Genomic DNA, 144,179 nt, shown 5'->3' on the forward strand with positions numbered 1-144,179 from the left:
TTTTTAGTTGTGTACCCAGCGTTAGGCTGGGTTCACAATTGAAAAAATAACAGTAACATTAACTGTAGGTCGTGTGCATAGGATATGAACGCCATGTTTCCTAACCTAACGATTCACAATAGTAGAAAGTTGGTCGTGTGCATGGGAGCGTGGTCGTGCGCATAGGTGTGAAATGAATATATTTTATTTCGGTCGCGTACGCATGGTACAACAGCCAATGAGAGAAGAGCAGGGTGCTTATTTGGCGGGACTATAAATATGTTTATATTTATTAACCATATTGTGGTAAGAAAATGTCGAGATAATAATAGTATTACCGTTATTTTGAAAGTTAATATGTTTATTTACTAACACTGCTAATAGATGTCGCATAGTTCGCGAAATTTCATTGGCTGAAATTAACGGTAAGAATTCAATTATGAACCGATTTTGTAGTTCGCACAGGTCGTGTGCACAGGTCGTGTGCATGGCTTGCTATGCACTCGCTTAATTTTTTTAATTGTAAACCCAGCCTTACTTCGTTACTGTTTTACTACACATCCACTAGGAGCGCTGTAACTCGCTTTCAAGTTAATAATTGGTTTTGCTGTTGGATATCCCTTTTCTATGACTTTGCGTCGTGCGTGTTTGGTTGCTTTGAAGTTATTGTTTATAAAACATATTTGTTTAATTTAAACAATTGATCGATTTTCGTCTTCTTTTCGTTTTATCAGAAGTCTTTTCACATCAATGGGTAAAAGCTCCCGTGCTAAAAATAACGATAAAATGAATTTTGCTCAGAAGAGGCGTGCTAGAGAGGTTAGTAATTTGTGTATTGCTTTGTTCACTACTACCGTAAATTATGCAGCTTCTACACTCCTGCTGCTACCTAAAAGTGATTATGTTTTGGAAAGTAGTATCAAGTTACTGCAACCAAATCGTTCTTATTGTATTAACAACCCCTGCACCCTCAACACATGCTCGGGAGGTTTAAGTTGTTGAAGTGCGGGAATTATCAATTTAAATACTGGGTTTTTAATTAAAATTTTGGTAAATATGTATTGTACGGATTAGCGCCAAAAAAAATCGTACAAATATGAAATAACTTTCATTAAATGCTCTTTTACGTCCTCTTTTCAAAACCACCTGCGGAGATTAAAAATTCCAATTACTTTTGGAGATATCGCCGTTCTTATTTTGCAATACAAGCCCTATGTAATCATTCAACAGAGGCCATTTTATATTTTGCCGTGTGTGCGTGAATGCATAAATAACAGAAATTTTCCATTAGGTAAGGTTAGTTACATGATAAATACTTCAAAATAAACGGAAATTAAAAATAATATCAATTAATTTTACTTGTATAGTTTTAAGTATTTATAATGCAACTGACCTGACCTAACAAAACGGGACAAAGGTAGATTAGGTCAGGTCAGCTACAGTATAAATACTTTGAAACTGAACGGACATTAAAAATAATAAAAATTAATTTTTTTGGTTGTTTAGTTTTAAAGTATTTATAATGTAGCTGACCTGACCTAACAAACCGGGAAAAAGGATGAACAGTAGGAACTCACGTAATTTTCTTTCTACGTGATGTAGTCGTTCAACTACGTCGCGGAAAAAAAAAAAATCATACTTGTAAACAAGCAACAATGGGAACGCGGGAAGCCTACGATTCACTCATCCTTCTGGACATACCCGAATACTCACGTTGGCAAGCCTTCTTTCAACAGACGAGAGGCAAACGCCCGATCGTGCATCTCCGGTTTTTTTTTTGTTTATTGTAAATAAATATGCAACTCATGAAAACTAATGGTCAATTAGGTTATGTTAGCTACATTATAAATACTTGAAAACATTGTGGATGGTTGATTTGGTTAGGATAGCTACATTAAAAATACTGTGAAATCATGTAAACGGTTTCCTAGCGCTGGATAGCTACATATTAAAAAGTTATTGGCCAAGCAACCATAAAATGATTTTACAGTTTTTTTAATGTAGCTATACTTACCTAATATAACCAACCATCCACAATGTTTTAAAGTATTTTTAATTACTTCTTGCTAATTTTAAGAAAAGAAGGCTTGCCAACGTGAGTATTCGGGTATGTCCAGAAGGACGTGTGAATCGTAGGCTTCCCGCTGAGGGACGCATCAGTGCACAGCATGAAAATTAAAAAATTCCATATCTCCTAAAGTATTTGGAATTTCTGATCTCCGCCGGGTTTACTGAAAAGAGGAAGTTAAAGAGCACAGAATAAAGGTATTTTCGGATTTTTAATTTTTTTTTTAAAAATCGCCAAAAAATGAATATTAAAAAATTCCATATCTCCAAAAGTAATTGGAATTTTTTATCTCCGCAGGCGGTTCTGAAAAGAGGACGTAAGATAGCATATAATTAAAGTTATTTCATATTTGTACTATTTTTTTTGGCGCTAATCCGTACAATACATATTTACCAAAATTTTTCAACGTACTATGTGTTTTTTAAGTTAAATTTGGGAATCAGTACTAGTTTTTAAAACTAATATTTTTTACAACTCACATATTACAGAGTTTAATATTATGACTCGTTTGGTGCAGTTGCCTTTTTTAATCATTAGCGTACTTTTATCACCATTCACATTTTTTCCTTCAGATTATAATGAAATGTTGCACATAAATTTGTTAAGCTTTGTGGGCCTCTTAGACAGATGCGGGGTTCCGGATGTGGGTAGAGGATCTGTATGTGATTTTGAAAATACTTTTCAATTTTTGGTAACTATTATATATTACAATTTTCTGCAAAAACATTTAAAAAATTCCTAAATGAATTTAATTAATCAATTTTTTAAATTTTGTCGGAATATTCTGTGGTACATTGTAAAGGATCTGGTACAATTAGACGGTCCTCTAATGTGACGATGCTATGTGCTGGTTCCAATTCTGAAAGCTGATTGGATGTGACGTCACACTGGCCTGTGATGGTGCTACATGCTTGCTACTTGCTTGTCACAATGGGGCCAGAAGGGAATGTGTGATTGGTCACTTTTCTATTTTATTTATTTTTATTTATTTAATTTTGTAACATGCACATAGTAAGACTTTGGTAGTGGGCAGGACTCATAAGGACAAATACAAGGATATCACTGAAAATGTATGGACTTCTTCCCTCGTCTGCCTAAAGCAGGCAAGACTACTGCGTATGAGGAGTGATAGCAACAGATAAGGACAAATACATAAAGCTAGATACAAACATATACAATATTGAAAATACTAACTAAACCACACAGTTACAAATACAAAAAAAAAACTAAATTACAATTACACAATTAAGGTGATAAATAATATTAATAATAATAATAGGGAACAAAACATTCAAAAATATCCACAATTGAAAAATTATAAATTAGTTATGTACCTAGTTATACAAAATAAAACACTAATTAAATTGAAAAAAAAAATTATAAATATAGGTTCAAATAATTGTTTGTTTGAAAAATTAGTCATCTTTAATGTAACATTGTGTTGTTAAGAAGCTATGCAAGATCAAACAATGCTTAAAATTGATTTTTTTTTTTTTTTGAATTTAGGTCAAATTTCTTGTTAAATAAATTACATTCATTGAATTTACTGTAATAAGGGATTTAAAATTTTGTGTTTTGAGTTACATTTTGGTGCTAAATTGTGTATTAACTTGCCTTTTGGAGTGATATGTTGCATTGGCATGCTTTTCGGTATTATTTTGGTTTTATTGCAATTTACCATACAATATTGTCTGTAATATGACAGTTAAAAAATGCTTATTCTTTTACTTCCATACACATATATAATTGCAATGTCTTAAACCTATATCTTATTAATAGATGATATTTATTATTTTAATAATAATACTATTTCTGTGTGTTGACATAAAAATAATACCTAGCATTTAAAGTTCTGATTGAGTACATATTTGGTAACTTGAGAACCTCTTTTTCTCTCTCTGGTCTAGTAGGTGTTTAAATATATAGGTTACCATTAAATTATAAAAATATTCAAGACCTGAATTCAAGAACTTTAATGTGGTGTCAATTAGAAAAATTAGGTAGGCAGCAACTATGTCTGGCTTATAAAACCGCATGTTATTATTTTTTTTTGTGCAGAATAAATGGAATGAAGATGCTCCGAGGCGACAGCCGTACAGTGATATTGTAAGAGAAAATCCTGACTTCAGCAAATACTACAAGGTAAGGAGTTGTTTGTACAGCTTTGAAGTGATATGTACACTCACACGTACATGTATTGTCATGAATACTTGTATGGACTATCATACGTGAGTGCAAGGTGGAGGGATACACATCCCCTCCCCATGAAGTAGTTGAGGAAAAAATTGACTAAATATCGGTGAAGGCAGAATGTTGTTTTGGGTGTTGCAATTTCAACTGTGAGAATCCACGTGTTAGTGTCTGTGGTAATGTACTTATTTTAAATACCTATTTCCCATCCCTCAAAAGAAAAAATTCTTGTTTCCACCACTTGGAGCATAATGCAAAAGGATAGTTTTTTAATTTACTTAATAATTTTTTTCTTGTAATAATTCATACAATTTAGGGTAGTACACGTTCTGTACGTTAGAGATGTTTCTTGAAATTCTGTAAGTTGTGGAAGTGACAGTTGTAGTGATTTGAGACAGGAATGTCTTGCACCAGTCTGAAAAGTATTTATTTTTGACAAGATAAAAAAGATACAAGTAACATTGGTTGCACGGTAACCTCAGTCTTCTTTATAAACCTTGTAATATGTACCAGCATCATTAACACTATTCACAACATTCTGCAAAGTCCTGTGTTTGACTTTACAGGAACGTAAGTACACTAGTTTCCACCCGGGGCACGAAATCATCTTGGCACCACCAATTTTTTTTTTGTTCAAACAAACCAAACCAAAACCTTTCCAGACAACACCTCATATTGCCACCACATATATTAATTCCACTATTCAAAATAATTTTGATCTAACTTAGATGGTAAATAAATTAATTTATTCTGAGTCATTTAATTTCTAATACATCGCAAGTTGGATAGTGCACGAAAAATACCAGTTTTTAAATATTTTATGTTGTAATTATGTATATCTAAATACAAATGATTCAGTTATTCTGCCCTCCCAAACATTTTTTAAATGTAAGTTCTTAGACTGTCTGTCCTCTTAGCTCATGTGGCAGTTATCTGCCAAAAGATTTTAGCATTCTTAGTAAATATCTAATAATCAGCGTATTTTAGATAAACTAGATCAATTTCAATAAATTTTTTTAGTTTTTTTTTTTTATGGTAAATGTTTGGTACTTACGTGAACTCTTGTATATTGAACTGTGTTATGAATTGACTTTGTGGCACTTGTATCGGGCCAAGATATGGACGCAGTTTAAAAATCACCCGTGCCCCAGCTTTTTTACAGTTGGCACCATGATGGAACACTGCAAGGGTTAGCGTCCTTAAACCGTGAGAGTGGCATCCCTGCAGCGAGAAACAAATAAACAGCCTTCGTTTCCGTCGGCACGATGGCGGTAGGTCGCAACGGTGCGGGCTGATGCCATCGTGTAGTTTATGTGGCAATCCTCGGTTAAAACCATCTCGATGCAGTCCGCATATCACCGCCTGAGTATTGGAGTGTTCCATGTCCACTTTTTAGGTTTTTTATGCTATGGACACGAAATTAATATTAGTATTCATTTCTACTATATCCACACACGTCTACGCACATAAAAATGTTTGTTCTTAATTCAAGACCGATATTATTTTGTTCTATGTCATGCTATTCATAGTTATTTGAACTTTCAAATGCTTATATCTCAGTTCCGACTTGAACGGACATAGAACGCTCCTATTCTCAGGCGACAATATGTTTGTCAACATGAACAGTGAACACGAAGAAGGTTTGTCCCTGAAGTCCTGGGACAGGCTCAGCGGGTGGTGTGCTCCCCAGATGCAGAACATCGTCCCGGAGGGCGAGTGGGACGCGTTCCTCGCGGCGCTGCAGGAGAACTTGCCGACGGCGTTCCGCATCACGGGCTCCAAGGCCGAGGCGAGCATGCTGCTGGCCATCGTGAGGGGCCAGCTGTTCTCGGAGCTGCTGAACCCGGCCGCCGGCGGGCCGCTAGCCGCGGTGCAGCTGCCCGTCTGCATTCCCTGGTGGGCTCTGACACTCGCTGCCTTCGTCCCGTTCCTTCACCTGCTGTGCTTTGGCAGTTCGGTTAATTCACCGTGTAATCTCGTCCCTACTCATCAAGTTATAGTTTGTGTTTTATATTTTCTGCTGATATCCTGTTTCTCTGGTCTGATATTTTGGTAAAGTAATGACATTTTAATAAAGTACATATTATTTTTAAAATTATTAAAAAATTTTTAAAATAAATAAGCACCTGATTCATATAGGTATGTTTTAAATTAAAGTAACCACACAAATATGTACTTAGTTTCAATCATTACATAATTTTCACGGACTTATTTTCAAGTCCAAAAGATGTCTTTCCAAAAAAAAATAATTTCCATCATATCGACACTGGGGTTCATGGTGGTGACTGCAACTGCGTTTGGTAGAAAAAAAAACTTAGAAGTGACTGCCAAAGTTTTTAAAGAGTAGTAATGCAGCTTGTTTTGGTTGTCATCTAATTCAGTATCTGTTATTACCATCCGCCACCTAAAGTACCGTAAAGGTAATGTCTTTTCAGTACTGTTTTCTTTTTCAGCCTTGTTCTTCTCTTTGTGTTGCACTGTGCGGTGATGTGGAAAATGCTGGTTGGCCCCAACACGGGGCTGTGTCTCCGGGCAGGCAGCCTGCAAGTGTGCGTGTGCGTGCGTGCAGGTACCCGGACAACCTGGCGTGGCAGCTGACGCTCAGCCGCAAGGACATCCGGCGCTCCGAGTCCTACTCCCGCCTCCACAACTTCCTGATCACGGAGACCAACTGCGGGGGCATCAGCCGGCAGGAGGTTGTGAGCATGATTCCACCCATAGTGTTGGACGTGAGGCCCCACCACAAGGTCAGTGCCTAGTTTACCCAGTTTACCTAGTTGACACCATTTTATTTTTAGTTCAGTTTCATTTTGAAAACAGGGGATATCGGTGTTATTGTTTTTTTATACATTGTCTTTATTCATATAAATGTTGTATTATAGAATAAATACTAAACAAAATATTTCTTAATATCTATTTTACCTGATCCACTTATACAATAAAATCATTAGTAATAAGCCTGTTTACAGCAGAGCTATTTAAAGAAAAAAAATTGGCAAATTATGTGTGTTGGAAAAATTATAAATGTTAAAACTATTACTTATGGTTATGATCTAATGAGATGAAAATAACAACTTAATATTAATTTTTTTTCAAACCATTTAGTTCGTACAATTGGTACAAAATTTGCGCTAAATAAATTACATTCAATGAACGTAACATAGTAAAAGTTATAGTTTTGCCATTTGAGTCAAGTTTGGTCAAATGGCTGATTGATTTCATGTTTTAGTTACATTTTGGTGCTAAATGGTGTAGTAACTTGTATTTCAGTGTTAGGTGTTGTATTGACATGGCTTTGCAGTGTTATTTCAGTTGTATCAGAGTGCAACATATAATATTGTCCCTAGTTATTAGTAAGTGACGGTAGTAAAATAAAACACATTCAAGTGCTCTTCACATTTGGTTTTAGATCCTATGCTAAGTAAGCATTTATCATTATATGTACATGTACATACATGCATGTTCAGAAATTCATCACCCAGGCTTAAGTGTGGGTATTTTTTTTATAAACAGTTAGGTAAAACTAAGAAAATGTCTTCACTGTCTGAACCTTTTTGGGGTATTAAATGTTCCAGAAAGTTAGATTTATTTATTTAGCAACATCATAGCTGCCAACTCTCACGATTATGGCATGAGGCTCACTATTTGTAGATATATGTCACGCCCTCACGATGGAACATCCCTTCCTCACGATTTTTCGTTTTTTTTTTTTTTGTACCGTGTGCGTTTTCGTGTCAATAGGTTGTAACTGTATCGATACAATCGTATCGTATTAGATTGGTCGAAGATATATAGCTTGCGACTTAGATTCAAGATCGAATAACTTTGACCTGTTGCTTTTTTCGACCAGTTGCTTTTGATCGTTAATGGCGGCCGTTGTTGTTTCTGGATGAGTTGTTGGTTATGTAGTGGATTAGCGTATATATTATATGTTTATGATGTCGCAGCAGTGCGGTGTGAAGAAACACTACAAAACAACTTTTTAACAAGTTATATGCAGAAGAGTTTCCGCACATCATATTGTTTCGTAAAGGTGAAAATTATGCGTATTGTGTTGCGTGCCGTTGTGATTTTTCACTCGCTCATGCTGCCAGAAACGACGTGTTTAAACACTGCCAAACAAAAAAAAATTGTTCATAGCGCAAAGTGCATTGATTCAAATAAGAAGCTGAATTTTGTTTCTGATACGTCTGAGAATCGTATAATTCGTGCAGAATGTTTGGTTATGTCTTTTATCGTGGAACACAATTTGCCAATAACTTGTGCTGATCACGCGGACTCGTTCAGGAAAATGTTCCCGGACAGCGTAATTGCAAAAAAATACAGCTGCGCAAGAACGAAAACATCAGCTATAATTGCAGAAATGGAAGAGGAAACTCATGCAACTAATGTTGAGATCTTGAAAAGTGAAGTTTTTTCAGTGGCGACGGATGGAAGCAATCAGGGTGATGCAAAGCTGTATCCTATCGTGGTTACTTTCTACAACAAAGAGACTTCTGCAATGGTGAGTAATCTGTCGTCTGTCCCAGTTTTAGAGTGTGATTCGACTGGTTTAAATATTGGAAACCTTCTTCTTAGAGATTTGAAAGAAAATGGCATCCCTCTTTCTAACTGTCTAGCTCTAAGTGCAGGTAACGCACCAGTGATGATTGGTAACAAAAGTGACGTAGCTAGTGACCTGAAGCAAGAAATGCCAAACTTAATTGTTATTGGATGCCCTTGCCACCTAATAGATTTAGCTGCTGAAATAGCTGCAGCAATTCAGAGCATCAATGTGTGATGCAACTCTAGAAAAACTGGTCAAACTGAAATCATCACAGAGAGGACTTTGTTATGAACAGAATTTTGATGCAAATTTTTTAAAGAAGGCTAAATCTTCAACATGCATGTCATTGAAGAAGTGAAAATTATCTGCATTTAATTTTTAGGCCCATACATGTGCTGAAATACTAAGCCAACCTCAATTTACAATTTTATAATCAAAATTAGTTTAAAGTTACATTATTTTTTGTACATATGGAGGTTTCCTCTAACATACTACAAATGTAATCTAGTTAAAATAACATCATTTTGTGTAGACCTACGTGTGAACTGTGAAGGTTTACATTTATGATCTTCTAATGTAGGTAAGTTGTTTGCATTTGTTCTTATTGATTTTTGGAAACAGTTTTAAGTGATTGACGTGAAATATGCATTTATACAAATTAGTGCCTATAATCTTGTATGTGGTTTGATATATTTAAGCATTTTCACGAAACCACAGTTAAATTTAGAGCTGGGCCGATGCCGATCCCCGATCGTAATAATCGGCCGATTTTGTTAATTTTGCCGATCATAATGATCGGCAAAACGTAGCCGATTATTTTAGCCGATCATTGGTCTCCTACTGCAAACTTATAACATTGAATAATTACCTATACCTAACAACTTTCCATGTTTGTTTACGGTACTTTTCGGGAAGAAAATTTCATTATTCATCAAAAATAGTATGATTTAATAATTTAAAACTAACCACACACGAAAAAAATATACCAATAAAGTAAACAAATACCGTAAGTTTTATAAACATTGAACAGTTACATACCTAAGTATCAATTTTCACGTATATTTACGGTACTTTCGGTAAAATAATTTTCCATTATACTATTTGCAAAGTTATTTATCATTTACGAACCTAAAATTATGTATTTGTTTACCATTTACGGTTAATATTACCGGAATGGCGAATGGCGACTGTTGTTTAGGTTGGTTATGTGACGCCAGAGATTAAAGTGACGCGCGTCGCGCGACGGAATTCGTACGGATTAATGGCGCTAGTAGTCTCGTGGTTAGTAAACAACTACTCTTCGGGAATTCATCTATTTAGTTTTTTATCGCTAAATATGGCCCATTGAAAGTTTTGTTTAGCGAAATTAATATTCTTATCCTGTTTAGCGGGAAATAGAGCTTAACTTTCTTTTGTATAAAAACCTGGTTGATGAAGAGTTTTGTTTCCCACAGTAGGTCCTCGTTAATCCGTGACGCGCTAATACGGGAATCGGATAATCCGGGACGATTTAAAAGTGCAGAAAAAAAGAGAAGCTAAAGTTGTCAGCGCTTAAAATTAACGTCACGCGGGCCGGCGGCCGGCAAACACTACAAGCCATCGCGTGAGCCGCCCAACTCTGCAACGCTGTTTGTACCGACCCTTTGTGTGGCCCGCCCCCCCTCTCTTTCAGCTGTCACATTTGTCACTCTTTAAACTTGAGGGGGATGTCCTGACTTCTGCTTCCCGTCTCCCGTTTGTTTGAATGTTGTTTCACGTGCTGCTGAGTTACTTTCCGCCCGCCAACGCACGGCAGGCGCCTGGCGAGTGACGTGTCTGTCTGGCATTCGGCTGGTCGAAGGGGTGGAGGGGGGTGGGGAGCTACCCAAAATTTATGTGTACAAGGTCAGCACGATCTTATCTTTCTCTCTTCGGCTGTTGTAAATGACCGTGAACTATTGGCTAGGCAGTGCCGTATTTTTTTAAGCCGAGACAACAATTCGAAGGCGGCCCTTACCGTTAACCGATTATCCGGGTTTATTTATTTATTTTATAGAATTTCAATTATCCGCGCATCGGCGGGTCCCAATGAACACGAATAATGGGGAGTTTACTATTTTTATCCATGTGCTGCCAAGGTGCAGTAAGCCTCGAGAGATGTTACGTCACATGACCTTGGCCTTAACCCAGCTGCACGCTGGTGTCTGAGAAGCTTGACAAGACCTTCCGGGCTTACCTGTATAATCGCTAGTCCGTGAAATTTATGATGTCGTGATTTTTAAGTAATCATGTCAATGAAAAGTAGTTTTGTCTGGGAATATTTTACCGTTTATAGTGATCCGTCAAAAGCAACTTGTAATCAGAGGTACTTGAAAGGCTCTAATCGGCTCAGAAGATCGGCAGGATCGGCAGCAGATGATCGGCATCGGCATGATCGGCAAAATAGGTGATCGGCCCAGCTCTAGTTAAATTCACAAATTTAAAATCCTCAAGATTTTGGATTTCTCAGGGTTGGCAGCTATGCAACATGTTCATTGAAATGGTGGTGGTTAGTTAGAATATTATGTACATTTTTATATTGCTCTCTTTTAATTGTATAGGTAACACTGTGAGTCACAGGACAAGTACTTTGAAACCCAGTTTCACATCTGAAAAGAGAACATAATTTTGGCACTTGTAATTTATATCAAATAAACCAACCAAGTTACAAATAAACGTAGTTTGTTTGTAGTTATTATTCATTCTTTTTGCACACATTTACTAAGAACCCCTCGTTAAGCACACAGGTTAGCTGTAGTTAATGAAGAAGTAAGAAACGAGACTAGTCAAGAAACAGTTCCTAAATAATATATAAACAGCTGGAAGTCACGAAACTTAATTTGATGCTTCACTTCACTTTATAGTCCCATGTGCACATTATCTATGAAAAATGTTTTAACTCTCTAATTTAAAAATCAGAATGTTCCTACAAACTGTAGAAAATTTCATGTAACATTAGCTTGTGTTTTATTTTGGTTTTATATCTAGTTTTGAAAATCATCCATTTACCAAAAAGAAAAAAATGTTTTTTGATAAGGATCTGAAAAAGTCCTGAAATTGTTTCAGTTCACTAGATGTTTGTAGACTCCCTGAATTATTTCTTGCACAGTAAGTTGAATGTTGGCAGGTCTGTAATGATGATTTCACATATGTGTGCACATGCTATGTTCCGTGCTGATCCCGTGCTGTCTGAAGGTGCTGGACATGTGTGCCGCGCCCGGCTCCAAGACGGTGCAGCTGATAGAGATGCTGCACGCAGAGGAAGCCGTGCCAGGTGCTCACTTTCACCAACTTGTTTCTGCACATTCGCTTATTTTCATAAATCCTTCGACACTGCAAATTAGTTCTTGCATAATCTTAGTGGTGCACCGATGCGGATACTGATGAATCGTAATCGGCGATTATGGGTACTTACCGATTAATCGTAATCGGCGATTATCTTAACGATTACTTTGCCGATTATCTACGTCCCGGCGTAATTAAGTAGGTTTTTACCGTGTAATATTTTGTTACATATTTTAGGACGAAATACGGTAATATTTGTATATATTACAAAATTCATCTAACTCCGACATATCAAGATTACAGATATTTCGTTAAGTTTAATTAATCTCATTGCCTCTAACAATAAAAAATACATTTTTCCTACACGTTTATTTACGTTTCGTCTTTTGTTCTGTCTTTTGTTTAGTGGCCTTGTACATTACCTATAGCCAGAGACGTAAAATAGATGACACGCAATCAAAATACCACAAGCAATTGCAGTGTATTCTATGAGAATCGATCTTTTCGAGTCGTAGTAGCGGTTCAAAATCGTGGTCCCGATACCTTTCAGAGTTTATCACTGCGTTTTACAAACTCATTGTGGGCGTCTTTGGTAACATAATCCGTTGTTGTGTTATTTGTATGTGACGTGAAAAGTGAAAAAGTATTTATAATTTTATATATTCAGTCAACATTAATAAAATCACATGTGCTAGAATTGGTTTTGAGTCATTTTTATATAATTAAAGTGAGATGGCGACGAGGGAGAAAAAAAGTGAAGTGCGGAAACATTTTTATATAAACTCAAGTGAACAAATTATAGCAACATGTTTACATTGTTAAACGGTAATTTCTCGATGCAACTTTATGTGATAGTCGATAATAATGCTAGTTTTCCGCAACAAAAACTTACCCATTGTAAATTACAATTATTTGACTGTAGTTCAAGTTGTTTACAATAACAAATATAAATAGAAGTTAATTTAATTTACTCTTTGCAATGATATAATAGTGTATTTAATATATTTTTATACTGTTATTATAACTGTATTCTCAATTTTACCTACTCTTGTAATTAAATTCACATGGGAATAAAAAATTTTGTGTGCATTATTACACTTAAAAAAATTATTTCATTATAATCGGTAACTGAATCGGTATCTGCAGATTATTGCTCTCATAATCGGTAATCGAATCGGTAATCGGTAAAGCCATATCGGTGCACCACTACATAATCTATATCGGCATGGTGTACAACTTGAGCTTACAATTACTATCAGGAGAGTTTCTCTCTTTGTTTTGGAACCTGATATGATATTTGTCACATTTTATGACACAATCACAAATAAACAAGTAGATGACAGTAGATCTTGTGAGAAACAGAAACATAAAATTCAGTTTTGGCGCAACGTGTCTACCATTCTTTTCTGTTAGCTTGCAACAAAATATTCTTTTTTCATTTTTTTCCTCGAGATGTAAAAATGTTTCCGAGATCAAATGTGGTGTGCTATTGATTAACGAATGTCCCCGTGGTGACGTGCTGTGTTCCCGCAGCGGGGGTCGTGGTGGCCAACGACGTGGACAACAGCCGCTGCTACATGCTGGTGCACCAGGCCAAGCGCCTCAACTCCCCCTGCCTGCTCGTCACCAACCACGACTCCTCCGTCATGCCCAACATCACCGTCACGGGAGAAGGTATGTCCGTCTCATCTCGGAGCCCAGTTCCGTCACGACACCTGCTTCGAGTCGAGCCTGGTTCAGCGAGCACTTGATAATGTCTTATAAATCGATGAACGCCGGCTGCACGCACGCAAAATTTGTCACGTTCCGCCCGAGCCCAGCGTGCGAGAACCGGCCAACCACCTTTTGAGGAAGTCTTCTATAATATCAAAAAATTTTAAGGTGTGGCTTTTTAACTAATTGTTTATGATTATATTTAAACAAATTATTTAAATTAAATTTTGCGAAAAACCGTAAATAATATTTGGAAAAGTTAAAAAAGTATGCAATTTTTTCATCAATTTTTTTCTTATGACGTTATTGCGTAAAATTATCGTCCGTAAACCGACTTTACAGGCAAACAACCCCCCCCCCCCCCCCCTTTTTTTTTCAGTCAGGTCGAGTCGTTAAGTAATCGTGTTGGGCTCAAATAATTGCAGAAAACTTTGAGAAGTACTTTTGTGTTCCTGATTTTTATGTTAATGTACACAACATTAGCATAAATTTAAGTTCATTTTGGTCTTCTACGTGATAGTTTGGGTCAATTGGACAAACAAAATATAACTGTCAATGATACCAATTTATGATTTACAGTACAACCCGGTTATAACATTCCCGTTTTTAACATTTTCCCGCCTATAACACCATAATTTCATGGTCCCGTCATTTCTCCATTTATCACAATGCTTTAATTTCCCGCCTGTAACAATATTAAAATTTCTACATTCCCGCCTATAACGTTCAAATTTGCTTTGAAAACTGCCACAATTTGCAGTATCCCTTCCTTCAAAGTCATAATTTAGAGCGAAACCATAGCTAGAAAATATAGCACGCATTTACAAACATCAGATGTTTACATTTGATTAGTTCACCATAGACGTGGTACACACGCACTCCACAACTTGCACCGGATCGACTATCAATATGGCGTCCTGTTCGCGCTTGTTAGCCTATGACTTGTTCCGTTATACTTATGATGCGCATTTTGTGCACTGATACATGGTCGGAAACAGTGCTACTGTAGTCTATGGTGCTGGTTTTTGTTTCAAAGGTTTAAAACCTTGAGATGGTTAACTGTTCTATGGATATATTCACGGCTTTTGTTTGTGGTTAACCTTTAGCATATTATTAGGTATTATCTATAAATAAAACTAACCAATTTTCCACTCTACTGCTGTACTTAGTGTATTACTCCTGTATTTTGTGTTGTTTTACCTATACTTTTTAATTTAATCAATCCACGCGTAATTTTTACAAAGTGAAGATGATTTCCTGCTTATAACATTTTCCTGCTTATAACATTTTTTTACGTTGGTCCCTTGGAGAATGTTATAACAGGGTTGTACATTTGAAAACTCAGTAGTTGTGAAACCCTGTGAAGTAAATTTGAGTAGTTTAGTGGATCAAATGGGAGAAAATATCAGTAATAATTTTTGCATAGTTTTAATGCCATTTATGTATATATGTAGTTGGTTTCAGGATTACATTGCTTACATATGGCTCTTTAATAGCATTTGACAGCTGTCCATATCTAGAGAGGTGAAATTGGTCTGGGATTTTACTTGAAATCTTGGAAATTCCATAGTGGTTAATAATTTGAGGAAAAACTCTCTCTCTCTCTCTCTCTCTCTCTCTCTCTCTCTCTCTCTCTCTCTCTGTCATCGCCGCCGCAGTTTTTGAGTGGAATATCCTTTTTTGTTCTTGTAATAATATAAATTGCAGATTATTAAAGCTCACACAAAATATACGCTCTGCGTTAAAATGTAACATTTTATAAGCTTTCCTTGTAATTTTTCCTGATTATTTATGTTTTGGTGTCAAAATTTCCGATATTTCGACAGTTCCTGAGAATGTTTTTCGTAAAATCGGGGTTCTAGTAAAATGTTTAGATGTTTTTTTTATGCATTGTCATACATACTGTAAAGTGGCATAAGCAAAGTTCTGTTCGAAATAAAGAAAATCGGAGAGTGAACTAGGTAGGTCAGCCATGGGAATGATGAAGGCTTGATTTTCTTTATTCCCTTAAATTATTTTTTTTTTTATGTAAGTAGTTTTAATTATCTACAGTATTCATTAATGGTTGAAAATATTAATTTACTGTTCTTTTACATTTGAAGTGATAATCAGGTAGAAGAATTTATTTTTCAGTGTATAAGATTGAAGTCATGTTATTTATATGCTATAAAAGGAGTTGAAAATTTATATATACATTTTTTGTGTTATAGTAAGGAGTACTGTGTTGGACTGATGTATGGTGAGAAATACTTTGAAACAATCTGAATTCCAGGTGGCGAGAAGACGATGCTGAAGTTTGATAGAGTTCTGGCCGATGTTCCTTGCTCGGGCGATGGAACTCTCAGGAAGAACCCGGACATCTGGATGAAGTGGAACTCTGCCAATGGCAACAATTTGCACGGGTGAGGAAACTGTATAGTAATGTAGTCTCTCATTGTAGGTATATTTTTTCGGTCATGTTTAATTCTGGTAGTATTTTTCTAAGCCCTATTTAAAATATGCTTTCAGTGTTTCTTTGCCAAATGGAAAATTAAGCTTTCCTGTAGGCCTAGTGACATTAATGTGGCTGTTAGTTACAAGTATCAGTTGAATTGCTAATAACTAGGGGTGTGCGGGAATAGGTTTTTGTACTGCGGGAAATTTTCGGGAAAAATAAATTTTTCCCGCGGGAAACGGGACAGGATCGGGAAAATTTTTATCAAAATAATAATAATAAAAGAGCACATTTTTGACTCTGATATTGAACCCTAGTATCAAAGGAATCATTTCAAATTAAACTTAAATACTTTGAATTCTTCTTTGTAAATCTAAATGCTATAATTAATATTATTATATCTTAAATAAGTTTTTCACTTCAAAGTTCTTTTCTGTTTTGGTGAAGAAATATCAGTTCTTCGACGTGGTCAGTAGTAAGTTTCTCCCTATGTGCTGTAACAATATTTCCGGCACATGAAAATACTCTCTCACTAGAGGCTTTGGTAGCTGGAATGCCCAGGTACTGTCTAGCCAAAGCAGCTAGTTTTGGAAACACTAGCTGTCCTGTTTCTTTCCACCAGGTGAGTGCACAACTTGATCGTGAAATAGTTGGGCATCTTAAATACCCCTCTACTTCCTGGTTGACAGCAGGGTGTTGTGATGAAGCCAAATTGTCAAATTCTGCCCAAAATGATTAACTGGATGGCTGAGATTCCGAAGCATGCTCTGGGGAGAAAAGAAAATAGAATAGATAAATCACTAAATTTCTACATTTTGGGTTGTGTGCAACTGAAATTAAGTTTTGTGTTGAACATGTTTCCCAAATTATTGGATTGATAAGAATAACATTTTAAACTAAGAACATGATCCACATTTTAAAACTGGAGGGTGGGTAGCTTTAAAAAGCATGCAAATAAAAACCCACAACTCACCCATTTTGTGTGTATCGTCATTGTCGGGAATTTTTAATTTCAAGTGCTCCATTGCAAGACACTTTTCTTCTTGTGGTATAATAACACTTTTAAACCGTGGATCCAGCAACATGGCAGAATAGTATGGTTCTTTCCGATCATACAGAGGAAATCTAGTTTTAATAGACTGTAAGAGCAATTTTGCAAATGAAAAAACACTCGAGTGTGGCATTTTAGTGTTCATAGAAATATATCGTTCAAGTGATGATTTCAGCAAAAAACAGAACTGGTATGACCATTGATATTGTTGGCGTTTTATCACCACATAACTCAGTGGTAGCTTGGTGCATGGGCTGCAGAATTTCAACATATCCCTCAACTAATTTCCACTCAGAAACAGTTAAATTGTCAATTTTGTTTTGGGCACAGATATGCTGTGACACAGAATCTTTACATGCTAGTAATCGTTCAAGCATCAGGAATTCTGAATTCCATCGTGTTTCACAGTCTTGTATTAGTTGGACAGGAGGTTGACCTAAAGATTCCTGTATTACATGCAACTCTCCAGTAGATTTCGCACTGTGCTTATAATGTCCAACAATTGAACGAACTTTTTTAAGCATTGAAGCCATACTATTTGCGTTGTGTTTTGCATCACTAAGTGCAAGTTGTAAGGTGTGTGCGAAACAGTGCAACTGTTCAAAATTGATGGAATTACACAATGAAATTCCCAGCAAAATATTTCTGCCATTGTCTGTGACTTCATACAATGGGATTTGTAAATGACTTAATTTCCACTCTTCTAACACATTACTAATCTTGTCAGAAATTGCCACTCCAGTGTGGCCACCAGGAAAGTGATATCCCCCCAAACAATATATTTTCATATTATATGAATAGTCAATAAAATGGCAAGTGGTTGACATATAAGCAGAATTGCTGCCTGATGTCCACAAATATAAAGTAAAAGCCATTGATTTAACAGAGTCACTTTTGGCCAGGGGGCAGGCAAGCCGCCGACAAGTTTCGACGGCTACTGCGCATGACGTCATCTGGCGGCCAACTGGCTTGTCTCTCCGCTCGGCCAACACGCTCGGCCCCTATTCAGCCAGCTACTGTGGTTTATTTTACCTCATTGGTGACAGCGGAATGTACAATGTTGAACCGGCCGACAACGTTGCGAACTATCTCAAATACATTTTTTACTTAATTAATTCAATTATACATATGAGTTTTTCTGAAGTAGTTAGAACTTGCATTAACATGTAGGCCAGTCAAACGTGTTACAAAAATTACTTACCAAAGTAGAACTTTATAGTAAACAAAAAAATTATGAAAGAAGTATACATTTATGAAACACAATTTTTTTTATTTGAACACAACAATACCTGGGAAACATAAAAAATTAACAAAAATATTTATTATTTTCGACATATGCATTCTCACGGAACAAGATAATGCATTCAAAAATTTTTACTACACAAAACATAAAGTTTATGTTCAACTCCGTAGAAACCTTGACAGCCTATGTGAAAGTAGTGTACCATTTTCAACAAAATTAGTTAATAAATTTTTTCATTTTGATTATTTCTTTCCTCTTCTTGTCCTTTTCATTTTTGTTCTTTATATTCAAATGCTTGATGCGTATATACGTCCTTGTCCTTACGAAGCAGTGAACAACTTTAAAAGGTAAGGTATTCCCTATTTCTTTCATAATTACACCTGTCAAAACATCAAATATATTTTTATCAGTGGAAAATAGTGGACCATGAAAATCGTTGAAACATTTTTCTGCGACAGAAATTTTTTCAAGAAATTCATTTTCGGGATTTACTAAGCCTCCCGCAGATTGTGTAGCAATAAAAGAATTTTCCGTTGTCAATTTCACAGAGCCGAGCTCAGGATGTGCATTTCTGAAGCGGTGAGCAACGTAGCCTGCAATGTATTTTAACCCTTCGTTCCTTATCGAATGTTCCGTCAATTCAGAATGTTCATTGTGTTCGAAAGGAAATTCCTCTACACAGTCACTTGCAGCTAAAGTTTCCATTTGCAGCTTTGATGCTACGTCAAATTCTCTTTGAAGTAATAAGTTGTTACGTTCACCCACATATTTTTCTCCTTCGCAAACATGAGATGCGACCTCAAGCAAGCACGATTCTTCAGGTCTCTCATTGGTATTTTGTTTCTCAGAAAAAACTGCAGCAGAATGCTTACCAAATACATAGTTTCTTAGCCTGTATTTAAACTCTACTGGTGATGGATGTGTATTTTGATGGCCCATTCCTCTGATATATGAAAAAAAAGCATTCTAATACATCTTAATTAAGTTTAACAGTCGTGATGTACCGAACGTTCAGTGACTTATTTAAGTAGGCGAATAAATCTTTCAAAGATTGATTGTTTATCTGAATTCCTTTCTGAAAAGGCAATTTATGTTTCCCACCTATAACTCTCAGCAGTTCGATTGTGTTTGTCATTTCACATAAAATCTTATCCTGATGAACCAAACCTTTCCCGTATGCAGTTTGTGGAACAGAAGAATTAAAAATGTCAAACCAGTCATTAAATAATTTGAGAAAATTTGATGTTGGGATCACACTAGTGTCAGGTTCAATAAGGTTATTAGCATGTGCATACTTCAGTGAATACGAAACCGTGTTTGAAAATAATTGTGCAGCAATTTTGACTTTCTGCCTTCCACTCCCTTGGACATCAAGATGATTTTGGGTCAGTTTCGGTGCTAATTTTAGATCATGTGTTGATTTGCACAGTAGCTTTTCAATAGATGTTTTATCAATAACTTCTGACTGAAGGACGTAGCCTTTATCAATGAAATTATTTCGTGCTAGTTTTAATAAATGTGGCGCATCATGAAAAACATAAACTAGCCTGGTGCTATCATGAGAGTTTTTAAATGATGTGTTGATAGGAGATATGCCGAGTTGCTTCCAAACAGCTAGATTACCTCCTCCCATGTCGCTTACTGCCGCGCAAACTTTGTAACCGCTTTCTTCTAAACACACGATCACTTTCTTCAGTGTTGTTTCAGACATGGGTTCGTCAAAATTATAGTAAATAGGTTGTTTCCAGTTACTCAAGAGGCCACGAGCCATTACAACTTGTACGTAATTGTAAGGACCTAGAATCTGTTGCTCTTTCCTGTCCATACATATCTGATTACTAATTTTCATCTCATCGAAAGAAATGACAGTGACTTTATCAAAATCTCCAAGTTCCCTGCTCTTGCATTTCATCAAAGCCACAACATCGTATAAAATGCCCGTGTTACAATCTAACTGCGAAGCCCACTTCCGTAGAGTACTTAAATCAGGTAATGGAAATTTAAGCTTGTTTCTAAGGTATCGATATGCTTTCGCACTTACACTCTTCAAAGAAATGGCAGCAGCAATATCGTCTGCAGACCAACAAATCCTTCGTTTCTTATTCTGTAAAATCAAACGAATCTGTCCCGGAGTGAAAAATCTCCCTAACACTTCGTGCACTTTAATATTAGAATCAGTGTGCAGTGTTTTAATTGCTTCCATTTCTTCCTTCAGAGATGTCTTCTCTTTTTCTAATTCTTCATTTTTAATCAAAGTTTCTTTTACCTGTGATTCCAGTTCTCGAATCCTATCGTGAAGTTTTCGAACACCATCCTCGGAACCAACAGGAGGCGAGTCTTGGCAGGCAGTAGAGACAGGCGGCAGTGATTCATGCTCTTCGATGTTCGGACTCAGCCTGTAAAAACCAAGTGTTGACAAATGAAATTTCATTGTATTGAATTTTATTTACAAACATATTAGAGCTATTGAAATTCATTAATGCTATATTATATGTATTATTTTTCAAAACTTATATTATACTTTAATAGGACTAACATTATCTCAACAGTATATAGACCTACAATACAATATGGGAAAATTCTAAACATTTATACTTCAGAATTTTAAGGTTATATATAAGCCTAATTCAAAAGTTAATTCACTTTGTAAGGGAATTTGCACGAGAATAAAATATACAGCAACGATAAAGAAATACGTAATTTTAGGCGGTTAAATTTAGCAGAGTAATTCATTTGTGGGTTTCACAGAATTAATACCAGTGAAAATTAAATAATTAAATTATCACGATGATATAAAAGCATGTAAAAAATAAAAAAAAAATAATTTTCTCGGAAATATTATTTGTTAAATAAAAACAGAACGCAAGCCAGCAAAAAATACCCATAAACATGTTTTATACAGATATATAAAATGTGTTCTTCATCATTTAAAATCGCTCTGCATGTTAAATTAATGTAACTACTACGACAGATTAATGCTAGTATACAGATTTTAATTACTACTCACTCTGTTGTTCTGTTTGCATGTAATAGAATTTCCCTTACTAAGTTCTTCCTTGTTCTGATATTCTGTCTTTCAGTTCTATTTAACTGTACAGTGCAGGTAACGTTTGGAAGCTTCAAGTTAGGCACTGCGTCCTTCTTTAATTTTCGAGTTTTCACCGGTGAGTAATTTAGCAGTTTCTCTCGTAAGCTTTTGTAGAAGCACTCTTAGCTAAAATGAGCTGAACATACTCGTGCTGAAAATGAACAAAACACGTACATAGATTATTGACAACATAGAAACTTTTTAATTCTCGTGTAAACAATATTAAAAGTGGTGTATTATAATATGACTTACCGGTTTTGACATTAATTACATCTGCCCTTCGACAGCAGTTTATCCATAACTTCTGAATTTCAGAGCAAGTAGGAAAACGAAAGTATTTCACACATTTATTTCGCCTACTGCTATTGTTGCACCCAAAGACAGAGCAGAATGACATGGTTTCTAAATAAAGTCTTGCATATATGTGAGTTGAATTATAACTTATAATAAACTAATACAAATAATATTATATATAAGTATATTTAAAACCGCTGCCGTCTCCTAAACATTTGACGAGGTCAATCACAGACAATGGCGTACCAAGAGCGGCAAACAACTTCCTGGTAAACACGTAAAGCACTGCTCGTCCGGCCCGCGCCCGCCCCTCCAGGCGCATGGCCTGGCCGCCAAGTGACGTCAGAGGCCTAGGAGTGGAGGGAGGGAAGATGCGCATGCCCTTACCTCCTTTCTTCCTAATACCATGACTTTTGGCGAGTGCCTGAGATATTTCCTCACTTATTTTACATTTAGCGTCCACATACATTTTTGGAATTACTGTTCGCGAGAAAGTAACTCTTGAAGGTACTTTGTACAGTGGCTGTGCAACTGCCATAACCTTATGAAATTTATCATTGTCAACTGTACTGTACGGCAAGAAGCTGCTCGCGATCCATTCTCCAATGGCGTGGGTCAACTTCTCAGCACGTGGATGAGAAGATGGCCATTTTAACGTTTCTTGCAAAGTTAGCTGTTTTTTGCTGCTATTTTTTGAGTCTGCTTCACTTGCCCTTTTTCCAGCGGCGACTTCATTTATTTTAGCATCCTCGAATTCTTTTTTTATAGAGGGATGTTGATTGAGATGTCTTAGTAATCCAGACGTGCTACCATGCTCGCATCTCAAAAATTTTCCACACGAGACACACTTTGCCAGGGATTTACTGTCTGTCAGACGTTCAAAATACTTCCAAACACCTTTAGGTTTACAAGTAACAGGCTGATCGGTTGCGACCTCCATTATTTGTAGGCTGCTAGTTGAAAATGAGGAACAGATAATTTGCACAAGCCTTACAAACGTAACGTCAGCCGACAAAGCCCGCGAAACTAAACAACTATTTTATTTTTCCCAAAGCAAAATCATAGATGTTTAAATTAGTGGTGCACCGATATGACTTTACCGATTACCGATTCGATTACCGATTATAAGAGCAATAATCGGCAGATACCGATTCAGTTACCGATTATAATTAAATTTTTTTAAGTGTAATAATGCACACAAAAATTTTTATTCCCATGTGAATTTAATAACAAGATTAGGTAAAATCGAGGATACAGTTATAATAACAGTATAAAAATATATAAAATACACTATTAAGTAATTGCAAAGTGTAAATTAAACTAACTTCTATTTATATTTGTTATTGTAAACAACTTGAACTACAGTCTAATAATTGTAATTTACAATGGGTAAGTTTTTGTTGCTGAAAACTAGCATTATTATCGACTATCACTTCAGGTTGCATCAAGAAATTACCGTTTAACAATGTAAACATGCTGCTTTATTTTGTTCACTTGAGTTTATAGAAAAATGTTTCCACACTTCACTTTTTTTCTCCCTACTCGCCATCTCACTATAATTATATAAAAATGACTAAAAACCAATACTAGCACATGTGATTTTATTTATGTTGACTGAATATATAAAATTATAAATACTTTTTCACTTTTCACGTCACATACAAATAACACAACAACGGATAATGTTACCAAAGACGCCCATAACGAGTTTGTAAAACGCAGTGATAAAAACTAGAAAGTATCGGGACCACGATTTTGAACCGCTACTAAGACTCGAAAAGATCGATTGTCATAGAATCCACTGCAACTGTTTGTGGTGTTTTGATTGTGTGCCCTATATTTTACGTCTCTGGCTATAGGTAATGTACAAGGCCACTAAACAAAAGACGAAACGTAAATAAACGTGTAGGAAAAATGCCTTTTATTGATCGAGGCAATGAGATTCTTAACGAAATATCTGTAATTATGATATGACGGAGTTAGATGAATTTTGTAATATATACAAATATTACCGTATTTCATCCTAAAAATTGTGTAACAAAATATTACACGGTAAAAACCTACTTAATTACGCCGGGACATAAATAATCGGCAAAGTAATCGTTAAGATAATTGCCGATTACGATTAATCGGTAAGTACCCATAATCGCCGATTACGATTCATCGGTATCCGCATCGGTGCACCACTAGTTTAAATACTCTTGAGCAGTGGTGTAAAACTACGTGATTTCATATATTTCACAGTGCCAATACAGTTCTCTACATCGCCACTGCTATTAAGTAATGAGAAAGGTTACGCTTCGTTACCAAATGCAAGTCTAGTATTTATTATATCTTTGGCGAAAAGGTTGGATCGCGCAAGTGTTTTGTTTTCATTCATCGTCTATGTACACACAGTGGTTTTAGGTTAAGTGTTCAATTATGACGGCAAAAACGTTATAAAACTATTCACGTATCTTGCAAACTTGTACCCTCGAGAAATATATTTATGAATGCGTACAATATGTAAATGTACTCCATGCACGTTTATGTTATTCCAATTAGATATGTGTAAACTATTATCATAATTCACTCACACCACAGCTGTCGCTACGATCGGCATACGTTTAAAAGATGTTTTGCGCTGAAATAGAACGGGCACTCTTCGAAAATGTACGAATCCATAGCAAATATTGTTGTATAAACAGTTTGAATTGATATAAAACATGTTTTACGTGATTAGTAGACATTTGAAAATTTTTAAACAATTTCCCGAAATATCTGGGAAAAAGAAATTTCCCGCCCGGCATTTCGGGAAGCCTATTTTCCCGACTTTTTTCCCGAAGAGTCGGGATCCCGCACACCCCTACTAATAACATAATACTGTATATTAATTACTTTTACATATATGGGTTTCTGTTAATGCTGTTTTTTTTTAATATATTTATTCCATCAAATGTTAATGAATATGAAATATTTGAAATCAATATAACATTCATTAGAATTTTTTTTCTCAATTCACAGGAGCCTAAGAAAAATTGATCAAAACTACAGTAAAATGAAAGAGAAATATATATGACACCATAATAGAGAAACGTAAAATTAAAGAAAATGCAATGCATTTTCTTGAACAAATAAAATTTTATTTTAGAAAATTGTTTTGTTGTTCCAACTAATTATATACACAAAAAAAAGATTATTTTTTAACATTTAATATCATAATCACAGATTATATGTTACTAGCCAGGAGAAATTAGATAAAAACAGATAATGATCCCATTATCAATGCATTCTTTAACAGATCTGATAACGATTAAAAACTGATTCAGTGCTAATTGTAAATAATCACAGTGCAATTCTCCAGAAATTCAATCTTTTTAAATAATAATTTAGAATATTATGAGAATTATTATAAAGATTTTTGGAATATGACAAAAAAAAAAGTATTTTACCATATAAAATTTGTGCATTATGACTGTATACGTATAACCTGAAATTACATAAATACCTATTGGAGTAAAAGACACCTAGAAAACTATAAACAGTTAAATAGAAAATAAGGGTGTCACCTGATTAGATTAAATTATTGTACTTTTTTCATGTGTGTCAGTTTTTTTAAGTATCGGTTGGAAACAATTATTTAGGAAATATCTGCCAATATTGATATAAAATAATTACATTGGTACATCACTATTTGTTACATATAAAAATATGCATTTATAATGTTGCAGAAAACTAATTTAAATTCCTCAATAATTTTGCTTAGCTTCATCCCAGTTTAGTTAACACATGCACGTGCACGCACACACTCACACTCACTCACTTTGTAAATGAGTTTCACTTGGTGTATCTATTGGTAATGGATAATTAAAAAACATTTTATATGAAAGTTTAAATGAATAGTTATTGAAAAACATCTAATATTTTCTGAATACATAAAGACTGCCAGTTTTGTTTCAAATCTTAATATAACGTTTATGAAAACATAACTTGGTAGTCAACCATTTTGGACTTATCAATTTCAATGAAAACATAAAATTGTGTTAGATTTATTCTCGTTTTGCTGTCACCCTGTTGGCTTGTTAAAATGACTTTGTTTACTTTTTTTATGGTGTGGCTGTTTTCGTGAGTGTTAAGATAGCTTGAATAGAATATGTGTGTGTGTGTACATTTGCTCATTAAAATGTGTGTGTTTCAGGATCCAGTACCGCATAGCGAAGCGAGGCGCGGAACTGCTGACTGTGGGGGGCAGACTGGTATACTCTACCTGCTCCCTCAACCCCATAGAAGACGAGGCAGTGATGCACAGGCTGTTGGTCGAGACACAAGGCAAGTATCACTGTAATAGTATGTCAACTTTACAGTAGGTATGGGCATGACGATTTGCAGAGCTTTGATTCCACCGATTCTACCTGGAATCAGGACCGTCGATTCTCAAGCTGTAATGAGGAATAGTTGTCGATAATTTGGATGTAAAATAGATTCACATCAATTGATTCTTGCCAAGATTGCGTATTTTCCAACCAGTAAGCTAACAATGTTCATGCAACTTGCATAGCACTAATATGCTAAAAATGGCGTAAATTATTTTAAGGTTCAATCACAGCTACAATCGCCTGTATTTATCCATAACACTTAACTATCCGAAGTTAGATTTCTGTACTTGCTGGAAAACAGTGTAAACTCATTTTAATTTATCAGCTTTATTTCATAAATACAACATTAACAACTATTCTCTTTACTCGTTTAAAAAAAAATATGTTTCATATCCAAGATTGACAAGCAATCATGACTCCATGGTGAAGTAAATATTTTAACTCAGGCTGGCCAATCATGATATTAAAAAAAACATTTTAATTTAATTTTTTTTTTCAGTCTTTTTTGTGGTGTTATAATTTGTAGTTTTTTCATTAACTGTAAACATCTATAATTTCTTCTTATTCTGCAAATTTCTAGATAAAATAAAATGGAGGAAAGAATAAAAATGGTTGTATTTTTCAAAAGTGGCAAATCAAGTGGATATGATGTTTAAATGCTATATTTGAGAATGAAGGTTTAATATTATGATGATACCCAGCATGCAGAATTGGTGAGTTGTAAGTGTAGGATGCAGCTGCAGGGAATGAGTGGCTGGCGTGACGGACGTCACCTCCAAGGACTGTTGCAGGTGCGCTGCAGCTGGCCGACGTGACCGCCCGGCTCCCGGGGCTGAAGTTCAGGCGAGGCGTGTCCCACTGGAGCCCCACGTCCCGCGACCTGGTGGGCTACGAGAAGTACGAGGACGTGCCCGAGAAGTGGACCACGCTGGTCCGGCCCTCCATGTTCCCTCCGGCGCCGCAAGACGCACACAAGTTCTGTCTGGACCGCTGGTGGGTGCCGTCACCGGTCGGCGACAACATTCATGCGAGATACTGCACAATGCTACACAGATTTTTAGTTCAAACACACACTGCCCAAATTCAATAATTGTATTTGTCGTCCTACTTTTTAATTTTGTTTCAAAGTCAATACACTATGAAAAAATTAATTAGTTTGCAGCTATGTAATTAGTTTTAGCCCTCAAAAATAGTAACAATGGAAGTGACACTTTTTTTTTTACTGTGTGTGCTTAAAAAACTCTAAAAGCAGTTAGTACTACTTGTATCAGTTGTTTTATTCACACAAGTAAATTAAGTTTATGGGAGATGCCAACAATTTCTTGTTCTTGAGCAGTTGGCTCAAATCTTGTGACAAAGAGTGCTTTTGTTCTTCTTGGAGCTGGCTTGGAGATCATCTTGAGCGAGGATTTAGTCATTACCCGTTTCATCGGTTTTATTTTCCATTTGTATTCTTTTTCTGTGTCAGAGTTTTCAGTAGGATGAGGCTTGTTACCGTTTTTTCACTTGGATGAAGCCAGTAGGTGGATTCGAGGCATTCTTTGAGATTATGATTCAAGAAAATTGTAAATCAATCAATCACTGATATGTGTGTGTGTATACGTGTACAAACACTGGGGGCATTTGTTCTTGTTGAAGGAACCGATCATACAAGCACATTTCAGCAATTTCTATCGAAAATATGTTTGGCAAAGACCTGCATTTCGTGAACCATAGCCAGTGTAACATTAGGCGTGGCTGCAAGAGCTTGTTTTCGAGAGCGTATGTCCTTAACCTTAGATTCTTGCAGCTTCGAGCTGACTGAAAATATTGTGCAGCAGAGAAGAAACCAAAAAAAACACATTAAAGCACTGGTCTGTAGTTTCTTCGCACCTTCTTGGTTCTTTAGGCACCAGACACGACTCAGTTGCCGATGAAACGGAAGAAAATATGGCAGAGCAACTTTGCCTATCGTAGGTAATGAATCCAACCCGGAGAACAAAAAATGCACAGTCCTGATCCAATTGTACAAAATTGCTGGCGGTGTGACAATTACCTGTCAGCCGTCTCGAGACACTGGTCGGAGCACTGTTTTACCCTTCTGGCTAGCGTGACCACACAATGTTTGAAATAAAAATTTCCTACGATAACCAAAAGTCCGAAACATTATCATAGATTACACAAGTCTCAGTGGGCATAACATTTATCTAAATTTTGTGGAGATGATAATATTAAACTTTCAAATAACTTTCAGCATCTTTGTACAACATGTTATTGTACACCTTATATCGTGGTATTTTGCAAGCCTTGAAAATGACTTAACCCATAACAATAATTACTAGATTTTGGCTTACCCAAACACATGACATTTTTCTTTTGAGATAGTATGGAAATTTTAGAAATTTTGTGATCTTAAATAATTCCCAACCCTGTCCTGTTTCTTATGGGAGCAATTTTTTTTTCCACCTGAAATTTTCCAAAATCAAAATTTCCTATCCTGCCCAGCTCTGGTAAAATTGTTGAATCAATTAAATTATAGATTAACCTATAAATTAATTTTGTTGTTACATTTTTAAACTACTGTTTTTCTGGTTTTTCATACTTCAAATAGGTACTAAAGATGTTTAAGATTTTGAGTGGCCCACCCCTAGGTTTAATGTCTTCTAAAGTGAAAGGAAACACTCGAGATTAATTGGTGTGCAATATAGTGAGCATTTTGTATGCTTGTTGAGTGGGTTAAGTCTGTAGGCGTGTACTGTGAATGTGACCTTGGTAATAATGTGTATTTGTGTACTGGATTGCAGTATCCGCATCCTGCCGCACCACCAGGACTCGGGAGGGTTCTTCATCGCGGTGCTGGAGAAGCTGCGGCCCCTGCCGTGGGAGTCTGCCGGCAGGCCGGAACCCGCGGGTGCCCCGGAGGACAGTGCTGCCAACCCCCCCGGCGACAGTGCGCCTCGGGAGCCGCAGAGGAAGCGCAGGCGCGTGCAGACGTACAAGGAGGATCCCTTCCTGTTCCTGGACAAGGATGAGCCGATCTGGCCGTCCATCAGGTGGGCTTCCAGCGTTCAGTCCGTGCGAATATCAGGTTTTTAGTTTGAATCAAATACGGATATCAAATTATTTGAGAGTACAAATATTGAATTCAAATACAGTCAAACCTCTATCTATCGTTTTTCAGGGGACCAACAAAAAAATTCAGTAGATGCGGACATTCAATAGATGTGGACTTCACTCTAAGAATTTTTAAAAAATAATATTTCAACCTCAAAATTAGTGTCAGAAATACATCAGTTACTTGTCATTAAAGTTAAATCAGTTGAAAAATAAATAAAAATGGAAGTATTTTACTTAATTCAATTTACACTTGCAAAAAAAAAACACACGCACAATAAATCTACATGGAAATTAAAGTCTTTTTCAATATCCTGAAGTCTGAAATATGTTTACTCATGTCATCAAATGTAGAGCTGTACTGAAGAAGCCGATTTTGCCAATATTTAGTTGATTCGGCATTTCTGCCGACTTCCGATACGCTTGTTAATTTTCGGCCGATATTACTGAAAAACGAGAGACTGCCATAACCTAAAAATCCACGATTACCCTTTTCGCTTTTCGTAGTAGTACTGCATTCTTTCAGATCGCATTATTTCTTCGCAACATGTGCCAAACGTACATATAGAAATTTAACATCCTATTTTTCAATAATGTTCTTTATTTTTAATATGTCATAAATAAATACATTACCGTCACGGTAAATATACATCTCGGTTGTTACGGAAACTGTAGTGCAAATGTGGTAGCTATCGTGCTTCTGTAGTAATTATGGTATCGACAAAGAATCTTTAGTTCTTTTTATGGTAATTATCTTAGGATAACAATTGGGTTTGTACTGTAGTTATGGTACAATATCCATATTTCTTCGTAAGTTGTTGTTCATTTGTCTTTTCTTCATATTTACGTGCTCCATTACTTGGCTGCAGATTTAAGTTGATTTTTACTACTGTATACTATCGTTACCGTTTTTATGACGGTTTTTTTCTAAGAAATGGTTATTTCTGCAAAATCTTTATGGTTAAACGATCATCTATTATAATTTATAGTGACGGGACCACATATTTTGTACGATCAATGCGGACAAAACGATAATTCGAACATCGGTACAAGCAGACTTTTTTAACCTTAGTTGTATGGCAATTTTGCTGGGACCGTAGAAAGTATACGATAAACACGGACAATCTATACATGCGAGTTCGATAGATGGAGGTTTGACTGTAGTAGGAATGAGAATTAGATTCCCACTAAAAAAAAAAATCACGTTGTGTAATGACTTCTGGGAAATAGGACAGATTATACTAAAGTGAAAGGTTAAGTTAATTCAGCTACAGTAATTATAAGGAAAATGTTAGTTCGAATTATAATAATAAAGATGGAAAAATACAAATATGTAGTATTATACATATTCGAATATTTGCACTTGCTTACTTAATGTGCAATTTATAGACAAAATGTTATGGTTTTATTTTGATTAAAATTTAGTTTTTATTTTTATAAAAGCTGTTTTGTAGTAATACTTTGCTAAAATAGGGGTAAAATTTATCTGACACATTTTTTACTGTAAAATAATTTTTAATAATTTGGTCTAAAACAGATAGGTACATTCACAACAATAAAAATAAGTTAGATAGCATTTATGGTTTAAAATTGATTCAGTAAGAGATGTACAATAAAACAAATGAAATTTTTTTTCTGCAACATGCACTTTGTTACAATTTTTGGTCTGGAAATAACAGATTCCTTTAATTTCAATAAGTAAAATATGTATTCCTTTATTTATATTTTGAATTAAATTTGGTTAATTGCTCTTTAATTCCTTTATATAACTTACATTTTGGTGCTATCTGGTGTATTGTTTATGCTTTTTGGAGTTATTTCTGCTTTATTGCCATTCACCATATAATCTTGTCACTAGCAATTTATATTACTAAGTCAGGTTCTTCATTCTTTCTATCAAGCACATCAGTATTAATTTTAACTACTTTTGATTATATGTATGCTGCTGTATATATAGCTTTAATGAAGATAAATTTTGATTGAAATTTTTTTGGGAAAAACTGAACTTATGCCTAAAAGACACAATTTTTTTTATTTTCTTTAGCGTAATTTAATATTTTAAATGGATGTTTTTGATTTTATTTATTTTTATTAATTTTATTAATTAAGATGGCACATTTACCTATAGTATAAATATGAAATATATTTTTCCAGGGAGTTTTATGATTTGAGTTCTGAGCTGCAGCCATCCCAGTTCCTCACGAGGTGCAGGGAAGGAAAGAAGAAGAACATTTATTTGACGTCGCCCAGCGTAAGGGACATAATCGTGAACAACGAGGATAAAATAAAGGTAAACACAACTGCTTTAAAGTTGATTGTTCCGTACCCTTCCAAATTGATCCAAACAATGACAAGAGTCAGCATACAACTTTGTCCAACTATTGTTTACATTTTACATGCAAATAAGACCATTTTAAATAATGAATTGTAAAATAAAATGCTAATATTTTTCTATTAGCCATATTTTCTGATTTTGTATTCTTAATAATATACTGAATTTTTTTTTAAATTGCAACATAAAGTTTATGTGTATGACTTGTTGCAGATAATCAACACTGGAGTGAAGACGTTTGCCCGGAGCGACAATAAAGGCACAACTTGCAATTTCAGGCTGGCCAATGAGGTAAGGTGGTGTTGTGGCCCACACGTCCGAGTGTTCGACTCTTGGACACCGCACCGGTGACGTAGCGAATTGCGTGACTTGCAGGGCATTCACTCCATCTTCCCGTACGTGGGCTCCAAGCGGAAGGTGCGGGTCGGGCGGAAGGACATGATAACCCTCCTGGACATGAACAGCCCTGCCTTCCCGCCGCACTTCGACCTGCTCAGCGAAGAGGCTCGGCAGCAGTTCCAGAACATAGGTAACCGCTCACGTCCTTTCCAGTAGAAGGCGTGCAGAACAGAAACTTGATTTCCCACATTCCAGCAGGAAAATAAAAATTTTTTGTTTAGTTTCACAGAAAATGTAAAGGCCGGAAAACGTGAAAGAAAAAATTAACTTTTAACCAAAAAACAGTGTTTTAAGATGAGTTAAAATTATTGATGGGTCAGTCTAATCCTTGTACCCACAGAAACTCCAGTTTCCAAAAGATTTGGGATTCACGGAAAAAGATTCTAAAACAATTGGAGTAAAAATCGTAAATTTGAAATCCCACAGTCAAACTTTTTTAAGTTTACTAGGCTTATTTTTGTTTACTTTTGAACTAATTTAAATATTCCCCAAAATATTATTCTTTTTATGTATTAAGTAAATTAAATACATTTACAGTCAAACCTCTATCTATCGTTTTTCAGGGGACCAACAAAAAAATTCAGTAGATGCGGACATTCAATAGATGTGGACTTCACTCTAAGAATTTTTAAAAAATAATATTTCAACCCAAAATTAGTGTCAAATATATCAGTTACTTGTCATTAAAGTTAAATCAGTTGAAAAATAAATAAAAATGGAAGTATTTTACTTAATTCAATTTACACTTGCAAAAAAAAAAACATGCACAATAAACCTACATGGAAATTAAAGACTTTTTCAATATCCTGAAGTCTGTACTGAAGAAGCCGATTTTACCAATATTTAGTTGAATCTGCATTTCTGTCGACTTCCGATACGTTTGTTAATTTTCGGCCGAAATTACTGAAAAACGAGAGATACTGCCATAACCTAAAAATCCACGAGTACCCTTTTCACTTTTCGTAGTAGTACTGCATTCTTTCAGATCGCATTATTTCTTCGCAACATGTGCCAAACGTACATATAAAAATTTAACATCCTTTTTTTTCAATAATGTTCTTTAATTTTAATGTCATAAATAAATACATTTCCGTCACGGTAAATATACATCTCAGTTGTTACGGTAACTGTAGTGCAAATGTGGTAGCTATCGTGCTTCTGTAGTAATTATGGTATCGACAAAGAATCTTTAGTTCTTTTTATGGTAATTATCTTAGGATAACAATTGGGTTTGTACTGTAGTTATGGTACATCATCCATATTTCTTCGTAAGTTGTTGTTCATTTGTCTTTTCATATTTACGTGCTCCATTACTTGGCTGCAGATTTAAGGTGATTTTTGCTACTGTATACTATCGTTACTGTTTTTATGACGGTTTCTTTCTAAGAAATGGTTATTTCTGCAAAATCTTTATGGTTAAACGATCATCTATTATAATTTATAGTGACGGGACCACATATTTTGTACGATCAATGCGGACAAAACGGTAATTCGAACATCGGTACAAGCGGACTTTTTTAACCTTAGTTGTATGGCAATTTTTCCGGGACCGTAGAAAGTATACGATAAACACGGACAATCGATACATGCGAGTTCGATAGATAGAGGTTTGACTGTAATGTACTTATCTGGAAAACTTAGTTCATGAAACAAATATAAATGTATAGGTTGCTATATTTACTTAAAATTTTGTTTTTCAGGTGGAGATAATTGTATTTTCTCGGAAAACGTACAAACAGAATTGAAAAATAATACGGTTTAACCTCTCTTCTTGTTTGTTTACACTAATGTTTTAGAATTCTTATAGGTTTGGCCAAGTAATAATTGTTAATGGTATATGAAGACACATTGTGTAGGTTCCGCCCTGTTTATGTCCAAAGATAGAGTTGGTGTATCACTTTATTTAGTATGTACCAGGTGTTTGTGTTTTAATGTTGCAATAGTAAGTTATTGTAATTGTTTGGTTAAGAAAGTTATGGAGATCAACTTATATTCTTATGTATTTGAGCTTCTGAAACCCAAAACTGTTTCTATTTTGTAAAAACAATGTGATTTTGAAAAAAAAAAAAAAAAAAAAAACATTTTTAAATAGGAGGGAAATCATTGAAAAGATTTTTTCTTAATTTCCTGGCATGTTTTCGAATCATTCTGCCATATGGCATTGTGATACTTCAAGTAGTTTGTGTTATTAAATGGTTAAGTTAAGTATAAATACAATGTGATATTGTAACTTGGGTTGGTATAGGTTAGCAATACCGTATTTACTCGCGTAAACGCCCCCCTTTTTCCCCCAAATTTTGACTCCAAAAAAGGGGAGGGGGCCTATACGCGAATTTGGAGGAAAAAATATATTTTTCTTTTCAAGTTGTGCGTCTTTGTTCGAATGAGGAAGGCGGGGGAGGCAACGACTCCGCAGGGGGGAGTGGCAGCGCTACGACAAGGGGGAGAGAGGCAGAGGCAGCGCTGAGACAGGAGGGGAGAGAGGCAGAGGCGTGGCTTAACCTCCCTCCTGCCAGCTAGCCAGCCAACCAGACAAAGGAGTGTAGGTACCTGCTCCACCCACTTCCCTTCCTCCTTCACTTCCCCTCTTCCGCCCCTCTTCTACTCCGTCAACACTGCACATCAACACAAGCCCGTGAGTCCAGCTTTCTTTATCTTTATGTCGTTTTAGATAGGACTAACTGCTTACGTCTGGCATGCCTCACGACGACGGCCTACTGAGAACGGACAAACTATAATACCAGTCTCTGTATCACTGCCGCTTACAAAATCACCTCCCGCCGCTCACAATACATGGCTTGTTGTTTGATGCATACCAAGCTGCCCTGCCCTCAGATAAACCCAGAAAAACACGTTTTTAAATTTTTTCTCATAAATGTTTACAAAACAAGGAGGGGGGCTTATACGCGGGCGGGGCCTTTACGCGAGTAAATACGGTAAAATAATTTGATTATTGTTAAAAAATTTATTTCTCATTAGGGATGTGCGAAAGTGACTTCATCCACACGAAATGAAAGTGAAAGAAAATTTATCAAGTTTCGCGAAAGTGAAACGAAAATGAATTTTTATATGAGATAATTATATTCTTAACGAAAGTTAAGCGAAATTTATTTAATTAACAAAGAAAAAAAAGCCCCAAAATTTGCTCTTCAGTAATAAATTCTATTACCTAAATCATTTCGGTGTATTTTGATGTATATATAAATATTGCTATTTAATATAATCAACATCCGCCCTAGACCACACAACACAGCCCCATGTCACTCGTAAGTTTCAAGAATCAATCCAGATCTTTCAGCGCACAGACTATTTCCTTTACAGTCGTAATGTCACAGTCTATGATAATATATTTATCACGTGCATGGTACTGATGAAAAAACACGTGACTACTGCGGAACGGCCACCATCTTGCACCACTGTCACACATGGCTAGCTCAGGAAGCTGTAAACTAGGCAATGGACATGGTCAAAACAAAACATAAATTGTTGCTGCCAAGTGGTCATTACACGCAGTGACTTGTTGACCGTTTTGTCTAATTGGCTGTATATTATGAGGATTTTATATGCCAGACAGAGTATGTACAATTTAAATAAAGCCGACGACAATGTTTTTGTTTGGCCGTGCGCGAATAAAAGTAGGTATGTTCTTTGTTTATGTGTATACGGTAAATACTAAATAGTGTACTAACAGTTCTGGAATGTATGTTTTACGAATATAGTACCTACACTACTGTTTTAAAGCAAATGAATCAGGTAATTTTTCAAATATTGCATGATTTTGTTTTGATACCTAGGCCTACTGTAATCACGTTTGAATTTTGTTTACTTTATCTGCCATGTTTGTTCAAATTATGATTTTACCGTATTTTCATTAACTTTTTTTTTTTTCATCACCATGTAAATGGAAATCTTTTTTCTAATTAATGTCTTTATATGATTTGCATATGTTATTACGTTATTAGTAATAACATGCAAATCATATAAAGACATTACAGTAGAATCTCAGTGCTAAGTACTTACAGGGACCTCCAGTTTTTGTACTTACATACATACATATCATCTTTACAAAGAGAAAAAAATATATATAAAAAAATAGCTACAGGAAAGACGCAATGCCATATGTATTCACAACTGCGACTTGCTTTTTCCCCTTGTCTAGTTCTCTGAGTATATCCACTTTTTCCTTAAGCGTGAATTGCTTTAGTTTCTTTTTATCTCCAGGATCATTCATATTGTAGCACAAATACAATGCGGTGTCTAAATAACGTAACCTGAAAATAAACTCAACAATAACAATAAACAATCCCGGCACAGACAGTATTTTTAGCGTAGCGTAACACTTTTGTCTAAATAATGAATACTTCTCTCACACTGCCGTCTTTCGATGTATCGAATGGTGTTGTGTTGCTCACGTCGCATACTACGTACAGTATAATCCATGGTAGTGCGCGCAACTGTTTGTTAACTTTGTTTTGAGAATTTTGAGGTTAGAAAATACGTTCCGGTGGTATTTGTGTATCTTTGTTCTACTACATTAATCATTTAGCTGGAAATTTATTTACCAGTTTAAGTAAATTTTGGTGTAGTAATGCCATGCTACTAGTAGAATTTATACGTTATAGTGAAAATATGATACTTTAAACTGAAACCGTTTTGCATGGCGAAGATACGATTTTTGGCGTGAACTTAAAAAAAATACGTTAAAGTGAAATATACGTTATATTATGGTACGTTATTGTACCGGTATTCTACTGTACATTTTTATTAAATTACGAGTTCTTTTTCAACTAGAGCAAACGAACTTCGGTAAGCAATTGAACTTTCGTTTGGCTCGAAATATTTTGCAAAAAACGAACTTCGACAGATGAAATTCTTACCGAAATCGAAAATGAAAGTAGCAAAATTTCGATTTCGGTTTCGGTATACCGAACATTCGCATAACCCTATTTCTCATACATTAAGTCATTTTTGAGTCCGGAAACCTAGATTTGGATTCGAGGGGTGGATGTAGGCACTCTTTGAGAATCGGACTAAAGAAATTTGAGATTCAACCCATTACTAGTTAAAAATAAAATTTTTTTATCAATACATATATAAGTGCATGCATAATTCATAATAGCTTTGGCTGGCGTTAGTACAAGTAGCAATATTTTTAGGAAAAAAATAGTTGTGAAAACATTTTTTTCCGCATTTCCCTCATGCAACACTTTTTTTAAACCTGGGATCACATGTTTCTGGAGTTATACACAGTTTAATAGGTTTTCACACTACGTAGTGTGCATAATGGAGTGTCTATGTAATTCATATCACTAAAGCTACCAGCACAATTAATTGGAGTTGGTCAAAACAAAATTGTAAGATATTTTTGCTGGGGGTATATTTATATTTTTTGATGAATCATGTTACTGAGAAAAAATTTTTGTTTCTAGAGACTTAAGAAAAGCCATACATAAGTTAAAAATTCCACTGAAATCAATTTTAGAACTGGGGAAATTATTTTTTTGTAAGTATTGTTATGAGCGCAAGGACTGCAATACACGCCAGGGCAGAAATTTATAAGGAAAAGAGTTTGATGGCTGTAGTCGCTGGCAGATAGATCATGCGGAGGTTCAGGAGGCAGTAATTACCCGCGGTCTTAAGTGGCTTAAGTGATGCAGTTAGAAGGCGGAGCGTGTGGCATTTTAAGTAAGCTGTTTCCATCGCTGTAAATTCGCATCTTCCAGCCGCAAGATACAAGTTTGTGATTATAATGCAACTCTTACTTATTGGTTTAGCTTTTGGTGGTAAAAACCATCGTATTATATTCATTTGTATTGCCTAAAGGTGTCCTGTTAGATTTTGGTAATAAAAGTGTTACATTTAAAATTAATTAAATTACAAATATAGGTGGTAGATTAAAATTGGTTTATGTTTGTAAATGTTTTAAAAATTCAAACCAAGAAGAAAATAAAGTATATAACAATGTGTGAAACGAACACGAGAAGTGAAGTGAAGTGAAGGGAAGGTGTGTGGCACGGTGTGACAGAGCAGGGCAGCTGCGTGCTGGTGTGTGAGGACCGCCCGCCGGAGGACCAGCCCGACTACCCCCCCCTCTCCCTGGTCACGGCCGGCTGGAGGGGGGCCACCTCGGCCCGGGCCTACGTCTCCAGCCCCGACTGCGTGCGCTACCTGCGCCTGTGCGGCGCCGATGTGTCAGACTACGGTGGGTCCCAGCACTCGAAAGTCTAATTGTTTGCATCACAGACAGGAAACTAGATGTCTTTGAGTATTAGAAAACTATTTGGTATTTATGAATTAGTTGATACATATTCTTTTCAACATTTCAAATCAAATATTTTTTTATTATACGTACTCATTATAAATGCGAAGCCAAGAAGATTTGGCAAATATTGAGATTTGTTTTCTAAAACGTAGTACAGTGAATTCTCCGGGACCAACAATTTGACACTACCATATAATTGGGTACTATATGGAGAGATTTAACCAACTTGTCACAAAATTATACTCTTTGGTTCTACTATTTCCAACACTAATACAGTGAGTATATTGTTCTGGAAACAATATACAATATTTTAAATCAAATTATAGCGATCAATAAACTGGTACTTATAAAATACATTACGAAAATATGGAAAAAAATTTAAGTAAAATGATATAAGAGAGAATATTTTGCATATTTAGGTGTAATTTTTATGCATTTATTTCAAATATTTGCTCAGTTCAATATGATTTTTGACTGTTTTGTTGGAGCAATAAAAAATGTTTTGCCATCTATAATTTCTTGCAGGTTTCAACACCTTTAAGCATTTTGTAGCAATAATGCTGACACTTTATTTTTAATACTTAGGGTGATCACAGAGTTTACTATGGCATAGACACAAAGAAACACATATTATATTAACACAGGGCTGCCACCACTTTGAAAACAATATCCTTGATTGAAATGTGAAATATCCTGTAATATCCTTGTTTTGAATATGATATATCCTGTAAAATCCTGTACATTAAAAAATACAAAAAAAAATGCAATTTTTATGAAAATTACTCGATCATAATGTACGTAACTATATTTCAATCAAAACAATTCAATTTTTAACACTTTATACAAGTATTTACACACACACACACACGCACACACGTAGCCTACACTTCACCACTGGCAGTATTTAAATATCACTTTTTCACATGTTTTTCCCTATTCCTCATTTCTTCCGTTGGCTGGAATTCTGCCATATTCTTCCTAGAAGAGATATGCAACAAAGCATTTAGCATTGGTGATTCAAGACATGACCTGTGCGCTGTCTTGATAAGGTTGAGCTTACTAAATATCCTTTCCACCCCTGCATTGCTGTGTGGAAGAATAAGCTTTGCCTTTGCAAGTTTACAAAGCAGTGGAAAACATGTTTTCCGATTAATTTCATACTGTGACAATTTATGCTAGGCCTGCCACCAAATTGGGTTCCTAAATCCTCGTTTCAGCATTTAAAAATCCTGTAAAATTTATAGCCGTAATTGACATCATTTATTTTTCGCGGTAATTTTAAATATACATTGCATTCCAAAACATAATTTAAAAAAAAATCAAATGAATGTAAAAAAATTTTTTAAGATCTGCCACTTACATTACAAAACTAATAGTTGGTATCACAATAATATGAAAAGTACGTAATTTAAAAATTTCTCTTCAGTTAAGGCTTTGGTGCTTTTCTTATTTATAAACTATAAATACATCCATGCAACTGAAGTTATTTACAAGTATAAAAAAAACAAATGTATTTCACATCATTAACTAGCTACTTTTTCATGTTCTGTGCTCTTTTCTGCATCTCGTCAGTGGGCTTGAAAGCCAGACCTGCAGATGTTCTCATTATGCAATGCAACAGCGCATTTAACATTGGTGATTCCATTGACGATTTGTGAACAGTTTTAACCATCTTGAGATTGCTGAAAACCCTTTCCACAGCAGATTTTCTCCAGTTGCAGCACCACTCAAAGCCATTACTTTGTACAGATGAGTTTCAACAATCTCGGATGGAAATAACCTTGCAAACACTACAACCTGCCTAGTGACTGTAACATCAGTTGATTCATCGATCATCAGTATGAAAAATTGTATTTTCATTGCATAGGTAACATAATCTGCAGCTGATGTACCCAAAGATTAAATAATTATCTGGCTAGTTTTAGTGAGAGAACAAGGGAAGTTTCTTGCGATTTCACTATCTGGAAACATGCGGGACAAGTTTCGTGAAATTATCACCGAGTTTCACAGATAAATTGTTTGCACAAACGAAGTTCGCCCATAACAGTTCCGCATCAATTATTTTGTTTGGTTTGGTTACAAAACTCGTCAAAGAACAACTCTGATCAGCAGCTCGATGGTTTTCCGCATGAACTTGCGTCTTCAAGCTGCCCTTTGTCACGTTCAGTTCCGAGTTGCAAGTCGAACAAACGGCGGAAAATTCTGTTTTGCCACGCCTCAACCATTTCAATTCTTGCTCCCATTCTTTACAATAATGCTGTTTATAAAGTGACCTGTCCGGCGAAGCCTTTCGTTTTTTCTCCATCACAATCAGCTATGACCAAAACTACTACTTAAATCACATAAGAAGTTTGTAAACAAATGCCGCACCTGAAACATTGTAATGGCAAAAAATACCAATGTTTACTGACGCCATGACACTTCTAGCGTTTAACTCAACAAACCAAAAACATTTCCCCCGAAACCATAGATATTGTACTTCATGAAACGATATGTGGGAGTATATGTTTTTGGTTTGTGGTTAAACGATTGGAAGTTCCATGGCGCTACACCTAATGTGAATGTTTGCTTTACTGTTGGATGCTTGTATGGTTTGACAACTTCAAATAGGTAGTTGAATGTAAATATTTACACGAACGAAATTCAAATATGAAAATATCGGCGAAGCGTCGTAAATATCCGTGAATGTCGCCGTTTATCCGTTAGTCCGTTTTAAGCTTCAAATATCCGTGAAAACGGATAATATCCGTAAAAACGGCAGGCCTGTATTAACATATTTTTTGCCAAATCAATTTTATATTTACAGCACTGTTTAAAAGTCGGACTTTTGTTTGTTACTGTAAGGTTCTTCAGAAAACAATAAAATGGCTGCCATCATGATAGACACACGACATCTTGAACAGATAGAGTGTAGTGGTATCAAAACCCTCCATGATCAAACCCATTACTGAATATAGTGTAATTTATCTTTATTTGAATACTTAAAAAAATTATGTAATATTTATTAAAAAATTAGAGACAAATATTTAAAGCCGTTTATAGTTTGTAACTCATAGTTTAAAGATAATTAATAGCCTAAAGTCACTAAATTCAAGATAGCAAAGACAACCGTTAATCATGTAGACAAGCTTAATATTTCCAGTTAAATTGTAAATGAGTAAGAATATTAAAACAGTTACATCCCTGTATTTAAAAACTTGGATAAATTGTTCTAATGTGACATAAACATGTATGTATTACTGAGGTAATTTATGCAGATGACAAAATCCATGTTTGATAATATGCCCACTGATTTATGGATGCAGTTTAAGGGACAGACTTTGTATGTTATATTGAATTGTACGAATATGAAGATGGCTTTAAAGAGAGAATTCACTGTACGTACATTTTTTATATGTAACATATAATTTGTGATTGTGATTAAAAATGGTAAAAAAAAATACTGTATTTTAATGTATTGTATCACTTAATTGATTAAACCGTTTTCAAATAAATTAAAAATTTTTCAGTTTAAGAAAAAGCATTGCCAATTTTTTTTATTTTCTTGCATTTTATGCCACTATATTGTGTGTGTATCATCTCATGTATTTTTGCACTTGTGAAGTGTGGAAAAAAAAACTTTTACTATTTTAAAATTTGATTCACAAAATATTATATATTCATAAATAATTTAATATTCATTCAAACAAAAAGAGCAGGATCGCAGAAGCCTACTTGCAACCAACACTTTAGCATGGTGAAAAGGACCAGTTCTACTAAATGTGTACATTTGGGATTTGAAACGTTCCAGAATTAGGTTGTGGGCCAACTTGTGCAGGGTTTGTGTTCTACTTTAATATCCGTAAAATTATCCTTAATTGAATAAGGGCCCTTAAAAAAGTGTTTAAATTTCATTTAGAAACCTGAACTCCTTAATAAAGACTGATTGAAAGTAGATAGATTCAGGTATTTTAATCTTTTGTTTCCGATTTTGCAGGAAACAACGTTAATGTTGCTACATGATTAGAAGTTATACTTAAAAAGTATTTCAAATTCATATTGTGTATTTTGTATCTCACTTTTAAAATAAAAAATGTGTGTTTTTTACTGCCTTAATTTGAACTTATCAATGTAAATAATAATAAAATTAAATGTTAGGGCTACAAATTTCAGATAGACACTATGCTTGGGTTACATATGTGTTTCAGATATAATATTGGACATTAGGGGCTTATCTTTAAGAATCGAACCAACCAACAAAATTATTTTTTACGTGAACTTTTCAACATTGTTTTTTTTTTGTCGAGGGAGTTTTCAACCTCTCGATAGCGGTGAAGACTTAATTTTTTTTTTATTTGCAGAAAAAGGTGTGAACCATGTTATGTATATTTAGCCAGATGAATCTATTTACCTTGAGTCATGTCATTGTGCACGGTATGAGTATGAAATGTGTTGACGTGGTTGTGTGCAGAGGTGAAGAAGGCCTTCAAAGACAAGTCGGCGAGCGAAGGGGGCAGCAGGGACGCGGAGGCGATGCGGATGGAGGTGGATGGCTTGGTCTGTGCCCCAGGGGCCGGTGATGGGGTGCCACCGTAAAGTGGGTAGCAAACACCATCCTCGTCACAATGACTGGTTAAGGGTCGGGAACGCAAGTACTCACAGGTTAGTATACTTCACATTTTGCAAATGAATGAAGTTTAGGGTGCATAAATTTTGTTTCAGAGGTTTATGAGTCGCTAGGATCTTGTATTCAGAGATTGAGGACTTAGCTTCGTGTTACGGTACCACCACTGTGGACGTCTCGGTTACTGGCCGTAGGTTTATCTGTTGATTGGCGAGGCACTGAGCAACATCTGTCAAGTAGCGCTACGGCTGTCGGATATCACTGCTGGTTCAGGTGGTCGTGGTATTTCATGCTCCAGCGCCGCCCCAGTCTCCTATAATCCCTACAGTTTTCACTCTTAAAGCCAAACCACCATTCAAATAGTGAACCAAATTAGTGCACACTAACCGGAAACCCAACTTCAAGACACCTGTAATTGTCCATGCTGTGCTAAATACCAACCCTGAACTTCATTTAGCAGTGGATGGACACCCAAACATGTCTTATTCAAGGTGATACCATCGTATCTCAGAAAACCTGCTATTCCACCTACTGGAAGCAGAGTATTGGCCTCTCAATGATTAGTCACTGAGCAGACAATTAGTCACGACTGTTGTCTTTAGTACCTTAATACAGAGACTCAAATTAAATATGTTGAGGCAGCAATCTCTGATTATTATCTCTCTTGCACCTTCACATCATGAGCACTGTATATTTTGTGTTCCTACATCTTAACTACAATCTTTCATATTTCTCTCCACATTCTAATTTTTTTTTAGAGCTGAGCCAATATACTTGTTCTGATGTACCAAAACAGGCTGATGATGTCAGTATCGTAAATTTTGATGCGAATTTGAGATGGACCATAATTGCCACGTTTAGCGGTCTGAACAGTAAGTTCCTAGTTTTATTACATAATGAGTAAATGAGAATTACTTTAATAATGACTTGTAAATATTTTATGATGAAAATAATAATACAAACGTGTGTGCATAAATACAGCAGTACTATCCTGACCCCAGAACCATATTTTTCATATTGTTCAACTTTTTCTAGATTGAAAATACTTCTTTTATTGAAATATTAATATACTAATGACGAAAAGGACACTTGTTTATGTAGGATGTCTCTTTGTGGCCAAAGTAGTTGCACTTCATAAATTTTAACAAGCTCTTGCTAACTTCTTACAGTATAAAGAATGAGTTTATTGTTCAAGTGAACAGTTATTTCAAGTTCATTACTTTGTGCAGCCGTGTACATAAGCCCCAACGGGAGAGGGTGGTGCCGTGATGAAGCGAGTGCTAGGCCTCTATGCATCTTCACCTGACAAGTAGGGACACGATTATATGGCAAATTGCGATATAACATAAATAACACCGTAAAGCATACCAATGCAACAGACAACACCAAAATGCAAGTTAATTCATCATTTAGCACCAAAATATAACTAAACAATGAAATAAATCTTTTTTCATGGTAAAGCATTGAATATAATTTAATAAGGATATTTTTTGTACCAGAATATGTGACCTTAATGGAGTGGAAAAAATGAATATATTGTTTAATCTTACATCTTGTAAAACTATTTTTTTTTTATCCATTAATGATGGCACGTGTTTCAAGCACACAAAAAATTGCTAATTTATTTTTACTTTTCTGTTGTAACCAGCTTTTTGCATATAGCTCCAGGCATGCACACAAAAACTCACCAAAGTTTCATCACAATCGTATGAATGGTTTAGGGATGCATATGGGACAAACACACACACACATTTATGTATATGCATTATTAAAAATTCATTAAATTATTTATAACTTGAGTTTTATGCTGTATGCATAATTAATAACCTACAAACTAAAATTATTTGATTTTGTGAAAGATACAATACATTATGTAGCTAAAATATTTGTTCTGAACCATATTAGAAACTACATCGACCGGTAGGTTTTCTGTGTTTGAATACTAGCTTGTGAGCACCTTGTTCCTGTCATTTAATCATTGAACATTGGTGTTATTAAGTGATTTAAATGTGTTTGTGAATTATTTTTGTTACAATGGTATGTATCACCAACTGATATGTACAGGTATACAATGAACTTTTTTTTGTTGTAATGTTATTTAAAGAATAAAAAATGTTTTGTAATAAAGTCTTATTTACTCTAACAAATTGGGGTATACCACCAGTTATCTATGCATATTCCATCATTGCTATAGGAATTTTGATGTTCTATGCACAAAATCTAACTAGACTTTTATATGTGTATACTGATGAGTGTGTTAAACACTTTCTCCACTGCCCCCCCTTCCCCTCTACTTGCTGTTATGGTGGTAAAGAGTGTTTGGTAGCAGTAGCTGAGTGGGTGGTGAAAATGTTTTGGGATGGTTTAGAATAGACTCACTGAGTAGCAAAATGTACTGCTGGTTGGCAAAGTTGAACAAACCTGAAGAGAGTTCTAGAAAGTTTGAAAACTTTTCGAGATACTTCTTGTATGTTATTTACAAAAACTTCTGAAATATAAAGTAAGCGTGGTTTATCCATGCGTGTCGCTATAACTGCGCAACCCAGCCTTGCCGCCCTATGAGGGTTGTATGTATGGTAGGCCTCCATCAGTAGGGGCTAGGTTAGAAGATAAGGGCGTCAAAAGGGCATCACACCAATGGACTTCTTACGGGAAGTCTGTGAAGCAGCTGGGGAGAAACACCTGAAAATGGTCTAAATGTTATATAATCTTCAAGAAATTTTTTACTAAACTACCAGTTTCTGAAATTCCCAGAATCTTCCAAGATGTTCAAGAATTTTCAAGAAGGTTCTGGACCATCAAAGGGACTTTATGCTGAAACATTCTAGGATGTCATAGAAACAGAGTGCATTATCCTGTTTTGATGAAAATACCTTCCAGCTCAAAAAAATGAAACATATGCATCAACCTTACTTCCTTAGAATGGTAGACTATAATCAATACCCTGACACTGCATGAGCTAGTCTTAAAGAAAGATGAATAGTGAAAGCTTTCATAAAAAAAACTTCTTGTAGAAGTATTACCTTCCATTAAGTTAAAATAATTATACAATCTTTATTTTTGACGGTCTGAAATACAAGTTCCCAAGATTTGACAAAACTGTTCTGAGTGTGATAAACACAGCAAATAACTAAACAATTATCAAAGTTTTTTTTTTTTTGTAGGATTGAAAAGGACGAACTAGATACCATGGTCGGATGTTTTAAGTACATATTTTCTCTTTCTGCATTCCTGGTAGTTATTCATGTGCTGAATCTTCCCTGCATTCGGATGGCGATTTGGAGCCTGCAAACACAACAAAAACATTTTTAGATCTTAAACTTTTGTGGCTAGTACTTTGATTCCAGGTTGAGCACGTAGAAATGGTGCCCAATGTCGCAGCCATCTTCAAGGGTGATCAGGCCTGGTGTTATGATGCATTTTTCAATGTACAGCCATTCTCAGCAGCAGAATTAGCCATATGCAAGTCTGATACACCTACTAAACAGACTCATTCTGATTCGCCAGACCTTCCTCCAACCACAGCTCAGCTGGGAATGGCCCTATAGAAATACTGAACCAGAACACCAGGCCTTCAGTTGTTAACACTTGAAGATGGCTGAGCATACCGAAACTTCATTTCTAAGGCACTGGGAAGCCGAGTAGTAGTGAAGCTAAAATCATTCTACATTGGCAGACGTGGCAAAGTCCTGAAACAGGCTCTAATGCGGGAATGAAACTAGCCAGTGCAGTACAAGAGCACGGGTCTGCTTCGTAGGTGGACGGCAGCATGAGTAATATCACAGCAACTGCATTTTATATTTTCTCTTCCATTTGTTTTGAAGTACACATTGAGCCATACAATTACGGGTAGTACAATTCAACTAATATATTATATATATATATTGATCCTATAAGAGCTGCAGATAATCTGCAAAGTGGATAACACAGATTTGATTATCGTCAAATAAGACAAAATCTGGGCTTCGACTCAGTAAGGATTATTTTGTGTTAGTTAATGCTGTTTAGTGAGAAAAACTCAAAATTTGTTAGAAAAAATAGCCCTACATCATTGTTCACAATAAAATTTGTTTTAAATTACACCATGAAAAAAAATTATATTTTTAAAGAAAGTTAGTTTTAATTTTTAACTCTTACATAAGCAAAATTTCAATTCAAACTACGCAAAATGAGTGTATAAATTATTTATAACCTGATGCTGGAATAAACCTGATACTGGTACAGGTTTTAACATTTTGCCGATCCAATACCGGGAAACCAATGTTTTAAATAATAATGATGATAATAATAATAAAAGCTCTATTACTAAGTTAATAATAAAAAACTATTACCAGCAAATTTCTTTAACTAATGCATTTGTTGCATTTGCAATAACTAGGCATGTGCAAATATGATTTTTAGTTCAAATATGGTTATCAAATTTTTCACGAATACGAATATCAAATTCGAATAGTAAGAATGAGAATTAGAATCCCACTTAAACAAATTTGTTCAAGTCATGTAACTACTTTAGATAATTAGACAAATAATACTAAAGTGAAATGTTTAAATTATGAAATAAATGTTTGTGCAGCTAACTCAACCTAACCAACCAACTAACCTTTCTTCGAGTTCCTATTCGACTCTTTTTTTGACAACCTTCTACTCTACGTAGTGAACCAGAAAATTTTCAGGAAAGGAAAAATATTATGAAAGCCATTGCAATCTATTTTACGAAAAACGTTAATCTTTTTTTAAAACGCTGTATTTGTAAATTAGCGGTTGTATGAGCTCATATTTACATATTTGAACCCTAGTTTTTCAAAAGTTTTTATTGTTAACAGTAGCCAGGTAAATTGTATTTTTGTTCAGCAATATTATAAAAACAATTTTAGCTAATTTCATCTTGAATCTTAAATCATTATTTACATTTTTTTATTTAACTTTCAGCCGCAACATCCGTTTCTTCATAGGTTTATACAACAAATAAGCTGTGCGATATAAATACCCCTTTTTAAATTTTTAATGGAACTTTATAATCAAAAACATATAATAATAAGCTACGTTTTAAATATGCAAAAAATATTAAAAATATTTTTTCGCTACTGTCTCGCTAAATAATGATGGAAAATTTTGTGTAAAAAATTCAAAACACGGCATATTTGTCATTTCACACTTAAAAACATTTATTATTTGAATTATTTTCGTCACACGCACCAGAAGTGAAGGGGGGGGGGGGGGGGGACAACAACAACCATGGACTACGACAACACAAACCACGGACACTCCATTGAGATGGGCATTAAAAGAAGTAATTGTCACATAGTTTCAACGGTGTATAAATTGATAGTCACTATCAGTTTAATAATATTTGCAATTAAAGTACATATTGTTACTGGCATATATAAAAGAAAGCAACCTGCAATTTACTACCTGCTGGTGTTCACGAAGTCTGCGACAATGACTTGACCATTAAAAGAAATGTGACTCAGAATGAAGTGTTAAAGAAACGGGAAGAAAATTGTTAGAAAAAACATGTGATTTACTAAGCAGTCTTTTTTCTTTCTTTATGTGTTTAAGAGGTTACATTTTTCATTTCTGCAACTACGTACTTTTTTTTTGCGTTGCTTTCCCATCCCAATTTTGTGCTTAGTTTCCTGAGCTACGATGGACAGAGATTTTACTTGCACACACTTCCAGTACCGCAATAAATATCTGTTAACTGAATAACATTTTAAAAACTTGAAATTAAATACAGTGAACTCTTGATTATCTGGGTTAGTTGGGACCTACGTCTGCCTGGCTAATTGGGGGGGGGGGGGGGGGGGGGAACCTGTTTCACTGTAAGGGCCACCCTCAGTAGAATTTTAAGAGCACAAGTGAAGTCTTCGTGTACCGTGCCTCAGCTTATTGGAATGTGAACAATACCAGCAATGTGGCACCATGCAGCAACAGGGCTGGGGGAACATGCTAGTCACACCCATTCGAGGCGTGCTTTTCACAGGCCAATACACGATGGATGCTGCAAATGGTGGCTAGTGTTCGAAGTGAAATTTTGCATTTAAAAAGCGTGGGAAATAAATAGCTTGTAAAAAGACATTGTTAGGGAACAGTTGCGTCATGAAAATCCTGTCCTGACAAGACATGAGAATGTGGATTCACACACGTTGCTAGTTCACGGGCATTTACAACCACCGAAGAGGGAAAGCTAACTCAAGACATGGCCACTTGTGCTAACAAAACATGCACGCACAAATTCTGGCTGGTTTATTTTTAGATTTTTCTGGTGTCCCTCCAGCCTACCTGTAATACCAGCCAGTCACGTCTCAATCACAAATTTCCATTTGAAGTCTTAACGCAAGCCTTTGTACGTTTTCTTCTTCGAAACAGTGCAATCCTTCAAAAATATAACATAAAGGTTATGCTTACCCACTTACTTCTTTATAAGTACCAATCAACTTTGAATGATATGCTTGTACTCAAAAAGTATAAGGTTTTTCTTGAAATTATTATGAATACAAGCTGAAGGTTTTCCTTAATATTTTGCAAGTACTATAAGTAGGGCCACGATTATATGGTGAATCGCGAAATTTTCCGTGAATTTATATGGAAAATGTGAAAAAAAGTGATTTTTAAGAAAAACCTCTAAATAACACCGAAATTACACAATACAAGTCCGTTATATTTTAATGTGAAAAGCTTGATAGTCAAGACTTGCCAGGGTCCTGGTTGATAAGCTGGAAGAATTTCCTGCCTTGCATTTCTACGTGCTTCCTCTAATCAGCTTTAGGGCGCCGTCTGGTCAGCGTGTGTGTTAGTGAAGCGGGATGATAAGAGCGACGCTCAATGGTAGTTCTAGCGCGGTAAAACAATAGGCTCTGAACTGGCGCGCAGTCATCTCGTTCCCGTCAGATAACTGTGAAATTTGAGCGGTGACCGTAACATTATATGGCGGAAAAATAAAGATAAATGTGTAATGCATTTCCCTCTGATACTTTCAAGAAATTTGTAACGGGTTTTTTACACCTAAAACTTCGAAGACATGCCTTTTAGCCATTTTATCTCCTCTAAATCCTCTTGATCTGATAGCAAAAGAACCAGTTGGGCATTAACAAATTCTTAAATGCTTTTCGTAAACAGACTCCAGTCGGATATCTAGTGTAGTTTGGAAATCGCGTAGGTTTTTCGTGGCTGTGCGCGGCACACGACTGTAGTTGCCATGCGTCACGCGCCGAGAATGTTGTCCGGCAGGAAGGGCGAGTATAGTTCATTTGCGGTAAAAATGAATACTTTTATGGCCCTGCTAAATTTTTCCATTAAAGAAATTTTGAAGTTTCAGTGATTTTCCAGCAGAAATAATGTTGTGTAACTAACAAACAAATTGTATCAAAACAATTAATGGTAAATGGCTGTCGCGGGGGCCCTTAAAAATTTTTCATTTAACCAGAAATGGACTATACAAACCTGGCTTTCGACTAACGCAGTTTGGAGAAGGGGAGGAAGAATGTTGACAGTTTCACATGCCAAAGGATGTTGAAGGAGGAGGGGGAGATAGACACGATGGTTTGTATGCCTGGGAGGGATGAACCTTGAAGTCTGGACAAGGGAAGGAGAGGTAAGCCGTATGACGTCATGCATCCGCCGCCTGCTGCCGCCAGCCTGTCTAGACGGATTCCCGCGCTCCCACTTACGTTGCACAAGCTACTGCTGCCGTATTTTTAAGCAGAATGTCCTTTTTTTTCCTCTCTTCTTATACGAACATTAGTACAATTATTATAAACCCACACACAATATATGCTGCGTGTTAAATAATGGCTTTTTAAAAACTTTTATTGTGAGTTTTACAACTTTTTCCCCAATTATTTTTGTTTTGGTGCCAAAATATCAGAATTTTTTTGACGGTTCCTGAGAATGTATGGTACTTTTTAAGAGAAAATGTTTAACCATAACATTAAAATGTTGATTACATGTGATTCTAAACAACACAACAGGCCCAGCTGCTATTTTTTATGTCACAATCGTGAAATATATTGTGTAAGAACCATAAAAAAATCGCTTAAAAAACCCATATTTTTTTAAAAGACAAAATAATGACGAAATGTGTGGTTTTAAATGACAAAATCAGGTTCAAAATAAGACCATATAATCTTGGCTCTAACTATAAGGATATTCTTTTTTATATAAATATGACCCATGAGTAAACAATATTGGATTGGTGGAGGGGGTGGGGAAATTTCACAGTTTGAAACACAAGCTTAAATATAAGAAATTATAAAAATGTCATGTCTTAATCTCAGTGCTTTATTGTATTGTTTTCATTAATGGCTAGTCACCCTCATTCCTATTTCTATTTCCTTTTTCCTAAAATAAATGTAGCTTCAGTGAGTTTTCTCAGCTGGACTAAAACTTAATTACATTTTCATATATTCCATAGTGCCAAAATGTGTTCCTCCAATGAATCGCTAGTAAGAAAAAGATGCAGAAAAATTAATTCTGATTATAGTGCACAATACGGAGCTTATGTCTGGAAAATCATGTGTGTGATTACATTGGGTGGTAATGTGAAAGTAATTAATGTGCATAAATCACCACCACGTGTGCTGTGAATGTGAAAGAAATAAGCCAATACTAGTAATGGTGCTCTTCTACTTGTACAAATGCCAAAAAAAATTCACCTGGGTACTCTGTTTACATAGTTCACGTTACGTCTGCCTGAAGTTCCGATGGGAAAATTCACAGACGGGTTCCTGCGGAAAAGCACACATTAATGTGGTTCTCGGAAACGTCACAACTCGGAGCGGACAGGGTGCAGAGGGCACTCACGGCTCTTGATGTGTTTCCGGCGCGGGTGGTTGGGGCAGGAGGCCACGATCAGGTGCTGTCTCCAGCCGTCCTCCCTGGGAGCGATGCTCGTGTGGCACAGCGGGCAGCGAGTCCCTGCGACCGTCGCATCTGCAGCTGCGGACCAGGCAGACTGTGAGGTCACTGCTTCTCGCGCGCCACTCTCTCTTTCCTAGTCATCGCTACTGACAAGGGCTATTTCTAGCATTTTAAAATGCTACAACCCTTGCATTTGTTTATTTATATATTTTTTTTGCCTTTCCCTTTTGAATAACATTATCACAGGATTCTGCTGTAGTAGCAATTACAGGAGAAAAAAACACCTTCAGGGCGTGTCAGACGGAGTCTGTGTGCACCAAAATAGCCTACTGCAGCATGTGCTGTATCACAACACACAACTGATGTGACAGGACTTTAAAAAATTCATGGTTATCAACCTGACACTATGTACTCATGCAAATATTTAAAATGAGATATGTTAGACTTGGAACATCCAAGAGGAACTATGAAAGCTTTCCAGTAGATTAATTTTTTTGTCAAATAATGATATCAAAAACATGCAAATTAGTACAAAGTAATGTTTTTTGTAAAAGTACTCATTAATAGTAGTTAATCATATCTATGTGGCAAAGAAGTGAAAATAATGGTTTGGGAACAACAAGAAATATGAATACAAACTGATACCAAAATGGTTATAAAAACTAAATATCACTGGGATATTAAACATAATAGCATCTAAAAGCCCAAATAACCACAGAGGAGTAAACAAAACTCTGCCGAGGTGAGGCGCGACTTACACGCAGAGTCGTGCGACGACTCGTGTGCCTCCCACTGCTCCAGTAGAACAGCATCGGAACAACGCTCGCACTTCTTGTACTGATCCCGCGTGGTGCAGTCCTCTGGAACAACACGAGCACACAACCATCTGTGGTGACGCTAGCCAAGTATCACTTAACCACGGTCCAAACTATCGCGAGAACATGGGTTGCTGTTAAAACAGTACCAAAGCAAGTCAGATACGTGAGAAATAAGTACATAACTGCTGGTAAACATTATAACTATGTAATTGAGTGTTAGTTGACAACAAAAAAAATGTGCACAATGAATTTTGGCTCTTGTATGCAAAGTTTTGACAATATTAACATCAGTAGTGGACGTGGGGGAAGGGGGGATATATATCCTACCCCAAAGGTGTGAAATATTTTGCAAAATACCGGAGAAGACAGTAAGTTACTGTGTGAGAAGCTACGTCACCTATGGCTACTATTGTAGGCCCATATATCTTTGTGTTAGTGTCAATAGCAATGAATGTAAGTATTTTTTTAATATGCGTGCTCAAAACATTTTTTCAACCCTCTCCCCCCTCCTATGTCCCTCCACCCCAAAAAAACTCCTGTATCCTCCACTGATTGTGGCCATAGGAACTAACACAACATTAACTAAGTTTTACAACCACTGAACATTTTGCTAGTAACAAAATTTGCTGTGGTTGTAGAACTTCATTTAATGTTATCATGATCTAGACACAGTGTTCTATCTTGAATACTTTCTCTATTATTTGCAATAAAAATTGTTTAGCCCCAACCTCAAAGGTGTATCTACCACACTTGAGGATGCACACTTTAGACCATAAGCCAAATGAATGTTTTCAACTTGTTTGGTCATGATAAACCCGCAGCTGAAGTTAGTCTGTGTAATGAGACAATATCTCGGCAAGGTCAGAAACTCACCAACAAGGTGGCGCGACAGGTGAGCGATCTCCACCACTTGCTTGCAGTGCCCGCACCGCGTCAGCATCGGACAGGATCGCCAGTAATGGATGTTGAGACCTTCCTCCGTGAAGGACTCGGCTCTTACCAGGCAGAATATACACATCCTGCAACAACCGCAGAACAAATGAGCAAGGTTTCCAGCACAGCACATAGAACTCAAAAACTTCTGAAATAACTTACAAAATAGTCCCCATCCACTACTGCCAACATTTAACTTTAACACAAAATAGTAGAGATGGGATTTTCGAATCTTGGATTCGTCGAATATACCGAATACTATGGATTCGAGGTGGGTTTTTAAGATTGTTACCCTATATACTCGTGTATTGCGTGCCCTTTTTTTCCTCAAGTAAAGGAAAAAAGTCAAGGATGCGAAGAATAAAAGGTGAGAGGGTGAGGCGGGGAGGCGTTAACTGCCGGGTGATGGGTGACGTTTAAAGGGAAAGATTGCAGGAGAGTGCGTTTCTCAACGCTCACTCTTTCATCACTCTTCATTTTCTCTCTCTATCTCTTTCTCCATTCCCTTTTAGTATGGCCCTCCCCCTCCGCTAATAGCAGGTTCCGGACATGACGTATAAAGTTTTCTATGCACTTCTGGAACATGCAGCACCTTCATTTCATTATTTTTTTATCCCTCATAAACATTACTTTTTTTTTATAAAAATACATTATTTATAAAATATTTGCCAATGATATTTTTCAGCATCTCTTTTGCAATGTTTTCCAGCAAATCTGGAGCTGACACCTTCCCTTGTATGATTTGTGAACCCGCCCTAGTATCTAAAGGCGCTCCCACCGAGACAACAAATGCCAGGCAACATGTTTCCTGTCGTTTCTCCAATAACCGTTTCCACTGCTGTCGCTCATGGCAGGAGACATTTACCTGTTGCCTGCCTGTGTACACTGCTTTCCACACACACTCAGTCATTCGTCAAAATGGAGGAGGAAACTCTGAATTTTTGTTTTTGAATGATGCTGTTGAAAAGCAAAAAAGGAAAACACCAGTGGTGGAGAAGAGAGATATTCTTAGAGAGTATACCACTTCAAGATGATTCCGTGATGAAGCTAATGGCCAACAATTAAATTAAGCACTCTTCAAAAATTTCTCTAGAGTGAGTAAATATTTTGATTAAATTCTATAACAGTGGTCTTAAACCTTTTTTGAATACAGGGCCAATAGTTTCTTTGGCTCATGTATAATTTGTAGTTAATTTGCAATAGTGATGGCCCGATATCCAAAAACCCGATACCGATACCGATATTTCCAAATTTACCGATCCGATACCTGATACCCGATATTCCGATAATAGGCCTATCTCATTTCTAACACTGATTCTATAAAATTGTGGTTCTGGAGTATTGTTAGAGACAATAATGAAAAATGTTAAATATTAATAATACATACTAATGTGAATGTATATTATTTTTATTAATTGTAAAATATTGTAAATTCACATTAAATGAAAGCTAGTAATGAAATTATCATAATGGCCAACAAATAAACTCTCTAAATTCAAGGTCTTAAAAAATTAAATTGTTTTTCAAGGCCCGATAAAGCAATATTCTGGTGTAGGTATTACCTACAGTATGCAAAAAAAAAATATTGCAACTACAAGGAAACAAATTTCAGATTTTTGTGGAGAATGTGTTCAGGTGAAAGGTGATTCATTTTTTTGGTACAAATTCCACCTTCAGAAACAATAATGCTTATGACCCAGACAGCTCTATAGTTCTATACTAACAACACAGGCGGGAGTGTGAAAAATAGGCTAACCTAGCGGCAAGAGGCATGCCGTCTGCCATCTATCGGACTGAGGTGAAAACAACGCTACGTCTTCACACAAAAATCTTGTAGCTGTCCGGTATTAGTCTCTAGTGTATTTGCTTATAATGTATGAATCACGACTTCACGAGTCACTGCATGTACTTAGTCTAGTGTCTCAACTGTAATCTACGAAAAATACCGTCCGAAAAACACAAAACTTCTGTACCCTTTGTAAAATTTAATCATGGTAAACGACATGCTAGAAAGGAAGGTCTTCAATTAGCAAATTTTGTGACCATTGTTTAAGTGTATCACTCCATTTATTGGTGCGAAAACACGTTAAAAATACGTGAAAAGTAATTTAAATAGAACTTTGAAACGTACTGCAGAGTCTATAAAACCACACATCTTTATTTATGTTGTTAACAAAGCACTCAATATAGCCAACATAATACCTTTGCTGCAACTTGCCCTACTTAAACACGTTTCATATTTTAGCTTTTGTAAAACTTACGTAACGTCTTTGTATAGAACAACAGTTGGCGACCATGAAACAACACGGAAAGAAAATGCCTGTTATATCAAGCAGCAACTTTATTCTTCTTCATGTTTACTTACGGCTACACCACTTATTAAATTAAATATCGTAATTATTTTCATTTATGTACACTTAGTGAACTTCCAAAATTCATCAAGCGAAAACATTTTGTGAATATCTGAAACGAATAAATATGAACTGATGACTGGGATTTGTGTACACATGGAATAATTGTACCGTCGCGTCGGGATTCATTGCAGTATCGGAAAGAAGAAATAGGCTTTAAATTGTTTCAGTGGAAAATATGCTTGGAATTACTAGGTAATATGGTGACGTGAAGAAAGATAAATTACGCCCACGGAAAATAAGCTTGGAATTACGGTTAAGGTTATGTAAGAAGTATTATCAAAATATTGCAAGTATTTACCGATGTCCGATATTGAAAAATGTGCCGATATTACCGATCTCCGATATCGAATATCGGATATCGGGCCATCACTAATTTGCTATGAAACAATCAAATCAAACACGTTATGTATTAAAGTAGGCTATACTTTAGGTCTGCGAAGTAAATATAATTTAAAAGTCCATAAAATAAATTTCTGAAAATATGAAGTTATGATCAGAAAATTATATATTAAAACTATATACGTATCATATTTAGGAGAAAAAAATATTTTTGAAGCAAAAAAATTGTTGGCAGGTCGCAGGTTGCGTTATAGAAACATGTGAGCCACAAATAAGGGAATCTGAAACCAATTAGCAGTTTTCAGTACCACCAGAAGTAAGATGTTGGTAATGCTAGGGTATCTATCGGACTACTAGAGACAGCTAAAAACTACTAAGATTTATCTTAAGAATTTATTCTTCCATTACGTTACTTCCCGCCCCCCCGACTACTTCAACCTAAACTAAGCAGCCATTTCTTTCACTGCCATAAGTTTTAAATTTTTATTTTATATTATAGGTGCTGAAAATCCCACGGTATTGGTAACTGCCTGTATTACTCGATAAAAGCTAAGATCTTTTCCTTTGACCGCTCCATGTTGCCCCTGCTTCCCTGCTTCCGGCCTGGGTGGGAGACTCTGCGACAGCTACGAACAGGATTCTCGAAAAAAGAGCGGTGGCTCGACACTTGTCACTCGCGTCGTGCAACATCTGCTAAACCAGCGCAAACACTCGGGACTCTGCTACTGTTGCTGAAATGTTGCCTCGGTGGAAACGCACCTGAACAGCTCAATCAATGTGACTCAATCAAGTGCATTCCAAGTTCCAGCTAAGCTAAAGATTTTCAAATTGACATCTGTCATTCGTGCCAACAACGGTGCACTGTATTGGAAATGGTGACGGACTGGAACCGGTGACGGGGACTCGGGAAGTGTTCACGTCGGCCGGAGTGTCTGCCCTACTTGTCGCCGGAGTCGGGCTGGGAGGTGTCGCTGGGCGACGTTATGACGCTGGCAGAGGACGAGCTGCTGCCCGTCTGGTGTCCCGGGGACCTCTGCTGCTGCTGCTGCTGCTGCTGCTGCTGCTGCTGCTGCTGCTGCACCACTTGCTGCCTGTTCTTCTCCAGGATCTCCTTCTTCCTCTGGAGCCAACATCACGCTTCCTTTCAGACTGTAGGCACCGACAACCTTTTTAGTTTTCCCTTCAGTGATTTTTTTGACATGATAACGTCTTATAAATCGATGAACGCCGGCTGCACGCACAGAAAATTGACACGTTCTGCCTGAGCCGTGCGAGAAAATCTTCTATAATATCAAACAGGTTAAGGCGGGCTTTTTTTATACTAATTGTTCATGATTATGTTTAAACCAATTATTTAAATTAAATTTGCAAAAACTGTAAATACATAATATTTGAAAATTAAAAAGTATGCAATTTTTCATCAACGTTTTCTTATGACGTTATCACGTAAAATTATCGTCCGTAAACCGACTTCACAGACAAACACCCCAACCCCCCCCCCCCCCCTTTTTTTTAAAAAATGTTTTTTAAATGAAAAAGTTTTTATTGAAATGTTCAAATCTGTATATGTAATATAAATAATAATGCAGACACACATGTGTTGGAACGTTAAATTAACTTTGTTGTCCTAGTCCCTTGAAAATTTAAAACGGGAGGTGTCACCAACTGTCCTATGGATCAAGTAATTGTGTCAAGCCAAAAATTTTATCCACAAGACACATGACTCACATTCGGGAATAAACTGTTTCAAATCCTGGTACTGCGATTATTATTATTTGATTTGTAGCAGTTTTCCATAATCACTCCTGGCTGCAATTTTTAAATATTTAAGATGGTTATGTATCATTCTGAATGACTTCACCATTGATGAGTTCAGAAAAAATAAACCAATAATGAAAACGAGTAACTGCATCATATTTCCCCATAAAAAAAAAGCCCACAAACCACATCTTCTAAAGAAATTTTTGTGATTCAGTAAAATAGAAAAAAAAATATTCGATGCACCTAAAGTGCAAAATATGGTCTTTTCATGTCATGCAGAAAAAATTTACACGAAATTCAATTATAACAAATAATCACTACAGTATTACAGAGAGTGGAATAAATGGCTTGCTACTGCAAGGTTCCAAATAACTACTTAAGCATCGCGTCTATTTGGCCACACATACAGTGGGGTCTGTTTACAAAAAGCATTTAAGAATGCACTTGAATAGTTCTGTGTACACATTTCGTTTCTCAAATACTATATTGAGGATTGTGAAAATGGGTAAAACTTTAAGGCATGAAACATCCAGTACAGTTCTTGAAAACACTCAAGGGACCTTTATCATCATTTCTCTGCCATATAGTGTTATAGTCACCACTCAAATTTCATAGTTATCCTACGCACGACGAGAAGATTACGCGCCAGTTCAGTCATAAAATATATTTGCTGTGCAGAAGCGTGTCTGCTAAACGAATAAATCCGAAAACGCAGTAATTGCGTTAAAACTTCTCGAATCAAAATAAAAACACTTTTTCCTTCTTTTGAAAACATGTTATTATTTATTTTAACGTGTTTACGCCACTGTCCAATCTGACGTATTATTCAACAACCATATTTAATATTACAAAAATTTTTAAATTTAATTCAGAGTAATTTTTGGAGCGAATCAGAGTACATTAATTTCTTTATTGACGTGACATCATCTAATAAATCGATGAACGCCGGCTGCACGCACGAAAAAGTGTCCCGTAACGCACATTGTCCCACTACGGATGTCCCGCTACAGATGTGTCCTGTTATGCTAATTGTACGCATGCATGGCATCTCTCTTCCACTCGATTTGACTTTTCAATCATATTTTCGTTGTTTGAATTATTAATATTATGTAATTTAACGATCGTCTAGCGATTTGCAGCCAACAATATATTTTAATTTCCCGCCTACCACTATAAGAAATAAACATGGTGGACTACATACGTTTTTTAAACTCCCACAACCAATAAAAATTTTTTTTATAAATATATAATAATTTTCACTCATTCTTTGTATCCATACAAAATAGTGATAATTCAATAAAAATGATTCAAATTTATTCATAAAAGTATGCAGAGGTAGATTTTATCATACAAAAGATAGAAAAATTTTAAAAAAAAATTTTCTTCCTCAAAGAATATAATATTTTTAATGCCTAAATGGTTTGGTTGCAAAAACCTATTACGGCTCAGTCTCAGGCCGAATATGATATTTCCTTTTCTTCTGGATCAATCATTTCATCAATGTTGTCTTATGACGTCACGTTAAACTATCGTCCGTAAACCGACTTTACAGACAACCAATTTTTTTACTGATGGAAAGCTGGCCGGGAACTGTGCGTGGTCCGACCTGCACGTCGATCTTGTCGAACTCCTGGAAGAGCTGGCGGTACAGCAGGTTGCGCCGGGTGATGTTGTCGTCCGGGGGTAGCTGCTTGCGCACCAGCCGGGGGTTGACCCGGTACACCAGCGTGAGGACGCGCTCCGCCACCTTGCGCACCGGCTCGGCCGGGTGGTGCAGGCCGGAGGACCCCAGCTCCGCCAGCACCCGGCACGTCAGCCCGCTGCGCGAAACATGCCGCTCTCGTGAGACTACTTGTTACCAGTGGCGTAGCCAGGATTTGTGTATGGGGGGTGTTAAAGCGGGGGGTCCGGGGGTTCTCCCCCGGGAAAATTAGGATTTTAAGGTGTAAAATAGTGCTATTTTAGCAGTTTTCGGTACTTAAATTTAAATATTGTAATGGTAAAATTTTTATTAATATTTAATATGAAATTTGTTTGAGTGATGAATAAGAAATTTAATTAAAGATTTGGGCTAAGGGGGGGGGGGGGGGTTTGAACCCCTAAAACCCCCCCCTGGCTACGCCCCTGCTTGTTACGCCAGATACTTACAGCTAAACAAATTTATGAAGGAACTTTTCGCATTAGGCTCTTCATTTTTGTGTAAATAGTATGTTTAAATGGGTGCCAGAGATAATAAAACGTATTTCATAAAATAACCAATTAAAATCTTATCCTTAATATTAACACCTCGAATATTTTTCAACATTAATGTGTAAACTAGTTATTTTGGTATGTTTATAGAGAATCTACATAGAAAACTGCATGAATGGGAACCACTTTTAACAGACAGCTGTAAGTCGCTATTAACTAGGACTTAACTGCTTGTTTGCGGTGATAGGCACAAGATCTACAGCGGTAAACTTTCAGTATGCTGTTCAGCATAGTCGACTCTACCACTGTGCAAAAATTCAGCTTTGGACAAATTTTTCACAGGTTTGTGCCTTTATTATGTCTTTGTTTCCTGGAATATTACTTCTTCCTGCTAATGCTCACTCCGTCCCTTGAACCTTCACAAGATTTTTTTTTGTGCGAGACTATCTTCAAAGTCAAACACCAGCCTCCTGCTCTGGGGAGGGGGGGAGGGGGGGGGGGAGAGATTTTAACGACGAGCGTTAACAGTCAAAGAGAATAGTGTTGTAGGCAACGAAACCATAACAAATTCAGTGTTGCAAAACTGGATGTTTTTTGGGTGTTGCAAATTATTAAAAAAATTGAAACTGATTTTATTTTACAGATTAAGTTTCAAACTATCAAGTAACAAAATCTCAAAATTTTCCATCAAAGAGATTAATGATCTTACCAATATATTAATGCCTAATTCAAGCGAAACTTAGGACTATACAACACACATTCAGCAATTGATTAATCACTTTCATAACACCTAAGTTATTTTGTTGTGCAGATGGTACAGATCACATCAAATACAATTTATTAGGGAAAAAATGGAGAGTTAATAATAAACAATGGTACACCAAAACCCTAAATTATCAACTTAAGTGAAATATTTTGAAAATTATGCTTCTTAAACAACAAACAACTACAATTTTAAAGTGTCCGTGCTCAACTATTTTACATATAAAAATAAAAAACCATGAAATGCGGCCTTAATCACACAGCTATTTGTTATTGGTGAAAATAGCAGCTTACAATATAACAAATTTCATTACAAGAATTAATTTTTGTAAATGGGAGCACTGGAAACAGATAAATAATAAAGTTCTGGTGCAGGACCACGTAGCTAGTAGACAAATATTGTACTTGCGAACATTCGTCTGGCCCTTTTCACACACGGCAGATCCCGTTTCAGAACGTGAACAACGAGAAGTAACGTGATATTCTAAAAGAGCGAAGGATCGGTAGGGATGGCGGTGGTGGAGGTACCTCTGCTTGTCGGTGGAGATGCCGTGGCTCAGGATGAGCTGCTCCACCATCTCGAGCCGGCTGAGGGCCAGCCGCGGGTGCGTGCTGCTGGTCAGGGGACGGCTCAGGTGCACCGGGATGATGTGCAGCTCTCTGCGCCCACAAGCACCAGTGACACCGCGTGCCCTCCACACACACACACACTGCACTTGTTTGGACTTGTAAATACTGCGTGTAATTTAGTGCACAGTGTTTGAAACATTTGAATTTCAAACTTCCCGCACAGCTCGCCAGCAGCGCCAAGTTTTTGCAAGTTGGCTGCCTGCCGAGGTGGGTAGCCCTGCAGCTTCCGGCAACAAAGCGACAGTTGTTGTTCGACCATCGCGGCGGTAAGTCGTGCTATCGTGCACGCTTGCTGCAAATAAGAGTTGTTTTGCGAGTGCGTCGTCAATAATTGTGTCGTTTTATCTGGGTTTTACAGTCTCGTACGTCTCTAGACAAAACAAGCACTCTTACTCAACGACAGAATGTAAAACATTCAAGCACGGCTCCAGTCGAGCCTGAATTTTATTTTGCAGGGTATATTTATGTCAACTTGATCAACTTATTATTTCAATAATTGTATAAAACGTATGAATTTGCAAATATTCCAAGGCCAATCTCCGAATTATTAAACGTCATGTTTTCCAGCTGCAACGTTTCTCTGTACGATAGCCCATCCCAAAATTTTCCTCTCGTAGCCGCCCCTGAAAACATCTTGTAGGGATCTGAAAATATATAATTTTAAGAGGTGGGTAATTTATGATCAGGTTTAACTGTGAAGTATGAATCTGCAAAATTCGCATTATTTTTTTTTTTTTTATAAGGGATTTTATCATCATAAGGTATATAATTACATTTATTAAGTATGGCTTTTATTCAGGGAGACCATTCAATTCGAGATACAATATTCCATGGGTTTTTTTTGTAAACATTTTCCAGGTTTTGCAATAAGGAGTAAAAATTAATTTTATTTTTTTAAGTTTTTGTAATATATGATTTAAAACACAAGCACCAGAGATACACTGCCAGTAATAGGCTAATAAAACAGCACAAGTAATAATATAATAATTGAACGTATGTATTTCCCCAGCTATTGAAAATACAGGGACACTGCAGTGATATAGAACACTGCTTTAAAATAGCAGCTACCTTGTGCTTAGCTGTACCACAAAAAAAACATTGTTTCTTAATCAGCATGAATGTGAAGTTTAAAAAAATATTATGGACAGTAGAGTATCATTTATCAGTACATCCGAACACGGGTAATATTTTAGAAACAACTAAAATAACAGTTTATTTTTTTTATATAATTTTTTTATATATTTTTTTTAAATTTAATTTGGTGGCCATATTTTCACGCGGTCTGACACAAAAACCACTAAATGAGAGAGGAGAGAGGCGTGGCTAGGTCGGGGAAAGACTCTGGTAATAGCTCTCGCTCGAAGGCTAGAGGGGAAACAGGAAAATAAACCAGCCAGAATTTGTGAGTGTACACATTTCGTGAGCATGCATGACCATATATCGAGCAACATTACAGTTAGCGTTAGCTGTAAAAAAACAAATATGCTGTAACGTGCATATCTCTTGCTTGGTTATTTACAACTCTATTGTGATACTTGGGTTTGGCGTGGATTGTAAATGCTTCCCTGCCCATAGTTTCAAATCTTTAAAATTTTATGGCATATCTTCTGTCTCGCACTGGTTCTGTCTTTCACATCCTCGGCGACCCACGGAAACTCAGATTCACAGCGACGGGAATACCTAGTAGACTTTGCCCTAACGGCTTTCTAACAAACTGCAAGCTAGGACTGGTACAGAACAGAGAAAGTTAGAACCAGAAGGTGCCATGCCACGCACCAGAAAGCTGTTCCCTTCCCCACTTTATACCGGCGTGACGTACTGCGTCTACCACACGTCCTAGAACACTCCAGCACTGCCAACATGAAACCACACAGGTTCGCAGCCTGATTATTTTCAGATGCTGCAATGTACGTTTCACAAAAAAATTGTGCAAATTCCACATGCAAAAGTTTTTCCAGGAAATAAGTACAATTCCAGAGAGAGCCCCTGTTTTTCCAGGGGCCCTTTCGAATTCCGACTCTTTCTCGTTTTCTCGGTTTGGTTGCCACCCTGTTAAATATTGGATGATGATTTAGTTGACTCAACCTGATGGATTGCCTTTCGTAAATCATGAGTTAGCTAGCAGTGTTGGTAAATGAAAAAAAAAAAAAAAAAGTTGTTGTCCAACTTTTTGAAGATAAATAATATAAAAAAATTGAAATACTACAAAAGAATTTTTAAATTGGAAAAAGAGCAAAAAAAAATATTTTGAAACACTGAAGGAGACAGTTAATTGTGTAGTTAAACATGTAATATTGCATCCAATAGTTAGGTTAGGTCTGATGATCAAAATGCAGTATGACAGCGACAGAGTCCCTACCTGACTTCCTGGCAGTCGGCCATGCTCAAGACGGTGTGGGCGGCCATGTTGTGTATCCTGGGAGTCGCGTCCCCGGACTTGGACAGCAGCTCCGGGAGCAGTCTCTCCACGCTCCTCGTCACCTCCGCAGCCGACACCCTGCGGCAGTCAGCCCCCTTGTGCGACCAAGCACGCGTCTCTGCTCCTGATGATTACCATCCACTCTTTCCTACACTTCATTCCTTCCACACAGTAGTCCCATACAACTACCAGACACAACACATTTTCTCTTTAGAAGAGTATGCAGAACACATCAGAAAATTACAGGTTCTTACCAACGTAAAAGTCAAAAAAATTATTTTTAGGCTAAATTTTTTATTTCATTTATACCAATACTAACAAAATAGTTGCTATATGTTTGCTATAATTAACAGAATGTCTACAAATATTGGGTGAGCCAATTTCAGAGCGAAATTTCAATCTCGCAAGCCAGTTACCCGAAAAAAATATTTTAATAAAGGGCATGAAATTTATCTTAGAAAGATACTATCCTTTTTGTGGATGTCATATCGTTTAACAAGCTAGTGTGCAGTTACAGTGAGGAAATATTTGACTATGAAGTAGCTTGGCTTCTGGGTTGTAGCCGTTTCCCTGGCAAATAATTCACCGACGTTTCGGTCGACATTGCAGTCGCCGCCGCAGTAGTTAGGTAAGTAGTAGTAGGTAACTGCTCCCTGATGATGGCGACTGCAATGTTGAACGAAACGTCGGTGAACTATCCGCCAAGGACACTGCTACAACCCAGAAGCCAAGCTACTTCAGACAACGGCCATGAAAGCCTGACTATGTCGCGTGTCAGCGGCGACCAGTCAACAGAACTGCCCACAGCCAGATGCTCACACTAAGAGCCCACCTGGCGGGCACGAACTCCACGAAGAACAGGCGGATGGTCTCGGCAGCCAGGCTGTACACGGAGTACACCTTGTCGCGCAGGGCGCGGTGCAGCAGGAAGACGGCCGCGCGAGCGACCTTGTTGGGCGGGAGCAGCCGTGCCTCCGAGGACTCCTCCCCCGCCACGTGGCGCCTCAGCTCCCCCTGCAGCTGCCGCAGCCCGTCCTCCTTGTCCGAGTACTGCTTCGAGTAGAACTTCTCCACCTGCGCGTTCCCGTCCGGGCTCACTGAGGCACGTCGTGTTCAGAGACGCATGAACCCCCACCCAGGATAGTTTTGAATTTTTTACTAGGAATGGGTCAGTCAAATCCTCAGATACCATCAAATCCTTAGTATTGGAAGGATTTTATATTTAAGGAAAAAGATTCTAAGGAAATAAAGTAAATTCAACACTGCTAACCTCTTGTGTTTACTAGATCAATTATTTTCTTCATACCTATCCTCTTTAAGTCGAGCAGGGCTTCGTCCCCTTTAGCCTGGTCAGACACTGCTCCCTTTTTCTTCCTGTCTCACCCCTAACCACTCCTTGCCGGCATTAGCACCGTCGATGTATGTAGTCGTGTGAGTTCAAACTGCGCGCCACAAACTACCTCAAGAGGGCGCCCTAGCATCAGTGCTTCGCTTCCTTAATTAATCGTAAATTATATTGTAAATCTTTATTATATTTGTCTCAAGTGTTTTGTGTTTCAGAGGACCGGCCCAGAGGGTCTTGTATAGTAATTGTTATATAACTACGCTACCAACACAAAGACAGCGCCGAACACTTCTGAGGCTGAGCCGAGTCCAACCGAAGTCAGAATTTATTTAAATGCTAAAATATTAATTACTATATATTATTAAGTAAGCAAGCCCTGAGAAGGCGTGCAGTAATTGTAACAGTGTTTTATTTGTCCTTTTCACAATAACCCTTGCCACGTAATCGCAGTAACGAAACAGTACTCTGGTTCGGCGCGAAAGACGCCATGTTGCCCGCGGAGAGCGTGCCTCTCGCTCCAGTCCACCGTCATTTATTTTAAATTTTGTGTTTTCTAGATTTTTTTTTGAATCGCTGAGGTTTGACAGTCCACAGGAACATGATGTGAGAAGGGAAGAGAGGAGCGACCACTCACCATGTCGTCTCCGAACACGGAGACGGGCAGGGCCGCCTGCTTGCGCTCTCGGTCCGAGAGCCGCGACCGCCCGGCCCCCTCCACCTCCGCCGGGGGCTCCTTGGCGCTGCCCGTGCTGTGGCTGCTGCGACCCACACACCCCCCGCGCTCAGCCGTGCACACTGGCCTGGGCCGTCCCTCGGCCTGGCCTTGAAATTCTTTAAAATAAAGATACCTATTTCAGATTCTCAAAACAATGTGTGGTCAAACAGAAACACAACGAATCACGACTTATAAACTTATGGCACAAAATGAAAGCTTAAAAGAGTTTTTTTTTTTTGACAGTGTCATGTTGATTTATTAGTACCCATAACTCACAAATAATGAGTATTACATTTTTATAGTCAATTCTAAGGCGATGTTGTTGGGTTTCTAAGACTGCCATATCGGAAGAGTACCATATTGACAGTATTCCGCCTGGGCTCTCGAAAAAGGCGGAAAAGTGCCATACGTCCAAAGGACGAAGCGGAATACTGCCATATTTTCTTACACCCTCCATGGAAATGAGTACAGCAGCATTGCCCTCGAAGTAGTGTACAGAATACTCGGTAGGTAGCGCGTGTCACCCAGGTAGCTACAGATGTACTCCGACCTTTCGGCCGGCGTTGCTCACGTATCCCCTCCCAATATGCGCCCTTCAAGGGTAGTGTGGGAGTAACTTCCAGTTCTTTTCTTTAAAACATTCCAGAGCCTTTTAAATATACCAGAGGTGCCCCCCCCCCCCCCCAAACACTATGACTTACCCCCCCTAACCTAATTATGCAAACCCCCCCCCCCCCCCCCCGAAATTTTTTATGCCATTTTCTCAATGATTTACTCAATTATTTTATAGTATTATACTTTTTTAGTATTATATTTTATCACATTTTGCATTGATTAAAACTGATTTTCTAATAATAATTGTGGTCATATCAGGTAATATTTCCATCCTGAACCGACAGATGCCAAACTGCTTTTGTTGAGGAAAGTGCGGGGTTGCCAATTTGATTTACAAGGTCCCTTTCAATTATCAAAGCACCAGAAACGTATTTTCACATTAGAAGCTATAATTATGTAAATAATATATACATCTTTTCTCGTCTTTTAACCACCCCCCTCCTCCTGAAATTTTAATGACGCAGTCTGCGTCGTTACCCCCCCCCCCCCCTTCTGGGCACCCTGAATATACAGAACTGCAAGGGATCGCTCCCTATTTGTTGATCGGGAGGGTGTTAGGGCTTCGGCACCGACCAGCGGCTGGGGCCACCGACCCAGCATAGTCACCGCCTCAGCCCCTCTACCGCACTCGGCTGGCTGCGTCCTGAACCCTGAGACTATCAGCACTGCCGGCGCCTACACCACGCCGGGACCCGGTGGAGGCCTAGCGCCGGAGCTGTGTGGTCGCACCGGGCCAGGCGGCTGCGGAGAGAGCGCGGTACGTACTGTCGCAGCGCGGGCAGGGTCCTCTCCTCGTACGCCTCGTAGCTGCTGCGGGCGCCGGGCGGGGCCGCCGGCCTGTGCCTGCGCCGCAGAGACCCGCGCAGGTCGGCGGGGCTGGCGGCCGGGGGCGGGCTCCTGGGCCGGCCGTGCTGGTGCAGGGGCGACACGGGCGACATGTGCACGGCCGGGGGGTCGTGGCTGGGGGAGGCCGAGGGCACGCGCAGCAGGCGGGGGGGCGGGGGGGGCAGCTCCGCCCGCTGCCCGGCGCACGGCCCCTCCGCGCTCTCGTCGTTCTTCCCCAGCCGCTGCGGCCACAGGGAAAAAATATTACCTACCAACTTAGGCGAGAAAAAAGTACAAAATTTGAAAGAAGAAAAGTACTAAATTATAATTTGTCATGGTTTTAACAATTTAGGAAGTTATTATGACATCACAATGCTCGAACTTAAATATCACACCACACACACATACATTCCATAGTTTTTAAAAATAATTACGCTTAATAATAAAACATGTTGGAGTTACTGTAATATTATTATAGTACAGAAAAAATACTAGATCTGAGCGTAAATGTACTAGACCACTAACAGTACTAGATCTAGTGGGAAAGTACTAACTGTGGACACCCTGCCTCTCACAACACGCTTCTGTGAGTACTGTTTTTTTTAAGTGAAAACATGTATGAAAAGATTTGGACAGGGAGTAAATAGGCATGTTAGTCGTCATTGATGTGGTCACGTGATGTGTTAACGAGAACACTATATCTGTTCCTATTAGTATAACTTATTGTGCTTTTGAATCTTAAGTAAACGATTACCATGCAGTAAAAAACGAGTATAAAATATATTAATAATCTCATATAGATATATAGATTTTATGATATTTTTTTAAGTCAATTTTGTGTTTTTAGACAGGAGATTTAAATGTTGTGGTTTTAATTTTTACACATTGTGTTTGTTCATAAAAATAGTTTATTATTTAACAAATATAAAACTAAAATATGTATTAATACTTATTGCACCAAAATAGTCTCTTTTGGACCGATACATGATGCACTTAAAAATAAAATAATTTGTTATCAGCATGTCTTGAACAGAACTACTCAGAAAATTAAAAATAGGTCTGCATATTTTTGAGTGTTTGAAAAATGTGCCACCAGAATTAATGTAAAATATGTATCTGATAAGAGATGCAAGATCAAACAACACTATATTATTTTTTTTTCCAATCCAATTTGTTCATACATTTTGGTGCAAAATTCATGCAAAATAATTACATTCAATGAATTTACGAAAGTTAAATATAACATTTTTGTGGTGCGAGTGTTACATTGACATGTTTTGCGGTTTTTATTTCAATTCACAATATAATCTTTGTAGTGTTAAGTATTCAATAGGACTGGATATATATTGGCAGGCCTGCAAGGACAGTAATGGCGGCGGACCCGACACAAGGTTTATGTGATCTCGGAAATATGTGTACCAATACTGACATGACCATATTGTCCCTATCTATCCTGCACACCTCTTCAACAACTAAACTATCTATCATTAGAGACCGGAAAAATTCGCGAATTCATTTCGTGATAGGCTATAATATAAATAGTTATACCTCAGTGCTGCCTCTGCTATTGGCTCACAACTCACCTGGATGACTCTGGGCCAATGAGAAACGCCCGACCAAAGCTTTATACGAATCACCGGCTGCTACGTTGGAACGTCTCACAAGACAGCAGCCAATGAGTGGGTGGCATTTGACCGAGTGTACGTAGAACTGTGGAGCTCATCCTGCAGGTCACTGAACCCGCGAATTTTTCCGGTCCCTCCCTACTAATCGTCTACTCGACGTACGCCGTTTATCTCGAGCAGATCGTCCACTTCCAGGTACTTGTAGACGGTCTTCCTGTACTCGTCCATCTGGGCCTTCTTGTACTTGGCCCGGTCGTAGTCCTCCAGTTGGATGGCGTGTCGCTTCTCCAGCTCGTACTTGCTCAGCCTCTCCCCGGCCACCCGCAGGTTCTCCATCGCCAACTTCAGCCGGCGCGCAAACTCGAAGCGCTCGCCTGGGAAACACAACTTCTTGCGAGTGTGCTTTCTACAGGAACATGATCATGCTCAAGAAATTGATGAAACATGCAATGAAAAAAATTCTGAAGGTAAGGAGAATAAATCATAAAAGGTTTTTAAAAAATGATGAATCTTGACAAAATATTAATTCTTTGAAAACCAAAACCCTAAAAATGTAATATAATCTACACAAATAAATTACCCAATTTTTGAATATGTTACCCAGTATAGGGTATTTTATATCAAGGACTTTGAGTTAAACATACAAAAATTTAACTAAAAATGACTGAAAACCCTATTTTCTCAGCCCAAGATAGAACCAAAATGGGTACAATCAGACAAAAAAAATACTAGAAAACATCTTAGAAAAACAAACCAAATTAATATTAAAACTCCATTGTAATAACCCCTTTAACTTTTAAAACCTTTTTTCTCCCAAACACTTACAAAATTTGCAGTGCAATTGGAACCTGTTTCTAGAAAACCTTAAGTTAAAGAAATAATTCTGTTTTGAAGTGAAACTTCTCCGGGGGGTAGGAGGGGGGGTGGGGGGGGGGGGGGCTACAATTTTAGAGCATTGTGAAAATTCTGACGGCATGAGGGGAATAGTCAGGAACGTGTTGGGGGAATACGTAGAAGAGTGTGTCAGCAGTGACATCACTACAACGTATGTGAAGACTCGTGAGATAGACTTTTATAGGTGTAATTTATGTTCAAGTTGAGTGTTTATTTCTTTCATTTTATTCAGCTGGATATAGTGATTTAACATAACAATAGTAAAAAAAATAATTCAAAAGGCAGGAGCGGATAAGAGGTACATATTATCAAAGGCAACGTGGGAATAAACCGCCAAAAGAGGGCGTCAAAAAGTGCCAGTGAACGGATGCAAGAGTACAGGACCCGAGAAAAGACATTTGTTTCATTTGAGGTCTTACCCGCATCCTTATACTATCAATTAAATCTCAATTTCAATGGAGTAAAAAAAAATACTAATAATTTATATCTATCTGCAATTAATGAGAAGCCTAAGATGTACATCAAGTTCTGTCCCTGCCCGAACACACCCGAACAATTCGCCTTCGGCCAACCTCGGTATTTGTTTTATTTTTGCGCAGGAAAAATGAATTCAAATATTAAAAGTGGTCGGTTAGGTTAGCTACATTAAAACACTTTAAACCACTATGGACGGTTAGTGAGGTTAGTATAGCTACATTAAAATAAACAGAGAAATATAAATATGTATATAAATAAACCCGAGGTTGGCCGAAGGTGAATATTCGGGCGTGTCCGGGCAGGGACGGAACTTGATGGACATCTCAGGCTTCCCGCAACTAATGAGCAAGAAGTTTCACGCGCAGTTACTGGACAGTTCCCCCAAGGAATCAGCTGGGAGACCACGAATGAACCGACAGAGTGAGGGCCCGGTACTCACAGATGATGGCGTGCTGCTTCTTGACCTCCAAGGCTCGGATCAACTGGGCCACCTCCAGGTCCACGTACATCTCGAAGGCCAGGTCGTCGTACGGGGAGACGTACTGGGGGTTGCTCACCAGCAGGAGCGGGTTGCTGGCATCCACGTGCTGCCCCGAGAAGTCCTCGCCGTTCGCCCCGTCCAGCGCCTGCCCCAGCACGTTGATGGCGATCAGACCAACCTGCGACATACAACACTTGACTGACCAGCTGGTGCCCGCATGCGGTGCTATATACAAAGCAGCTTTCTCTATCTCTCTATCTGTATATCTTTATGCATATCACTACATCTCTCTCTATATCACTATGTATCTATCTATATCTCAATATATCTCTCTGGGGGGGAAGGGGGGTGGAGTAGGAACCACTTTACCCCTGTTCGCTTTCAAATTATTTTCTTTTGCTGAAGGGATTTTTTTTAAGAAGGGGAGGGGGGATATACATCCCCATTTGCCACCACTATGTATGCCCCTAAGCCCCTGACAATAAGTTAAAATTACATCAACAATACCCATTAAATAAAACAGGAATAGCAGCAAGTGTGTGGGTGAACACGACAGACAATGCTAGGTGATTATGCTGTGTTTTCCCATGACTACTCCCACAATAAATGCATGAAGGTCTCTGCAGTGGATCCAGAAGCTTGTTCTATGGAGGAGGAGAAAGGTTTGGAAGATTAGATTGGATTACTAGTGTACTCTTTTTCCCCGGTTTTCACATTAAAAATCATTTTACCCAGAGACAGTTGTGATCGGGAAAAAAAATTGTGGGGGGAGAAGTTCAGTCAGTCCTTCAAGCCCCACATTTCACACACAAACACCCCCCCCCCCCCCCCCACATACTCAAACTACTACATACACAAACCCACATACTGTTTTAAAGGACCTGCTTATGAAGGGGTAACTAGAGGGTCAAATCAGCTAGAGCCATGTGCTCCAAGGTAACAGATTTTGTTCAAAATATTGTTATGCATACATACTTATAACATGAGTAAGTGTGAATTATTTTAGAATTTTTAAATTAAAACTGGAAGAATGAGAAATTTTCGAAACTTTCAGTTTTTGAGCGAATAATGATCTCTGACGATCTTCACCAGTACACTTAAATTACTATAAAACCCACAATTTTCATGCTATCTAGCTCATTTAAATTGCAAATAAAAGCTAATATTCCATACTTTGTAGATGTAGACAGAGAAATAACAAATTCCATCACAAAAATTTTACACTGAGCATGGAATAGGTACTATTTTAAGCTATTTTGCACCTTTGCTCGCGCTCAATACCATAGCTCAACAACCACAATGAGCAATAGCTTGAAAATTTATTTTTAAATACACATTAGCATTATGTAACTATATTTGAAAAATGAAAAGGGTGTTTTTGTGGTTTTAAAATTATTAAATTTATATTACTGAAGTAAGAGAAAAAATTTTTCCAGTACCTAGTCTTAATAAAATTCCTAACAGCATGGAATCAAACCTAGGATATTTATTGTCTTGTCTGGCACAACTACTACAAGGCCTACCTGAAATGTAAGAAACAAAGCAGAAAATACCTGGTCGTAAACATTCAGCGAGTTCTGATGGTTGGCGTGTAACTGCAGCTTGAGGTAGTTCGCCGTGTAGGACGGCACGATGACGGACTTCAGTTCCCTGGACTTGAACTCAGTGCTCTGGTTGTCCGACAGCGTGATGAAGCCCAAGTACTGGAAGCTCGCCTCGCTCGGGACGCAAGGGACGTCACCATTTTCATGCGCGTCCGCACTGCAGTCTGTGTTCGCAGACCACAGCTCCAGTTTCTCAGCTGTGGACAATTAACATTCCGAGCTGTAGCAGATCGCATGTATTCGGTACTGAGTAACGGATGCGCCATCCAGCACCGAGTAACGAAACGTTAACACACGAATGCATTTCGTTACTCGCATTTTCCGTCGTATGGAACAGTTCACATGTAGTTCTACACTACTCTTAAAATCAAATTAAATTTAGAATGACTTAAACACAAGTCTGGTTCAAAATACGGAAAAGTGAAAGAAAAAAATGCACCTTACGCAGTTTGGTATGTAATGTATAAGTGTGCCGTCGTCCGGGGTCTCGGGCTCGAGTCCCGGTGTGGCTCCTAGTGGGAAAAGGCGCTTCTTGCTACGTATTGTCCGGGTGGGCGCCAGACTAGCTCGGTTCTAGTCGTGAGTTTGGGGTCGTGGATGTATGTGCCCCTGGGTGGCCCACTAGGGCCGGCGGCGGTGTTGCGTGAGATGATTTTAAATAAGAGACGTGGAGTTGAGGTGGTGGTGTCGTACCTTTTATTCAGAGGAGCGAGTCGTACACAATACAACACTCTACAGAGGTCCCCGGGGGTTTTTTACTTGTTATTCCGTGGCGCCGTATTGTTTGTGTTCCGCGTTACGTGGCCTCGGATGCTGTTATGTCTCAGACGTCTCACTGGGTACGTAGGTAACGTAATTTCGTAACACAAAGGCGGGACACAAAATACACTGAATTAAGGGGGCGCGTACAGGTTACGTGGCACTCGTTACTCGGGTAACGTAAGTTAGCAATACAAAATACGGGATACAAAAATACACTGAATTAAGGGGGTGCGCACAAGTTACGTGGCACTCGTTACTCGGGTAACGTAAGTTAGCAATACAAAACACGGGATACAAAAATACACTGGATTAAGGGGGCGCGCACAAGTTACGTGGCACTCGTTACTCGGGTAACGTAAGTTAGCAGTACAAAATACGGGATACAAAAATACACTGAATTAAGGGGGCGGGCGATTGGAGACGGCCAATCCCGTATGCAAATGTCTCGGCGCGGGTGTTGTGCCCACTGTGGTGAAACACGCACCGCAATTAAGTTTGTCCAAGTTCCCTTGCGGGTTTGTGGTCAGCGCCGTGCGCGTGACCTTAAATAAAGTTCTGTACGTTGCGGGAGACGGCCCGTGCCGTATGCTGAAGAGCAGCCCCGTTGACCAAGTGTGGTGCGGGGTGTCCTTAAGTTGATGCGGCCGGATTAGGTCCTGGACCGAAAAAAGGGACCGGGTACTCACGGAGAGGTTAAGTAATAAAGGGGGTTTTGTTAATTAGTGACTATATTTACCGGACGTTACTTTCAATGTAGACAAAGGATGTTGCCTCTCCGTGGGACGTAGGTCCGCCCCGGTCCGTGAGCTGCGCTGAACTGCCGAACTGGCATGGCGTCCGAGGGAGGCTCGGCCTCTCTCGCGCCAGGCGTGACCTCATTACTCTAGACTCCAAACGGGTGTGTCTGGAAGAGATTTTATTGTCGCTAAAATCCTAATTTAATGTTTTAGGAGGAATGGGTACGGTTCTTCTCTTGTCTACTCAGGTTTCCGCGGCTTTGTCTTTGATTGCTGTTCGGGTCGCCTGACTCGGGTGGGCCATGGCCAGGGGTGTGTTCCGTTAGCGGGAGCGTATACTGGCGGGTGCAGGTCGGGCTCTGGGGTGGTCGTCGGCCAGACGACGTCAAGTATGTTCTCTACAAATTACGAATGCTGCGACGCCGCGACGTCCAGTAGCGGATCCAGAGGGGGCTAAGGGGCTCAAGCCCCCTCCAAAAGCATCTGGGTCCACTATTGTTTTAGTGTTTGCCTTGAAAAGCCTAGCCTCAGCTGGGTCAAGCCCCTCCCAAACCAAAATCCTGGATCCGCCACTGGCGACGTCATACTGTACGCGTACGCAATACGACTCGATTCGTTGCTCTAACATAACATAGCATGTTATGAGGTATCAGAAGTAACGAGTTAACGTAATGATACGATAGTATCGAGTACTAATTGTTATACGGGTACGCTTTTTTTCGTTACTTTTACACCTCTATTACAGAGTCAATTACCTACTATTACTGATCAGTGATTGTGATCACTGAAAACAAGTACGTGCAGTAAGGACTTGACCACTGATGATAGTTAGTTTGGAACCCCACTGGTCTTTTTCAGTAACTGTGCTGTGTGCACTAGCTGCAAAAACACGTGGCTTTACGGGCTACATCGGCACATGCAACCGGTGTCGGGTCTGTCCCCACCGTTTCAATTTAACTCCGCTACGCTACCGCACCGCGGAGACTACGCATTCGGTGCTGGACGACTCCAGAACCAGAACGGACAATTTGCGTTCGAAACACTCGTGCTTACGTCCGCCCGAAGTAACGACGTCTTTATAGTTACCAGGGTGTCCACAAGGAAAAAATATTTCGTACCAACTTAGGCGAGAAAAGTACTATATTTGAAAAAAAGTAGGGAACTAATTAATAATAAAACATAATGGAGCTAGATCTGAGCGTAAATGTACTAGACCAGTAAAAAACTTATTAAAGTACTAGATCTAGTTCGAAAGTGAATTGTCATCACAGCTACTGCGGGCCTCGTGGTCCGTGTGCCAGAACCCAGCATCGAACCAAGGGAAGCCTTTTCACAGACGAAAGAGAAACGCCCGATCGTGCATCTTCGGGATTTTTTTTTGTTCATTGTAATTCATGATAACTAATGGTCAATTAGGTTAGGTTAGCTACATTATAAATACTTGAAAACATTGTGGACGGTTGATTTGGTTAGGATAGCTAAGTACATTAAAGATACTGTGAAATCATGTAAACGGTTTCCTAGCGCTGGATAGCTACATATTAAAGAGTTATTTGCTAAGCAACCATAAAATGATTTTACAGTATTTTTAATGTAGCTATACTTACCTAATATAACCAACCATCCACAATGTTTTAAAGTATTTATAATGTAGCTAACCTATCCTAATCGACCGCAAAATTTAATGCCACGCCGGTTTATGCAATGAGATAGAACGAGAAAAAAAAAAGCGAGCGTGAACTTCGGGGAACTTCGGGTGTGGCTCTCTCGTCTGTGAAATGAAGGCTTCCCTCGAACCAAGGACCCGCAAGGAGTCCCAGGCCACTGCCTCTTGTTGTGTAGAGGTTATGTGTGGATGTCTGTGGAAAGTATGATACTGGGTTACTTCCAGGCAAGACCTGTCCACAACAGTTGGAACCTGAAGGCGGTTCGTGTCATCCTGATGTGAATGACTACACATTGTCGCACGGAAAGCTACCCTGTCTACAATCGCGGTGTCCGATGTACGAATCTAATGATTTACATAGTAGTCACCAGATCGCCGTAAATGTAATGAGTGCCTACATAAATGTTTTTAGGTTGTGTTTGTTTATTGTTTTTCATATATCATATATTAGTATGCAGCTAAGTTGTTGGATACCTATCCATTAACTTGTGAAAGTTGTGGGAGTTCAATAATATTTTTTTTTTTCTTTAATGCAAAAGTAAATACTAATAAAGGAATTTTAAGCACGCTGCAAAAATTAATTCGGGTGTTCGGCCTTTAACAAACGCCGGTTGCAAACCTACAGTACGTAAGTACTGATAAATATTTTGTTTGAGTCTTTTTGGCTACTTAACACACCGTCCGTTATTTTCTGTTTACCCTTTTGAAACGAGAACCAGAAAAAGCAAATATCATGAGTGTTGTTTTTCTATGGTACCAAAGGACACAGATACGAACAAAAAGTTGAAGTTGACCATTGTATCCAGACCAAGGAGATTCGGACCATTGAACACACTCCCATGAGGAAGCCTTCTTTTCACAGACGAGAGAGCCAAAACCCGAAGTTCATGCTATTTTCCCGTATCTTTTATGTAGCTATCCTAACCAAATCAACCGTCCACAATGTTTTTAAAGTATTTATAATGTAGCTAACATAACCTAATTGACCATTAGTATGCTTCTATCAACACCGCCATATTTATTTACAATGAACAAAAAAAATCCGAAGATGCACGAACGGGCATTTGGCTCTCTCGTCTGTGAAAAGAAGGATTCCCCACCCATGACGTCAGAGAGTCACGTGACCAATCAGCGACCAGTGTCCGTCGGGCACAATTCATTTCGGACACTGCAATTCGACGGACCTTTATCCTTACAAACTTATTTGCCGGCCGACTCCAACAAGCAAGGGACAGCTCGTCATAGCCAACAAGGGACAGCTCGTCACAGCTCATCAAAAGTTGTATGGAACTACTAAGTTTCTGTATTTGAGACCATATTCTAATCTGTCTTTTTTGATGTCAATTTTTTTTTTTTCCACCTGCATCCTTTCTTTGTACTATATAGCCCCTCCCGAAAAGTTATTAGCTATGTAGCCATCATAGGCCCCGAAATTCCGAGTATTTTGTGCAAGTATTCTAGTTTATAGTCACCCTTCAAATATTGTGCGCTGAAAAGTAAAGATGAATACAGGAAATAATAATCCTCCGAGACGCGGCTTTATGTATACGTAACGGACGGAAACTTGACATCCACGAAAATCAAACACTAGATTTCACATAGGAGGAAAAATTGGTTGTCTGTAAAGTCGGTTTACGGACGATAGTTTAACGTGACAACGTCAAAACAAAACATTGATGAAATGATTACATAGCTACTTTATTAATAAAATTGAATCATTTTTATTTTAATAATAAAAGAATGCCGTCACCCGCGGTCTTGCCCTCGAGACCTGGGCGGGGCCTAGTGGGGAGTGGTGGTGTGTGGGTATGTTCCGGTGGGCGCCAGGCTAGCACAGTCGCTAACCAATGGTTTTGGGCGTGGATACTTTCTGCCCCGGCGTGGACCACTAGGCCTTCGGCTGTGATTGAATTTAAGAGGGGGGTTTTCGTAGAGCTAGTTATCCAGTACTCTCCTTACACAATATAGTACACTGATCCCTAGCTGGAGGGGGCAAGCAACACTACGGAAGAACACAATTGATTACGCTACTGGGTTTTATTCGGGGCTGACCCCTTTTGCGCTGTGAGCACTGAGTTACACGTTACAGTTCACACAATTGGAGAGGCACTATACTTTACATTATACACTTGAAAGTTCCGCCCTTACGCCATGTCCACCCATAGCAACGGGGGGAAGGGGGGGTGATTGGGGGCGGCCAATCCCGTAAGCTTAGTTCTTAGCAGCGGCCGGGTCACTTGTGTGAGCCGCGGTCCGTGTAAATTACTGGCGAATGCCCATGAAGTTAGCATCGGCACTTGTGTGCGCGATGTTATTACTTGTAGTAATGAGGGGCGGGAGTCGGCCCGTACCGTGAATAGACACTGCGCGGTGGACCGGAGTCGCGTCGCCCAGTTTAAGTTTTTATATTTACAGTAATTACAGATAAACTTCTAGACTTTTTCAATTGTTTAATTTTCACGAAATGAAAAATATATCCAGCGCATACTTTTTGCATAATTAGCTGCCAAAGTTACATTTTTAAGGTTTTTGGGTTGTACAAATAAGGAGAATTTAATTTATTGCAGAACTGAAACTTTTTAGGTTTAACTGTAATGCCACTGGCTACTTCAAGATATGGTTTGAATTTCTTTCGGAAATTATTAATTAATTTTACCTGGCATTTCAAAATTCTCAAATTTGTTACGATTTTGACAGCCAATAAACATGACATTAGTTTTTGAGAGAAAAATGCAAACAATATCATGAAGTAGCCAGTGGCATTGCAGTTAAACCTAAAAAGTTTCAGTTCTGCAATAACTTAAATTCTCCTTATTTGTACAACCCAATAACGTTCAAAATGTAACTTTAATAGCTAATTATGCAAAACGGATGCGCTGTATATATTTTTCATTTCGTGAAAGTTAAACAATTGAAAAGGTATAAAAGTTGATCAGTGATTAATATAAATATAAAATCATGACCTGAAATGGGAGGCACCCCCTTAAGCCCTGCACCGTAAATGAACGCGGACGCACACGGGAATAATAATAATATAATAATAATAATTTACACCTGCAATTGGGCTTCCGCCCGGTGGCAAGGAGTTCCCACCCCCCAACTACCCTCACTCCTCCCCCCTCTGGAGCCTCCTTCGTAAGTCCTTCCCTCCTCCCAGATCCAGTGTCCTCCCCTCAAGTTCGTTCCACTCTCGCCCCGTCCTCACAAGGAATACCTGCCTTCCTCTCTCTGTCCGTCTCCATTCCCTCTGAATCTTCCACTCATGATCCCTCCTTCCTCGATACAGCCCTCTGTGCAACCTAGCTCCCAGCTTTCCCCAGCCCCCCTCCCCCCCACGAATTACCTTATTCATTCTCACCAGCCTTTCCACCTTCCTCCTTTCTTGCAGTGTGTCCCACCCCAGATCCTTCATCATCACCGATGGTCTGTGAGTTTCCCCCATCCTGCCTTCGCCTTCCCTTCTCCTCCACATATTCATTACCCATCTCGCTGCCTTGCGCTGCACCCTCTCCAACTCCTCAATTTCCTTCTCCACATAGGGGTCCCACACCGCAGCGGCATACTCCAACACTGGCCGTACCAATGTCACGTACGCCTTTTCCTTTACATTCCTACCTGTCCCTTTCAGTGTCCTGCTAAGCAGCCCTAACCCCATTCTGCCCTTTGCCACCACCTTCTTGACCTGCTTTCCCCACCCCAAGTCGTTCTGCAGGATCACTCCCAGGTATTTATACTCCTCAGCTTCCTGGATCACCTGTCCCTTCCAGCAGTACACTTTTCCCTCCACCCTTCTCTTCCTCGTGAACCTCACCACCTTTGTTTTCCCTACATTTATACCCATTTCGTTTTCCCTCGACCAGCACTCCAGTTTCTGCAAGTCCTCTGCCAGGTGCGCCCCTTCCCCCACAGTTTCATAGAGCACACAATCGTCCGCAAACAACCGCAGCCTGCTTTTCAACCCCTCCCCTACATCATTCATCATGATCAGGAAGAGCAGGGGTTCCATGACACTGCCTTGTGGTACCCCTGACATCACATTTCCCTCTTCTGACCATTCCTTACCCACTCTCACTCGCTGGATCCTGTCCCTCAAGAAGTCCCCTGTCCAATTTACCACCCTCCTGTCCTCTATCAACCCCTCCACCTTTTCCATCACCCTCCTGTGCAGCACCCTGTCAAACGCTTTCTCAAAATCTATAAAAATAGCGTCTACCTGCTTCCCCTCATCCACTGCCTCCACCAAGTCCTCCAGCAGCCCCGCCATCTGCGTTTCACAGGAGTAACCCCTCCGGAAGCCGTGCTGCCTCTCATCCATCCAGTCCCTTTCCTCCACCCTCTCTACTATATACTTCACTACCAGCCTCTCCATCACCTTGCCTACGTTAGACGTCAAGCTGACCGGCCTATAGTTGGCTGGGTGTGCCTTATTCCCACTCCCTTTATATATGGGCACCACCACAGCCTCTTTCCACTGCCTCGGCAGCTGTCCCTCCTCCAGTGACTGCGCATACAGTACTTGCAGGTACTTCCCTATCACCTTCCCTCCCAGCTTGAGGTGCCTGTTCCCTATCCCATCTGGCCCAACCGCCTTCCTCACATTCAGTCTCCTCAACTCCCTTAATACATCATCCCTCCGTATTTCCAACCCTCTCTCTCCCCCTGACTTCTCCTCTTGTGCTCCGCACCATACTCCCCCGTTTACAAAAACTGAAAAAGCTGAAAAAGGAAGGTTTGGTTGGTGACTATATTTACCAGCGTTACTGGGTGGTTGCAAAGCGACGATGGCTTCCCGTGGCACTGAGGACGTCCGGCCCGGTTCGCGAGTAGTTCGATACTGGCGTGCTAGCCTTGGCGCGGGGGAGAGGTAGGCTGGTCCCGCGCGCCAAAGTTCGCCGTTTACTGTTATATTTATTTAAAGATAACTTAAAGAGACCATAACCACTACAATGTTCACACAATAATTACTAAGGCTTAATTCTAATGGCGGAAGGCCTATAATAATCGTAGTTACATTAATTGTATTTAAATGTACTTAAAAGGAAGGAGAGTCAAGTTGGAGACTGTTTGTTAGTTAACCAACTACTCCAGCAGTTACAGACAAGTTAGAACCGGGAGGGGGGAAATGATGATGGAAGAGTCATTTAATTAGTTTAGGCGGAAGGCCGCAAAGGGAGCACTTGCTACGTGTGATTTCAAGTTCCCCACGGAAGTAAGTGGCACACTCCTACGACGCACTTTTCTTGTGAAGAGTTTGTAAAAATTAGGGTAATTACTGGGCTCCCTTAATTACTCGTCTTTATGCGAGGGGCACTCGAGCCCTCAGTAATTACCGCAGTTTACCTTTGTGGTACGGGGTGGCGGGGAGCTCACTTGACTCCGGCCGGGTGGCTAGGGGTGCGCTCCGTTAGCGGGACCAAGTACGGGCGGTCGCAAGTCGGGCTTGAAGACGGCCTCCGGCTGGACGACGTCAAGAATAAATACTTGAAATTATACTAGTAATCAGATTTTTAAAATGCAAGAATAATTAACCTTTATTGCCGAATTTGTAGTTTGTAATAAGCAATGAAAACCACATTAACTTTCCACTTAACTTTATAAACAGTCGAGTGGAAGAGAGATAGATGCGGCGCAAGCGTACTATGAGCGTAACGGGACACAGCGTAACGTAACAATGTGCACTTTTTCGTGCAGCCGGCGTTCATCGATTTATTAGACGTTGTCACGTCAAAAATACACAGATTGCTTTTTATAAATGTTAGGTTCGCCATAATAAACGAGGCGGAAAACGAACTACTACAATCTATACATAGTAGAACGTAAAATGTCCGTTGCTGATGTCTCGTGCAGGGCAAGGCGGGCCGCTGGCGTCCATAAACTGTTAGAACACGGGTCACTTGCCATGTAGCGTGGCCTAGGGACTTGGCAGAGATCCATATCCGCAGTCTCGGCCCTTGCTTCGAAGGCACGCGATTGCGTGACGTCACAAGCACACCAAGTCTCGCAGTAGGCGGGATCCGTTAATTCCACGCAACAGTGGTTTCCGAAGAAAGTCCGGCAGTTCGGGTTCAGTGTAGCCACACAAGTACGCTGCTAAAAGTTGTATTTCGTTTTAGTTTGTAAAAATTGTGTCTGTGACCAGGAGTACCTACTAAAAATTTGCCAAACATTAGCCAAAAACACCAGTTTTTAGAAATAAAAATTCCGCTAAAAAAATTTCAAAAATCGCAACAAAAAAAACTTTCCCTATTCTGAGAGGGAAATTCCCATTTAGGAGGAAACATCCCCGTTATAGTCCTCTAAAATGTCAGAGGCTTGAAAATTCCTAAAGTGGCTTAAGAGTCTTAAAAGCAAGTCGCCCTAAGCCACTTAGGTCATGACCTTGACAATTAGGATGTTATGGCTGCCATATTGAATTCTAAAAACATTGCAAATTTCGTTACGGCCGCCATCTTGAAAATCTATATATTTTTGCTAGAAAAAAAAAGAAAATTTTAAAATTATTAAAACAATTATTTAAAATTTTAAACAAACATTTTGCTATTTCAAAATTATGTCACGGCCGCCATCTCAAAAATTTATATTTTTTTTTAACCTAGAAAATCGGGAAATCTTTGAAATTAATAAAAAAAAATTAATAATAAAAATTTTATTAAAAATTTCCGCCATTTTGTCCTGAATATTTAGGCAAACATTTCTTAAAATTTGAAACGTGAATGAGAACAAAACTACAAATTTCTAATATTATTAAAAATGCTAGCCAAATTATCACTACCAACTTTAAAAATTCTTTTTTTTATCAATATAGACATTAAAATTATATCTTAACTTCATAATTATTTATTTGAGGCTCACTGCCCAGAAACTTTCGAACGAGCAGTGATATCTTAAAATAAATACAGCAAAACCATCGTCGAAATTTAGGTTCCAGGTTGGGTTTAAAAACGTTTGAAAGAGTAAATAAACATATCTGGCAGTGCGGCAACGTGCATGTCGCGTGTACCAGGATGTGGCCAGTGCGCGGAGCTTCAGGCGAAGCATTCATGCGCCCGTAACTGTGGTGTTTATGGGAAAGGGGGGCAGTCGGGCGCGCGAAGCCTTCATTTCACAGACGAGAGAGCCACACCCGAAGTTCCCCGAAGTTCATGCTCGCTTTTTTCCCCCCCGTTCTATCTCATTGTATAAACCGGTGTGGCATTAAATTTTGCGGTCGATTAGGATAGGTTAGCTACATTATAAATACTTTAAAACATTGTGGATGGTTGGTTAAATTAGGTAAGTATAGCTACATTAAAAATACTGTAAAATCATTTTATGGTCGCTTAGCAAATAACTTTTTAATATGTAGACCCCAGGGCTAGGAAACAATTTACATGATTTCACAGTATCTTTAATGTAGCTATCCTAACCAAATCAACCATCCACAATGTTTTAAAGTATTTATAATGTAGCTAACCTAACCTAATTGACCATTAATTATCATGAGTTGTATATATATTTACAATGAACAAAAAAAACCCGAAGATGCACGATCGGGCGTTTGGCTCTCTCGTCTGTGAAAAGAAGGCTTCCCGTCGGGCTCTCACGCTGTTATTTACTGTGAAACTTTTCAAACACAATTTAAAAACAAAATACAGATCATGAAACCTTGACAGTAAACGTGATCTGTGAATATTGGATTACTTGTAAAGTTTCATTTTAATTCTATTAACAATAGACTTGTAAAATTCGTCTTTGTGGGGCAATCCCAAAAATTAAAAAAAAAAAATATCTCGAAGCACTCAAACGGGTGCTCGAGCGCCAAGAATTATGACACAACCCCCCCCCCCCCTTCTCCTTACCCACAACGAACTTGCTTGAAGTATTGCCGGCTCTGATTCACCGCAAACATGCACTCGCAAAATGAGGTTGTGTGTGTACGTGTGTGGAATACCAACTTGAGTTTTCTGTAATGGCATGTTCCCAGTTCCTTATTTGTCCTCGTGTCGTTTTGCTTAAAACTCTAAAATGATTTAAACATCTACCTTTTTTACGAATACGTCTGTTTTGTTTTGAATTTGATTCCTCTGAAACACATAAACTAAAACTATATAATTGAACTCTATTTTAAGCATCAGAAACTGCAACGCTTAGGAGATCAATAACCACGATCAGTGATACACAAGTGGACAAAGAGAGACGGCGAAGGTCAGGTATACACTAGTGGACACAGAATGAGAGCGCCAGTCACTGTAGCTCTAGTAGACAGATAATAACGACGTCGGACCGTGGTACACTACTAAACACATAATAACGACGCCGATCGGTGGTAACTAGTGACACAGATGACATTAGTCTGTGGTACGCTAGAGACACAGAATGATGACTCCGGTCGTTGGTACACTAGTGGGCACAGATTGAAGACGCCATTCGCTGGTACGCTAGTGGACACAGAATGACGACACCGGTCGGTGGTACACTAGTGGACACAGAATGATTTCGCCGGTCGGTGGTACACTAGTGGGCACAGTTTGACGACGCCATTCGCTGGTACGCTAGTGGACACAGAATGAAGACACCGGTTGGTGGTACACTAGTGGACACAGAATGATGTCGCCGGTCGGTGGTACACTAGTGGGCACAGATTGACGACACCATTCGCTGGTACGCTAGTGGACCCAGAATGACGATACCGGTCGGTGGTATACTAGTGGACACAAAATGGTGATGCCAGTCGGTGGTACACTAGTGGGCACAGAATGACGACATTGTCGGAGGTACATTAGTGGACACCGAATGACGACACCGGTCGGTGGTACACTAGGGGGCACAGAATGACGACATTGTCGGAGGTACATTAGTGGACACCGAATGACGACACCGGTCGGTGGTACACTAGTGGACACAGAATGATGTCGCCGGTCGGTGGTACACTAGTGGGCACAGATTGACGACGCCATTCGCTGGTACGCTAGTGGACACAGAATGACGACACCGGTTGGTGGTACACTAGTGGACACAGAATGATGTCGCCGGTCAATGGTACACTAGTGGGCACAGATTGACGACGCCATTCGCTGGTACACTAGTGGGCACAGAATGACGTCGCCGATCGGTGGTACACTCGTGACACAGACGACATTAGTTGGTGGTACGCTAGTGGACACAGAATGACGACGCCAGTCGGTGGTACACTAGTGGACACAGAATGACGATACCGGTCGGTAGTACACTATTGGACACAGAGACACCGGTCGGTGGTACACTAGTGGACACAGAATGACGTCGCCGGTTAGTAGTACACTAGTGGGTACAGAATGACGATGCCAGTCGGTGGTACACTAGTGGACACAGAATGACGATGCCAGTCGGTGGTACACTAGTGGACACAGAATGACGACGCTGGTCGTTGGTACACTAGTGGACACAGAATGACTGCAGTGCCACTCACGTATGAGGTACTGGTGAGCGAGTATCTGTATCCTCTGCACGACGGCGACGTGTCTTAGCCGCAGCACCAGCTCCTGCGGGTAGGGGCAGTGCCTGGCGGAGCGCCAGCCCCGCACCGTGGGGTCGTGCGTGTTCAGTTCGGCTGCGCGGTGCTGCTCCTCCTCCCCTGCGGACACGAACACCCCCTCATTCCCTCTCCCACTCCTCGTCCGGTCAAATACACTAACTGTTTGGTCAAATAACACTTAAGTAGCTTGGCTTCTGGGTTGTAGCCGTGTATTTGGCGAATAATTCACCATCGTTTCGGTCGACATTGCAATCGCCATCATCAGTCGGTAACTGTTCCCTGATGATGGTGACTGCAATGTCGACCGAAACGTTGGTGAATTATTTGCCAAGGACACGGCTTACAACACAGAAGCCAAGCTACTTCAGACAATGGCCGTGAAAGCCTGGGAACATTATTAAAATAACACACTGAAAAAAGGTTAGGTTTTATTTTTAAATGACAAAATTAATATGATATTTGCTGTAATGAAAATCAAAAAATACTGTATGCGACGTAATTTGAGAGTTTGTTTCGACTAGGCTTGTAAAGGTTTTTTTTCTTTGCGTCAAAGATAACTGTATCTACTAGAACTCGAAGCCAGTTTTGATTGCGCAACCATGCGTGTAACCCACTACATCGTATAGTAGTATATCTTAACTAATTTAGAAATAATCTCAATTCATTTTTAATGTCGAATCGTAAAACAGTGGAGATTAAGTCTCATAACTGTTGTACCATACTAATGCCAATGTATTTATTGTCCTAAGCTTTACCTGGCAGTGTATCCGGAGGTTGTGTGGCCAGTCGTTCAACTCGCGCCAACGCAATCGCGTGAGAAACGTGGCTGACGTTGCCGTGAGCTGGTGCAGTTTCTCGGTGTACTCCCGTTTCCCCAACCTATTCACTCCGTCGATGCTCCATTCTCATCTTGTGATCCTTCGTAGTTTCTCGTGTCCTTGTTGATGTTGAGACTATAGCCTTCATTAACTCATGATTTACCCTTTCTAATCAGGTTTACTGCAAGGAGGAAGATACCTGCATTCACTGAGAATGAATATGAACGTATCGTTGTCTTTGTCAAGAACTGCATCATTGTGATTTAAATTTTAGCTCTTGTAAGTGCCTGGCATCGAACTATAACGTGTGTATAAGTGGAATGTTTGTAATGAGTGAAATGATTCTGCCTGTTAGATTAATCGCATACGATTATCGTCGCCACGTGCGGCTCATGTAAAAATGTGGCTAAGAATTAAATTCTTCAGATAATCGTAATACACTAACATTACATGTCTACTCTAGAAATTCCCAAAACTATGTTAATCAAATCTGACCTTTAATCAATTCTGTTTCTTTTTTCTTCAATCAACATAAATGTTCTTAAGTTAGTAAACTATACCCATACAAGTCTTACGAACTACAATATGAAGATTATATTACCTGAGGCATAGACTACAGTAAAGCCAATCTTGTGTGGCATCTCCGACGGTCAGAAAAATTTCCAATCACGTAACAGTTTTTTCCGCAACACTGTATGGACAGTTCATTATTCGAGCGATAACAATAAAGGCAGATAATATATAAACTGGAATTACACTATAGCTATGAAAAAATAAACCATAAAAACACAGATTTCTTGTAATCGTACTGAACACGTAAATCTTATTTTTGAATGGAACCTGGTACACCGTACACCGGTGACGTCAACAGCAGAATCCAGCAACATGTTCCTTGCAATCTTCTTGGCATGAGGTGAAAACCATTTTTTAAATTACCGAATACCGTTATTAGAATTAGAATTATAATTGTATTAACACGCGAACGTTATTGCACCTTAAAAGCACACACGAAAACAGTTATATTTGCTAGTTCAGAGTACTGTGTTTCATCTCTGTTACTTAGTACCAAGGATGCGACTATACAAGCCGATCAATAGGTGTTTCCGATCTCCGTGTTCTGGCGCCACTGACTGGAGATGAACTATAAACGGGTTTAGGACTTGGTTATGAAAGTTGAACATTTTATATCAGTTTTCTTTGTCATAAACAATCTTCTGGGTCTATTTTACCATTTAAAGGAGGCAATTATTTGTATACTATTAAAATAAAGTATAATTTTCTTTTTGAAATGTGATTGAATTTTAACATTTGTTTACCGTTTAAGGTAATCTTTATAATTTAAACTTTAATTAAAACTATAAACACATATAAAAATTAATATTATGCGTTGTAGTTGATACATTTTTATGACAGTATAATAAGTAGGTATGCGAGCTCGTTTTCAATTCCAACCAAAACTACGGCGGTGCCAGTGTCACCAACATACTTGTAAATCGTGTTTTTCAAAATCAAGATCAGAACATTATTTCTTACGAAAAATAAATCGGAAACTAACGTATTTTATAGAAATTTAAATCTGTTTGTTCTTAATTGATTCTTAATCAGAATAAAACTGTTGCGTGCATATATTTTTGTAATTTTCATTATAAACTTAAAACTGTGCAATTTTCTTTAAAAAATAAATAAATAAACCTTATAAAAGCTGCTGTAGTATGCGGTGAGGTAATGCCTGAACAATTCGTTAATCGGTAGTTGTTGTGGGTGTGCTTTATGGAAGTAGGTAATTTTTATTTTATTTTATGATAACGGCACGCTTGCTAAACATATGAAAGTCGATTGTTGTCGTGATTCGACCATCATAAACAGCTGTCATGTTGTCATATTTGGATATGTTTACAAAAGTATGATTTGATCAAGCAAGTACGTGTTTGGAAGCTACATTTTTAATAACCTGTAATCTCTTTAATTGTAATAATAAAAGCTATCATTTTTCCTAGGTGAAGGGAAACTATCATAAACAACCCAATACATTTAAATTAGTTTTAACAGCGATTTGTTATAAACATGTTCTTGATATTGAGTAGCCCCAAAGCCTAGCAATTTAATTGCCTGACGTTTCGCGGGTTAGTGTGTGTGTACAGTGGCAATGTTAGTAACATTAGCAACGTGCTAATGACTTAGTTCACACCTAACTCATGAATAACCTTGCAATGCAGTGCTGAAGCTTTAATCTTGCAGAAGCATCTGTCCAGAATAGTTCAGTGGAATATCTGTGTGTAACCTGTAAGGAGCAATAGCCATGTCGAACTTGCGTGGTAGAGGTGGCCGACACAGAGGGTTGCTTGTCAAGAATAAAATATTTAATGGAGGTAGTATTTTATTAAAGTAAAAGTGTTTTGGCAGGCCGAAATGTTTTTGTACACATTCAATGTTTTTAGCTTTAATACAGTTTTACCATAACTATATGCTTATACATGAGCATACCCAGAATTTATTTGAAGTGGGGGAAGTTTATATAGTCCCCCATCATCATCTCCCTTGCATACACCCTGGTGCTTAGACCTATTCTCGAAAATCATATATTTTCCTTCTACTCCTGTGAAGTCCTGAGCTTCATATGCATTATCTTACCTCGTGCTACTCACTGTTTTTGACACTTTCACACTCGTATATGCGTAGAAATGGTGACTTATGACCTACTTTGTTTCACTTTTGAATTAAATTCAAGTAAGGCAACAATCTCTCTTATATCACAAATAGCCAAGGTGATAAACCTTGACTTCTTTTATCAGCTCTAGAATTTTGTCTTAGCCATTACACTAATTTCTTCCAAGTTTCACACATCTTTCCTTATGGAACAAGAGAGTATATTTACGTAAAAATTTTATTTTATAAAATTATAGTATAAAAATGATTTTCAGGTCATAATCCATTGGTTAATGTGTCAAGAAAACGCTTCTTTCACCCAAAAATGGGGAAAACTGCCAAAGTTGCAGTATGTGGCATGAAAGGTGTTGGGAAAACTGCTATACTGGAGCAAGTGATCTACGGCAGTGTTGATAAAAGCACGGTAAGTTGGTAACATTTTTATCAAGGTAATATTTGAAGGAAACATTATGTAAAAATATTTTTCGTATAGTTTGTTTTTAAATACCATTAATGTTTGTTTCTTGATTTCTTTGCAAAGGAGAGTTTTAAAACTCTCACTTGATTCTGAAATATTCTGTTCTGGGAGGGCAATATACCAGGGAATTTGTGGGGTAAATAGTATTAAAGAAACTAGAAAATATTGAAATGAATGTAATATTTTATCACTTAAAGATTTAAACTTCAACAATTTCAATAATTTCTCATCAATATTAACTTGTTGATAATTTGCCTAGCCACACAAGGCCCTTCAGAACTACAGATTTTTCCAGAATCCAGTCTAAATAAAAACTTAATTTAAAGATTCCGTACATTTTCAAAATTTTGGACTAACCATTAATTTTAGTTACATCCTGTACAGTATTCACTACGGTGTTAATTGCACACTAATATGAACACACTATTTGAAAATAACATCTTTCTGGTGTAAGAAAGCCTTCCTAAATCACAGTTTCCCCTTACGCAATTATCAAGTTTAATTATTAGCTGAAAAATACATTTTTCGGAAATATATAGAAAAGCTGCTCTGTTGTGTGTTTGTTCACGGGAAATGATCTCGGCGGGCGTGGACACGAACGGTCGTGCCTGCAGGAGTTCCAGCCCACCATCGAGGACATCTACGTGGCGAACGTGGAGACGGACCGGGGCACCCGGGAGAAGGTGCGCTTCTACGACACGGAGGGCCTGGCCGGTGGCCGGGACCAGGCGCAGCTGGCACGGCAGTGCATCGGCCTGGCCGACGGCTACGTGCTTGTGTACGACACGGACCGGCCGGAGAGCCTCGACGCGCTGCTGGCGTTCAAGAAGGAGATCGACCGCAATCGCGACAAGAAGGAGGTAGCGAGACTCGCACGTGCATCGTTGTCTCCGTCCCGCGCGAGAGACACGCGGTGGGATCAGCGACAAGTTATGTCTGTCATTTATAATTTATTTATTAAAAGTCTCTCTTTTATATCTGATTTGAAACTTTACATTAAAAAAAAAAAATTGGTTGTCTGTAAAGTCGGTTTACGAACGATAGTTTAACGTGACATCATCATAACAAAACATTGATGAAATTATTGCATACTTTTATGAATAAAATTGAATCATTTTTATTGAATTATCACTATTTTGTATGGATACAAAGAAGGAGTGAAATGAAATCTACAATTTAATTGATAATTTTACTTTTATTTGCACTCATTAATTCAAATATGTTTATTACTTTAACGAACAGATTATTTTAACTATAACTTTTATACATGTTTGCTATTTAACTTCTTCCAATCTGTGTTATTCTGTTAAGGATAGGAAAAGTAGGAAACGAATGGGAGTGTTTCAAGTTTAATGTGCCTCGAAAAAGTCAAATCGATGGTTGTTCCAATTGAGTGGAAGAGAGATAGATGCGGCACAAACGTACAATGAGTGTAACGGGACACAGCGTAATGGGACAATGTTTATAATGGGACACTTTTTCATGCGTGCAGCCGGCGTTCATCGATTTATTAGATGTTGTCATGTCAAAAAAAAACTGCATGGAACGAGTACTCTGAAGCTGTAGTTCATGTTTGACTAGATAAATAACCAAAACGGTTACAGTGTTAAATTCTGAAAAATTTTTATGAATGGAAAAGACGTGGGAGTTCATGAACTTTCAAATGCCCTGATTGTTATCACGTCACCAACGAGAGAGACGGCTCGGTGTACAGCGGTGTGTCCCGCGCAGGTGTCCATGGTGGTGCTGGGCAACGCGACCAAGGCCCAGGAGGCCGGCAGTCTGGAGAGCACGGCCAGCAAGGCGGCTCACTGGGCGCTGCGCGAGAAGATCAGGCACTACGAGGTGAGCGCGATGGACCGCTCGTCGCTCTACGAGCCGTTCATCCACCTGCTGTCCAAGCTCAACCCCCCGCCCAACAAGAGCTCCTTCCCGCAGCTCAGCATGGTGCGCAAGTCCATGACGCGTCCCGACAACTACTGACCTGGGTAGGTGACTTTTATTTGTTTTTTTCATAACCTAACTAAAAACTAAGTGTGTTGGGGAGGGTTCCGGGTTAGGGAGAGACTCTAAGTGCGTCTCAGGCCGAAGCCTATACGCTCTAATCATGCAGGGTGTTAGCCATGCAGGAGGGGTAGCATGCATCATGTGCTAGGAGGGGGATTGGCCAGCCATGACTAACTCCCCTCACTGACTATACTAGACTAAAAACAAGATACGCTGGGCCCAGGTAAAACCTGCATGGACACAGGGAAAACCCTGGGCTCTGACATGCGGGATGCAAAATTTCATGCATTAATATCAAGCAGGAGGCTTACGGGAAAACAGAAGGATGGATCTGGAAGAAGAGTTGGACAGAGTAGAAAAGAGTCTACCATGCGGGGGGTTAGGGGGTAGGTGTACTTCCTCAATGTACCTGCCGGTGCGCCGATTGCCATGACGTGTTCCTTTGGGACATTGCGTGACTTTCACTCAGCGTGACAGTTATTATGTAGGAAACATGAATGTGAGTTATTGCTCTCTGTAGTTGGAGTTTTGCGTGCCTGTTTTGTTGGGGGCTGTGGGTATTAGAAAAATATTTTATATTCTTGAATAATTTTGGATTATATTCAAAATAAAGTGGGACTAATTCACAAATAATTTTTATAAAAAGACTGTAACATTTATAAAGCCAATAAGTAGAGACCGAAAAAAACTTTTCTTGATAGGGCCTAGGCTGAAATTCAAATAGGTACATGTATCTTTATGCGTCTTTTGTTTTTGGGTCACTGTTCGTCTGGAAAACTTTGGGCCAATGAGAAACACTCATCCAAAGGGGTCTCGAAACAAGAGGCATACTAGTTGAGATGACTCACAAGTCAGCAGCCTATCAACTGGTTTCATTTGCCCGAGTATACTCAGAACTGTGTAGTCTAACCTGAAGGTCATATATATCAAAAAAAAATTTCCAGTTTCTTCCAATGAGATTTATTGCTGGATTCAGATTTGTTCTGTATAAGTACACACATGCTTTTTAGTATGTAACAAATGATCTGTGATTATGATTAAAAGTCTTAAAATTACTCTATTTTTATGTATATAATCAGTTGAATCAACAAAACAGTTTTAAGTTTAAAATTTTACTAGTGTAATGTATTACATTTTTTTCTCTTACATTTTACATGACTTTATCATGGTTTCATGTATATTTCGGTTTTTATTTTACTATATTTTGCATCAGTATTTCATGGACTGCTATGAAGTGAGTAAAAAAAATTTATTTCACTTTCATGTTTAAATTAGGTTCAAAAAATATTCAATAGTAGTTTGATTAAAATATGAAGCCTACTGTTTTGATACAATTTAATGATTGATCCTCTGATGATTTTGATGAGTTTAAGATTACAAATTTTCTCTATAAATCGAGATTGAGGCTAGAAAATACAATAGAATATTTAGAGCAGTAGTATATTAATTAAAATGTTGGAGGTAAACAACTTACCACCAAACCTACTCAAGGAATGGTGATGTCACATTTGATTTCTACCACACGAGTGGAATTTGAAGTCATTTGAATGGAATATTAAACTTTGTACAAAGTATAATTTGAAGAACTGTCACCTTAATTTGATGATTGTAGTTGTAATATCTGATGTATGATGTATGTTGCAGCTTGAACCAGTATTAGTGTTGTTACCCCTGAATCTCCTGTGCTGATTGGTCGTGTTGGAATGCAGTCTTGATGCAGATCTGTTGCTCTCTATTCTCTATGTACTGATGCATTTATTAACTTCTCCAGAAGGTGAACTCAAACTGAAATGTGCAGTCAAAATATATATACATATAAAATATTTTCCTATTTATTTGCTGTGTATGGAAATGATTTTTTTAAATGATTGTTGTTTATAATTTTTGTTTTGTTAGATTTTGTGTATTTTCTACTAATTTAAATTTTATTGATGTGAAATATTTAATAAATAATTTTTATAAAAGAACAAACCTTTGTCATACCTAATGTATTGAAACAATCCTATTACAGGTTTGCTACAGTCAGGGAAAACCTGGAAATGTCAGGGAATTCCATGTACCCTAGAAAAGTCAGGGAAATAAAAAATATTTCCGGAACTACTATACATACTTTTGAAACAACACACTTTCTCCTACGCTGTTTAAATACATAAATTTTTCAATTTGTTTAACGAAACATGTTTGTTTTCTCATTTAATTTTTAACTCTTGTCACGTCGCAAACACGACACACAAGACATTTAACAAATTACAAGAGACCTTATCGCATGTCAAGTGATTTCCACTAATTGATAGGCACCGATCTTGCTGTGAAGTACATTGAGACTGATACTTTGGTGATTTTGACTAATCGATGCAAGCAATAGACGAAAAAATACTTGTAACTTCAATGGCATGATGTGATCATAGCCCAGCTATAATCAGAAATGGTTCAAGCATTGCAAGTGAAGAAACAAAAAAATTTAGAAGAGACTCAGAAGGTAGTCCAATTGTTAAAAGATGATATCTTTTCAGTTATTGTTATTGTTGTAAGGGGTCGTGTGTATAGACTTGTTACCAGCATTTTGAAATGTCAGAAATACCGGACATTCTACGAACATTTTATATGTATGCTATTTTAAACTTGCATAATAGCAACTTTATTTCTTTGAAATGTGTAATCCTTTTTAAATTTAATCTTTTTATAATTGTGTGTTTGTTCAGTTGTGGGCCTATACATATGAATTTTAAAAATTAATGTTTAGGTACATTTTTGACAGTTGGTTGGTTTGTTTGTTTATTTATTTATTTATTTATTTATTTATTTATTTATTTATTTATTTATTTATTTATTTATTCTACTTTAAGTATAAATGCAAATGTTAAGATAACTAATGTGAAGAGATTTTACTAACTTGTATGCAACTAATTGCAATGAAAAACTAAATCTGTAAGTAGATAGTGCTTTCTTATTGATAAAGGGGTCTAACACCCAGTTTTTCTCGACGAGAAGGAATCAAAAATGGGTGTAGGGCAAGGTACCATTGGTGGGTTGCGTTACCACAGATGCACGTTGTTTGTTTGATTCACATAAGTACCGTCACAACCTCCGGCTCGCCACACGGCCTGGAACACTTTCCCGCTCGCATCTCGGCTTGACCGCGACCTCCGTGGCGAAGTCGCTGGTGCTCAGTTCTCCAACGGCGAAGCTTTGCAAACCCTAGGCAGGTCTGTGGATGTGGTGTTTCCGATGTTAATGTTTCAAGATTGGTTTAGTTAAGTCCGCAAGCTTGCCTTCCCTCCTCCCCCTCCAACTCAGTTTCTCACTCCCATGATACGAGTGCGATAAAACACGCAGCCTTTCACACACTTCAGGCCGGAACACGAAACTCCGCCGGCCGCCCGACACGAGACTGTCTCCTTGGCACTGCCAAACATCGTAGATGACCTCACCGTGAACACATGATTGTAGCTGTGGATTTTGTTTCAAATTATACATTATACCTATTTGTGTTCTGTAGGTTACAAAAAAATTTTTTTCAAAAATAATCGTAGTTTTGTCTAGTTCTGCCCGTGTGAAGTTAACTGACGAGCTAACGAGCACCTGCTAGGAAAGTGACCACGACGTGGCTACTCGTGACTCAAGTGTCCTGGTGAGAGTGCGAGCTAGCCTTCACGAGAAGCTCCCGACTGCCCCGTCGCACCACACTCGACAGGACGCCGTGCGTTGGCCGAGAGCTGGAGCCATTCCCTCGTAGTCATGTGCTGTTCTTGCAGCAACACAAAATGCTATTGTTACCACTTGAGCGTTATGTAAAGTTTTTTAAGAATTATTTTAGTTCTGAATATATCGTCCCAGAAGCTGCTGCTGATTCCAAAACCTGAAAAAGAATGGTCGTGTCTGGATTACTAAACAAATTTTTTTTATATATATATAATTGATGCAAATAATTTAAAAAAATTCAGAAAAAAAAAAAAAAGTCATTTGTGTTTGCACTTATGTAGACAGCAATTATTACTAGCGTGAAAAAGACATGAATCATTCACAGGAACAGTGACAATATGCTGAATAAGGAGTGGTTGGGGGGGGGGGGGGGAACCTTTGACAGTCTCATATAGATATTTAGATTTGGATTTTTTTTATATTACCACCGTCCAGAAACAAAAATTTATGATTTACCCTTTTGAGAATCGAACCTGGATCACAGAGACTTTAAATCCCAACTTATCAATTTCCATGTATGGTAGACTTCCGATATTCCGGCATTCAACGGTCCAGAATACCTGGTGGTACGGCATCAGCCAACTGAGAGAACTTACGGTGGTGTCACATGCCACGTGGATTTTTTAAATTGTTTTCTCACCATTACTTGTAATTAAGGGTTATTTCTGTAAATTATTAGGCATGCCTGTGGAAATAATCACAAACATGAGTTTTGTACTTCCACTGTGTTACACTTAGTGAATATCTGTTGAAAATATTTGTGTCAGAACAACAAATGTAAGAGATGTATTGTGTTCAATGTACATAAATAATCCTTAATTATTAGAAAAAATTCAAAAATTCAAAAATAAATAAATCAACATGGTACAGGAGACCCCTAACCTAAGCTATAAACTATAATTTTTGGCTAAGGTGAAAAACTTCTTTACAGAGCGCGTGTAAGGGGTGGTCAGGGCATGGTTCGAGATCGATCAGAAGCTAACAAACAAATTTCAAATTATTTCCCTGCATTTGTGTTGAAATGTTTATCCATAGACTCCTTTTAAGCAATATTTGCTGCCAAATATCATCCTACTAGATGTATTAGCTCTTCATCTTAGCGTTTAGCGATAGCAGCACCTGCAAAGTCCCGATCGTGCCGGGTTATCGGAATCCTACCGTGTATTCGTTACTTGCAGGGTCAAATCAAATGGTGCAGATCTTGGATCACTAAAGTGCACAAAATATTTGGAAAAATAATTAAAACTAGTAAACAGTGAGATTTTATTACTCTGAAACATACAACACTCACTCCCTACAAAGTACCTTATTGAAGTCACAGTTAAACTTGATCTTCAGTGACAATTTAAAGTTATATTTCTGTTTTTAATTGCAAGACCATGCTCTCAGATCGACCCTTGTTGTTTAACATTTTCACTACTTCAAACTGTGCTGTTTATAAAATTATTTTGTGTTTATTTTATCTTCCTTATCTTAAGGATTTAAATATTAATTTATATATAATTTTTAGTGATGCAATTTTTTTGGGACCTCAAGGGTGTGCAAGAGCGCACATCTCTCAAGTCATCTGGCTGGCCCGTGAGAATTACTATTCGGGCTTCGTGAATGGAGAAAACAGAAGACAGAAACAGTTTCCATTAATGCAGTTACTCAGTAATGCCCGGTATATGTATAGGTATTTGATTAGTGAACAAAGGTCAGAATTGTTTGTCCGGCAGCTGTGACAATAACCCACCTGACTCATGCTGTGTGAAGTGGTGTTGGTTGTGATACCTCTTCATGTTGTAGAGGTACGTGTCTGCTCCCGGGGATCCGTAGTGAAGGTAGTAATGCATCAAGTCGTACGTAACGTAACCTGTAAGACGTTAGTTTTCATGTTCACATCTTTCAAATCAGATAAATTGTAACAATTTGGAAAAAAAACTGCATGTTATGGAAAGCTTAGACTTTGTAACTTATTTTTATAAGAAATATATTTCTTATACAAGCTGAATACCTGAAATGTTCTTGTTTGTAAAATTAAGTTATTTTTTTAAAATTAAATTGATATTGAAACACAGATGTTGTGTTGTAAAGTTGTAAATGATAGGACTACGTATTAAGTATGTTTTATTTAAAATGGTTTTTCTTTGATGCTAACAGTAACAAGAATGTAAATGGAATGCATTTTAATAACGAAAGGTAGTGGAAGCAGTATTATCAAGGAAAAAAGTATTTATTTTTATGGTGTAACTCATTGTTGATTAGTTCGTCAGACATAAAGATTTAAGCTGTATTCACAATGCCTAAGAATGAAACGTCCAACACAACCATGTCACAAATATGAGTCATGTGGTTTTGTTTGTTTCCCAGACTGAGGTATTTTCATTATGAATGTAAGTGAGAGACCGGGATTACAGTGAACACAAGGAACACAATGATGCAACATGCTACTAAGCAAGAAAATCATTGTCACCATAAAGCATTAATGTGTCACAATATATCACCAACCCTATAACTTGAATTTTAAAACATCAGAAAAAAATTTCTTCCCTGGGATACTTTTTATGATTTATGTTTATCGTGAAAACACACAAAACAGGCTATTTAATTCAAAAAGGTTATTTTTCTTTCACTGTGCGAATGTTTTAACTAGTGGAAAATGTATTGTATATGTTAAGTGTAGTTCTAGAAGAAGTAAACCTAGGTTTAATCGGGTTAACTTAGCATTATTCAAGTTTGTTGGGTAAAGTTTGAATAATAACTGAGATACCTAGGTCTACCCAACACTGACAGGGTCATGTTAGAAAAAACAAATGATTGATAACTTTGGTTTCATTGATACCTTAACTAGTAAACTAACCTAACCTAACGTGCTCAAAAATGAAAAACACCTAACATTACACAGTGTTGGGTAGACCCTAGACCAAGATATACACAGGTAATCGCCAGATGAAGAATCATCTTATTGATTATTCAGACATTACTCTTCAACCTTGGATAATGTTACGTTCAACCGGGTGAACCTGGGTTTATTTCTTCAAGCATTACGTGTAGCATACATAATGAAAACAATATTGTGGCATTCTATGCACATTAAGTTTGCATCTATTGATATCGTCCTGGGCTGCGCCCTTCTGAGCCCGATGTGCCACCACCTCCCCCCCTCCTTCCACCACCGCCCGCCAGTGTGACGTCAGTGCTCCGCTCCAGAGAGTTGTCGAGCGAGGACGAACGGGCAGTGAGTCGCGAGCGCTGCGAGAGGAAGCAGCTTCACGCACCTGTCGTGGTTCTCGGAGGTTTTCAGTGAGACGGGGAAACGGGCCTCGCCACACACGGGCTACGTCACGGCCCTGAGAACAGAGCAGCCGGGTCCACTTGCCCGTTATACATGTGGTGGCGCCCTAAACTTCAACGGACACTTCAACCCCCCATTGCGGTAGCACGTGTATTTAAAAAAACTCTTTATTGAACTGTTTGCATGTTGCGTTTCCTGCGTGGTGTGTAAGCCCGGCCTGGCTGCAGGGTGTTTCCACCGGAGCGCGTGCCTGAGATGGTGCCTGCCGTGACGTAGTGCAGCATCCACGCCGGGAACAGCAGCGAGAGCACGGAGTACAGCAGGAGCGCCACCGCGACGGCCAGCGCGGGCGGGAACAGCAGGCGCCCGCTGTCGAACGGCACCTGAGGCAACGGCACACTCGCGCCTGCAGTTTGTTGGCTTTGGAAACACATCTCGTAACTTATCTTGTACGTCTTTGACGCATCTTTACTGCGCCGACCTCTCATTCAAGTCATGTTGTGTTTAAATTATTTTTTTGTTTTGTTAGTGTAAGAATGTGAAATATAATCATATTTGTGGTTTCTTAATTTTTACATTGCTATGTGATTGTTATATGGATACTAGTCTTGGATCCTGGGAAACGTTTTATTTTGACTTTAGACAGGATTCAAAAAGAGATGAACAAATAAACTGATTAGAGCTTTTGAAATGTCTCAAGCTCAGGAGGTTACTAAACTGTAAACGAACTTATAAGTATTAAGGTACAACGGCCTAGACCAATTTTCAAAATTTTTTTAATGTTTAACTTTAAATAAAAACATAAAATGCAATAAAAGCCATTTTTTGTCAAAATGTTCCGCCATTAAATTTTTTTTACGGAGCTAAAGGAAATCAAAACGTAAAATAGTTTCCAATGATAATTATTAAAAACAGAATTCTGTGTGTGGTGTATGCATTTAACTTTTGACATCAGCTGATTTTTGCTTGTTTATCTGTCTGTTGTGTAGTCATCTCTTTTTGTCTGTTATTTAGGGTTTCTCTGCGACATACAGTGAAACCAGCAATGTCACATCTCCAAAAAAATATACATTAAAAATCAGTGTTCTCCATGCGAGAGTGGCTGAGAGAATAACGTCAGCGAGACGCGGCGGTGTCGGAGGGGGCGGGTACCTTGTGGTGCAGGCCGTGCAGCAGGAAGTGCAGCGTGATGAGCGCCGGCGAGTCGTCGGGCGGCCTCATGTGGAACACCCAGCGGTGGATGGAGTACTCAAGCAGCGACCACAGCAGCAGTCCCAGCAGCAGGCAGGGCACAAACCACAAGGTCTGCAGGCGGACTGCAAGCCAGCACCGCGCGGCTCCAGACCAGGCCCGGGGGCTGTTTCCCTTCATCCCTTCATTCCTTCATTCATCCTTTCATTCCTTCATCCCTTCATCCCTTCATCCCTTCATTCCTTCATCCTTTCATCCCTTCATTCCTTCATCCCTTCATCCTTTCATCCCTTCATCCCTTCACCCCTTCATCCCTTTATCCCTTTATCCCTTTATCCCTTCATCCTTTCATCCTTCATCCCTTCATCCCTTCATCCCTTCATCCTTCATCCTTTCATCCCTTCATACTTCATCCCTTCATCCTTCATCTTTCATCCTTCATCCCTTCATCCCTTCATTCCTTCATCCTTTCATCCTTCATCCCTTCATCCCTTCATCCCTTCATCCTTCATCCTTTCATCCCTTCATTCCTTCATCCCTTCATCCTTTCATCCCTTCATCCCTTCACCCCTTCATCCCTTCATCCCTTTATCCCTTTATCCCTTTATCCCTTCATCCTTCATCCTTTCATCCTTCATCCCTTCATCCCTTCATCCTTCATCCTTTCATCCCTTCATACTTCATCCCTTCATCCTTCATCTTTCATCCTTCATCCTTTCATCCCTTCATCCCTTCATCATTTCATCCTTCATCCTTTCATCTCTTCATTCCATCTCTGCATCCCTTCATCCCTTCATCCTTTCATCCCTTCATCCCTTCATCTCTTCATTCCATCTCTTCATCTCTTCATTCCATCTCTGCATCCCTTCATTCCTTCATCCCTTCATCCCTTCATCTCTTCATCCTTCATCCTTCATCCTTCATCAATTCATCCCTTCATACTTCATCCCTTCATCCTTCATCTTTCATCCTTCATCCTTTCATCCCTTCATCCCTTCATCATTTCATCCTTCATCCTTTCATCTCTTCATTCCATCTCTGCATCCCTTCATTCCTTCATTCCTTCATCCCTTCATCCTTTCATCCCTTCATCCCTTCATTCCATCTCTGCATCCCTTCATTCCTTCATCCCTTCATCCCTTCATCCCTTCATCTCTTCATCCCTTCATCCCTTCATCTCTTCACCCCTTAGCTCGTTCACTACCAGCACCACCCATCGACATGGTGTATGCAACCATTCTGAGTTGTAACACATCACTCGTTCGTTCAGAATCTTAAATCTCAGAAAGTTCTTGACCGATTGCTTTGAAATTTGACACAAGGTTGCATTCGAATACGTGCGTGTTTTTGTACACCCATGTCACACCTGTGACAGGTAAAAGGATGGATAAGTTAATAGAGGGTATAAACATAGATTTTTAATATTTTCGTTACTATAGAGTGACATATATAGAGATGTATATGGTATAGAAATATAGAGGAAGATATAGATATAGAGAGATAGTGAGGTAGAAATATATATGTAGACAGAGATACAGGAAGTTTTAGAGATATACGGAGATTACGATATATATTGATTCTTGAAACTTAGTTTGTGAAACAAACATTTAAAGGATTCAATGTTTCTACATCGTAGTTATTATTTTTAATTTCTTGTACGTTATTTGAATGTTTTTTTAAAAATTCAATTAGCTTCCATTGTAATTGTGGCTATTTGTAAAGCCATTAACAATAATTTTAGTGTGCTTTTTTTTAATGTGTTATATGATCTTCATTTTTTTAGTTTAATCATTAAATTGAATAGTTTTATATTTTGTTTTATCATTTAAGTGAGTTATTGAAGTGTGAGTTTTGAAACTAAAGCGCTTGGTTGGCTACGCTATATACAATGAGTATTGGAGGGAAGGGTAGAGAGAGGGGGGGGGGGGGGAACAGAAGGGGCAAAACCCTTGGAGCCCGGGCACCAGGGAGGCCTGGTTCAATTTTTGAGTTTATTTTTATAGGACAAAAATCACAAATGCATTGTTAAAAGGATTTGTATATAACCTTACAAGTTATGCAATATGGGCTGATCATGTTTCCAGTTATGGCCACATTAATGTTAACAGTTATTTTTTAGATTTTTTTTCTTCTAAATATTGGGGTTTGGGATTAGGCCCAGCTACCTTGGATTTTTCCATCATTTTGCTATATTCATAATTTTGATATATTTATCCCAATTTTTTCCAGGTCAAGGTATAAATCATATCTCGCAGACCTTCTGTACCTTGTTGCAACCACATATTTACAAACAGGCTCCAGTTAGTAAGCGCTGCGAGGAAATAACCTGTTCTTTAACATGGTCGACTACAACTGTCATGATAATCACGCCAGTTCACAAGTGTTGATTTCAACAAGTAACCAAAGTTGTACTATGCCATGTCAAACAAAAAAAAATTAGCACAGATGCTTTATTGCAAGCAGTATCCAAATACATGATATCCATAAAAGAATGCCCCTGTTTCAATGGTATATTATAACACTTTAATTTGAACTATTTCCAACAAATACATCAAATTGAAGGTAAATTAAACCATTTTTTTCCCCCACAAATGTTAAATATGTGGAACTGTAGTTATACGGCACACATCCAAACTTAAGTCCAAAATATTCCCACACTTTGGTTAACACGTCCTGAGTAATGGAAGCAATAACTTCTTCAATTATGTATTTCAACTCTGATAAATCATTAGGTAGTGGCAGAATGTAGACACAATCATTTATAAAGCCCCCAAAGAAAAAAACTCGAATGGCGTTGTGTCAGGTGAACGTGGAGGCCAGCGAAAAAGAGTTCTGTCGTCTAAACCATTACGACCAATCCAACGGTCGGGGACTTTTAAGTTCAACCACTCTCGTACAAAGGGGCTTCGTCATTTTGACAAATAAAGTTTACAGGTTCACACTCTACTAACTGGGGAAAGAGCCACTCTTTCGTGCTGGAAGTGAGAAGAAAAAAAAGCAGTACTTGCACATGCACTTCAGTTACTCTTTGATTGTGACCAGTAATATTTTTGGGTATATTTTTGAGCTAATCAAAGCTCAATAATGTGGGCAGAGGGTGCAGAGGCCGATTACTGTTTTTTTTTTTTTTGGGGGGGGGGGGGGGGCGAACTAGCTGTTTTACTCCAGAATACGGAAGTTTGCTACAGGGATTCACGGAACGTACAATGACAAGGGAGAGGGAAAGCCATCGGCAAAATTTGTTGCAGACGTCTATCAGTAAAACATCAGAAAACAGAAAACCGCCATACAGAAAACTTTTTGTTTTCTATGAGGTAGGGGGAAAAAAAAGTCCACAAATTTGCCGCCTCAAAAAGCTGCCGCCCTAGGCACAAGCCTACTCAGCCTGCTGGTAAATCCGGCACTGATTGTGACCTTGAACCAACGCTCTGCAGCGCTTGCAGTTGCTACTATTCACTTGTATAACCGGGCACACTTGAAGCTGCGAGGCGGTGGGGGTGGCTACGCACCGGGCGAGGAGAGGAGGTCGTTGTCGGCCAGCCCCCGGGCCAGCACGGCGGCGACGACGGGCAGCCAGACGGCGGGCACCAGGCGCCATGGGGTCACGGACAGCGCCTCCAGCAGGTCGGAGCGGAACAGCCGCAGGGGGCGGTCCACGGGAGAGCACACCCACTCGTAGTAGCGCGGGCCCAGCGCGCCCACCTGTGCCAGCATGGGCCGCGACCAGTCCACCAGGCCCTGCGAGGGGGAGCACTACTCAGGCGCCATCTTGCTTTCAGCACTCCAGTGCACTTCAAGGTTACTAAATATTAATTTCATTAAATTATAATAATATACTTCGAGACCATAGCATAGACCGAATTTGCATAAATATGAAAAATAGACTACAAAGTAATAATCATGATATATATTATTTATCTAGCCTGCTTTTCTGTCGGTCCGCGATATCTTCCTCACTGCTTTATCAAATTCCATGATTTACCCCTCATTTTAAAGCTTATCGTGCCGGCGAATGACGAAAAACAGACTCATGGTCTAAAATGTACCGCTACTCTTAAATATGAGATTTAAAATCATCTAAGAAGGGGTCCTTTAATGGATGCGTCGGTTTTTCGATAGATATCGAATTGGATTCGATAAATATTGAATTCAATATTTACTTGTCACGTCAGACTTTTAGTAAGTACTTTTGAAATTACTGTTGCATTTTGTACCACAAACATAACCTAAAACATAACCTTTTACATGTAGGTACTTCTCATAGCATCAGTTAGTATTGAAGATATGTACAATCAAAAAGTGAACGATGATCACATCATAACTTACAATATTGTATTTAAAGAGGTTTTGTAAATGCGTATATTTGAATATAATACTTCTGTAAAAAAAATTGTGTAACAGCTACTTGTACTGATGTGTTCAATTACATGCCTTCTTTTGTACCAACAGCCGTTTACTTTGTTCTATTCTTCAAAATGTCAATTTTCCCTAATTTTTTAAGAATGGAATGCCACACAAAACGAATGCGGAATCCCGCACGGGTTCACTAGTAGAACACAAACTAACATGGCTACCACAGCGGCCAAGTACTCGGCTTTTATTGGTCGAACGGAGCTACGTAACACAAGAGTTCAGCATTGCCGTGATCTGTTTTAATTTTCCATGTTATTTTGTAGAACGGAGTCTTAAAATGATTTTCAATATTACAAGTTGAAGAAGTCCCATGGCATAAAAACTGTTGAAACAATTATTACATCTGTCGGTTCCTACTTCTTCCCCTTCAGATCTGGTTCCCATTTCTCCGTAGCGTAGTTGGATGCGCTCTGGCTGGTGGCGCAGGTGGTTCTGGGTTCGAGTCTTGGGTAACACATGGGTGTTACCTCGGTTACAAATCTGCCACAACTCCTGTAAGTCGAAAAATAACGATCCTATTGACGACAGTCGTCGTACCCTCCCAGATACAGAGGCCGTACCTGGCCACCGACGCGGGCCTGAGGGGGGCTGTTTTCCCCCCAGTGAACCCCAGTGTGTGCATCGGCTAGGGACGCACCCGCGTGCGCCCTAGCACGCCAGTGTTTTTATGTAAATATTTCCGTGTATATATGTTTCTTTCTAAATGACAGTGACTTTGTTTAAGTGTGTAAATAGTGTAACTGTTATGTATGTATTAACTATCGGCAACTATCGTGTAATTCTTGTAAACGTATCGCAGTGTCTGTATGTAAGCGCGGCCTGGCGCTCATCCGCGTCGCGAGGGGTGGCGCTCTCCCACGCCGTCCCCTCCCCCGCAGCCCGCGCGCGACGGCCCGCGGACGAGCGGGGGAGAGCAGTAGTTGAACTCAGGACTCGAGCAGCGGCGGACGTGCGCTCCGCTCCGCGCTGATCGCGAGACGGGTGTCGAGCTCACGGTCCGGCGACTCAGCCGCAGGACGAGCATCTTTCGCAGCAGCCGTGCTGCCCACGCGAGTGGGTGCCTGAGTTGCGAGTACGTAAGTTACGTCACGAGCTGGTCATTACGGGACGCGTAAGCTTCGTTACGCGTCGCAGAACTTTCGCCGACGTTACGAGTCAGTACGTAGGAACTGCGCACGCGTCACGTGCCATCACGAACTAGTGGACTATCAGGAACTTTGTTACGTAGGAGATCTGCCAGTACGCGTCGGGACGAGTGGGCCGTACGAGACGGTTACCGGGAGTCCGGGTCATCGTGGGAGAGGCGCGCAACCCGCGACGGATCCGCCAGGCCGCGGCAAGCTCTCTGAACGCAATAAAAGAGCTCGTGAACCGATTAACAGCGAGTGGTCCTTTCGATCTACCTGTCACTCTACCTCACCATCCCTCCAGGTCCCGCATTTCCAGGTCCCGGCCACGTCGGCCTGGACCCACACCTCTCCGACGAGAGCAGTACGGGCATAACGGACATTTATAGCAAGCAGGGAAATAGGGACCAGAAGCCGAGGGACGTCACTATGTATAACAAATACTTCGTCAATGAAACACTGAGTGAAGACGAGATGGTTGTCTTTCCGTAGAATTCGCCAAGGGTGTAAGAGAATAAACTAGGATTTAACATCTCGTCTCAATCGGGGCCATTAAAGCCCAGCCGCACTGTCAGATATTTGTCTCCAAATATAGTTTACAATATTAGACGGAAAGTGGCTTTCAATTTTCTCCATCAAATAAATTTTGCCAGAAAGCCTCAAATATGTTTTAAATAATGTCACACTGTCCAAATTTGTTTTTGGTACCTATGTGCTATCTCAAACTTTTCAATTTTAATTTCATTTTTAATATTAGGCTAAATTATGCATTACATTATGTACTGGATGAAATTATTGAAGATGTATGATTTTTGTGCATTTATTTACTTTGAACAATCTCTGTTTACATATAACATTGTTTCTAGCAGCGCCATTCATATTATCATTACCTATAGTTATTTCACATTTATGACCTCTTTAAACACCCATGTGTTCTTCGCCATTTTAAAGATTCGTTGTGACAGAAACAGACGTCATTTCCGTTTTCGCTAGGCACTAACATATTCACAAATCGTGAAACGTTATAAGCAGTGTGTAAATATATTGTTGGGACTTCAAAAATGTGACGTTATAAGCAGGAAACATTATAGGCAGGGACATTACAACAAGGTTCTACTGTATATTTAATCCTTCGTTCTATGGTTCGTCATATTCTGTAATCCGGCACCAACCCAGTCGCTCGCGGTCAGATTTTTATGGGTGGTTTCCTGCTGTTGACCTTCACCTTGACATTGACCTTGACCTTTGCAGTTCAGTCGCGCTGCCGGCGTTTTGATTTCACTCAGAGTTAATCGTTACTGTCGGTTTTCATTTTGGTTCGGCGTTTCCTGTTTCCAAAGGGTCACGTGTTTTTCTTGTTAAACCACCCATGTAGGTAAATAGGTAATACCTCAAATCGATGATGAATATTGTAAGTGTTAAAAGTGCGCTTTATAGTTTTCCATTCACGAATTTACTCCCACCAAATGCCGTATACCGAGAGCCAAGATGTTACACATCAGTAAAAATAAATTACGTTTCATCACAGTTCCATTTATCTGGAGGAAAGTCCAGAGAGATATGGGCTGTGTCAACGCCGCGCGAGACTGTCCGAGGGCTTAAGTCATGCTTCCACGGATTATTAAGAACCTCGCTATCGTATCGGAGTGCGATCAGCCGACTGGCCGACCGTGTGCGCTTTCAGGCTGCGTAACCTGCACATATACTTAGTGTCATAATATGTGTTTTAAAATGTTTCAGGTCAATTTTGTTCTAGTGTATATATTGGACTAAAACTTTTAGTTTAAAAAAAAAAAATTACTTAAATATAGCGCCGAGTTCGTAATGGTTTTGAGAACCAACTAAATATTAAACATCTTTGACGCCATGTTTGTTCCAACACAATTTTCCTGGCTAATAAATTATAGGTATAAAGTTGCTATTATATCTTGTTATGACTATTTTGACGTGACAACGTCTAATAAATCGATGAACGCCGGCTGCACGCACGAAAAAGGATTACTCATTGTTCCGTTACGCTTATTGTCCCATTATGCTCATTGTACGCTTGTGCCGCATCTATCTCTCTTCCACTCGATTGGAACAACCATCGATTTGACTTTTTCGAGGCACATTAAACTTGAAACACTCCCATTCGTTTCCTACTTTTCCTATCATCGTTCTATCCTTAACAGAATAACACAGATTGGAAGAAGTTAAATAGCAAACATGTATAAAAGTTATAATTAAAATAATCTGTTCGTTAAAGTAATAAACATATTTGAATTAGGCCTAATGAGTGCAAATAAAAATAAATTTATCAATTAAATTGTAGATTTCATTTCAGTTCTTCTTTGTATCCATACAAAATAGTGATACTTAATTCAATAATAATGATTCAATTTTATTCATAAAAGTATGCAATCATTTCATCAATGTTTTGTTATGGCGTCACGTTAAACTATCGTCCGTAAACCGACTTTACAGACAACCATTTTTTTTTTTAAGTTTACAAAATGTATTCCAGGAAAGTTTCACTCCCATAAAGTCATCCTTGGTACACCAATTCGCTTAGTAGCTTCTGTTGAATTTCCGCTGTGTGATGCGCGTTTATTTCATTGCATTTCTGTTTACGTATCACAGGCGCGTACTTTTTTTAACAGCAGACCTTTAAATGTAAAACTTTTATTTTATGACATTTTAGCTGTTAGTTTTCGTTTCACTTTTCTCTGTGATTTCTTGTAATAGTGTTGCGTAGAAAAAAGGTTCTTCAAATAGGGTACAAAAATTGATAAATCATGAATCCATATCCAATTATCCAATTATATATCCAACATCCAAATACTTATATTTACGTCGCCCAAGGGCTCCCTTCGTTCACGTAGGCCGTTATGCCGTCTCGGCACCTCTCTGGGGTGCGTGTGCAACGAAATGCGGGTGTCATCGGGTGCAGCGTAGTGGACGCAGGGGTCGTGCAGGTGCGCGCGGCGCTCCGAACGCCATCAACCGGCCCAGTGACGTCACTGATATGCTGCTATATCAGTTATCGTGTTCTATCCGCAGGGGCTTCGAAGAAACAATCTCTATAAAGGAAACACTCTTAAATTTAAAGATTATTAAATTGTGTCTTTGCGCGACCAGGCGAAAGCATGGCTTGCATTATTTTTTGCACACGGCACGTTTCAGCGGGAAGGAGGGCCTTGGAGGCATGCGGACGCCATTTTGGACAGCAGTTTGTCACCAAGCCTCAACAGGGTAAATTGCGCCGCGCGCCGCGGAGTCCATCAACCTTTGCTCCATTGACAAGGGCGCCCATACCCGGGGGCAGGGGGGGGCCGTGGCCCCCCCCTAGCTTTCAGGAAGGAAAAAATATATAGTGTAGTCAGGTGTTTTACTTTAAAGAAAATTATTTCAATTCGGTATTATGTAGAAGTGGTTCAACACGAATCTATTATTTTATATCGTCTTTTACATGTCTAATTCATTTTTTATGTTAGTTCAAGCATTAGTTCTGCTGCTGCGATATAAGGTGTTGTGTACAGGGAGAAAATGCGGGCAAGCTCAACGCCCGTGGCGAGTCATTCCCCTTCGTAATCCTGCCCAAGCTCACGCGATAACACAACACAACAGATTTAGACCAGAGTTAGACGACGCGACAATTGACATGTGCTTGCAGACGACGAAATGTTTTGCTACTTTTTCGTCATAATAATGTGTATGTTCACAAATAACATCTCAAAACAGAGATTTTTCAATAGTCTTTAGATCTACAGGTTTATGCATCTGGTCTAGATTTAGTTTAGTGTATTCAGTCAGTATAAATAACTTAAGTGTAAATAAATCAGTGAAAAGTGTAAAGAAAAAAACTTTTGTTATTATGTAGTACTTCTTAGTTTTCCTCATTCGTCACATCCACTCAGAATATTCACAATAATTTTTAAGGTAAGCTTACACCATTGAAGTTACTCAAATAAGAATTATTGTTCAGAAAAGTCTACAACGTAAAATTTATGTTGGAATTTTGAACTTAGAGGAAAACTTTTTTTTTCCTTCAAAAGTGTTTAAAAGGATAAGGATTCCGCTACCTTCAGTAGACTCGGAAGCAATTCACACTGGAATCCCGATTTTACGTCGCTTGGATTGCATTCGTAAAAACGTTATCTTCATAAAATTTTAAACACCCCACCCCCTGAAGATACATGTTATAATTTATTGAACGGAATATATATCATATTAAATAGTAAAAACAATGACTGCCGTCTGCCCTCTGCCCTCCCCTGCGTTCCCCTTATTTATTATTTTTTTAACATTCCATAACTTGCCTCATTGCACGAGTGATATAAAGTGACCTCACAGCGACTAACCACAGCTGCACCACGCATTGCATCATGTTAACTTTTGTGTGGTGACAGATACATCAATACTGACCTTCTAGAAAAATTTCAAAAGCAGAGAGAAAGCAATGACGAATTCAAAACCATTTTCGAGGCAGTAAAAGAAGACTGTATGAGCTTGACATAGATATAAAAATCCCAATATTGTCTGGAAGGCAGACCCACAGATGTAACGTGAATGTCCAGTGCTCATCACCTGAAGACTATTTCAAAGTTGCAATTTACAATCCGTATATGGATTCTATAATTATGTCACTTACTACAAGATTTGAAAGAGATAAAGGCATTCCCTCTCAAAGGTGGAATTCTTCAACCACATTTGATGAAAAAGGAGACGAAAGAAGATTTAATGAGAGACATAAAAAGTTTGCAAAAGTTTTATCAAATCGACAACTTGGAAGCAGAAGCCAGAGTATGGTATGACGTCTGGACGAATACGGAATGTTTGGAAAAAAACAAAGCTCCATGATATATTTAATTTGTACGCGACATTTATTTAGGGGTAAAGAGAGCAATGATATCCGTGTTCCCGAGACGCTGCAAAAATATAAGGACTGTATTCCTGCATTTGTGTTGCTAAAAATTCACTTGTTACAATAAAACAGTTATTATTTAATTAATAAAGTAGCCAATAAAGTTTTTTTAATGGCGAATGAGTACTGTGGTCTAGTATTTTAGTAACAGGACAAAAAATTTTAACAGGGTCAGAACTGGAACTATTTTATGGCTAGTAACAGGCCGAAGTTAGTCTTCCAAAATATTAAAAATACTTCATACCCCTAAGTCTGGCCCCCCCCTACAAATTATCATATGGGCGCCCTTGTCCATTGACCATTAACTTCAATAGCGTAATTTCTATAATTCACTTTATCTAGTCTCTGCGACACCCTCTGTTCGGTTTGAGCTCGTGTACTATTTTTTTATTCATGTTGTATCTAAGAAATTTATATGTTTTCTTTATATTTAAACTAAATTTTTTAATGTTGTTATATTTCAACCGCGCAGTTCTTTTTTAGTGTCCATAATCTGCCTACACATTTGCGACCCCCTGTTCAGGGGATGGCCATATCTGCATGATTACATGGTAAGTATGTGAAGCTTTTTTTTTTTGCATCAGCTAATGGTTGCGCCATATTGTTTAGACGCCCAAAAACATTGGCTGAAGTGTAGCGTTTGCAGAGTGGAAACAGTTTCATGAACGTGCTGTTCCAAGCGACGGGAATTCCAGCTATATAGTATGTATCAGTGTTTGGGCGGCACAAGATGGCGGGTGTTGAGGTTAGGAACGCCAGAGCTCACCTCCAGGTCGCGCGCGGGGTCGGCGCCGGGGACGTACTCCCCCGCCAGGTAGTTGGCGGCCCTGGAGTGCTCGTGGCGCATCTTGGCCGCCACGGTGGCAGCACTGGCGCCCTTGTAGGCGGCCAGGGTGTTGCAGCCGCCGGGGTGGAGTCGCAGGAAGCGCGTCACGTCGTACTGTGCGGAGCCGTCACTCAGCACGGTCCGGGCCTCTGCCTCCCGGGGCGGCCGCATGGCGCCGCTGCAAGCACAGACACTCTTTACTCATGCATAGACAGGAAAAATTCGCGGATTAATTTCGCGATATGCTAAAATGCAAATAATCGAATCTTTATGCAACTTCTGCTATTGTTTAACTGTTAACCTGGAGGACTGTGGGCCAACTATAGACCCCTCAGTCAAAGCAGTGTCGAATCACGAGTCTCCCAGTTGAGACGCCTCACAAGTCAGTAGCCAATGAACAGGTGACGTTTGTCCGAGTATGCACAGGATCGTGGAGTCTATCCTGGAGGTCAGTGAACCCGCGAATTTTTCCAGTCCCTACTTATGGACAATCTTACAACCTAAATGTCCTTTTATTGTAGAAAGAGAAGATGGCTACCATGAATTATTATTATTTTATATTTGGTCATTCGTTGCAGGGAATATTCACCATAAATATTCCAGATACTCTTTTTTTTTTTTCGAACACGGAACAACCAAATCACTATGTTTAAGTTTTTTATCTATTGTTTCGAATCCTAAAAACTGCATAGCCGCAAAGTACGAGCGAGAGTTGAAAAAAATAACTTCAGTTTCAATTGCAAAAAAATGCACACGAGCACACGTCTGCACATGTGCACATGTCATGGCCCCCACAAGGGTGGGGATGGGTGGACCCCTGGGCCCGGGCCCGGACATGTTTATTTCTAGATGTTTAACCATTATAATTTTTTTTACTAACTAGAAAAAAAACATATTGAATATTTTATAAATAAAGCTTAGTTTGGACTTATAAAATAGTAACCATAACAAATATACCCTGTATTTTCAGGTTGCATAACATGATAAAAAGAGTGTAGGTAAGAAATAACCATGCAATTATAATGTAGCCGGTTGGTGGGGGGGGGGGGGGGGGGGACCCGTCTCCGATCCTGGGTCCAAGGCCAGTAATCGAATGTGGGGGCCATGGTACATGTGCACATGGCAGCCATGCTTATTTCATTGCCACTAAGCTCTTATGAGACACGAAATTAGAGGACTGTTTATCCTGAAAACAGGATATAAGTAGAATATAGTGTAAATGACATCAAAAAAATCTTCAAAAATAAAGGGGGGGGGGGGAGAGTTGTCTGTAAAGTCGGTTTACGGACGATAATTTGACGTGATAACGTCATAAGAAAACATTGATGAAAAATTGCATACTTTTTAATTTTCAAATATTATTTACAGTTTTTGCAAATTTAATTTAAATAATTTGTTTAAATATAATCACGAACAATTAGTTTTAGAAATAAACTGAAATCAAATCAATGTCAGTAAATTGTTAATTTGAAATGACGAAATTAGACAAGAAATCAAGTTTTTTAAATTGCTGCTTTTAAAAAGACCGCCTTAACCTGTTTGATATTACAGAAGATTTTCTGGTACGGTGGTTGGCCGGTTCTTGCACGCTCGGCTCAGGCGGAACGTGACAATGAGTCATGCTTTTTCGTGCGTGCAGCCGGCGTTAATCGATTTATAAGACGTTATCACGTCAAAAAGCAGAAAATCTCCGCTAGTGGAACAAACCAAAAAGCTAAAGCGCACATAAGACACTTCTCTTCTCGTTTGTTTTTTTTTTTTTTTTTTTTTTTTGCAAAATGATAAATCAATATACATTAAAGTAAAAAAAAAAAAAATTATTTTAATTATTATTCTTGTTCATTACACAAAAATTATTTTTTTAATATAATCCAAAGTATACAAAAATATATACACCCCGTGACCTACGAATCCATATGTACAAAACGATAATCAAAACAGTAGACTACATAAATAAATAAACATCAATAAATAAATAAACCTTCTCATGCTTCCGAAAATTTAAATTTAAATTTACACCTTTTAAAAAAGTTTAACTGTTGTTGTACCAAAATAAATTAAAACAAAATATATAAACTGCGTATAATACAACCCATGTAACGAAATAGCTGACCCTCAGTTAGTTGTGTAGCAGAAATGAGATAGAATTTAATAAAATACTTTTTTTTGGTTTAAACTGAGATACTCTCTTTCACCATAATTTTAAACCTATTTCTTAAAATTCATATCAATATTAAAATTATAATTGTGAAAAAAAAAATCACGAGGGTAACTGTATTATCACAAGAATATATGAATAAATTATCCAATCACTGAATGAAATGGTGCAAAGTAGAGATAGACAGGGACTCAGAAACTTGAGCCGAGTTGAGCGAGTAGCTTTAGCTAGACTCGAGCACACGAGACTCGACAGTATTTTGAACTGACTATACATTCAAGTGCAACGAACACAAAATCACGTATGACTATTATGCAAACAGTTTGCTGTGAAACTTCGTATTAACGTTCTTCCTATTTACTTTTACCTGATATTTATGAAGTTTTATTAAAGTATAGTGTATAATTACATACAATACCCGAAAAAACATGTAAGCCACTATTTCCATCTCAAAACACTAGAAATTGACACCATTCTAGAATGAAATTCCGGAAGTATGTCAAAGATTTGTTACACAGCAAACAATCTTGCTTTTAAATGTCTTTTGAAATACACGACTTTCAATTTAGCATTAGTAACTATATGTACCATGCCAGAAGCTGGCCTTACATTTAAAATTAAAGAAATTTGTCTTCAAATGTCTTACACCCATTAGATTTACAGAGCAACTTTTCAAACACACAACCCCACTGGCCAAATGTCTTTGTCTACATATGTCTATCTCCATCCCTCCTGCATCCACGCTCTACTTTCCTCTTTTCTCCTTTATCAGGTTTCCTACTTGACTGCTTGGACGGCTGAAAGAAGTAAAGCCACCTCTCGCTTCCTTTGCACTCTATGACCCGCATGGCCTAGACCTGCTAAGGGACAAGTTTACATTTTCCACCACTCTTTAACAATCCATTTTGTGTATGATTGAGGATCTTAAAGACGTTTTCTGTAATATGTTCATATATACACAGCACAACTATGATTAACCATAATTTCTTTATCCATTATTTTCTATATAAAATTGTTGTTACAACACAAAAAAAAAAGACATCTTTTAAATTTTTTCCCAAGGATTACTTTTACACATCCTATGTGGCGTAACTAGGACACCATTGTTCTTGCCGCTTCGAGTGTGGAGTCGACTCTGATGACATGACACCTCAGAGGGCTGCGAGATCTGCCAGGGTAGAACTTCTGCAGGCGTGTAAGATGTGGACCTCAGGCGAGGGTGACAGAGGCTGGCTGGGGGAAGGGAGGGGGGAATACTGACGACTCCTCAGAGCGAGACGTGTTGGCAAGCGATAGCGGGCGACGAGCGATGTGCTTCGCGTGTGAATATCGGGGCATATGGGACGGTGTCGTGGGCACGGACGAGTGGGCAGTGCGAGGCAGTGTGTTGGGACAGAGGTGCGTGAAGACTCGACAAGTAGAGAGAGCCACTGTCGAGCAGAGCTCCAGTGGGGATACAAAATAGTGGACTTTCGAAAGTTCCATTAAAGCATTAAAATTGTTGTAATTTAGGAAAAAGTGTACATAGTATATAATAAATTTAAGAGTAATGCACCTCACAGTTTCCAACACAATGCTGTAGGATAAACAATAAGCTTACTGTGACTATAATTAGTATAATATGAGAGACTTCAATAATTTATTGTCCTCATAAACAAAATTTGTGATGTATTTTAAAGAAATAAATTGCACATGTGTTTTCACGCTGGTCTACTTGAAGAAAAAGAAGGAGAACATTTTTGCGACTGGTTTTTAAAGCAACTCTTTGTAAAGCTACAAAACAAGAACACAGGGTGAGTACTAAGCCGTCTACCGCGGATCATGCAACTGAAATGCAGGCGTTGTGCGTAACAGTGTGTCGTAACTCCCCACGCATCTCTCATTCCACAAGAGAGGCTGCGGTTACCTTCCCACTGTATCTTCCATCGTCCACGCTCGTGAGTGAATTGAACTTTAATTTCCCATTCAGAGCTGGAGAGTTGAGCTGTTACGTGGCTTGTCAATGGACAACTCCCTCCAGCAAAATATTGGGTTGTTATTTAGACGTGGAACAGCAATGCAATGCAGTGACGGAATAATAAGGTACGCATAAGAAACAGGGGCGTAGCCAGGGGGGGGGGGGGTTAGGCTCTTCTAACCCCCCCCCCCTTTTTTAGCACTATTTTTTTTTTTTATCTGAAAGCAGGTTAGCTAAAAGCCTGGGTGTCTTACTGCTATCACCGGCCACTGCACTGGAGGGGAAGAGTAAGCGAGCCATACTGATTCTCCTTCCCTTCCCCTACCCCTGTCACGAGCAGAAGCTATAAGGTTGTGACGCCGTGACGGGTCCCAAGCTTTCAAATATCTTACACCTACTGTAGGTATTAAACCAGCGCGGTAATTATAAGCAGGTGGTGACTGGGTAACTCAAGCTTTAGCTAATTGTTTCCAGGAATAGGCCAGTTCTGCCGAAACCCAACCATTTTTATTCCTTTTTTTTTTTTTTTGTATTGTCGAGCTTCGAGCATGATTTATGATTTTGAGTGGACGTGGCCAAGGCACTTGGATTGGTTAAAATATCTTTAATTAATTTTTACTTCATCACTCAAACAATTTTTTTATTAAAAAATTAATAATATTTTTACCATTACAATATTTCAAGTTAAGTACCGAAAACTGCTCAAATAGCACTATTTTACACCTTAAAATCCAATTTTTTCCTGGGGTGGACCCCCCCCCCCCCCCAATACACCAATCCTGGCTACGCTACTGATAAGAAACCCCGCTAAGATGGTACATTTACGTTCGTAAAGTATTGCCAAGTATGTATTTTAAACGTCTTAATGATATTCTATAACCACATTGAAAAAAAAAATCTGCTTTACGGAAGGAAAGATTTAAAAAAAAAAATGTTTTTGGGTAATTTATGAAAAATATCAACCTGTTCCTTCATACAAAAATGTTACTCCTTTATGAACTCTTAAATAAGCAACCAAAAAAAAAAGTATGTAAACAAGATATAAACAAGATTTTAAAACAAACAATACCGAAACGACTAAAATAATTTTTTTTCTCTCTTTTTATTGCTACATACAACAGCTACTCTAAATGAAATGTCTATTATTACTTCTATCTGGGTCTCAAAGTGAATGGGGAAACAAAACGTGGAATTTGTCGTACGATGGTAGTGAAATAATGTGAGGGATAAAATATTTAAATAACTTTAAACGAAATCTGCTAATTTTTACTATAAAATTACGCCGCCTTTAACATGAAGTTTATGATGAGAGTTCAACGAATTAAAATTTAGATGTATAATTAATTATAATTAATTTAATACTAAAATTTTTGAATAGATTTATATTCTTAACTCAGGACCTCAACTTACAATACACCAGTCTTTAGGTTACGACTTAAAAACTATTATCCATTTGCCAGTTAAACAGCTAAGATATTAGTGATTTACATCTTAAAAAATACCAATTGATAACTCCCAGGGGTATAAAATAAAATAAATTAGTTGTCTGTAAAGTCGGTTTACGGACGATAGTTTAACGTGACAACGTCATAACAAAACTTTGATGAAATGATTGCATACTTTTATGAATAAAATTGAATCATTTTTATTGAATTATCACTATTTTGTATGGATACAAAGAAGGAGTGAAATGAAATCTACAATTTAATTGATAGATTTACTTTTATTTGCACTCATTAATTAAAATATTTTTATTACTTTAACGAACAGATTATTTTAACTATAACTTTTATACGTACATGTTTGCTATTTAACTTCTTCCAATCTGTGTTATTCTGTTAAGGATAGGACGATGATAGGAAAAGTAGGAAACGAATGGGAGTGTTTCAGGTTTTAATGTGCCTCGAAAAAGTCAAATCGATGGTTGTTCCAATCGAGTGGAAGAGAGATAGATGCGGCGCAAGCGTACAATGAGCGTAACGGGACAATAAGCGTAACGGGACAATGAGTAATCCTTTTTCGTGCGTGCAGCCGGCGGCGGCGTTCATAGATTTATTAGACGTCACGTGAAAAATTATCTCACAAATAATTTACATGCTACCATCGACTTACACTTCTGGCATCATGTACCTACATGCTATCATGGTTCTCCCCACCCGAAATAGTCTCACTCGAGACTTCACTGCTGGACTTGGCGACGACATATCGTCGTGTTCCGCAAACTTAACAGGGCCCCCCCAACACAAGTGAGCCTAAAAGACCTAAATGTTTACATCTTCACGAACCAATTATTCGCCAACTCGTTTTACCACGGGAAAACCCTCAAGCGAGTGAGCATGCATGACTTCACTTACCTTAGACTTGACTCCACAATCAATGAAACCCGAACTAACCACTCGTTCCCACCGGAAGGAGACCTCCTAGTGAGCTCCGAGCAAAGGCAAACACCCGCTTCACACGATAACACGTGGCCTCTATGCAGAACGATAGTGCTAACGCCAGCAAATACAGGATTTCCATAAAATAATGACCCAGTTTCAATGCTATGTGAAAACCGTTTAATTTATACTATTTACTACAAGTCATACATCAAATTGAAGGTCAAGTAATCTAGTTTTTGACGTGATAAAGTCTTATAAATCGATGAACGCCGGCTGCACGCACGTAAAAGAATGACTCCTTGTCACGTTCCGCCTGAGCCGAGCGTGCAAGAACCGGCCAACCACCGTGCGAGAAAATCTTCTATAATATCAAACATGTTAAAGCGGGCTATTTAACTAATTGTTCGTGATTATATTTAAACAAATTATTTGAATTAAATTTTAAAAAACTGTAAAAAACCAAATTTTAAAATTAAAAAGTTTCCAATTTTTCATCAATGTTTTTTATGACGTTTTCACGTAAAATTATCGTCCGTAAACCGACTTTACAGACACACACCCTTTTTTTTCTTACAAATATTCAATATGCACACCTTTAGTTATACAGCACACATCAAAACCTAAAGTCTTATTGGTTAAAAATTTCGGATTGATGGAAGCAATAACCTCTTCAATTCTGTGTCTCAACTCTGGAGAATCATTAAGTAGCGTCGGAACGTAGACACCATCTTTGATAAAGCCCCAAAGGAAAAAAATCGGTCCCTATATCCTTTCAATTTTCTCTCCCCCTCTTCTCTCTTTACTTCTCTCACTCACTCACACACCAACCCTCTCTCTCATGCTCTCATGCTCTCTTTCTCTCCCTCACACACACACATGCACATGCACACATATACATAAACACACACTGCCTCACATTACCAACACTCTCCCTATCTCTTTTATTTCTCATCTATTCTCTCCCTCCTCTCTCTCTCTCTCTCTCTCTCTCTCACTTTCTACCAACCCTCTCTCCGTCACACAAACACACACACTCTCCCCCTAGAATTCCCACTCCAAGATTAAATATAAATTTTAAATTTGTAATATATATTATTAGAATGAAATATTAATATTGTTTCCCCATTTATTTAGCTCTTATTAGGCCCATAAGATACGGTATCTGTTCGCAAAAGCTATTATATTTAAAAAAAAAATATCGAAATGTTTAAAGTCAAAGTCAAAGTCAAAATAAACTAGTTTTAAAACTGCGCATGTATTGATGCAGATACAGACTGAATATTACAGGTACCTACATCCAAATATTTTAAATGAAATAAAATGCTGTACAAAGAACCGAACGTATTTTCCCTACCTTCTCGAAAACTTATCAATTGCAATGATTTTTGAATGAAAAAACAACTATGCACGAACAGAATCACGTATTAGTTCTTGACTCGGCAAAAATTTAAACCAATCCTCTCGCGATGCAAGTCGCCTTGCATCGCCACGACCAGGTGCCAAGTGTCTGCGCACATCCACTGCAGGTTCCATACTGCAGTTACGCCCTCCGAAAACATGCAAGGCAAAATAAAGGTATTCTTACTTTATTAAAGTACGCTCCCTCTACTTCAACACGATATTTTGCACAGAAACCAAGCACGACAGTAAATACGATCGAAAGAAAAGTGTAGTAGAAACATGCATTCAGCGCTATTTTTTCCCATTAACAGACACGTAACATGAAAATGAATTCGGTAAATTCACAAAAAAAGTTGGGGGAAAAAAACATGAAAAAAAATTAAAAAATATTAACAAAGACTTCGGAAAAATAAAAACCCTAGATCTATACCTAATCCCACTACTATAAAATTCACGGAACATTCTCGTTACCATTAGCGTCTGATACAATTTTCCAAATAACGAAAAATTACACGACCATTTCCTTTCGAGAACATTCTTCCATTGACGACTACCCCCCCCCCCCCCAACCCCCTTGAGACATGGGTCGGTGTCGGGCCTCTGTGTTTATACTACTTCGGAATCTCTGGAAGAGGGGGGGGGGGGGGGACCACCATGGAGCCGGAGCCGATGTCCACCATCTTGGCCATCTGTGATCACCTTGACCCTGACCCCATCTTGGATCACGTCATCACCGCTGACATCTTGGATTCTGCCATTATGTTTCCTAGAACATTCCGCTATTTTGTTTTCCGCCATTTTGCTATCATAAAAAAATTCAGCAATATTGAAATCGAATTCCCCACTCCTTTTGCGTTGCATTTTTTTTTACGTCTGACATCTTGAAAATCTGTATTTATTATCAGAACAATTGAGCATATTTTTAAAATTAATAAAACGTTTATATAGGTAATAAAATTTTAATTAAAAATTCTTTGAGCCATTTTTTTTTCCACGACGAGACGGACGAGCGGGTGGTTTGAGGTAATGTGTTGGGGCATAAGTGCGAGGTAAGAGACCAACAGTAGAACAGAGCTCCAGTGGCGAGAGTGAACTGAGAGAGTGACTAACTTGTGGACACACACTTTCAGTGTTGAAATTTAATTAGTCATGTAAACAGTAGTTAATAAATGAAACTGAGTTTGATAAATCGGGCTGTTTCCCCACTCGTAACAATATCTCTGTTGAAAGACCGGTCACCACGTAACCTGGTTAGCGGCAATGGCGGCTTCAGGATGACTTTTCGGGAGGGGCTATCGCACAAAGAAAGGTCGTAGTTGCAAAAAAAATGAAAATGGTCAGATATTGGCCTTGGAATATTATTTACAAATTACAGGTTTAAAATACAGAACCTTAGTAGCTACGTGCAACATTTGATGAGATAAAAGTTTAAACATATGAAATTAAATATTTAAGTAAACATAAATATACACTGATTAATAAAATTGGGCTGTCACCCCCGCCGCCCCCCTTCAGGAGCCGCGCTTGGTTAGCGGTCACGCATTCAAGAACCACACGCGGTTGTCGCTTCACGGAGCTCAGAGGGTAGCGTGTGGCCTTACCTGCAGTCACGCGGTTGGTCGGGCGGGTGCTGGAAGGTGCTGGAAGGTGCTGGCGGGTGCTGGAAGGTGCTAGCGGGTGCAGGCCTGTGCGAAGCAGCAGGGTCCCACGCACCTGGATGCGTGTCGGCGACTGAGCGAGCCTCGTCTCAGGCGCGAGATAAGGTGCGTGACGCGTGCAGATAACGCAGTCGGGTAAAGGATTATCAATAACGCCCTCTGCCGCCCGATTCCGCCGTGACACTTTGAGCAGCGAAGCCAGGTTGTCAACCCCCCCCCCTCCCCCCACCACATAAGGCCCCCGCCCACCCGGGCACACACACGGTGCGCAGAGCTTCAGGAAAAACAACGCGATTTCAAAACTGCCTCAAGATATCCGAGTGGGGTCTGCTTACGAAAAGCATTTAAGAGTTCGCCGAGGCCCGAAAAGTACTTTTGATTACGGATTAAGTTTTTAAACTGTATTTTTAGAAGAGTTAAAATGGCTCAAACGCATGTTTTCAGAGTAATTTTTAGGCATAAAACTACCAGTACAGATTCTTGATAGCACTTTAGGGAATTGCATTATCCCTTTATCTTCATTTCTCGGCAATATTATGTTACGGTCACCGCTCATGTGCACTGGGAGAAGACTGCGCGCCAGTCCAGAGGAGACACCGCGCTAGAAGCACCAGCGAGCGTCGCGCTTATCATCCCGCATCACCGACACACACACACCCCTGACGAGGCGGGGGACACTTGCACGTTCGGGACAGTTAGTGACAGCTGATAAATTATTTTATCTTCCGATTTTAGTGTTTATTTTATTTTTTTATTTTTTTCTTACTCCTCCCAAGTGCTTGAAAACTACCTCTTCCCCCCCCCTCCTTTTCCACACCCCCAACTGATCAATTTTCTCAAGGGGGCAATTTGCGCCATACCGTGGTTGGAAATTGTCCTGTGGGAGGGTCGACGGGGAATACTCCCACTGGAATACACACACTGGAATACTCCCACTGGAATACTCCCACTGGAATACACACACTGGAATACTCCCACTGGAATACACACACTGGAATACACACACTGGAATACTCCCACTGGAATACACACACTGGAACTAAAAAACTTGAGAGGCAACAACAAATAATCTGCTTGTTCCATCCCGAGGTCCGAACAGTACCGAAGTTCGCCGAAGTTCGCAGCTCGCTCGGGTGACTTCGGTAGCACACAGAGGTGAACAGATTATGCAGACGATCATGAAATTTAAGCACTTATAAAACATGATACTCAATTTTTTTTACTCTGGTATTTATTAAAATATTTTCGTTTGTTAAAAATGTGTTCAAACATGAGTTAAAAACCTTTAAAACCTTTGCTGAATTTAATTATTGACATTGTACGTGACCTGGCTTCATGGTTTGGAGACACTTGGCCTTTTTGCTTGTAGTTGGAACACTATTTAAAAAAAAAATGCACCGAATGCAGTCTCCATTGTAGGCGTAGACCAAAGATAGAACTAAGGGAATGAATAGATAGAATCAATCAGTACATTAATGAGTGATTTGTTTTATGAATTAAGAATTTTCCCTGAATTTCTAGCTAAATAATTATGAATTTTCAAGATGGTGGCCCAGACGGTCGACAGTATTGTGGGCGCATTGGCAATAAATACTACTGCACTCTAGCGGGTAAAAATTAAACCAATATTGCTGCAGCGCACTCTGGCAGAAGATGTGTGTACTACATAACACTAGCACTTCTGGTAGCAAGTACTATAAATAAATATGGCTGCATTTCTTGAAGATGCGTCTACGTGTGGTATGCTGACCACACCTGGATGAACACGCCAAAAGATTTTGGTGTTCTAAATCCCATGATGCAACGGGCCGGACGTTTAAAATCTTCAGTTGCTTGATATTTGAATCAACGCAGCAGCCAATCACATCATGCCACCCAGAAAGCCCGCCAGAGAACAAAACTGTTTATTAAAAATAAACCAGGCGTAAGATAAATTCTCCGAAAGTAATTTCTGGCTTTAAATTCACAAAAATAGTCTCAAAACAAAACATCGCTTAATATTTCAAAAGTAAACAAACAGTCTATCCATTGCTGATAGCCAAATGACGGTGTTTGCAAAGTACATAAACGCATTTTAAAATGTCACTAGACTTCTGTACTGGTACAACATGTTTCCTGTTCCATTCAGGAAATTACTCCTACCAAATGCAAAATGGAGAGCTAAGATGTTGCACATCAGTAATAAAGAAGGAACTCTACTGAGGTGTAAACTCTATGGTTTATAGGCATCCTCTTGTGGGAAGAGCGCGGTGCTGGGACTCTATGGTGCTCTCGATGGACACTGTCGCTGTGTATTGAGCCGGGAAGCCTATGATGTACATTCCATATTGCACAGACCCGAATACTCACGTTGGCAAGCCTTATTTTCACAGACGAGAGAGCCAAACGCCCGATCGTGCATCTTCGGGTTTTTTTTGTTCATTGTAAATATATATACAACTCATGATAATTAATGGTCAATTAGGTTAGGTTAGCTACATTATAAATACTTTAAAACATTGTGGACGGTTGATTTGGTTAGGATAGCTACATTAAAGATACTGTGAAATCATGTAAACGGTTTCCTAGCCCTGGATAGCTACATATTAAAAAGTTATTTGCTAAGCAACCATAAAATTATTTTACAGTATTTTTAATGTAGCTATACTTACCTAATATAACTAACCGTCCAGAATGTTTTAAAGTATTTATAATGTAGCTAACATATCCTAATCGACCGCAAAATTTAATGCCCCACCGGTTTACACAATGAGATAAAACGGAAAAAAAAAACCTAGCATGAACGTCGGGGAACTTCGGGTTTGGCTCTCTCGTCTGTGAAAAGAAGGCTTGCCAACGTGAGTATTCAGGTCTGTGCAATATGGAATGTAGATCATAGGCTTCCCGTTCCCTTCGTGAACGTCTGCCTCGTCAGTGCAGCCAACTGCTGGCCGTTCAGTAGCCCCCTCCTACCCTTACTCGCCCTGTGGACTGGATAGCCCAGCCCTCATTTGCAACGTCTTCCAGGCAACTGTGCACTGCAGACACTGCTTTAAGCCCTTTTGACGTAACAACGTCTAATAAATCGATGAACGCCGGCTGCTCGCACGAAAAAGTGTCCCGTTGCGCACATTGTTCCGTTACGCTGTGTCCCGTTACGCTCATTGTTCCGTTACGCTGTCGGCGAGTGCAGTAATAACAGGTTATGTTACAATTGACTAAAAAAATTATGGTGATTAATATAATTGATGATAGATATTTGATTACAGTTTATTTATATGAAAACTTGTTCATAATTATATTTAATCTTTATAGCTAAACGCCAGTTTTTTCAATTAATTACAAGTCATCTACACGTGAACTGTTTCGTCGACTGTTTATAAAGTGAAGTGAAAAGTTAATGTGGTTTTCATTGCTTATTAAAACAACAATTTCGGCAATAAAGGTTAATTATTCTTGCATTTTAAAAATCTGATTACTAGTATAATTTCAAGTTTTTTTCTTTTATTATTAAAATAAAAATGATTCAATTTTATTCATAAAAGTATGCAATCATTTCATCAATGTTTTGTTATGACGTGTTCACGTTAAACTATCGTCCGTAAACCGACTTTACAGACAACCAATTTTTTTTAATGTACTTTTGTACCCGTTCACGAATAAAATAATTTAAATTTCCGCACGTCACTAGTTGAGGTAAGTCAGAGACGTGCGCTACATTTAAGATTTTAATTTTAATTCTTGGTGCGTATTTTATTGAATATTTAGCCTGCGTTATTGTCAAATTTATAATGATATTTTTATGTGTAACATCTTACCTCTCGGTATGTGGCATTTGGTAGGAGTTATTTCCTGAATGGAACGGAAGTGGCATGGAACGGAAATGTGTAACCACGGTGCTGCCATCTGTGGTGGATGGAGCGTACCAAAGTTCATAAAGCCAAAATAAATTTTTATAGTATTACTGTTTAGTGAATTGTGATAAAATGAGCAGTTATTTAATAAAATTCCATGTCGACAATCAGATCCAAGGCTGTAATTCAGTATTTTTTTCAAGTCTTTTTTTTTTCTTCACTTTTATCATAGTCGTTTCATTATATAGTTTAAAATCTCGCTCTGCAAATGGAATAATTCGATAGTCGACGTAGCTGCTCTGGCAGCGAATTCTAGTGGCGGGTGGGGAAACTACGTGTGATTCGCGTCCAGAACTGTAGTTGATAAAATGCAATTCGTGTATACCTTTTACGCTGGGCATTATTTTAAACAATTCTACGTTAAATTTCGTGTCAGTTTCGTATTATAGGTTTATTTGCAACATGAGAAATACACGAATTTGCTCTTTATCGTAGTAAAATGTTACAAATCTCTGGCTGAAAGACTTTTTTTTTTTTTTTTTTTTTTTAAGCATCAACATTTATAAAAATATCTTAATGCCAGTCCATTTGGTTGAAAACTTTGTAATTTTTAGCTTGTTACCAATTTTTACCAAATTTCTTTATTGCTAACCCAATTTCTCCCTTTCGTAAAAATTGTTTGATTTTAGTGAACAACTTTAGTTTTTGGACATTGTGACGATGGGAGTTGATGGCAATAACTGCGTGTGTTTCTTCGGCATTCTATGTTGTGAAACACGTAGCTGCTCTCAGTTGGTGTCTGGGCTCGTGGGCCGAAGGGAAACCACAATAGTGAAGACTTGTCAACACTTGTGAAGTCCTGTGATACGTATATGCACTGACGTGCCAACAAATTGAGTTGAATAGTTTAAAATCAGAATATTAGCTAAAAGATGGAAATTTACCAGACAGCAGGACCTAAGGTTTTCGAACCAAATGTTTGACAACTAAAACATTTTTTACATGCTTTATATTAGCTTCACCTGTATGTTTGTTTGTCTGTCCGTCTGTAACTCTTTCGACTAAGAGTGAGCCGAGCGGAAGTGTAGTTCCGTGCGGGTCGCCGCCGAGTGCACATCGTGTTCCGAGCGCGGCGCGGGGCACTCACGTGACAGCCGGGGTAACGTCTCTGCAGTGAGACGCCAGTTTTTGATTGTGTCGCATATAGTGTCTAGTAAACATGTCCAACGTTCGAGTAAATACTTTGCGTATAGTTTTTGCTAAACGGCCATCTGCCCTTGAAATCCACGAGTGGTTAGATACAGTTTTGAATGTAACGGAAGGCCAAATCGAGGCGTTACAGCTTGACGGTCACCAAAACTGTATATTTTTGAAATTCGTTTCGTCTGGACCATGTGAAGCCATTTTGCGTCGCACCAACGGACTGTCATCATTCGTCACTGCCGATCAAGAACGGATCAGCGTCTCCATTGAACACGCCATTGACAACTTAAAAATGGTAAGAATCCTGAACCTGCCTCTAGAAATAGAAAATCACAAAATTCGTACAGAACTAGTAGGATACGGCCGTGTCGTAACTTTGCAAGACGAGATTTGGGGCACGAAATACAAGTATCAAGTAAAAACGGGAGTTCGTCTTGCGAAAATGGAAATTAAAAAAGACATTCCGTCCTATGTAACTATTGACGGGTATCGGGGTGTAGTTATATACCCGGGACAGCCGCGCACATGTAGCTACTGCCAGTCCACTGCTTGCCCGAGCCTCCAGGAGAGAGACGCGCGGGGCGCTCCGAACACGGCTGCAGACAGCTCATGTAACCGGGCAACTGCGCCTGTCATGTCTTCTGGGGACGAGGAGTTTCCTCCGTTACACTCGCGTGACCGGGAACCACCCGTGCAGACGCCGGCTGCGGAAACAGTTGAGGAGCGAGCTGTCAATCTAAAGTCGCATTTGACCGATGCGCGTCAGGCGAAGGCGAGAGAAACAAGTAACCAACATGCTACGCGTAACGACAACCTAGAACACACACAGGGTGGTTCACAAATGGAACACGTAATGCAAACTGGTTTATGGGCGGATGACATGGAGGCAGGTGAAAATGTAGACACGGACACACACAAAGTGACAAAAAACAGCGCGCGGGATAAAAGACCGCACGAACGAGACAGACGTGCCGGAAGTAAAAGCCCAGCAAGGAAATCAATGGCGCTCTCCAAATCAGAACAATCCGAGCAAACTGACCGACGAGAATCCTTAGAACTTGCCAAATCAGTTATTGAAAAAATTCGTAGTTCACAATGAAAAGATCATACAGTAAATTGTCCAGCGGACTGACACGACTGACAGGCATTGCGAAGGTAAACAAAACGATACAACTCTTTCCTCACGTCTGTCAGGCTAGCTAATGTTTGCGTGTGGTTGCGGTTTAGTGTAGCTTTCTTTTATTAATGATTACAGTCCTCACCATAGTGACGTTAAACATTTGTGCGGTCTCAGTCCCTGCACGAATATCGGCTCTAGAAGCATTTCTTCGAACCCAGGCAGTCGATATTGCGTTTTTACAAGAAGTTGTGACACAAGATTTTTGCGGCTTCCAATCTTTCAATGTGTATGCCAATGTTGGCGATCGGGGACGGGGAACAGCGATAATAACCCGCGCTGGACTGGAAATACAAGACCTCCGTTGCCATCCGTCAGGCCGCGTGATGGCAGGACGTATCCACGACGTACTGCTTCTGAACATTTATGCGCCCTCCGGAACTCAGGCGAGACGGGAACGAACAACCTTTTTCGAAGTAGATTTGGTACCTTACTTCAACACTGCTTGCAACCAGGTAGTTTTTGGTGGCGATTTCAATTGCATCACTCAAGCAGATGACCACCAGGGTGGCATGTATCCCACAAACGCAGCCCTCTCTACATTGATAACTCACCTAGAAATGAGCGATGTAACTGCCGGCAGGATGAACAGACAATTTACGTTTTTTACGACTCATACCCGAACACGGATTGACCGATTTTACATCAAAACACGACATTAAAATAAAGTGCATCGATACGAGGTACTACCGGTAGCGATCAGTGACCATTGTGCGGTGATTTTCACGTATGAAAAATTTGCCGAGGTTACACGGTATGGGCGAGGCACGTGGCGTCTCAACACGGAACTGCTACAAGATACAGAAGTGACAGCTGACTTCACAGAACAATGGCAACGATGGCGAGGACGTAAACAGCAGTTTCCTTCGGTCGCCATTTGGTGGGAGAAGTGTGTAAAACCGAACGTCATGAGGCTTTTCAAACGGCATGTATATCGACTGGCAGAGGAACGACGGGGGACTTACAACTTTTACGAAACCACGCTACACGAATTACAGCAACGCGCAAACAGAGGGGAAAATGTAATGCACAATATACGCGCCACCAAACAAAAACTGTTAGATTTATACACTCAAAAAATGCAAAACCGTCACATACTATTACATAAGTAGTTGGAAATGGGGGGTTCAAGCACAGGCGCAGGAGCCAGGAGCCCGCCATCTTGGATGACGTCATCGGCGGCCATCTTGGATGACGTCATCGGCGGCCATCTTGGATGACGTCATCATGACCTTTGACCTTGACCTTTGACCTTGCTAATCTATGCTAATCTATGCTAATCTATGCTAATCTATGCTAATCTATGCCAATCTATGCTAATATATGCCAATCTATGCCAATTAGTATGCCAATCTATGCTAATCCATATGTTAATCCATGCTAATCCATATGTTAATCCATGCTAATCCATATGTTAATCCATGCTAATCCATCCGCCATTTTATATTTCTAGAAATTTCCACCAACTTCGAATCGTGACGTCACCGTTGCACTTTTCGTCACGGCCGCCATCTTGGATTCGAATTTTTTTTTTTCGAACTTTTGAAATTCGATGTAATCATCAGCCGCCATCTTGTTTCGTCTGCTGGTGGCCGCCATCTTGTTTTCGTCTGCTGGTGGCCGCCATCTTGTTTCGTCTGCTGCATGCCGCCATCTTGTTTCCGTCTGCTGGAGGCAGCCATCTTGCGACGTCATATAGTTCTGTTGGTCGCCACCAGATAGCAGCAGGGATTATTTTATTTTTTTTCTTTAACTAAAATAATTTCAGTGCCGAGGCTGGGATTCGATCCATGGGATGTGAAAACGTCCAGGATGTCGTGGTTACGAGGCGGACACCTTGACCACTAGACCACGAGACCAATTGGGATATGGTGGAATAAATAATCTATATATGCCACGTACTGACGTCAAGTTTTATGATAAAAGGGGGGAGGGTGTCTTTGCCTTCCCAAATGCATGAAATTCAAATTATTATTATACCATCGCCATCTTTAATTCCAGCACAGACTACCAGATGGCGCCAAATTCAAATATTAGTTAGGGAGTCGGCAGGCAGGTGTCGCATGCCGCCATCTTGGTTCTCAAGTTGGCTGGTAGATGTCGCTAGTATCGCGCGCCAAATTCAAAAATTAGTTGCCAGATGCGCCGCCATCTTGGTTCTCAAGTTGGCTGGTAGATGTCGCTAGTATCGCGCGCCAAATTCAAAAATTAGTTGCCAGAGGCGCCGCCATCTTGGTTCTCAAATTGGCTGGTAGATGTCGCTAGTATCGCGCGCCAAATTCAAAAATTAGTTGCCAGAGGCGTCGCCATCTTGGTTCTCAAGTTGGCTGGTAGATGGCGCCACCGTCGCCATATTTTAGTTCATACAATCAATACCAGATGACGCCACCATCGCCATCTTTAGTTCCTAGTGTTGCTACCAGAGTGTGCCACCGTCGCCATCTTTAATTCCTAAAGTTACCGCCGGAGCGCGCCACCATCGCCATCTTTAATTCATAAAGTCGCTACCGGATGGCACCACTGTCGGCCATCTTTAATTCAAGGTATTGTCGCCGGATGGTGCCAAGTTTGAATTTAAAAACCTACAAGTGTTATGCAATGTGTAACCAGTCGAGATAAGTTTGGAACCTGTAGCCATATTATTATTATTTATTAATGTATGTTTATTAAATATGATAGAGTATTTATAAAATATTGGTGTTGTGTAGAGTCTCTCTCTCTTCTCGTAGTGGCGGAAGACATCTCGAAGGTAGTGTTAGAATTTATGTATTAAAGCAATCACTCTAGCTGAGGAGACTAATAACTTATAGTTACAATTCAATAATAGCGGCAATTAAATGTTTTGAAATTAAAGCAAACAACGTAAATGTTAAACACATATTTATTTAAATCTTATTACAAACAGCAAGGGGTAAGAACAATCGATGATTTAAAAGAAGTAAATAACGAGTAATAAAATCACATAATATTCACACACTACACATCATAGTGACAAAGGCAACATTAACTCGAGACCCAATTATACATAGTAGTATGGGTGGTCGAATAGCCAGAATTTAAGTAGCTGAACATTACAATGGGCGCAATGGAATTTGCCATACAGTTTTATACATTTATCCAGGCGGTTTCCATAAGTCTTTAAAAGTTTGTTGAAGCTAGGACAGTTTCTTTCATTATGTAAATCAACAATGTTGGCACTGCACAGTTCACTAAAGATACTTTTTTGTTTGTCTCCTAGGACGTATACTACATCTCCTTCTTCAGGGTTGACGATGTCACATAACACTGATGAGATTTGGTCAAAGCTCACTTCACCTTCGTTCCACGAGAGTCCATGCACTTCATAAGTCAGTTTACGATTCTCGCTTTGCGACAGCCTGTCTAGTTCGGACCAGTCACATGGTGGTTTGAATATGTATTCATAGGTCCTCAATACATCACCGTCCTCGATGAACATTGCTGCAAGTTGCTTAACCACATACCCCTTTTGTGATGTGAGGCACTGAATGTTGCAGAGAAATAATGACATTTTTTTGTCAGTACTCACGATAACTGATGTGTGAAGCTGTGCTAGCTCTGCAAGGCTGATGCTAGTTCTACAGGTATGACTGCAAGGCTGCAGTGCTGATGTTGTCTCTAGGATGCTGAATGTCAGACTGGTTGTAACAACCCTTGGTGTCGTAGTACACACAAATTTACAATTCGTCTTCATCACTATCCCCCAAGCCACTATCCGTTCCTTCATCCACATCTTCGTTCACCTCTTGCGCTTCCTTTGCGGCCTCGATGCAGGTCATAACAGCCTGATATAAATAGGTAATAAATACCTCTTCCTCAGGGAACTCAGTGAGAATGTTGAGGGTGGAGGATGTAAGGTGGTAATGTATATCATTAAAGTCCATACCTATGTAGCGACGTACTACATCCATTACAAATTCCCGAACATCGTCCATCGTAACACTGTTTAAATTACAATCGCAAACACTCTCCGCGTAAACACTGGTGGAAGCCATGATGATAGGAGCGTGGTTAGAAGCAGACTACCACGTTAGTGGAGCGATGCTGTGAGACCCCAGAACTCGCTCGAAATATCCTGCACAACACATTCCATTAGCCCGGGAATGTCACAAACAACATTTACAAATACCCTGAGTGGCTCTGTGTGTTTCCTCCTACCCGAACACGCGCTGTTGTGAAAGCCTCTTCCCAAGCACAGACGTCACTCCCGCAGCAGACAAAACAGGCGTATGCTACAGGAGCTAGAACAATTGAATAGCCAAATATATATTTAGACTACCCAACTTCATAAATGACATGAGACAATTCCTGTGCGATAATCATACTTTAAATAATGCAATGTATGTATAAACAATAATCATGACTAAGTACTTGAAAAAAAAATGTAAATGAGGTGTTATTCACCTTTAGCGCTTCTCGATTTCTGTATCTGCTACCCACGAATTAAACTGAGACGGGAAACCCCACCATTTCACAAAAGACCTGCCATTTCTTCGTTTGAGAACTTTTTCCACCAAATATGTGTCCGGATACATCGTAGGCTGGATCTCTTCAGCATAGAAGCCACCACGAATAGGCTTGTGGTCCAAGTCTTCGAGGTAGTAGGTCCTGGGTTCCGATTCACGAACATGTGTCACACGGAAAAGTTCAGAACTCCAATTCATCGTGAAACCTTTCTCAAAGACACCTTTCTGCTTGGAGATTCTCACAATGTCACCAACATTAGCTTTATGCTTGCGTGTATCTTTCTTCTTCGTGTTGGTGAATACAGTCCCAAGCAGACGATCATCCTTTACATCTTTAGGCTTCATTTTCGTGGTAGAATGCACTGTGGAATTATATTCACTTATAAGTTTCGACAAAAGATCCAACCATTTGTAATTACCATTAACTGTGAACTGACGCCACATCTTGGTGCGCAATGTTCTGTTAAACCTTTCTACTACAGAAGCTTTAACATTACTAAATGTGGAGTAGTGATTGATACCATGCTTTTTCATCAAAGCCTTGAAGGATGCATTGTAAAATTCCTTGCCAAGATCTGTCTGTAGGTGTGACGGTATGCGCCCATCACGCAGAATGTCTGCCATAGCCTTGGTTACATCGGCTGCATTCTTCGATTGTACAGGTCTGGCCCAGGCAAACTTGCTATACACATCGATGACTGTTAGCATGTACTTGAAGCCCTTGTTTATTCGTGAATATGGAATCATCTCAACAAGGTCTGCCTGAAATAAATCATTAAGACCATACACTATAACCTTACGACGTTTGTAGTTCCGTCTTGCAGGAGCATGAAGCTCTCGGGCAATCCCAGCTTTACTCATGATATGTAACCTGCTTCACGCAGTTCTTCCAGAATAGAGAGTATTTCGTTATCGTGACCACTATGTCCGGCTGATTGTGAAGCCAGTAACAAGCGAAGTCGAGAAACTAACTCGTTTGGATCATCCCAGTAAATATAGTCTCTTTTGCGCTTCAAATCAAATGTTTTTTGCACTAGTCCACTACCTTTCCGCTGCGACCCGATACCTCCAAACATGTGGTATATAATGCCGAATTTTGGATGTTCCAATGTCTTATACTGTCCAGTCAAAGCATTATTATTTTTAAAATATCCATTCGTGATTTCAAGTAAATGTCTATACTGTTTTAAGGCCATGTCGGAGTATACAGATGGATCTCGTGTGAATAGTAGTTCGTATAAGCCAGGTGCAGCCCGAAAAACTTCATCATTCACACGTACCTCACTTTTGGGGAGAAAGAATATTTCTGAATTTCCTATAAACCATCTGTTTTTGCGACGATATACTCCATATATGACATCATTTACTCTAGGGTTAAAATTACTTAGATATGTTTGTGCTTCATCGGTATTGGATTCATCTGATGTAGTAGGTTCAGAATTCTGATGTTTCCTATACCATAGATTCAGTGGTAAATCATCATCGCTGCTACTAGATGTAGCCTTAGGTTGAGGGTTTTTAAAAGTAGATTGTAAGGGTTCTTGTTTCACAATGGGCGCAGGTGCTACCTTTTCAAGTCGGGAAGTAATTGGTTGAAAAATAGCTTCATTGATTTCATTACGCTCTAGGCGAGCCCGTTTTGCTAATAAATATTTAGCACGTACATTCTTAATGACGTGGTCTAGCTTATCTGCCTGGAGCGACATAACTGAAGACAAACGAGATAACTGAAGTCTTATATAGCTGTAAACCCGAACCGATAAAAGTGAGGACAATCGCACTTGTGTACCCAGCTTTACATCCTACGATGTCTTAGGCTTAGTACGGGGAGCTATTGGTTTAGGAGTCGCAGGCTTCGGTAGAGCTATTGGTTTAGGAGCAGCAGGCTTCGAACCTGTATTGATGAGAGAAAGTAATTTATGTATATCATTCTTCATGCTATCGACAGTGCGAGCCATTTGTGTAAACCGCTGAGTGTTATCTATGCTACTTACACTTATTGTCTGGAAAGCATCTGTTAAGTTTGATGTTAGCACATCTTTAACACTAGTCAAAATCGATTCACGCAACTTTCCTTCAAATGAAAAGAGCTTATTTTCCAACACCGAAGTAAACATGTCACTTAATTTTATTAGCATTTCAGAAAGATTTTTATTCAGTTGATCCACAGAGTGCTGCTTATTCGTTTCCATAGTATGCAAGTAGTTGGTAAGCTCTAATTGTACACTTCTCATGTTAGTGAGTGAGCTATTGAGTCCAGTAAACCATTGCTTCAACTCATCCGAAATGGTTCTTAAGGCATGAGTAATCAATCCGGAAATACCGTCAACATAGTTTTTATTAACAGCATCATCAGGATCTTTAGGTGTAGCCACGCGTTTCAAACGTTTACCATCCGCACTGCATTGTCTATCATATGTAGGAATCAAACACGACTCATACTGACGTTTAAGACTCCCACCACCAAACTTGGAGACGCTATTGTTCATTCTTCAATGATGCACAACTATGAAGTGGTCGAAACCGCAACGATATCGTCCTTTAAGTAGGGGACTGTCCTTTACAATCACCAGAAACCCATGCTCATGTTTCCAGCATAATGAGCACATATCTTTAAAAATATTAAATGTCATGTCTGTGTTTACATGATCATCATAAGCGTGACGTAAATTAAGTTCGTCCATGCGGAAAAGTACTATAAAATTCGCGTTATCGCGGAGCAAATGTTTGGGTATACAGCTATATGTCTGACACAGGTATATGCAGTCTACCTTGGCATGTCTGCCCATGGAAAAGTACTCTTTAATTATGCCTTGCTTCTCGCATGCAACATCGTCGAAAATAATCACCGAATTAGGCTTCGCTTCGTCAGGGGGCACCACATTGGTATTATCGTTAAATGGAAAATACTCCACTCCTTCCACCGAGCGTAGAACATTGGCTAAGCGCAAGTACTTTGGCTGTTGTAGTGATTTCGAGTATAGGTACACGTTTTCGAACCGAAGACCGTTTGGTTCCTCTAGTAAACTCAGTAGTACACACGTTTTTCCGCAGTTGGATGGGCCTGCGATTATGCATCGAACAGTTGAGGGTAATAAAGACCCATGTCGCGAATCACAAGCATCTACTTCATCATCATTAGTGATGCATACTGGTAACGACTCGCTCTGTGCTACGAGCTCCATGACACTGAGTGTAAACCTATAAAACAGGCATACTTATAAAGAATACTATCAGTTCGTTGTTATGACTCGAGCAAGAAGGAAGGTACAGAAAGGTGGAGGGTTAATAAATTCTGTTATTAACAAGCTACCAATTGAATTACACCTGCCAGGATATCAATACTGTGGTCCAGGGACGAAATTATCGAAACGACTAGCACGTGGTGACTCAGGCATAAATTCTCTAGACAAAGCATGCAAGCAGCATGATATTAGCTATTCGCAAAGCAATAATCTAAGTGACAGACACATAGCAGATGGTATATTAGCAGACACAGCTGCGCAAATTGCAAAGAATTCAGGGACGAAATTCGGGGAGAAAGTTGCGGCTTGGGGTGTAAATAAAATCATGCGTGTTAAACGTAAACTTGGATCGGGCATAAGACACAAACCTATGAAGAAAAAACAGAATAGGAAAGCACCCATAAAGAAGGGTGGACTGTTGCCCTTTATTTTCCCAGCATTGGCTGCGCTAGGTAGTTTGATTGGTGGAGCTGCAGGCATAGCCAAATCTGTTAACACTGCTAAGAACCAGGTGAAATTGCTAAGTCAAAATGCTCAGCATAATGCTAAAATGCAGGCACTAGCACACATTTCAAAAAACGGGTCCGGCCTCTTCTTGCAACCTTACCCAGTGATGGGAGGAGGAGGAAGGCAGAAACCAAGAAGCAAGAAGAAGGGAAACAAGAAACAATAATAAATAACTTACCGAAACGACCTCTTACCAATGTAGACTTAAAGATAGCAATAAAAAAATTAAAAATTCCCTACTTTAGAGATGTGTTTATGAGGAACAACCTACCAAGAAAACCATGGCATAACGAATGTGCTATTATTAATTTAGATTCCTCTGAAGGCCCTGGAAGTCATTGGGTTTCCTTTAGCAAGAAGGGTCTGAATGTTACATATTACGATAGTTTTGGAGATTTACCTCCACCCCTGGAACTAAGACAATATTTGAATCCATCAAATATAACCTACAACTATACTAGGCAGCAGAGAATAAACTCATGGAACTGTGGTCATTTATGCATACAGTTTCTGCTCTCTGTATATAAGAAACACAAGTGAGAGTTTAGGCTCACAGTTCAAAAACGAGGGAAAGTGGCACCACATAGAGAGACGTAATCGTATAACCTGAAATGTCGATTACGTTAATACTAACGGGAAACAGTTCGGAACTATGTTCCACACACTTTCCTCCATTGGAACTTAGTGGTGGAGAGTGGGAAATGGCTCTTGTCGACTTTCACAGCTATAATAGCATTCCTAATGTACATGAAACAAACCATTATTTTCGTTATATCTTAAAGGGTGAAGAGCAGTCCCACGAGCTGATTCTACCAACAGGCAGTTATGAAATTGCGGACATTGAGATGTATGTGAAACAAAAGCTACCAGCTAACATCATCTTCACACTAAGAGGCAACCCCAACACACTACAGTGTGCAATGTATAGTGATGCAGCAATAGATTTTCGTGCAAATGATACTCTACGAAGCATGCTTGGCTTTGAAGCTGGAATCTACAAGGAAGGAATAGTACATGAATCAACACTGGCTGTGAATATCCTTCCAGTGAACGTCATACGTATTACAACCAATATCGTCGGCAACAGTTTTCTCAACGGAAAGGTAAACAGCACGCTACATGAGTTTGCTCCACTTGTACCACCCGGATATAAAATAATGGAACTACCAAAAAGTCTCATTTATACTCCAGTCACCGTCAAGAGAATACAGGAACTGATTGTGCGGGTTGTTGACCAGGACGGTTACCTAATTAACTTTCGAAACGAACAAATCACTTTACGTCTACATCTGAGGAAATATGGGCGTGAAATACTTTAATCTGTATAAAGGTAGGGGAGTGACGAAACCTAGAGTCAGTGGATCACGAGACCTCAAGCGACTAACACGTGTAAACGTACGCTTACTTAAGAATTTGGGGTATAAAGTTAATCAAAATGGCCGATAGTATTTTAGAAATTGAACAGCCGATACAATACGATGATGACATTACCAAAAGTGAATACCATTCTTATAGGCCATTCCTACATGGTCCCTATGAAGCAAGCTCTGAGGTAAGAATTTCAATACAAAATGCTGATATCTACACTCTAATCTCCAAGAGCATTCTACGCATACGTGGCACTTTCACCAAGGCAGATGGTACAGCACCGGATAATGCAAAAATTATAAACAATGGAATAATGCATATGATGAGTCGGATAGCATATGAGCTGAATGGTGTTCAGATTGATGAGTGTCGAGATGTGGGGATTGTATCTACCGTGAAAAACTACTTGTCACGCACAAGTGATGAAAATGGACTTAGTGAAATGTCAGGGTGGAGTCTCGAAGAGAACTACAGCCTTCCTGTTACTGCAGCTGGACAGTTTGAGATTTGTGTGCCACTAAACCATCTGCTCGGATTCGCAGAAGACTATAAGCATATTATCATAAATGCAAAGCAAGAGCTAGTGATAGTATTGGCAAATACATTTACTAATGCCATTGTAGATGTAAGTGTCCAACCACAACAAGTGTCACTAACTCTAAATAGCTTCGAATGGCTTGTTCCACAGATCACTGTTTCACCATCCCAAAGAACACGGCTTCTTCGACTGGTGGAGAAGGGAAAAAATATCGACCTAGCTTTTAGATCGTGGAGTATAGAATCATATCCTAGTTTACCACATGCTCAAACAATTTCTTGGAATGTGAAATCGAGTTTTTCCACAGAGAAGCCACGGTATATAATCGTAGCATTTCAAACTGCTAGACATAACACCATTAATGCTGATAAATCGAGATTTGATCACTGCGACGTAAAGAATATCAAAGTATACCTCAACTCAGAAAGCTACCCCTACATTGATTTAGAAAACAATTTCACTAATGGGTATTACTTACTTGCATATAACATGTATGCAAACTTCCAGTCGAGTTTCTATGGACGGCAATGTGCACCGCTTTTGACTCCTCAAAGTTTCAAAGACAGAGCAACTCTGTTTATGTTTGATGTATCTCGCCAGGATGAAAGGATTGCTTCAAATGTAATAGATTGCAAAATTGAAGTTACAACTTCAAGGAACATCCCTGCTTTAACTCAAGCCTTTGCGATTATACTACATGATAGACTTGTATCGTATAACCCAAGAGACAAAACTGTTAAAATACTGACCTAGAAAGGATATTGGCTTAGTCTCGTCTCGACCGCCATGACGAAATGTGTAAACCTCCAAGGCTTCTCTAGTCAGTATGGGTTTATTATCAAGGAACTTAGCATTGCAGATGAAGAAGGAAATGTAATAACACGTAACTTTCAACCTCCATTTAAATGGCGATATCTCACCAGGAAGCATCAAAAAACAAATGCTTGGCTCACTAGAAATTTTCATGGTTTACATTGGGAACACGGACTCTTTCCTTATGCTTCAATACCCAACATATTGACAAGTCATCTGACCGGACCTGTATTGGTTGTAGGAATAGAGCAGAAACGGTGGCTGGCTAGCTATTGTAAGCATAATGTGCTAATATTAGATGTACAAGCAGAATATGACTGTCCATCATTGAAAGAAATAAATAAATTGTACACGTGCAATAATACATGTCCAGGTCCGATCTCAAGACACAATGCAAGCATGCTTAGGGCTTGGATGGTTGATCACCGCGTTGGAATGTTGGAGGGCGTCAGCAAGGCGGTGGGGACAACAACGGAAGCAACGGTACATGTGACTGGACTGGAGGGGGGTCCTAACGGTATAAATTGACATCAACACCCTAGACACAGCAGTCAACTCATAGTCGAGTGGGTATAGTGCTGCTGCTACAAATTCAAGCAAATGCCGTTCGATCCGTCTGCAAAGTATGCGGAAGTAACGCCGGGATTTCGCCGTGTGAACTACATCACCGAGGATGGATACTTTCAACTAGAGGTCTGCAACTTCGGTCATCACTGGACCAGTGATTGTGACGAGGAGGCTCCGGACATCATCGAGACATCCTGCAACAAGGTAGATTGTGTCGTCCATTATCTAAGACCTGACAGTACATTCCCTACAACATTAGAAGCGCTTAAGGCTGCATCAGCGACTGAAACTATAAGCTCGGAACCAGACTATTCCTCAGTAAGGTGCGAGTTGCGGCGCAACACCGATCCGGAGGCAGTTATTAGTTGGAAGGAACAGTGTGACGGGTTTATTCACAACACCACCTACGTTAACCATCATTGGTACACATCCTGCAGCTTTCTACTGTGTAGACTCTACCGCTTCACACCCTTCAGTTAAATTTGTAAGCTAAGAAGCAATTTGAAGGTTCGTGCGGTTGTTATTATGTCTTCACGCCATGACAATGATTTCAACAGCTTGTGGCGGAATACGTGTGAATGTATTAGGACCATACCCTTAGAGGACATACCAAGTGAAGCAGAGGATGAGGAAACATTTCTACACAATTGGTTTGAAATCGAGTACTGCAGACAACATGGGCGACGCTGGTCACGTGAAGAGCCGTGGGGACGATCCCCTGAGCGTGATCGTTCGCCAATAGAGTCCGCACATCAAGTTTTTAGAGATGTACCTACAATTCAACCTGCTCGTGAACCAATGTTACCACCAATCATCGCTGTTGAACCACTGCCAATTGCATCTCGTCAATCACCTCCTACATCAATCAAAGAGAGACCGTCACCTCCATCAATTGTGGGGAGACCAGCACGGACATCGCATCTCATGCTAGGAGCAAATCTAACGTCTAACTTTATAAACATAAGTGAATCAGCAATTAACATCTCATAGAGTATAGTATACAACTGAAAACAATTTTAACAATGGACTGTTCTAATAAATGCTCTACTCTATGGAATTGCATAACAGACATATTTATCCAAGTGATACATATATTTTTAAATACGACCCTCGCCTCGTGCGATGGCAGTCGAGCTGAAACTGTGGTGGTGTAAGGACCTACAGCAGAAGTAGTTAACCAAGATGTCTAACTTTCAACCGAACATGATATACTCCAGTGTAACGCCCGGTCTAGGTACTGTTGATTACAGTGAGTCTATCGACGGGGTTTTAAAACATTTTTCGGAGAGATGTGACGCTGTGTTTCACGTGAAACAGGTTTTAAACCCAGGACCTCAAGATACACCTCTAGAAGTTATCAACTGTCTGGGCTATGGACATTGTAGTGTGAATATGATGAGAGACGATACAGTTCTCCCTGCAACACCTGAAGAGGTTTTCGCACATGCATTCAACCTACCAGCTATTCGGTCACCACCAGCATCTGCATGTGGCCAGACTTCGCCAGTACAGACATCAACTGCCTGTACCCAGATGGGTGCTACATCGCCAGCACCTACTACATCAGTAGCAGTCCAGCCTAAACACCGGCGTCAGCTTCGCCTTCCTACATCTCGCAAGAGTCGAACCCGAGATCTCAGTCATCTAGGTCCGATCAGTGAAGACACCACTCAAGTATGTTCCACAGAAAACACTAGTGATGAAAGAACTGTTGAGATTGCCCGTGTAGCTGTACGTTCATTACTTCTGGAACTATTGAGCAAAGTATAATGTTATTTATATCAATTTTCTCTTTAATATGTATTTCAGAGTTTATTATACTCTATGTAACTTGTAGTTATGCTTAATATTTAGGTATTGGGTCTCGAGTTAATGTTGCCTTTGTCACTATGATGTGTAGTGTGTGAATATTATGTGATTTTATTACTCGTTATTTACTTCTTTTAAATCATCGATTGTTCTTACCCCTTGCTGTTTGTAATAAGATTTAAATAAATATGTGTTTAACATTTACGTTGTTTGCTTTAATTTCAAAACATTTAATTGCCGCTATTATTGAATTGTAACTATAAGTTATTAGTCTCCTCAGCTAGAGTGATTGCTTTAATACATAAATTCTAACACTACCTTCGAGATGTCTTCCGCCACTACGAGAAGAGAGAGAGACTCTACACAACACCAATATTTTATAAATACTCTATCATATTTAATAAACATACATTAATAAATAATAATAATATGGCTACAGGTTCCAAACTTATCTCGACTGGTTACACATTGCATAACACTTGTAGGTTTTTAAATTCAAACTTGGCACCATCCGGCGACAATACCTTGAATTAAAGATGGCCGACAGTGGTGCCATCCGGTAGCGACTTTATGAATTAAAGATGGCGATGGTGGCGCGCTCCGGCGGTAACTTTAGGAATTAAAGATGGCGACGGTGGCACACTCTGGTAGCAACACTAGGAACTAAAGATGGCGATGGTGGCGTCATCTGGTATCGATTGTATGAACTAAAATATGGCGACGGTGGCGCCATCTACCAGCCAACTTGAGAACCAAGATGGCGACGCCTCTGGCAACTAATTTTTGAATTTGGCGCGCGATACTAGCGACATCTACCAGCCAATTTGAGAACCAAGATGGCGGCGCCTCTGGCAACTAATTTTTGAATTTGGCGCGCGATACTAGCGACATCTACCAGCCAACTTGAGAACCAAGATGGCGGCGCGTCTGGCAACTAATTTTTGAATTTGGCGCGCAATACTAGCGACATCTACCAGCCAACTTGAGAACCAAGATGGCGGCATGCGACACCTGCCTGCCGACTCCCTAACTAATATTTGAATTTGGCGCCATCTGGTAGTCTGTGCTGGAATTAAAGATGGCGATGGTATAATAATAATTTGAATTTCATGCATTTGGGAAGGCAAAGACACCCTCCCCCCTTTTATCATAAAACTTGACGTCAGTACGTGGCATATATAGATTATTTATTCCACCATATCCCAATTGGTCTCGTGGTCTAGTGGTCAAGGTGTCCGCCTCGTAACCACGACATCCTGGACGTTTTCACATCCCATGGATCGAATCCCAGCCTCGGCACTGAAATTATTTTAGTTAAAGAAAAAAAAAAAATAATCCCTGCTGCTATGTGGTGGCGACCAACAGAACTATATGACGTCGCAAGATGGCTGCCTCCAGCAGACGGAAACAAGATGGCGGCATGCAGCAGACGAAACAAGATGGCGGCCACCAGCAGACGAAAACAAGATGGCGGCCACCAGCAGACGAAACAAGATGGCGGCTGATGATTACATCGAATTTCAAAAGTTCGAAAAAAAAAATTCGAATCCAAGATGGCGGCCGTGACGAAAAGTGCAATGGTGACGTCACGATTCGAAGTTGGTGGAAATTTCTAGAAATATAAAATGGCGGATGGATTAGCATGGATTAACATATGGATTAGCATGGATTAACATATGGATTAGCATGGATTAACATATGGATTAGCATAGATTGGCATACTAATTGGCATAGATTAGCGTAGATTGGCATAGATTGGCATAGATTAGCATAGATTAGCATAGATTAGCATAGATTAGCAAGGTCAAAGGTCAAGGTCAAAGGTCATGATGACGTCATCCAAGATGGCCGCCGATGACGTCATCCAAGATGGCCGCCGATGACGTCATCCAAGATGGCGGGCTCCTGGCTCCTGCGCCTGTGCTTGAACCCCCCATTTCCAACTACTTACATAATAAGAGCCTTTTTGACGATGAAAAAATCAGCTTATTTTCCATTATTAAAGAGCAACAGCACGTACGTCGTAAAGCCATTACCAGGATCCTGAACGACGATGGTATAACACTGCACGACCAAATCGAGATAGTGAGTGTACTACGACAATACTTTTCACAGCTGTACAAGAAACAGGAGACAGAACCACATTTGATTCCGGAAGTGATGCGGGAGTGTGTAAATAAAGTCAGTGATGATGTTAAGGAAGTGATGGAGGCGACATTATTGGATGCAGAAATAAATACAATAATACAGCAATTGCCAACCAAAAGGTCGCCCGGCATTGATGGGATACCATATGAGTTCTACAAGGTCCTGTGGGAGATTATTGGCCCCGACTTCTGTGAGGTTGTACGTGACATTCTTACACGAGGAGAGCTCTGCAAGTCCCATAAAGAAGGCATCATTGTTCTAATTCCGAAAAAGCAACATGCAGTGAAACCAACAGACTATAGGCCAATAACACTTCTTTGTACGGACTATAAAATAATTGCCCGAATATGCGCAAAACGTTTAAAGTTAGGACTGAGTGATGTGATTGGTCCTGGACAGACGTGTACGGTACCAGGAAGATCCATTATACAGGAAGTACTTGCATTGCGTGATGTGCATCTACTTTCTTCCTTAGAACAGAATAAAACTGCCTTGTTAAGCATCGACATGGAGAAGGCTTTCGACCGGGTTGATCACAATTATTTATTTCAAATAATGACACACTTTGGATTCCCAGACACTACAAAAAATTGGGTAAAAATGGTATGCACCGGAATATCCTCTCGGCTGATGGTAAATGGTTTTCTTACACACCCTATACCGATTGAGAGCTCTGTCAGACAAGGTTGTCCATTGTCAATGGTTTTATTTACAGTTGCTATCGAACCTTTATGTCGAATGCTAGAAAACAAATTGCAAGGCTTTCCTGTAAACCACTTGTCGTTTAAACTTAATGCATATGCAGACGATATCACATGCGTCATTCGATCAGAAGATGAAATCACAACAGTTGCAAATTGTCTAGAACTTTGCCGTCGTGTATCAAATTTGAGAGTAAATGCTACAAAAACGGTGGTCTTGCAGCTGGGTGGCACAGACGAGATTTTTGAAGATGTACGCCCTTTTCGATCCATGGATAAGATTAAAATACTAGGTGTGTATTTTCAGGCAGATATAGCTCGTACTGTGCAACATAACTGGGACGTAGTCACAAATAATTTGCGCACTTATAAAATCAGCATGAGCTATCGACGTACGAACATCTTGCAACGGGTATCCCTAGTAAATACTTTTTTACTGGCAAAGATGTGGTATGTGTCACATTTTTTTCCTATACCAAGAGAATATAATGCTCGTGTTCTATCGTACGTCGGTCATCTTCTGTGGAAATCGCATATCTTTAAATTATCCCGGCCACAACTCTACCTACCTACGAACCAAGGGGGGCTGGGACTTGTCGATCATGGCGCAAAATGCGAAGCAATTTATCACGCAACAGCTATCGCCACTGTATTACGACAGACGGACATGTACGCGGATCTCCAGAAAAACGTCTGGGCGGAAGCGGGGTGACTGCCGCTCATATATCGAAGAGCACAAGAAGCGCTTGCTACTGTCGTACGAGCCATGCCTGAAGACTCAACTGCCTCAGTCAAAATTTTGTATCACAGAACCATACAATCCCGGGAGACAGTACCAGTCATAGTAAGTCGCACGCAAAGTATCCATTGGATGCGAACTTGGAGAATTATTGCGGACAATAATATTTCTTCAGATTTACGATCGGCAGCATACAGTTTCTACAATAATCTAACAGCCACTGCAATGCGGAAATACAGGATACATCTAACAGACGACCCTACATGCGCGCTCTGTAGTAGTATTGATACAGCCTTGCACAGGATAAGTAACTGCACGTATGCGGTGCCGATATGGCACTGGCGACGACTTATCAACGATGGTCAAGGTGACGTCAGCGACGAGCGTCTCATACACTGCGACTTCTTCGTGTTCCCGTCAGTGAAGAGAAGAGCGGCGGCGTGGTTCATCCTCCAAGCTGTGCACTTCCTGAAGGACGTCACGGGGCCGGTGACTGCGAGACTTCGTGCAAGTCCTGCCACAGGAGCGGTGGAACATGGCCCGCCGCGGCACGCTCCGAACATGGTTTGGAACATTCTTATTTTCGTTTTGAAAGGACAAATTTAAATCTGTCTTGGCCACGTAATGAACTGAAAACTAAAAGTGTATTTGTATGTGTCTGTAGATCTATTTTACTTTTTATATTTATACCTTTTACTACGGACCTCAGATGAATTGCCATTAATTTTTTTTATATTTGTATTATTTATTTAGACTGAAAGTATTTAAGTCTTGTTGTATTTGT

At 39.1% G+C, this 144,179-nt stretch overlaps 4 protein-coding genes across 6 annotated transcripts; 2 read left to right on the top strand and 2 right to left on the bottom strand.

Moving 5' to 3' along the window:
• The first annotated feature begins 593 nt into the window (after positions 1-593).
• Positions 594-45,080, top strand: LOC134528542 (tRNA (cytosine(34)-C(5))-methyltransferase). Its single transcript, XM_063362262.1, has 15 exons — positions 594-798; positions 4,106-4,189; positions 5,928-6,133; positions 6,807-6,984; positions 11,997-12,075; positions 13,620-13,760; positions 16,072-16,201; positions 26,087-26,217; positions 27,056-27,257; positions 29,048-29,296; positions 31,512-31,647; positions 31,903-31,980; positions 32,065-32,218; positions 38,114-38,290; positions 42,801-45,080. Exons 1-15 carry the CDS (start codon positions 730-732, stop codon positions 42,923-42,925), a joined length of 2,139 nt encoding a protein of 712 aa, XP_063218332.1. The 5' UTR covers positions 594-729; the 3' UTR covers positions 42,926-45,080.
• Positions 45,081-45,985: 905 nt separating this feature from the next.
• Positions 45,986-86,825, bottom strand: LOC134528543 (centrosomal protein of 104 kDa). The gene is made up of 16 exons (XM_063362263.1): positions 86,737-86,825; positions 85,252-85,416; positions 72,609-72,856; positions 71,014-71,233; positions 69,366-69,577; positions 67,519-67,820; positions 66,058-66,181; positions 64,911-65,152; positions 64,019-64,156; positions 61,558-61,689; positions 59,684-59,897; positions 57,258-57,436; positions 53,504-53,649; positions 52,571-52,672; positions 51,756-51,890; positions 45,986-46,238 (listed from the first exon to the last, which is right to left on the bottom strand). Exons 1-16 carry the CDS (start codon positions 86,774-86,776, stop codon positions 46,192-46,194), a joined length of 2,646 nt encoding a protein of 881 aa, XP_063218333.1. The 5' UTR covers positions 86,777-86,825; the 3' UTR covers positions 45,986-46,191.
• A 1,133-nt stretch (positions 86,826-87,958) lies between these two features.
• LOC134528545 (NF-kappa-B inhibitor-interacting Ras-like protein 2) lies at positions 87,959-93,237 on the top strand. 2 transcript variants are annotated; one of them, XM_063362267.1, is made up of 5 exons: positions 87,959-88,055; positions 89,057-89,205; positions 89,874-90,119; positions 90,991-91,247; positions 92,911-93,237. In XM_063362267.1, exons 2-4 carry the CDS (start codon positions 89,107-89,109, stop codon positions 91,240-91,242), a joined length of 597 nt encoding a protein of 198 aa, XP_063218337.1. In that variant the 5' UTR covers positions 87,959-88,055; positions 89,057-89,106; the 3' UTR covers positions 91,243-91,247; positions 92,911-93,237. The 2 variants fall into 2 exon arrangements, with proteins under 2 accessions (XP_063218337.1, XP_063218336.1); XM_063362266.1 differs by lacking the exon at positions 87,959-88,055 and adding an exon at positions 88,109-88,504.
• Positions 93,238-94,191: 954 nt separating this feature from the next.
• Positions 94,192-120,372, bottom strand: LOC134528544 (fatty acid 2-hydroxylase). Of its 2 annotated transcripts, none has more exons than XM_063362265.1 (7): positions 120,207-120,372; positions 110,649-110,886; positions 102,946-103,138; positions 99,398-99,561; positions 98,496-98,628; positions 96,704-96,823; positions 94,192-95,125 (listed from the first exon to the last, which is right to left on the bottom strand). In XM_063362265.1, exons 2-7 carry the CDS (start codon positions 110,877-110,879, stop codon positions 95,040-95,042), a joined length of 927 nt encoding a protein of 308 aa, XP_063218335.1. In that variant the 5' UTR covers positions 110,880-110,886; positions 120,207-120,372; the 3' UTR covers positions 94,192-95,039. The 2 variants fall into 2 exon arrangements, with proteins under 2 accessions (XP_063218335.1, XP_063218334.1); XM_063362264.1 differs by having other exon boundaries at positions 102,946-103,174; positions 120,207-120,370.
• Between the last annotated feature and the right edge of the window lie 23,807 nt (positions 120,373-144,179).

The sequence above is a fragment of the Bacillus rossius genome, chromosome 1 (genome assembly GCF_032445375.1).
Source record: "Bacillus rossius redtenbacheri isolate Brsri chromosome 1, Brsri_v3, whole genome shotgun sequence".
In the NCBI taxonomy this organism is placed as follows: Eukaryota; Metazoa; Arthropoda; class Insecta; order Phasmatodea; family Bacillidae; genus Bacillus; species Bacillus rossius.

Coding starts and splice junctions, on each gene's coding strand:
- LOC134528545 (XM_063362266.1), top strand. CDS start 88,435: ATGTCGAACTTGCGTGGTAGAGGTGGCCGACACAGAGGGTTGCTTGTC. Junction 88,505..89,056: donor GAATAAAATATTTAATGGAG/GTAGTATTTTAT, acceptor AATGATTTTCAG/GTCATAATCCATTGGTTAAT. Junction 89,206..89,873: donor GCAGTGTTGATAAAAGCACG/GTAAGTTGGTAA, acceptor TCGTGCCTGCAG/GAGTTCCAGCCCACCATCGA.
- LOC134528544 (XM_063362264.1), bottom strand. CDS start 110,879: ATGCGGCCGCCCCGGGAGGCAGAGGCCCGGACCGTGCTGAGTGACGGC. Junction 103,175..110,648: donor ACCCCGCGCGCGACCTGGAG/GTGAGCTCTGGC, acceptor TCCCCCTCGCAG/GGCCTGGTGGACTGGTCGCG. Junction 99,562..102,945: donor CGACCTCCTCTCCTCGCCCG/GTGCGTAGCCAC, acceptor GCTGGCTTGCAG/TCCGCCTGCAGACCTTGTGG.
- LOC134528542 (XM_063362262.1), top strand. CDS start 730: ATGGGTAAAAGCTCCCGTGCTAAAAATAACGATAAAATGAATTTTGCT. Junction 16,202..26,086: donor AATGGCAACAATTTGCACGG/GTGAGGAAACTG, acceptor TGTGTGTTTCAG/GATCCAGTACCGCATAGCGA. Junction 31,648..31,902: donor ACAACGAGGATAAAATAAAG/GTAAACACAACT, acceptor GACTTGTTGCAG/ATAATCAACACTGGAGTGAA.
- LOC134528543 (XM_063362263.1), bottom strand. CDS start 86,776: ATGCCACACAAGATTGGCTTTACTGTAGTCTATGCCTCAG. Junction 57,437..59,683: donor TCGACAAGATCGACGTGCAG/GTCGGACCACGC, acceptor TGTTGGCTCCAG/AGGAAGAAGGAGATCCTGGA. Junction 51,891..52,570: donor GTCGTCGCACGACTCTGCGT/GTAAGTCGCGCC, acceptor CCTGGTCCGCAG/CTGCAGATGCGACGGTCGCA.